The 144,179-nt window shown below is 39.0% G+C and overlaps 2 protein-coding genes across 4 annotated transcripts; one reads left to right on the plus strand and one right to left on the minus strand.

The window, feature by feature from the left end:
* The first annotated feature begins 10,999 nt into the window (after positions 1-10,999).
* Positions 11,000-36,309, plus strand: NSG1 (neuronal vesicle trafficking associated 1). Of its 3 annotated transcripts, none has more exons than XM_068943391.1 (5): positions 11,039-11,289; positions 11,821-11,971; positions 15,531-15,647; positions 27,100-27,210; positions 32,563-36,309. In XM_068943391.1, the coding sequence occupies exons 2-5, from the start codon at positions 11,843-11,845 to the stop codon at positions 32,761-32,763; spliced, it is 558 nt and encodes a 185-aa protein (XP_068799492.1). In that variant the 5' UTR covers positions 11,039-11,289; positions 11,821-11,842; the 3' UTR covers positions 32,764-36,309. The 3 variants fall into 3 exon arrangements, with proteins under 3 accessions (XP_068799491.1, XP_068799492.1, XP_068799489.1); XM_068943388.1 differs by lacking the exon at positions 11,039-11,289 and adding an exon at positions 11,468-11,625; XM_068943390.1 differs by lacking the exon at positions 27,100-27,210 and having other exon boundaries at positions 11,000-11,289.
* STX18 (syntaxin 18) lies at positions 33,691-106,990 on the minus strand. The gene is made up of 11 exons (XM_068943387.1): positions 106,777-106,990; positions 70,793-70,860; positions 56,401-56,516; positions 54,740-54,817; positions 54,554-54,620; positions 50,600-50,715; positions 45,997-46,085; positions 38,712-38,770; positions 37,787-37,856; positions 37,086-37,166; positions 33,691-35,777 (listed from the first exon to the last, which is right to left on the minus strand). Exons 1-11 carry the CDS (start codon positions 106,939-106,941, stop codon positions 35,682-35,684), a joined length of 1,005 nt encoding a protein of 334 aa, XP_068799488.1. The 5' UTR covers positions 106,942-106,990; the 3' UTR covers positions 33,691-35,681.
* Positions 106,991-144,179: the final 37,189 nt, after the last annotated feature.

Genomic DNA, 144,179 nt, shown 5'->3' on the forward strand with positions numbered 1-144,179 from the left:
GTCGTCTGCCACTAATTCTCCCTGCAGAACAAATCTCCTGGTTCCTAATTTTTGAAGGATTTGAAAGTGCCGCATAGCTGCACCTACCCAAAATGTATTCAAACTTAAAGGGCAGGAATCACAGGAACAGCTCAAAATATAAACAGTGAGAAACTTCTCATGTATTCAAAATGATTAGAGTATGAGCATTTGGAATTTGCAAAACTGAAGTTACCTAGCTGTACTGTCCCCAAAATGGGAGGAAAATAGGTCAAAAAGCAAGAAATTAGAACGGAAAGTGGTTCCTTTAAGAGTTAGCAAGCATTCTCTTGAACAAATGCACAAAAACTAGAATTTGAAGACTAAAATCTAATATTCAAGTGCAAAGTAAGAATTGTGGTCCTTACATGTAATTTTCATTGCTGTCTTGAAACAGAGTTACAGCATCTGGTTTATAATTTTGGCTGGTCAGGTTAGTAAGGGGTGCAAATCATAGCACTGTGATTGGTTTTAAAGCTATTTCCAGCACCAGTAGCAATAAAGGTATCTATAAAGTGTTTTGAGTCAAATAGTACAACTTTGTTAGTACTTTAGCTTTGCAAGGCATTGATTTACCATTAGCGCTGAGTGCTGTTGGCACTATAATTGGTATTACCTTGTGGTTACTACCTGTGTCACTGCCAAAAAAACAGCAGTTTTCCTAAGCTGAAATAGGATGTACACCTGCCTCTTGCTTCAGCAGGAATTTTACTGCTATAGCATTTTCAGCTCTAAAAATTCAGTAGCACTTTTCCAAGTGAATCTTAAATAAATGTAAATGTGTTTGTTTACATGTGTTAGTTCCTCTTTGAAAGCATACTGCTTTTTCTATGCCCCCAGTGCACAGTGGCTGATAACCACAAGTACTATACTTGTTTATCATCAGTATGTTAAGTACTCAGCTCTACCACAACTGGCTACCACAACTGCTTTACTAAAAGACATTTGCATGATAGAGGTCTGTTAACAATACTCTTCTCCAAAACATTCTAAAACCCACTTGAATCAAATATTTTGTAGAAAACAATTCCTTCCCATATATTTCAAATATTTTTGTACTGGTAGTGCCTTGCTAACTGGGTTTTCTTTAAATAACCTAAATGAGTTATATATATTGGTCAAGACTATTAAAGATATTCAGGCTCCTTGTTAAATTTCTAAAAGCAGTTAGGTGCCTCAAAAAACACACCCTCCTTTAGGTACCTATATACATTTTTAGGTATGTAAAAAGTTGGACCTCAGTTTTCAGCAAAGCTGGACATTTAAGCTTTGAGAGTTTATGTGTAAACAATATATGTTGGGTTGGTTAGACTCTTGCAGGAACAGACAAATCATAGTGGCTATGCATTTGTAGTCCTCACTGTCAATATCATATCCATATAGCGATGCCTGACATAAGTGTAATCATTCTCAAATAAAGGGGGACTAAGAGATAAGAATAAGAGGGAGAACTGCCATTGCAGTGTGGGGCTCTGTGGACGTGATGATATTGGTTTAAAAAAACGCATGTCCTGAACTGATGTAATTATAGCCTGAATAAAAATCATGTTTAGAACAGGCCTAAATTCTCTCTGAAATTCCAGCAGTTAATATGCTGATCCTTTAGAAAAATGTCTTCAGTAAGAAAATAATTAAAAGCCTCTACAAATTAACTTCACAATTTTTCCCTTAAAGCAAAATAGGAGAGACTTACTGAAGCTCAGTATGATCTAATTTGAGAAAAAAAAAGTCTATATAGATTAAGAGTTATCCCTGAGCAGTGGGAGAAGGCAACCAGTCCCTTCTGCTGCTACTTCTGTAATGTTTTCGTAGACTCAATAGCTGCACAGTAAGACTAGACGGGCAGAATGGGCAGGATAGGTCTTTAATGACTGCAGTCCTCCTTTAGTAGAAGTGATAGATACTTGCTTGTCTTTGTCAAATATTTTCTGAAGAACTCCTATTTGACTCTCTGGTAGTGAACATCTATGTACAATAATTGACATCTGTACAGCAGATAAATGACAACAAAAGCAGACTACTGGAAGCTACAGAAATATCCATCTGCTCCTTTCTTTGCCCAGTGAGCTGTTCCTTTCTGTTCTCTTGACCATTTACGAATTTTTTTTTGCTAAGAGCCAGTTGGCTCAAGTTTGGCTGAGCAAAATGCATCTAGGCAGTTGGGAAGGTGTTGAAATGCACCACTTAGGACTTCTCTGTGGGGGTTATAACCTGAGATGGTCACTAAGCTATTGCTGTTGATTAGCCTGGCCATCCCAACACTCTGCAGAAGTTATTCTTTTCTCTCTCTCAAGCATCATGACTGATTTGCTTTTCTTTTGGAATTCAGCTTTGCCTATGCTGGGAAACGGAGCAGGGAATTATTCGTTCATCTTTGTCCAGTGCTTTGAAGACGTAACGTATTTTTGGAAGCTGCTTGATACAATTGCTCATATTCCCCTCAGGCAAAGGAATGTAACATTTGCCCTCCACAGTCTGCCCTTAGCCTAGGATTCGAGATGCTCTTGCTCCCCTTATGTTCCCGCAAGGCAATTGGATGTCCTTCCTGCCAGTTCTGATGGAGGACACTGATTCGAGGACCGCATGCATGGCAAGTCCTGAATGTGTTTGGCAGAGCTCCTCTGTTGCTGTACTTGAATTCTCAGTGTGAACCCTATCCTTCTGGAACTGTTCCTTGCTTGTCACTTTCATTTCCTGTTTTTCACTGTCTTTTCATTTTGACTAGTTCTTTTTCAAAACTGCACCACTTTTTAGAGATTTTCGGTTTAAAATTTATAAATACTGGTCCATGTTTTAGATTTCTTAGCATCTAGGGTGCTTGATGCCTTCAACTGCAGTTTTCTGAAGTAATATAAAATAAGTAATTCAAATACAGTGATAGCAATGCTGGATATTTTACAGAATACAAGTACATTTTTTTCAAGTTCTTAGATCACTTGCTGTGAAGTATCAGTAATCCAGTGCTAATAGGCATCTGTGCTGTCTGGATGTAGGTGGTCATGATTTTCCTTTTCTTCAGCTAATAGAGCAGGAATTATTCCTGTGGCAACCAGATCCTGCAGGGTTAATACTATTTCTCTGAAGTCACTGCCGATATCGCTTGCTACGTCTTTTTGTCATGTTTTTTCAAAGTATCTTCTCTTGCATGGATTGTCAGTTTAAAGGAACCCAAAATGGGTTACCAGGATAGGAAAAACTCTGCTGTTTTAAACTAATGATAAAACTCTAACCTTACAAATATGAAAATGAGATGCAGTGCACATAAGCTCCGATGAGGTTTTGCTTTTACAGTTCTTATAGCGAACAAGACTTATAAAGCCCTTTCTATCCAGGATACAAAAACTAATGACACTATATGTTAATAGCAGTTCATTTTAAGACAAGAGTAGCCTTCTGATATTAGATAATTAGAAAAGTTACACAGTTGCACTTCATTCCTTGAATTGTCTCATTCACCTCAATTCCTTTGTTCCACCGTAACAATGACTTTCCAACACAGTACCTTGCTGTTTAGTAACATCTCTGTTTGCAGTTCTCTGTTTTTCAATGTACTATATTTAAAGCTTTATTTTTAAAGTTTACTTACAATGGATAGCTGCTGCAGTCTATGCACCTAATTCTAATAATCCATTACTCCATAAAAGGAGCAATTCATCCTTTTTAGTAAAGGAAGCTGGCTCACTCATGACTTGTTTTGCAGGCTTCCTCTTATTTCTCTTCATAATTTCACTTGTTATTTAGTTGTCCCTAGTAAGTAGATGCTTTTGTACATCTCACTCTCTCTTATCTTTAGACATTTAAATATCTTTGTAAATAATAAACATATTTAGGAGCCCCAAAATAGACAGGGAGGCTTTCAAAGGTGCACAGGACCTCACTTTTCCACAGCAAATTTCCACAGTATCATTTAGATACTTTTGAAAATGTTACCCATTATCCTGTGTCACTTTCCATTCATTTCAGCATTTCTTCTCATGAGATGTTTAAATATTAAAGTCAGTGATTTTGTAACTGCTGACCTAAATTATCGGAAGTGGTCAGTAATTTCCCATGCCTCATGTTGTAGGTGCTCAAATTCAGAGTGACTCTTGACTAGCTGGGTCCCTACCCTTTGCCTTCTGAAAGTCTTTCAGTTTCCCTTCTAAGGATCGAGAGACACTAAAGTCATTTGCTTCTTTCGGAAATTTCAGTCAGGGAATATTGAAGGGGAAGTGAAATGCTCTTCAAACTCTATCACATGTACAAATTGAAGTAAAAAGAATAGAAACAAAGATATGGAGATTTGAATTTTCATGTACAAATCAGAAAATACCTGATTGCTTTATTTGCTTGAACAAGTTCTGTTTGCCCACTGAAATACAGTGAGATCAAAATCATGTGCCAAAACTTAAATGGCAGCTTTTGAAAAATTGCCCCATTAAACTGATGAGTTTCTAATTACAGTAAGATGTAAAAGCTTTTTTTTTTTTCCACTGCTATGTAAGATTTTGTCCTAACAGTTTTTTAAAGATACCCTGCTGTTAAAATGATTTCGCTGCAGTGTTGGAGTATAATTTGTCCTATATTTCTTTTGCTTTCTCTGAGGAGTTACATAACTTTTTCATTTCTAATGACTTTTCCTAAATATAAACTGTGGTGTTATATTATGCACCTCCTTTGGCTCTAGACCAAAACTAATTTCAAGTGGTTCAAGGCCAAAGAGAAGTCTAGGATCACATCCTAGAATCCCTGGTGAAAAGTTTGTTTATACACTTCTTGCTTTGTTTTAAGTAAATGGTTCCGCGGTTAAGTCAATCTTTTGTTGAAATTGATCTTACCCTTAAAACACATATAAACTCTAAATTAATAGAGGATCATCTGGGTATCTGCATGACCCTGTACAACTTAGATGCCCTTTAAAATCCATTTGTATAATAGCCAAAATGGATTTTAACCATTTTAAATCCATTTGTATAATAGCCAAAACATTACTGTGCCTTTCTAAATCAGATAACTTTAGCCATTTAACTGAAGGTTTAAATCATAGACAGGATTAACCTGGGAAGAGATCAGTGATCAGCCTCACCTTACCCCCAAAGCAGTCATGACCTGCCGTTAAGCAGACCCCATCACTGCTCTCTCCGCAAATCCCCCTGCCAGAGCTCTGCCTCCTCATCATCAGGACTGTCACCTTTCTGCCCTAGCTTAGCAAGGCTGCCGGTCTGGCGGTTGGGAATAGCAAGAGGCTTGCAGCGCAGGCCTCTCCCTCTCTCCCTCAGACCCGGAGCACTCGACTCTGCTGCTGCATTTCTGCACCTTATCTTCACTAAGAGACAAGTCTGCAGCTCCACAGATGGTGTGAGGGGGCCTGGTGCATAATCTGCCTCGCAGCACTTTTGCCACCTGCACTATCTGCCAGCGCACAGTACTGACTCTCTCAGCAATGCTTCTGGTTTTTGCTGTTTTACATTTTATGGCAGTGCATCACTGCTGTTTGCTTCATGATTTGAGAAATGCTGCTCCTGAGAATCTGAGTGCTTTCAACTTCCTCTGTTTCAGCAGCGCTCCAGTGGGTGGACCATTTGCCTTCTGAAAAGTCTTATTTGGGTGTCTAACTGAAAATCACAGTTTTTTGTGTATTACGATTTTCTGTTATCAGCAAGATATCCTCATCTGAAACTCTCTCTGACTCAGTTTCAAATCGTCTTTGTTCATGCGCAGGTTCACCGCTATGGCGTTTACACAAATGTCTGCTTATCCATTTCAGCATAGATGTAGCAATTCTACAATGGTTTGCATATAAGCCTATCACATACAGAAATGAGAGAATGAAATGCTGAAGAGGAAGGATGGATTTAATCGTGTAAGAAGTTAAGTTTTAGCTTGAGTGTTGTTCAGGCATGGATTTACTGGGTGGACACAGAAAGACACAGAAAGGGGCTATATACACCTTAGCGCCGTAGCCACAGAGCTAGCTGTATCTGTCCGACTCTGCCATGCATTTCTTGAATCTCCTTTGGTACATCATTTAATCTCTGTTTTTCCCTATTGCTGAGTAATGGAGTTTAGTATTAAGCTACAAGGATGCTGTGAAGCTTAACTCACCAATTTTTTCAACATATTTTCAGACTTGCAGATGGAGCAAGCTTATAAAATGTGCTTTTCTGAAGGTTATTGGTTTGTTAAGTGGAGTAGTGGTTTGTGAGCATTTATTTCTGAATGCTGTTCTTCCCTTGGTATTTGCAAGTAACCTCGATACTGAAAGGATGCCCCACTGGATATTTTAGGGTAAATGAACTGCTGGGACACTTGACAAATGACAGTAGGTAGTACTTCTTTACTTCAGCAGAGATTGTCCCTTTTCATGAATGCTTATGTTGCACAAGCATTTGCTGCATTGCACTGCATCAGCACTGTTCCTAATCCTGATTTGGAAACATCAACTGATAACTTGACAAAGCGTGACACATGGTATGTTTAAGTGTTTTCAGCTGCACTAACACAACAAATTGTAATGGCTCCAAAAGAGCCATTTCACTTGATTGTGTCAATAAACTACAAACGAGAAAGAAAAAGATACATGGCCAACCTGAAAAAAGCATCATCGAATCCTAGTGTGTTAATAGTCACAATTTTTTCCTCATCTTTAGAAGAAATATTTTCCAGAAAAGAAATGTGTATTTGCTAGAGCTTTTGCCACTGTTTAATCAGAAGTCCAGCCCCATGGCACTTCTCAATTTTATATTATTTTCTTCACGTCCATATGTAAAAAATGCATAACTCCAGTCCTCATACTTCTGCTGCAAAATGAGGGATTGGCATATGTTCTCAGTTTAGGTCAAAACGTAGGCCATCTTGGGCACTTGTTCTTTCTCCTGTTTTTGTGCAACATAAGCCTACTGTTATTTAAGGAAGACTTCAGTATGATTTCCTGGATGAATTGCCAGCAGGCACAAGCTTAGCATTACTGCCTATTTGTCTGCATTAGGCAGTTCATTAGGAAGGACTACACCTCCTTGATGATGGTCCAAATTTTCTCCTTTCTTAGTAGGGCTGATGGTACACACAGAGTAAATTCTAACCTCACTGAGACCATGGAGGTCTCAGAGTAAGTAAATCAGGGTACAATTTGACTTAATGAGACTAGCCACCAAGTCATCAATTCAGCAGCGTGGGCTGCTTTTTCTGTTGCCTGCACACCAGTCAAAACCCACAAGGAGCTATCACGTTTCCTCAGAGATCACTGACGTTAGATAAAGATTGCCGTCCGTGACTCTTAAGTGCCTCAGCAAGGATGTGCATTATTTGTTAAGTACCTGGAACTTGCTGAGTTACCCTGTAGAAGATCTGAGATACAATATGAGGACAGTCCTTTTCCCAGAATTTACAACTCACTGAACCACTGTAGGAAAATGACCTACAGTAGGAGCCCTGGAGAAAAGAGTGTGTTTTGAAGATTTAGTTTTTCCAGTATTCTTTATGTTAATATTTAGCTTTTTGCACCCTTAGGGCAGCTGCTTCCGACTAGGGAGCATGGCTGTTTTCTTGATAACTTATCTCGTGCTTTTTTCTACGATCATCAGTAGCAATCCATCCTTAGTTATTTGATACCAGAAATGAAATCCTCTGACTGGTTTTTTTCACATACTTAACAAGTGAAGACAATGGTTTTGTCACAGGTGTTTGTGTATGTGTATATACATACATATAGACACACGCACATCTTTTTCTGTCGTATCATAGTAGCTGGGGTGAACTGCACTTAAAATAAAATATAGCAAGCTATCTGGAACAGCACCAAGGGGCAACAGCAGAGTATCTGGCTGCCTAACAAAAACACTATGTGGGGATTTTTCTGCGTTACTATAGGACTGAATAAGACTGTGTCTAGTTAGCAGTTCATAAAAGGCTGACTACCATTAAACAAAATGTACAGTGCCAAAGAGGAGAATAACTTGTATCACAGGCAAGCTATCCAAAATTCTCCTTTTCTCTAAAAGGGACATTAAAACAGGTTTCCCTGTTTTAATGCTATGCTCAAATAACTGATAAAAATGCCTCACCAGTAAAACAGCGAATTATCTCCATACTTCTTAATCTAGTACTGAAACATGAGCTCCCTGTTAACATACTTAACACACAATTGCCTGCTGCTTTTGACTGTCTTCAGCCAACAGAAGAGCGCAAATATAAAATCACAGAAATTGGAGATGAAAGGTCCTAGTCAGTCAATTTGTTAAACCGCTTGCCGTGTTATCTTTGCTCCCTATAATATACTGTTAAATGTACCTATAATCATCACTTGCATTTTTGATGTCATTTGCATTCTGAACAACTTTGGCTTCACGCACAAATGAATGGATTACACTCATCCATCCGTAGGTTATTCATCTGCTCAAGAACATTTATTTGTAAGACAAGGGTATTGCCAAAATGAAACAATCAATCAAAGTGCTTCTTGCTTTTGAGAAACCCCTTGATTTCCACTTACAGGGGCAAATTTCTATATAAAATGAGTAACATTTTCTTTAACTTAACACATCCGAGTATGATTTATGAAACGTTACTCAAGTAAGACAAGCTTATTTTGCCCTTTATTTACTCAGAACAGAACACTGATGGGAGAAATAAATGAGACAGACAAGATGATCCATAGTCAGAGACAGGGGGTGCTTTATTGCACAGCCAGGAACAGAATCTGGGCCTCTTGCATCACAGACCATTGACCTCGAAAGAAAAGAGATGGAATGCGTTTTGGACTGAACAACTGGAACAAACCACACACAAAAAAAATCAATATGTATTGAGAGCTAATGATCGAATGCTGACCTCATCTGACAGACACATGGATCAAGATGCTCTGAATATGCAAGGCTGCAAAAATACAGCACTGGGGGGATATATGAATGCTGCTGCCCTTACTATGCTCAGAGGTAAATTCATTAGTTCAGAGTCCTCCTCTTCTCTGTTTGGTATGCTCTTCTACAAAAAGATCAGAACTGCTTTCTCAGTAATTGACAGAGGCACAACAATCAATTTCTACCTTGAAAATATTTTATGTTGGTTTGGGAGCATCTGTTCTGTATTTGAAGTATGCTACTCCATTGAGAATGTTTTAAAAATAAGTAATAGCCCACGGTTGAGTCTCATCTTCCAGTGTGCTTCTTTTGCTGCTGCAAAGGTAGTTATCCAGCCAGCAGGTTAACTAATTTAAGCTGTACTTCCCAGAACTGTGCTGACGACACTAACATTATCAATGATGTTTATGACAAAAAACAAAGCCAATGAAGGAAAATCCATTTGCTTTGTGTCCTCTGAAAAAGAGAGGAGTAAAAAAATCAATTATTTGCCAAGCACAAAAAAAGGAAAAGAGATGATAGGAACAGGAATACTTTCCTTTTTTAAAAGAACAGGGGGGAAGAAGTTAATACTATCATTTTAATCTAAGAGATTTATTTTGATAGCAGTAGGGTGTTATACAGCCTTGAGTACATTTTTTCACTAATTCTACAGCAGCTTCACTGAGCTCTCCCTGTCTTAAGTGAGTGAAACCATGGCTCCAATGAAGTCAACGGGGCTTTCTCCAGTGACTGCAATGGAACTCGGGTTTCACTTGTACTCTCAACACCCGTTGAAGAGCCTGCGTGAAAAGCAAAAGAGGATATAGGTGATTTTAAGTTCCTAAAGTGAAAGTGATAATCATAAAAATTGAGGGCTTTTTGAGAGGTGCAAAAAAACCTTCGTTTCAGTCTGCTCTGCACAAAAAAGCCTGAACCCCCCAGTAAAGGCATGAAATGGCATGCAGAAAGGCTCACCATTGAAATATCTCTTCCGCATCTGCTTTCTCACCTCTCTGCAGACACCTCATGAACAAAAACTTTCACTCGTATGGGGTTGAGAGACCTTGCGTTCCTCCTAGGCCCAGAGCGTCTCCTGCCTATCTGCAGGGAGAGCCCCAGGCAGCAGAAACCACGAACACATGCCTTCTTTGGGAGCGTGCCCCAAGTGAAAGGGTCATATGAAATGCAGAAGGTTCACCTTCACAGCACCCGACCAAGTGACACATGACAACTTTTTGATAGGAAGGTTATGTTAAAGCCAACCCTTCAGGAAAATCCTGCACCAAGGCACTTGGAAGTGGTGAGCTGTGCAGAATGGAGGAGAGGACGTTCTAGGCAGCAGAGGCCAATGTCTTCTATTAGCCTCGGCTCCAAACCACTGTCCCTTGGCTCTGGCGGCAACCACTTTTGAGGACTGGTAAATTTAAATAAGGGAAATCCCTGAAACTGGACATGGAGAGGGTAGCTGCGTTGCCATTTCTGAGTCAGCCCCAATTCACCCTCCTGATGACCGTTCTCCGGTGCTGGAGCGGGAAAGCCAAGCTCGTCACGCACCAGTTCCTAAGCTCAGCTCCACGGCAGGGTTTGACGTGGCAGGAAGCGCTGGATTTGCGGCGAAGGCCAGCGCCGGCTCCAGGCCGCGCAGCCCGCAGGGCGGGCATCAGCGACGCCGCGCTGGGTCCGGCCGCCCGGGGGGCCACAGGGTGCGCGGGCTGCCTCCGAGGGGCCGGGCGGACAGACGCTGAACGCCAGTCGCTTAAGAAAAGCCACGCGCAGGAGATGGCAAGATGTCCTCTTCATCCTGGGCCGAAGGGCTCTGCCATCCGCCTCCACCTCGAGGTGACGCGAACATCCCGCACTAGTCAATTTTTTTTTCCCCCCTTCCTTTTCCCCTCTGCTTTCCTCCGTTTCACCCACGGAGCACGTCCGTCCTCTCCCTGCGAGTAAAACCGGGCAGAAGAGAAAAAGGAGACGCGCCGAAGGGCAAAGTTACCCGGGCGGAGACCCAGCGCGGGGCTGACGCAGCCGGGGCCCCCGCCGGGGGCCGCGGCGAGGGGCAGCGCGGACCCGGGCTCGCCCACCCGCCCGCCCGCGGCCTCGCCCGGCGCCGGGGGCCGCAGGAGCCGCCGACCGCTCGGGGCGGGGCGGGGCGGGGCGGGGCGGGGGGGCGGCGCGTCCCGTCCCGTCCCGTCCCCCGCCGCCGCCTCCACCTGCTGCCGCTGCGCCAGTCGCCGGCTGAGGGGAGCCGCCCGCCCGTCTCTTCCCGCGGGGCCCCTTTGTGCTGCTCCAGAGCTGCCGGGAGCCAGGCGGCGGCTGCGTCACGGCCGAGGCGCTGCGGCCGCCGACAGTCGCCGAGCCGTCGCCGAGCCGCCCGCCTCCGCCATTTCTGCGCCGGCCGCGGCGGACCGACGCCTCGCCGCCGCCGCCGAGGACGGGCCGGCAGCCGCGGGGGGTGAGTGGCGGAGCCGCCGCCCGGTGCCTCGCCTCGCCCCCCCCCCCCTTCCACTCCGGGACGGGCTGGGCGCCGCGGGGCTGAGTGGCGGAGGCGCCGCGGGGGGCCGTTGCGCTGCTCCTGTGAGGGGAGGCCGCTGGGGCGGGCGGCGGCGGCGGGGGGAGCCGGGGCCGGGCCGAGCAGCGGCGCCCCACGAGGCCGCGCCGAGCGCCATGGCCGGGCGGGCGGGACCGCTCGGTCACGGTACGGGGCCGTGGGTCTGTGTCTTTTAATTTCCCTGTTAACTCGAGCGATACAAGCTCCGGCGGTCGCTCCTGTTCTCCAAAGCCTCGAAAGGTATTCAGGTCACCGGGGTCAACGCGGGATTGTTATTTATTTACTTATTTATTTATTTGTGCCGTAAGGTGTCCGGCCGGGGCCGCTGCGTCCCGAGTCTCTGACACGTCGCTCCGCTTTGCGTGTCTGTGTGTGCGTGTCTGTGTCTCTGTGTGCGCGTGTGTGGGGTGTGCGTGCCTGTGTGTGTGCTCGCAGGAAATCGTGCTCTCCTGGAAGAATGGTGAAACTGGGGAATAATTTCAGCGAGAAGAGCACAAAGCAGCCGCTGCTGGAGGATGGATTTGACACCATCCCCCTGATCACGCCCCTGGATGTCAATCAGCTCCAGTTCCCACCTCCCGATAAGGTAACGGTCGCCTTCAGTTTCCACCCTGGAGAATCACACCCAAATCTCAGGCAAACAACAAAAGAATAGGTTATGTGTAGCAAGCGGCTTAGGGATGTCAAGTAATGCAGGGTATTTTAAAGAGCGGCTAATCCATCTGGGGGAAAATATTGGCAGTTAAGCTAATGAAAATCCAGTAGTAGTGACTTGCATTAAAATGACTTTAGCTTTCATGAAAAAGTAGTGGAAAATGGTAGCAATAAGCATATTTGGATTTCCGTGCTGCTGTATGGAGTATATAAACATACAAATGCAAGCTTCTCAATGCTGTGTTGTCATATCCCTTCTTATTCTGCATCTTTCCTTTCAGTATCTGGAAGGTACTGTATATGCCCTGTGAATTACGTGAATTTTCTCTGTCCTGAAAAACCTCCCCTAATGGGAAAGCGCTGCTTTATCTCTCTGCAAGATGTATGTGCATAGGCAGACTGGCTACTTCCGTATTCCTCCTGTGCTTCAGAGGGACTCCCCCCGCTAGCCCCAGACAAGCTGAAATAGTGAGACGAGAACAGCCTGCTGAGCTTCTTTCTCCTTAACAGTTTATTTGGCCCGAAACCTCCAAATAGGTGATTCAGATGACTTTGGCTGGAAAGGGGACAGCCTGAGGTGCTGCCTGCAGCATGTGTTCTGCATTCCTCCTTACATGGCTTGATTACTGAGGATTTAATGTAGGAAAATGATGTGGTAGCCTGTAAATCTGCTTCTTCCCCTCACAATAAAGGATTTAGTAAATGTAACCATGAGTAACATCCTACTGCATACAGTAGTAGGATATTTCTTTGGATATTCACTTTTCAGGTATGCATCTGGCAGAAAAGCTGTACAATCTTTGGAAAATACAAAAGTGAACTGGGGAGTAGTCAGTAACATCCTTTAAGTGATTTTCATGACTCTTTTCGGCTTGGTGACCTCCAAGAGCTCAATTCTACTTCTAGATAAACTGATAGGTAAAGTTCCTCATAGCTTAAAAAATTCACATATTCTTATGTTGGGGTAAAGAATTCCAGATTGTTAAACTTGCTGTGTACCGTGTTGCTTGTAGGCAGTACAAGTACATTTGTGACCTCCGTTTTAACGCCTTTCAACATTGTTCTGTTTTGCATGTGATGACCAGTTGGCAGGCATAAATACAGTAAGCCATAACAGCTGCTCCAGAGCCTTAGGGCCTGTTTTCTGCCCTCAGTTACGTGAGTGTAAGTCCCATAAGCAGAGGACAAAATTGCACCCTAAGGCTTTAGAACAACTTAAGTCTTACTGCGTCTGATACGGCTGCCAGCTGGTGACTGGACATAGCCGATTACTGAGGACCGACATCCAGAGGCATTTGTTATGTTACTCCACTGTCATGCAGAAGTGTGATCTGTGTGGTCAAAGGTTTAACTTAAGTGGTGCTTCTGTTGCAAAGCCATGAGAATCTGTGCTGCTGTGATTACTCTTAGAGTTCTTTGGTTGACAAAGACTAGAATTGCACAGAACTCCTCCCACCTTCACAAGGTTTGCCTTGAACAAAAGCAAACGTACACCTAGACTGAAAACCTAAAAAGGAGTATTTGATTGGCTTTTCTACTTTTCCCACTGTCCATCTGTTTGTTAGTTTTCCTTTCCTCTACAAACATTGAGGGAAAAATAAAAATATTTACAGGCTTTGTTCTGTGACTGTCTGGTTAGTCACATAAGTGTGTCTTTCTTGGCTGCTGTGGACTAAAACGCAGTAGGGCAATTGATGTGAAAAACAGCAAAAGTAGTAAGTCAGGACTGACACACAAATCAAATTCTGAAGTACAAAGGCACTCCTGTATAATAAATAGGAGTATGTACTTCATATATCCATGCTTATTGTTCACTTACAAGGCTCCAGTATGGCAGTGAAGCATAACTTCAAGAATAGTAGTGACTGTAGCACTAAGAATTTGATAATTTTGACAGCTTCTAAATTAAGTGGATGAATTGATTTAAATTCATTTTTAGGTATGTTGAACAAAAGAAGACATTATATAACCAAGCAGATAGAACTGTATGTTCAGTTCAGTAGCAACTGAATGTGATGCGAGTTGCCTGAGATTATGCAACATAAGGGGGAGGAAGGGAAGGAAAATGTTAAAAACATTCCAAAGATCTTCAGTTTACTCCCATGATGCTGTTGGGCAATCATAAAGTTATATAATTATTACCTTATAATTATAACTGAAAATAGGTTTAGAAACTACTTTTCCTATGACCTGTACATATCTCTGTAATATTTAAAAAGTATCTGATAAGCTTTGTGGCCTAGGCACAATTACAGGTTCAAGCTGTCATTGAAGGGAAATGAGGAGAGGGGAGCCAAGAGCTTTAATTTCAGTACCTGGCTACCTGTAAGTGTCACAGCCCTCATTTCACAGTAACATAATTGCCATTGGTAACAGTGGCACAATAATACCTGATAACGTAAGGTAACTATCGTACCCGATTCTAACAGTTCAAAAGGAATTACGTATTTATTCTTTGGAACATCAGGAAAAAATTGAGTAAACCTAAACAGCACTGTTGATACAATAAAACAACTCCCTATTTTGAGACTGATACTTTGAAAAGGTCCCCAAAACTGGAGAAGACAGAAGTGAGGCAAATAGGCTAGGTACGTGAAAATTTTATACAGCTAGAATGCCTAGGAGAGCACTAGAGATAAAACGGAGGTAATGAATGTTTTAAGGATACAGGAAAGATGCTGAATTTTGTGGCTTGGGGCAATAGCTCATAGCAGGAAATAAACTGAACATAACTCACAGGGGTTTGTGTGTGTTTTGCTGCTTGCACCAAATAATCCAAAAGTTATCTGAGACTTTAAGAACACAGTGTGAAGAGCACTATATTCTAGCACATGTGGAATAGCAGCTAGATGGCTCATTTCACTTCTTTCAAACTCAAAATGGTGCCCTCAAAGAATATTGCTACTGATGATACGTTTCTAAAGGCGCTCTTAAGCAACCATCTGATCCTATTGGTCTCTGGTTTGAAATGGCCTTAAGAGAATTTCTTGAAGCAAGCGGAGGTGGCTGTTCTCGAACTATACAAAGAAGCTGATGTTTCATGATATGTTTAGATTGGAACTAAATAAATGCCTATTTGCTATAGCAGCATCATAACAGAACAGTTGAAAAAACCTGAACATCTGAGAAACGGTGTTGTGTAACAGGTCTTCCTTTAGGTCCATCAAGAATACCCGGAGAGAAAACTTACTGACGATTGCTATTAAAAAGTGGATAGGAAAAATAACTAACAACTTACAGCTTCCATAGAGGAATTACACACAGTGGAAAAATGACCGGTATTGTGTTAGATGCCCTTGTAGGCGGGTAAAAGAAGTAAAAGCATTGGTATGCTTTTAATTGCATAGGGAAATGTTTTCTGAGTAAGTTAGTTAATTCTTGAGTAAATAAGAAGATGGCCCGGTTTCAGGCTAGTCCAGGCTTGGCAAGTGCACTGGAGGATGTGCTAGCAAGGTACTGACAGCTTTCCGTTTGTTTGTTTGTTTTTTAAGGTTGTGGTCAAAACAAAAACAGAATATGAGCCTGACCGCAAGAAAGGAAAATTCCGTGCTCCTAAAATAGCTGAATTTACAATCAGCATCACTGAAGGGGTTTCAGAAAGGTTTAAGGTAAGCAGTGCTCTCTGTAGATGGTAGTGACTCAGTCGTGCTTGTAGAGGGGCTTACAATCAATTGCTCATTGCAGTTAAAAAATGGCTGCAACTAACACAATGGCTGTTGTAGGTATGGCTGAAAATAAGTGAAAAAAATCAATGCTAAAATAGTTCAGTATTTAGCAATGAAAAGCAAACACAAATCCTGCGGTGTTACTGGTTTTAATCCTTCACTGGCTGGTCAATTCAGAAGGCACCTCTATCAGTTTGTGGATTTTGGGACTTTACTGGCAGGTGTGTATGTGGGCTGCGCGCTGTTAGCTCTCGTTATGTGGATAAAACTCCTGTTGGTGTTGAAGGGCAAGAACCACAAGAGTATTTGTTTTCTTTTTGGCTTCTTATTTTTTACTGTAGCCAAACCATTCTCATAAAAGCACTGTCATATTCCATTATGTATTTTTTTACAGTTAAATGTATGACTTGGCAGGCCAGGGATATACACCAGAGCTCTTTGCTATCAATTTTCCTGGTCCCATTGTACCTTATAGCGTGGTGATGACTGTTGCTGGAGGATGGCATTTCAGTAAGAATTAGTGACTCAGATTTACTGCTTAGTGTGTGCACCTTTATTCCCTTGGGAGCCTAACTGATGCAAGGATCGAACTGTCTTTCCTCCTTCTCACTGGAGAATAGGTTTTATTCTTCTACATAAGCAAAGCAAAGCAGGAAAACTTGCACTTCCGATCATGTTTACATACCTATTGGCTTAATAAACGAAGACTATCATTTTCCAGGGCTGTTAATCGGGCACCCTACCCAAGGATGCCAAAGCGTTTTTAAACAGTAGGCAACCACGCTATTCAGTGCACAAGTACAAACAGAGCTGGAAAGCCTACCGTTTAGTCTGAGGAAAAAATACAGGGTTGCAATAAAAATGTGTATTCTCATTACACAGCATGTATGTAACCTTTGTTTGTGTGATGGGAATTTAAGGATGCACCCAAAGATCCTGATTCTGTAGCATGAAGAATAAAACACAGGAGTTGTGCCTGGCCTGTGCTTCTGAAAGCTCTCTAGACCCAAGCTTACCTTCGGAAAGGTATACGCAGCTCTACCTGGGATCAGAGCAGGCAAAATCAACAAAAGAACAAGGTGAAGGCTCAAGGAAGGGCTATATACTCTAGGCCGCGTTTGCAGAGGGACTTTGTGGAGTGTTGCCATGCCAAATGTTTTAAGTGTGGATCACCTGGTAGAGTCTTCAGCCATATAATTAAATCTTTAGGTTCTCTGTAAGCTGTTGGAGGAACCACCTCAAACTGGCTAATAGAAGAGAGTTACCGAGTGTGGCAGGGATTTACTGAGGAAATGAGACCTAGTTCCAATTTGTCCTTCACCCAGTTTGGAGCACGGACGTCCCATCCCTCAGAGAAAATCCTTCAGGGAATTCTGACTCTTGTTTTCTCTTCCTCCTCCTGAAGCCACAGTTCTGGTCCTTGAGAGTAACCCCCTTCCTTTCAGGTGAGGCTTACACCGAACTATGTTGTTGGGTAAGATGCAGACGGACAGCTCGGGACAATCAGGACTTTTGTTTCTCTCTCTTTTGTGCAAGTCCTGGGCAGAGTAAGGAGATCTGAAAATGTTTAGTACATTGCAGGAGAAAAAGGTGAGAAAGTGTTTAATCTGAATATCCTGCTAGGATTTTGGTTCCGAGCAACCGAGCAGAGTCTATACTTGGGTGTTTTGCACTTCTCCGCTAGCAGAAATACAGGGACTAAGGGTCCTCATCGCTATGAGATTAAATTGGAGATGGGGAAAGATCTTTGAGTATCTCAGCTGCATCTGAACATTTTACTTAAGAATATACATCTCTTTGTACATCTGGGTTCTTTCTATCTTTACTGGAAGAGCTGAGCAAAGAACAATAAATAAATATCTTGTCATGCTGTTGTGTAGTCATTTCTAATTTGTATGGCTGAACAGTTAGATGCTAGAGCATTTTTATGTTGCGTTTTCATATACCTTTGGATAGCATACTTAAAACAATGTCTTTTAGATATTGCTTTATGACGATCACTGGGATTAATCTCATACTACAGGGGTTGCTAGGTTTTGCTGCTAGGTAACTACTGCATCAGAGAGAGGTTTCAGTAAGATTTGGTTTCTCTTGGGAATTGCATGATTCACGCTGGTTGTAAGTCTAGGCTTCGAATGGAGGGTGGGGGGGTTGATCAGTTAGTAAAACTGGTTCTGTTAATTGAAAACAATACATTGTTTTCTACAGAACAGTCAGGTCCTAAAAGTGTCCCTTAATTTCTATACAACAGTTTTTGAATTAAACTATGCTGCTTGTAACATTTTAAAAAGCAGGCATGATTGTCATATTCACCGCTCCCAGTAGTAAATATTTCATGAATAATTGATGAAATTTCATAAATATGTAGATGAAATGTACTGATTGTGTGAGGTTTTCTCCTGAGTCCTTATTAATTGTGAACTATCATGTTAACTGCTGCTGTTGATTCTGTGAGAGCAAAAGGATATTTGTTTGAAAATTAAATATTTGCTATAATTATAAAATGCATTATTTAACTGGTGGGATATTGACTTTGGCTTATGTGCATGAAAAAAGCTGTTTTAATGACTTGAATATTCTACATCACTGATGCATAAGCTTGCCACACGACGCAAAATCAAATGTTGCACTAAAAATAGAAAGTCAAATTTACTAACAATTCACATGTGTATTCTAAGATGTAGTTCTTAAATAAGGATAAAGCAGATAGCATTTTTGAGATTCAGCAGTGCAGATCATCTAAAGCTGTGCTTCTTGAGAAATTATTGTATCAAATGAAGCAACTCCAGCATGTGCATATGTCATGTAGATCATTTGGTGTTTTAGCAGCTGGATGAGTAAGAAATTATAACATGTATTCTCTGCATTCAGTCCACATTATGACAGTTATAACAACAGAGCTGAGAATGTTTACAAAGAAAAATGCAAGTATGATTTTTGTGTGTGGAGCCACATTCTGAATTCAGATTAGAATCTGTTTCAAGTATCCCAACAGGTCAGAATGTGAAGACTTCCTGATTCCGAGAACCCTTGATTTAGTTTTATGGCAAGAGTTACACCAAGGAAGGTGTGGTTTTTCACTGAAGATCATGAGATCATGAGAGTTTCACTGAGAACTAGAAGTCTCTTCCCTGTTCTTTGAACAGCGTAGGCTAATGTGGAGAGCTGGTCCTTCACATCTGGGAGGCAACTTTGACTGAGGCACGTTTTTTTCTGCTGTAAACTGTCCGCTATGCAGAACAGTGCAACCTGGCTGGAAATGCCATTTCAAGAGAGACTTACAAATCGGGAGATAGGAGGAAGTTATTGCAGGAGAAAATTGGTGGTATCACTTAGCCAAGGCCAAACCTCTGGCTCCATCGACGGAGCAGCGTTTTTACAAACTCCGGTTGCATTCTGGTGGGATGTCTGTTCAGGCTCCCATTGAATCGGGCTACAACCGTCAGTTGCACACAAGCACACCAATTTCAGAAACAGTTTGTTGTACCAAAGCAGGAAATTGGTGTTTTTGTTTTTTATTTTTATTTTTGAAAACCTGAATAAAGAACGTTCAGTAGTATTTTGAAAGCAAATATATCTGTGTCCCAGTAAATTTCAAGCAGGCAAAAAAGTTTAAATAAACTGAAATTGTGGTATACCTTAAGTCGTGTGGCCCTATACAAGGGCACATCAGTTCTTCAGGTTTTATCCTTGACATCTATGCACACATGTAACTGCGGAGCCAAAGCTTGAAGCTTTCCTGTGCTAAGACCGTATGGTGCAAACCATGTACTAACAAGTAGCAAGCAGTCACTTAAATGTGTGCGTGAAGTCATAGAGAGGACTAGAGACATTCTTTTAAAATCAGTTTTACTCCTTTATTTTAAAAGGTGGAAAAATGTATTTAAATATTCCATTATTGCCCAGTCTTAAAGGGACATCCTTTAAAACATGTTTATCTGCTTTTCTCAGTAATACTGATGATTCCTATTGTTGCAAAAATAATCAGAGAAGAAGGAAAATGTTTCTCTCTTGGTTTGTGTGTGATTACTTTGGATAGCACTTTGCTTCCAATTTAAGTCTGTTAAATGCATGAGATAAGTCAGCGAGCTCCTGTACGGGACAGCACTTCCTTAAGTAATTCCATGTCTGTCACTTAGTGCTGCTGGAAGAACGGCAGGTACTTACTGCCATGAGTAGTTCTGTTTTCTTCAGCAGAACTACGCACAGGATTAAAGTTACTCACAAGTGTAAGTGTTTGGCAAGCTTTAGGTTTTGGATTTTTCCTGTGTTACTTAAGCAGAAAAAATAAAGGGAAACTAAACAGAGATTTTCTTGTTATTTCCTATTTTTAAAGCAATAGATGTAAGTAAGGGCACTGCAGGGTAACTGTCTTTATTGCTCTTTTTAAATCCTTTTTTCTTTAATTCTTTTTTAAATTTTTATATTCCTTTTTTTATTGTTTTTAAAAATCTAATTCCTAGATATGACTGACAGTTTCCTGTTAAATTCCTGACTAAAAGGAGTTTGTTTACAGTTGGAGCTGAGAGATTTAAGTAAAATGGGTGCCTAACAGCAACTCCCCTGGTCTCAGTCAAGTGTCCTGTGCCTTTGGATTAACTAGAAATCCTTTTCTTGGAGCAGGGCCACAGATTCCAGTGGCACAGAAGATGGTTTGGGTCTCTCCAGATGTAAACAGCCTTACATAGCTTTTCCTCAGATGTAGTAACCTTATAGAGCCTCTCTCCTGGCCTTACTAATCCTTTCTAGAGTTTGTATGAGAAAGTAACAAGGTTCACACTTCAGGGCTGTAAGTTTCTCGGGGTGCTTCCTCTGACCTCTGTAGCTCTAACCTCTGTATTACATGGTGCAGCATGATAGAAGGAGATGATGCGGGCGCTCTGTGCCATGAATAGTTGTGTCAAGCCATGAAGCTCGTCTCTCAAGGCCACTGCCTTGTTACCTGTCTTCTGGCAATAGCTCCCTCAGGTTTCTCTAATCAGCTCTCTTGCAGGCAGGCAGGCTCTGTTGCCTTGCACTGTCGCTTTTAGGATGTATTTGATCTGCACTTTGGGATGCTTCTTCTCATTTTCAGTTACTGACCTTCATGGATCTACCTTTTTTGTTACTACCCTCAGTCATCTCCAGGCAAGCTCCTAAGCCAGTGCTATCTTCCTCTTTGTCATCTCTGTTTGAGAAGGACAGTCTTTCGATTTTTCTTGCTTTTTTTGTTATAGTCTACGCCAAGACTCTTATCCTCTTTGAGCAGCAAGGTTTGGTGGGAACGTCCTGACAAAGAAGTTGAGTTTCATAGTTAGATGCCAGTCGTATAGCTAAACATGGTATGTGATGTTAGAAATGCCCTTCTGAAAGGAGGCACCTAGCTGTCTTTGGGGCCACCGGTAATATTGTGTATATTCCCTTAGAAGTTTAACCAGGTTGTTCTATATAATTGGGGCTGCTGTGTAAATGAATATGGGTCAAATCTTGCATATGGACACGTGAACACTGCTTTTTTTTTCTTTCGTGTTGTCATTTTCTTAAAGCTGAATCTTCTTTATTATCCCTTACCTGTATTGTTTCAGGCTTGTCTTGCATATAAACTTTCAGGGGCAGGCCTAGGTAAGAGCAAACAAGAAAATTATTTTGGAGAAGAATAAACGTTAGGGAAAGCGGACAGCTGATTTCACTATTCTGTAACATGCTAGCAGAGGGCATTGTGCAGTCGGGAGATGCAGGATTTCAGCGGAGAGGTCGAATTGAGGTCATGGCCGTTTGCAAGGAAGTCAATGTGATGTTTTACAAATTTTAGTCTGTGGGATGTAGCCAGACTCAATCTATTGTAATTACAGTCTGCCTGCCTAAAATTCTGTAGTTTAAATTGGATAGCAATAATCTTAATTTCCTGTCCTAAATGGTTGTGCAGAGTTGCTGTATTTCATCTGAGAGGGCTTTGCAATTTCACTGGTGAGCAAAGCATAAATTGGTTGTAAATCATTTCAGATGAAAGGTGCTCTATAAATATGTCTTCGCTCTTTTTATTTAGCACCAAGTGTGTGCTAGTGCTTTACAGACAAATCAGAAACAAAAGGTGCGTTCCCAAGAGGCTACGATTGAAATAGATAATGCACAGATGTAAAATAGAGATGAGATATGACCAAGTGCCAGTGATTGAGCAGTGAAGATTAGTGCATGTCTGTCTTGTTAGTTCCTCTTTAGTTCCAATTCTCATAGCAATATGAATGCTCCTGGGTGGATTTGTACGCTTTCTGAAAAGTCCATAATGGGAAGAAAAGCTTGAAAGACAGCAGTGCGAAAAGTACAGAGTGGGTTAATGAAAGAATTTCAGGCAAGAAGAGGAGGCATGAAGAGAAGCATGGAGGTGATGGCACAGGGAAAAACGGGTGGCAGCAAGGCTTTAGTGGAACAATGAAAAAAAGGCAAAGTGAAAAGAGATGGGGCTAAGAGGAGCAAACGAAACAGAATTATGCATGGCCTTAAAACGAGGCCTATAATTTGCTCAGAAAGAGGCAGGAGCCAGGAAAGGATTTGAAGAGAAGCAGGCATAGTTGGTGCCTTTGATGAATTTTGCTGTAGCATTCTTGCTCGATTAAAATGGGGCAAGATAAATGTTAGCCAAGTGAGGAAGGAGAGTGCAGTAGCCAAGCAGAGAAGAGAATAGAGCTTGCAGTGTTTTGCAGCTGCAGCAAAGTAGGATGGACTGATCAGGAAGATCTCATAGCAAATCTCGATGGTAAGGCCTTATCACCAGCCATTCACTTGTTAGTGTAGTTGTCAGATCTGGTGAGTTTAATTTGTTTGGCTAAATGCTTACAGAGTCTGAAGATAGGTTTGCCGTGGGTACACTTAGTTCATTCATTAGTCATCTCCCATTTCGATTACTGTAATGGCTTCTGGCTAGACACTGTCCTTCTTCTGCTCTTCACTTACCATCTATTCAGAAATCTGCCACATGCATAATATCTTGTCGTCTCTTCTGTTCACTTAGTTCTGCTGCCAGATCTCCTTAAAACTAACTTTAAAGGATGCCCTGAAGATAAAACCAAAACCAGACTGTAGCTCTCTAGTTAAAAGGTTTGATAGTGCTATCTTGCAGTTATTTCATAAAATGTATTTTAAAAGATAGTCACTCATGTGGTGTGACATCCCACTTTGGTGTTCTGTGGGATGTATACGGCAGTGCATTATCATAGGAACTTTATTTGAAGTTCTCTTCCCACTGTGTGGGGGTCCTGCGCTTGGCCAGCTGGCTGCCACAAGGAGGAGAGATTCAAGGTTTCCTTGTGGGGAGAGAGGTGTGGTGCTTGCACATGAATTGCATCCTCTCCTACCTTGAACGAGGACAAGTTGGTGCCATGGCCCCTGTAAGAAGAAGAAGAAAACTTTCCCTTGGCTTTTACAGAGCATACAAAATTGCTATGGAAGAAAGCAATAAAATGTCAGCTTTGGTAGGGCTTGCAGAGCAGCTTGTCACCTTCCCTCTTCCTTTGCTTTGATTTGTGAAGGGCAGCTCGCAGGAGGGAGCTCAAAGGCGAGGCAGAGAGGTGGGGTTGTGCTGCGTTACTGGCAGGTGCTGACTGGCTTGGGTTCAGAAGTGGACCTGGGATCTGCCAGTTGTGGACCGTCAGTGGTAGGTTATTGTGAAAGTGAGGGGAAATGATTGTTAGAAGGAAGAGAAGGATTTTCAGCTTATAGGGGAGAGGAGAATTGGATTAATAATGGGATCATCTTGGAATCTACTTTCCATCTGTGTCATCTGTAGGTGCAGCCCTCCTTTCCTTGCATACAGGTTTGTATCCTGAAGGATGGTAAGAGAATGGAGCTCCTGTCCTGTTAGGAAGGAGACAAGAGCTTACTTGATTAGGGATTTGCAAATGGAGTGTGATTACAAATTACTGGAGATAGTAAGAGTAAAAATTTACATGTTAATACCAAAACTAATAAGATTAGGTAATTCAATAAGTAAGTGTGAGAGAGAATGATTATCTGAGAGCCAGGAGCCCTGAGAGCTCTTCCCAGTGGCTTACTGTGTGACAATGGAAGGACCATGTTAGATGTGACTTGTAAGAGCATTGAGAACTCACAGCTCCGACTAGGTCACTGAAACAGGTAAATGTTCTGTGTCTCAGCAAGTCAGCTCTGAGGCTGTGACTCTGCAGCATGCCAAACTCCAGTGCACGACACTGGGCTTTTGAGCTCTTTCAGAAAGTATAATTACTTTCCAAAACAGTTTCAGAGTCTTGGAGAGAGTGACTGCGCGATGATTGTGCAGTTATAAATACCTGCGTGTTGTCTAATCCTGAGTTTCAGCCGCAAAACAGCTCGTCAGCTTTACAGTGTGTTCCTGAGGCCTCAGCTGCACATCAGAAGGGTCATGACTGGGAAATAATTTTGTAATTTTACTAGTCCCTGTCAGTAGGATGGGTAGGGAATATATTTAAAATGCTTTGAGATTTGTGAATATTTTTCAAAATATTTTAAGAGGAGACAAATGTGAGCTGAACACATTTGCTCATTGCTCTGCTTGGTCGCAGTGTCCAACATCATAGACCAGTGTTCTGAGAGAAAGCTGACTTTCTTCAAGACTGTGCAGAATATATCTTGGAGAGCACAGGAAACCTTGGCGATAATCCTGTCGGGTCATCTTCTTTCCTCTTCCCATTTTCTTGTCTGTCTTTTTCTTCTTTGCCCTTTTTCTAATGGGAAGAAAGATGACTGCCAGAGTGGACAGAAGAGGGTGACATATACTTAGAGCCAGTGGGTTGCAGGAGTTGGGAAGTTAATGACCCAAAGGTTGCAACTTGGACTGGGCCACGTGTGCGTTGTGCAGCTGCTTGGCTGGGTGAGGATTACTCCCTCTTTCTCCTCCCCCCCCCCCCCCCGGTCCCTTATCACCCCACGTTGCCCAGCTCAACAAGGGTAGAAGGCCTTGGGCCCGTGGCCTCACAGGCACTGCAGCACCACCAAAGGCAGGCGCGTTTCGGGTCCCTTGGCTTAGTTGGAGATTCTGGCGTTGTGTGGGACTTACAGATACCAGCAAGGCATTAAGAGAGATGGAACGAGGAGTCCAGGGTGGGAACTTCAGTGTTAGGGGAGAAAGGTCAGTTTTGTTAGAGCCTGCAGTACAAGGAGGATTCTTGGGGGAGAACAGAGAATGAAGTTTGTTACCCTTATGGGGAGGGGAAGACACATGAAGATGGGCAAAGTTTGGGCCAAGCCAGGGAGTGAGGGCCCCTGAATGTGTGGGTGGGTGGGATGGCTGAGGACAGATGGGAAGGGAGTGCAAACAACAGCAGAAGAAAAAAAGGATAGACCTGCTCAAAAGTCATGAGAAGGGCTTCGCTCGGGGGTGGCTGGGGCAGGAGTGGGGAATGACCAGGAAGGAAAACCCGTCTGCTCTCCTGGATTCATGCATGACATACTAAGACATCAGGTGAGCTGAAGATACAAAGTTGGCAATGCAGAGTGAGCTATCCACGTTAACCTTTGCCTATGGAAATGAGTAATAAATTTGGGGAAAGACTAATTGGATTTGAAAATTGATGTCAGTATGAGGTTTTCAGAGTGTGATTAAAAATGTGATTTTTTTTTTTTTTAAATCTGATGACTATTCTGGGAAACTGAAGATATTGCTTTTAACTAGAAAGGTCCTTTGCTCCATGTCTCATTTAGATTGGCACAGTTACATTACCGTTTACATTTCTTCTGCTAAGTTACTTTCTATCTGTGGTCCTCCTTGCCCTCTCTTCTGCCCCTCCCTTTTTTGCTTATTTTCTGTTGATCAAAAATCCTTGTAAAATCCTTGGCTTCTGCAGCAGACTGTGCTCCCCAACCTAGTTTTCACTGGGAAGCTTAGCATGTACTGCTATCTGCCCATGGTGAAGTTGGTTGGCTTCCCAGCATGAGAAGTCTGTGAAAGTTCATCTCAGTCTTTCAGTATCAGTACTAGTCGCACAGCCTCATGCAGAGTTTGCAGTGTTACAAATCCTGTTAGTTCTGAGGTTTATCATAACAGTAGTGTGAGGTTTTTCTCCCCTAAGAGGCAAAGCTCCAGTTTTTTTTTCTTGCTTCCTAACTAGATTATTTTTGTTGGCGTCATTGACCCTGAAATGTCTCAAGTTCTCTTTCAGGAGGTGTATGTACCTGGCTCACCCATATTCCTTTTAAAATATAGATCATATTGTACTTTGTTTTAATTTATTAATCATACAATTATGTTTGTTTCTGTTTATTACTGTTTTTTTATGCTGGATCAGATGCTAGCTTCTTTCTAACTTCCTCCAAAAAGCTCAGCCACTCTTACTCTGTGGTGGTCTTGCAGTCTTTGGGAGCTACTCATTCGTGTTTCAGGAGAAGTTTTTGAAAAATGAAAGTGCACATCTGGGATATTCTCCCAGTTAATGAATGCTATTTGCTCAGCTCACACCTTCCTCAAAAAAAGAGGTCTGATTAGGGAGCTTTGCAGTGTGACTGCTAGGCCAAAAGTTTGTGCTTTTTCCGGGCAATGGGAGAGGTAATACTAGAGGTAATTTTGCCTCCTGTATTGCTTAAAAGGCTGCCCAGTCTCCAGTTGCTCAGAGTTTAATCCTGGGAAGGTTGGCCTGATACTGAAGCTAATTTCAGTTTGAACTTAATGAGACTCTGCTTGAACGTGAATTCAGGACCAGAGAGGTACTCACTGAAGGACGTGGGGAAAGTCAGTGCCGGGCAGTGCAGTCTGTAAGCTTCTCTGTGAGCGCTGTAGGGAGAAGTTGTACCTGGACTTTCAACAGCTTCTGTTGAGTGCTTTGATGCGTTCCCTTATGGATCTGGCAGCAAACTATTCCTGTGCAGTCTCTGCGTGGTGGTGAAGTCCTGGTTCAGCCTATAAATTCAGGAGCACTGGGCATCCAAGCATACAGACCACTGGTGTTACTATCCATATGTAACGGGTGTAACAAGCACTTCTCCTAACAAGCGGGGGCAGACATTACTTTCTCCTTGCCCTGCTAGTCACCTTTATTATTTGGAAGACACCTGTGTTAATTTATCATCATCTGACTCCATTCTTGGCCAGGCACAGGGTAAACAAACGTGCTTATCCAGTGGCAGCTGACATAAACTAGACTCGCGTTTACATCATCCAAGTACTGAAAAAGCAGCAGACCCAAACCACCTCGATGTGTCCTTGTGGCCTCATGTGTGCACTGAACAGAACTGCAACCAAAAAAGCCTTGCGGTGCAGAAGCACTAATGTGCCACTTTTCTCATCTCCTTGAATAATTAAGTAGCCATTTTTATTCTTTGCTTGATTTTACTGGTAGGCGCATTCATAAGTGACCTCTGCCACCTGCAGTAACAAACAGCAGTTCATTAAGTAGTGCGTTCCTAACATGAGTGTGTTTTGTCTTTACAGATAACTGTGCTGGTCCTTTTTGCCCTTGCATTCTTAACGTGTGTTGTATTTCTGGTAGTCTACAAGGTTTACAAGTATGATCATACCTGTCCAGAAGGATTTGTTTTCAAGGTAAATTGCATGCACATTCTAGAAAAACAAGAGTATGTAATATTGTGTGTGCTCTTTTCTGCATAACCTTGATTAAGTCACGCTGCATTGCATACAAATATGTGGTTGTTTCATAGGTTAATGTGCTTCCTGCTGTGTTTTTCTGCTTAATTTGTAAAGGAGCTTGTGACTCTCACGCTATTTTCATAATGTTTACCTTTATTTTTGTTAATGCAGTAAACAACAAAAGTATAGCAACAGTCCTAACGCCAGTGTCCTTCAAACCAACTTCACCTGCAGCTGTTTGAGCAAAGCCCGTATTTATCAGGCCATACATTTGGACGTTGCATGTTCCTCCAAATTCATACGTTGTAAGAAAGAACAGAATGCTAAATCTGAAACCTAGAGCAAAGCAAATGGCTCTGAAATATGTATCACAGAAACAGGAAAGTACTCATTCCACTAAGAATAGCAGAGTTAAATAAGGGCTGTAGAAAGAACTTCATGCTCTAGAAGAGTGATCTCCAGGCCCTACTGCCACAGGACAAAAATGATGCCAAAAAAGAGAAAACATATATTTATTTGGAAAAAAACACTTCTGCTGACTGAAAGAGATACTGGGGCTCACATCGTTCTTACAAGATGGTAGTGCTGGCTCTTCAGCTATGACCTGGCTGAAAGTTCTCTCAGCTGTAAATTCAGCAAGGTTGAATATGGCTGTAATTAGATAAGAAAAGTAGTGTTGATGAAGGCATTCTTCCCTCTAGTTATTTTAAGAATATATAGTCACGTAATGAATCAATGCATACCTAGTATGATTTTTCAGAATGATTTCTGTAGGAACGGGTGCCTCAGTACTCCTGAAAAACCTGTGCGGAACCTTTTGTGCCTGTCACTCTCGGCACATGAATACTTCAAAAGAATCCTGTCAAAGTTATAATCGGTGATGCTGTACTAGATTAATTTAGCTCCAAGCATTTTTAGGATACTGCGATTCAAGAGACAAAAAAATGGTTAAAACATTTGGTTGGAACTCAGGAGATTCAGCTTTTGGTTCTGCTGTTATTTTTTTGTCATCTCAGACAAGCTGTGAAACCTCTCTGTGCTCATGTCTCATGGGATCATAGCCTTTCTTCCTAAGCTTTCTCTTGGCTGCAATCACTTTGGAACATGGGCTGTATGTTCCTACAGTGCATATGTTGATGTGATCCTGACTTGATGAGAATGGCCAGTTAAGTGTTCCTGTCGTAATTCTAGTAACAGTCTGCTGCTTCTGTGTCTTCTCCTATCATGTCCCCTTCCGTTGAATTGCAGCCTCCTGTTTTCTCTTGCTTTTTCCTTTTGGCATCACAAATGTTTAAGGGCATGGCAGTTTCTTAGTTGTATTTCAGGTGTACTGCTGACAGAATTTAACTGGGTTTCTCTTAGGATCCTGTGCTTCAAACAGAAGTCAGGCAAGATGTCCCATAGCTTATGCCTTGTTTTTAAGGAGCAGCACATACACAGTAGTGTGTTACTGAGCGTTACTCTTCCAGTGATGGGTTTTGTGGAGGCAGTTTCCTTGGTGACCGATGGCATAATGCTATGAGTCAGTGTCTTTAGTCATTTAAATCTGAGTTGTACAGGATAAGCATGTTAGCAAGCCACAAGGCCTGAAACTAGCAATGCTGACATGAATTTGTGTTCGGTGCGCATACCCGTTTTTGGCAGTTCTTAATATGTCATGGCACAGATGCCCCAAGAGAGCTTAAGAAGTTCATGCCGATTGTGATGACCTTGTGACCGACGCCTCTGTGGACAGGCTGCGTGCTTCAGGTGACCTCAGCAACGTACTCTGGCCTGCATGTCCCCAGGCTTTGGACGCTGATGTGATCTGCCTGTTAAGGGCAAAGGTGTCCTGCCTCAGGAAGTATGGTGCCATGAAAATCTCTGCATAAAGCCTGAGCTACCGTGTCTGTGAGTCAAACTCACTCCCCCCTGCTTTGATGCTCTCAGTACGCAGAGCGGTTCCAGAGGTTTCACTGTTTTCAACCTTTTTGCTGTCCTGTGCTTCCAGGGCTTTAAAAGGTGCTCATTTTCCTTTGTATAGAAATCTTAAAACTGCTGGAGCTTTAAATTGCAGTCCACACTAATTTGTGCTTGCTGAAGCTTTTTGACACAGACAGACATGCTGCTGTTGTGATAAATGAATTCTAGCTCTTGATTTGCTGTTGCGTATCCCTCCTCTGAAGCATTCTTTACTGGCTGTTCCAGAGACTCGCTGGAGTTTATCCCCAAAGACCTGAGTCTGCTCATATACCTGAGAAATTTCTCCAGGGCTTTCAGTATGCTCCATACTATATCTGTGAGGCCCTACCTTGCATGGCCAAGGCATCTGCCTCTTGCAAACTCATAACCAGCAAACCAATCTATTAAGTTTGGAATTATTGACCCAGCAAAGTTAATAGAACAGAAGATACTATTTTAAAGTGAAACGTTGATACCACTGGGGTCTTCATGCCAAGGGAACTGAAGGAGCCATGTTAACGCAGCCAAGCATGGACCAGCAACTGGGATTTTATCAGGCATTAAAGGCCTTAACTCGTAACTAATTTCTGAAATAGAACGGCTTTGGAAGAAACACGACTGCCAACTCTAGCATCCGTTTTCTCCTCCTGCCTTTCCTTATTACTTCTCTATTGGTTCTGGGAACCACGAAAATAAATAAAAAGGATAGAGAGAAATGTTCTGCATAAGCTGACAGTCCTGGGCAAGCTGCAGGGTGAGGCTCAGCATCAGTTCCCATAGCTCTGTAACTGCAGAGTGCCGCTTTGCTTGCCTTAACCTGCAGCTCAACGAAGGGGGCTGTCCTTGGGCAGTATACAAAGAACTACTAATGAAAGGGCAGTTTTGCCCATCTTTTCTAGAAACAGAAAATCCTGGGAGCAGAAATACATCAGAGATGCCATCTTGACTGTACGTTCCTTAGGCCCTTCTGTGGCTGTAACAAAATAACATTGCTGGGTCATCTTGCCTGTGACAAAGCAAAGCGCTTCTATGATCAATTAAGGATTCTGTGGGTTTTTTTTGGACTGGTGGTAATCTTGGCTTGTCTTCAGTACTAATAATTATATTCCATGTGCTTAAATTTCCCTGGTGGATTTAATTAGATCAGTGGCTTGTGTTCCTTCCTCCATTTTAAACATTCAGAGTTGTGACTGCATCCCCTAACTGGGTGAAATAATCACTGCAAAGATGTCTGTGTTTAAATACTTCTTCGTTACTGTATCATGTCTGAGATAGTGTCAGTTAACCCAGCATGGTGACATGGTTGATGCATGTGAACAGACATAACCAAATAGCTCTAATCCAGAATTGTCCATCTGGGGTTTTTTTAATCTAGGTCTTGCGTATGTGTGGCTGACAAGTCAGTGAAGGGACCTCCGTAACATAGTGCGCTGAATAGGCATAAGCCTGCTTAGGTGGGGCGATACCCTGTCTTTTAGTTTTAGTTCATACAAAACTTTGAGGCAAGATTTGCCCTGGCTACTAAATTATAGTAGCAAGGGCCAGTGATAACACAAATAATTTGAACCTTGTTGGATGTGGTAACTTTGAACTTCGAACACTGTCATGAGTCCAGTACACCTGTAAGCTTCTATCACACAAGCAGGTTAGAAGTGATGAGCTGTTAAGTCAGTGGGAGGACTGTTAGTCCTATGACAGAGATTCTTCCTTTAACAGACAAATCTGCCATAAAATTGTATTCATGGGGCAGGTTCATAAAACTACATATAGGCCTATTGTTTTGGCATTTCTTGCCTTTTTCTTTCATACCACTTGATGCTTTCTTCACCCTAAAACTTTTAGGATGCAGAATTTACTTTTGGACAAGATCATCTGCTGGATCTTCCCCCCCACCCCCCAACCATTTTGTTCTGCATTTTATGATTTAAACTGTTTGAAACAGTTGTTACTGATGCTAATTTATGCATTTTTTTTTTTTTTGACTAAGGCAAGGTTCAACCCTAAACTAAATGTGGACATGTTTGAAATAGTATCTGATCAGTAAAACCATTTAAAATTTTTGAATGTACTTTTGTGCTCAGAAATTTCCAATGCAAAGTTTTGTTTGCCAAACTCTGAGACCAGGAACCGTTAACAGTTGCTTTGTGCTGTAATATGACAAACTGCAGAGGGTAGTCTTCTAGTGCTGGGAGTAGGAAGATCTAACAGCCTATTATTTCTTTTAAAAACAGTTGTGTTTGGGTTAGACGTGATTAAACTTACTTACTCTTTCCTTGAGCTGATCTACGTGCTGCAGTTACTTGCAGCTTAGATCTTAGAGGGTCAATTCCATTGCCTAAATGACAGCCCCAGCGCGCTGAGGTAGGTGGCAGGACTGCCTGGACTGGCAGATATGATGGAGAACCTGACTCCTAGCAGAGCAAAACCTAGAGGATTGGCAGGATACATCTAAATAATTTTTTCCTTCAGTGCAGCCAGCTGCTTCATAGGCTTTTACTGCATCATCACTAGATTGCTTTCTGAAAGCTCCCTACAGACTAATGCAGCATGTGTACACGTTCACTTTGATTTTTAAAAGGGCAGTAATGTTGTGATCCTACTTACTACTTGACCATCTAAATCAGGTATTTGATTTTCAAAGGCTTGGAGCATCCAGCAATTCCAATGCAGTGCTCTTAAACCTCTGGGAAATTAAATGACATAGTCACATTTAAAGATGGATTTTTAAAAGCCTGTTGTTAGCTATGCCTTTCTGAAAATGAAGAGCCAAGTATTTTTTATGTACACGCTTGCACGTAAGGTGGGCCACCATGATGTTTTCACTTTGTGCCTTGTTTACTATGCTATAAAGCTGTTCATACCTTGGCACCAATATATTTGTATTAATTTCTGCCACAGAGACTGAAAACAACTGATTAAAGTGCCTGAAGCTAATCTAATGATAGAAATCAGGCATGTGTAACTGTAGATCAGACAGCTGGAACGAACTATCTATGGTGAGTAGAGAGGGAAAAGGAGGAGAAAGCAGCAAAACATGGCTGCAAGCAGAGCTTGAATACTTTATTTTTAAAAGTAATTTTGGGCATGCGTGTTTCTTGTATGTATGTTAATTATTCTAGAATACAGGCCCAGATTGGTTTTCCTGGCAAAGGCATGAATAGTCTAAGGCCTGCAGAGAAGAACATTTTGAACACAGTAGACCTACACTGTAGTAATTGCTGTACGTTGCATCTTGACTCATACAAAGGGAATGCTAGCTTAGACTAACAGGAAAAAAATCGACCCCCCTCCCCATCCATTGTGTTTGGAACCCTATCTGTATTCTGAGTGAGTGATGGATTTTTTTTTTTTTTTTAAACTCCCCAGAATAATCAGTGCATTCCAGCTGGATTGGAAAACTACTACTCTGAACAAGACTCCAGTGCTCGAGGGAAATTTTACACAGTCATAAACCACTACAATCTGGCCAAACAAACCATCACGCGATCAGTGTCTCCATGGATGACAGTACTGTCAGAAGAGAAACTGTCTGAGCAGGAGACTGAAGCTGCTGAGAAATCAGCGTAATTACGATAAGCTAATTATTAACAATATGTCATTTGAAGGTAACTAAGGGACTTTAAGGAACTTTTAATTATAATTATGATAATTTAGAGGTTGCTCATGTTTATGGTGCAATTGCTTCTGTTTGCTGATACTGCTTTGCAAAAAAACAAACAAAAACTTGCTGCAGACCATTCATGGGCATAAAACAAGGTGCATATCAGCATTGCTTTAGAGCTTTGACACCATTTTCAATGTTAAAGAAATCCAATGTTAGATATGGTCTTGCAATTTATTGGATGCTGACAGATTTCGTCATGGAATTTTCAGGACTTGAAACTTAGATAAATCATGTGTTCTGTTGTCTGAACTGACACTTTATTTATTAAATTTTTTTTGTATTGTTGGTCATTTTGCAAACTGAAACACCACAGCCATAACTAGAGTGATCTCTTGTTTAGCTAAGAGCTATATTTATATTATTTGATTTTTTTGCTCAAGCAAGAATGATGATCAACAGTGATATCAAGGGCATAATGATTGGTATGGAGAAAGAAAAAAAAAAAGGTCAGGTAGCATTTTTCTTACGTTTCGTTACTGTTGTTGATTTGTAAGTGATAATGAAGTTCTCTGCAACAACGCATGCTCAATGTTTTATTATTGCTGTCAACAGAATTTAACTGCATTTCCACTGTGGCTTTAGCATCTTGCTAAGGATGTGCACTGAAACACGAACTAGATACGACACTATGGAAAAACACAAGCATTTTTAGTGATGGATGTTGAGGATAGTGTAAGAAAAAAAAATTAAGGATGTTCTAATGAGAAATGACATGTTTTAATCATATTAAGAGGCAGAAAGCCTATTCACAATAGATGTAGTCCACTACGTAATTTGTTGGATATGACAGATGGAGTAACGTCTAAATTTGCTCTTTTACGACATTAATGTTTTCCCTTTTATATACTATGAATAGCTTTGAGTTATATGTATGGTTTGCAGTTTGCTACTTTTTTTAAAAACACAGAGCATCATCACATGTGAAACAGGAGCATACCAGATAACACAGCTTGCTGGTTTAAAGCTACATGTGAAAAACTGAGTGAAGAAGTGTAACTGTCTATGTATATGGTTTGGGAGGGGAAAAGATGTAGAAGAGCATAGTAGTGTGGAGTCACGTTTAAAGTTCCATTGTAATTGCAAACTCTTCATCTATTCTTATTCATCATGTTTTCATTTTTATTATAAATCTTAAATATATATATTACAAAAGAAATCAGCTTATTAATTTTTCAGTTAAAACAAGTGTGAAACATTTTAGGTAACCAGGTCACCTTTTTTGTTCATGTTACTTGAATGTGATATTTCTGGTGGACATGTCAAAAGTTGCATAGTTTTTTATAGAGACTATACAAAAAATGAAGGAAAAAACCCATCAGTCTCAAGATAGGTAGTAGAACAAACATGGTCACAGTTCCACTTTTTTTTTCCTCCAGTAGAGTTGTGTTATTAACAACCTTTCTTACCAATACAGAAAAAATAACCATTATTCCTTAATTCTTGAGGTTTGATAGGAAGTGTGCATTACGCAGTAATATCTGTAAAAGGCTTTTTATTATGTCATTACATTAAATGAAATACATAAAAAGCAATAAATTATGTGCCAAATTGTTCTTTGCATTTAAATTTCAAGCTTATGTTAAAATGTTCAAAACAGACCATGTTTGCATTTTCTAGTAGGCAAATACTTTATTGAATGTAATTAAGTCACATGTAACTTTTGACATTTTCACTCTGTACAGAACAAAGAATAAGGATGATACTGGCTGTGGCATATAACATATAGATGCATACATGTCAGAAGAGAGAGAGAGACAGTGAAACAAATGGTTCATATCAACATATTTACAGAGGCCATTCAGATCTTACAAGAGCGAAAGATTACCTTAAATAGAAGCAATTCGTGATATATTTATCTCCACCCCTTAAGTTTAAGGCAATAAAAACAACTTGCATTACTTTATTACATAAAGTTAATACAGGTGAGAAACAATCAGACAGCTTATTATAACATTATAAAGTTCAGCATTTTTAATGCTTACTGTTATCTAGCTGACATCTCACTGCTTTCCATTCTTGAACTCAGCAGCAGTTTTTCCTCTGCTTTCCACAGGCCACAGTTTGATTTTTTTATATAGAGTTGATTTAGAGGTTTTTTCATTTAACAAATTGCTCCCACTGTTAGTACTTCAAAGAGTTTGGCTTTAATATTGTCTATTCTTTGGCTTTGTTCCAACACCTCAGAACATCTGTTTTATTTACACAATCTTTTTTGTATTATCCCTTTGTACCTAGAAGTAAAGTGTGTTAGTGGGTGGTTTTGTTTTGCTTTAAAATCAGCAAACTTCTTGATCTCTGACTAAAGTAGTTTTCAAAGATTAGAAGTAGAGGTCATACATGTGCAAAATGATGATGTAGTGCCGTGATATGACTGCAAGTTCTGGGCCAGTGGTCTGTTACTGTTTTGCACAGTAAGAATTTTCTCTTGGTCTGGTCTGCACACCAGGAGGTGGACTTCAAATATCACAGACCTGTGAGCAACTTTTTGACAACGTGACACTTTTTTTTTTTTTTTCCTCCTGTCAGCTATGCTACAGCTTATAAGCTTTCTTACCAGATGACTGAAAGGGTTCTATGTTCTTTGCAGGATTAAGTTAAGTTTGGCTTTCAATTTGATAAAGGACTAACTTACGCAAAATAAATGCTGTCAGCTCTCCCTGCATTAATGGCTATATACAAATACTTATTTGTTGGAAAATACTCCATCACAGCAGTATGAAAAAAAGGCATAAAGTATGCAGGTAGGCCTATCCCACTCCACAGAGAAAATGTCAGAAGTTTTAAAAACAAAGCATGTAGGTAGATATTATTATGTTTTTAATTAGTTATCGTACCAGTCCAGGAAAAGCAAGGAAAAGGAACACATCACAAGAAAGAAGAGGATCCATACTCTAAATCCAGCATTGTTTTTGATTGCCTGTGAGAAAAAGGGGATCTCCATTACCATTTCCAATAAAGGTACGATAAATATTTCAACAATGGCAACCCTAGAAAACTGTTAGCAGCTTCAGCCTTTCCTATCACAAGGGAAAAGACAAAACTTGCCATTAATTATAGCAAATATTTTTCTAGGATTCTTCTCCTCCCCAAAATTGACATTTGCGAATAGTAGGGAACTTATTTTACACTTTCTACAGATTGATACACGTAATAGAATTTTTCATGTGATGCAAACATTAATATGAGTGAAAGGTTTTGTATTTAGTGCCGTTCTCTGTTGGTTCTCAGTGTGTTTTAGAAAACGGAGTTCTACCTACAAATGTAGGAAGTGAAACAAAAATAAGTAAATTCATGACACGTGAATATATATGAACAGTGAACAACCACAGTGTTCCACTATGAACAGTGGAACAACCAGCTGACAGCTTTATGCCCTCAAAGCATCACATGTAAAGTGCTTAAGAACCATGCTTTAAAAGCATGGTAACTCTACGCTAAATATCTGAGTTGTTAAAAAAATAAAATCCCAACCATGTGTCATGATACCATACCTTGGACAGATACTGAAAAAAATACTGCAGGTCTTTCTTTTCTACTCTACTGTAACAAGCGTGGAAAAAGTTTACAAATAGAAATTACCTTTTAAATACGTAAGTTATGCTTGCTAATGTATGTTAATGCACTTAAAAGGACCTGACTTTCAGAAGGGCAAGCAGTGGACAACTCACCCTTGAATTATATATTCTGTGTGCTTTTAGGGAAGAGAGAGAGGGGGAAAAAAAAAAAAAAGAAAGAGCATCAAGCCCTTTATTCAGAATCCTAATTTAGGACCTTTTTTGTTACTGAAACTTCAGTTGCTGAAAGAAAACAGAATCTCATTCTAATAAATAAGACAATTTGGACAGGTTTGTTTACTAGGAACGTATGAGATGCATGCAGCATTGTGAAGAAGCTCTTTGATAATGCTTAACATTTAACTTCAGTTCCAACAGTTTCAGCATTATCTTTTAATCTTCGTTTGCAGGTTCCATGTGTTTTAAAACAATACTTTACAGGTGCTTAAGTGCAGGGCAGGTGACTTTCACGTTCAAAAAAATAAGTGAAGCTAAGGCGACTTCTGCAGATAGATATAGCTATTCAGATCATGACTAGCGAAACAAGCAGTGCACCGCAATGCGCCCTGCACCTGTACCTTGTGGGTTACCTTGCACATGCTACTTAAAGCAACACTCAGGCGAAACTGAGTTAATTAGGAGAAAGACGTGACACAACCCAGAAACATTACCTCTCTTATGTCTTCGTTGCCTTCTTTGATATTCTCTGTTGCGCCCACAACTAATTGATGGATATTGTCAATGTCAGTTTCCTGTTAAGCAAAACAAACAAAACAAACAAGAAACAGTTGACAAAGTTTCGGGGGGGGGGGGGGCGGGGGAATCACCTCTACGAGTTTAGGGGGCAAGCAGATCTCAAGTACAGAATAAAATCTGGGTTTCATTTATGCAGTCTTCAATGACACAAAGGTATAGAGGTAATTAAGTTGTAATTTACTTATCCATGCTTTTACGAGCCTTAACTGAGGCCACCAAGTCTCCCACTTACCTAGAATCAAACCTGTCTAATTTTTGCCAGCCCTTTTGGGGCAGCTGCCGCAGATTACAGAAGAGATGCTACCTGAATTTAAACAATAAAGTTAAAACAGGACACTAACTTTGAGACAGAGTGATCATTATGACTCACAGGTAGCATTTTTCATTCCTACTAGAAACATATACTAATAAGAATATAAGTAGAAGTAGTAAATACCATTGTGATTATGCTTTTGGAAAACAACAAAATAATCCCAATCCCCTTTTTCCCTTCATGCTTGCATCAGAGATTCACTCATCTTAGGTTTATATCTTGCCTGCAATCAATCAGGACCAAAATAGTCCAAAGAAAAATCTTCAAGCCATATTTGCTGCTGTAATATTAAAGTATACTAACCTGTTGCAGGACTTTTTCAGTGAATATCTCTTGTAATCTGGAGATTTCTACCACTTTTCCTTCAATTTGTCTTGATAAAGAACAGAAACATTCCTTCAAAAACTGGTACAAACATTTTCTACTACTGCAGATTCACATTCTGAAACCCAATAAATCAGGCTATTCAAAAGGCATAGCTATTTTGTTAGCAATTTATTATGTAGCAATAACGTGTGATTACTGCTCTTGAAAATTCACTGTTGAAAGACGACCAGCCCCGAGTGGTGCTCCGGGAAGGGGACCCCACACAAACTTTACGACGGCCTTTTCTGTGGCAGCTTCGTTTATGTCAATAAAATCATTTATTTTTTGCATAATATGAAAAGGAAAACCACAGTGGACCATAAGTAGTTACTTTTGAAATATCTTTTTTTATATGTTACTCTGAAATGTGGAATTCATTTTGCCCAATACTAATAATCTGAAAAGGTTCTAGTTTGAGCTAGATATTTGTTTTCTCTGCATAGCAAGCAGAGAGCAAAGGGCACCACCATCCTGTCATGGAGACCAGTATCTACATGGAGGACGTTAATTGTACCTCTCCTACTATTTTCTACATATGGAATAGACAACTTGCTATGACTGGAAAAACTTAAGCTTTTAAAACTTAAGTCAGCATATAAGCCTTTATTTCAAATTTAACCAATACTATTGTGGATCGTGCACGTGCTCTAGGAAGCTGCTTTTACACTCTGGGAGAGCATAGCATATAAATGCATATCGTTCACCTCCAGAGTTCACTCAGAACGTGGCATTCCCATATCCCTCTCCCTCCACCATAGCATTAAAATTTATGCACTAAGGTGTCCTGCATCAAATAGTGTATGCGTAGAACGAGGAGTGCTGCTTAGGAAACAGCAATCTTTCAAATGAAAGAAAGTTGTACCTGACTTCATCAAACAGATTATTCATTTCACCAACAAGTCTCTGGTTCTCCTGTTCAAACTGGAAGAGAGGAAAAAAAAGAAATCCCATGCATGAGGTCACAGTTCACACACTTGGGCTCAGCAAACTTTCTTCAACACCCCCCTTCCCTGTTCCATCTAATCAACCAACTCTCTCACCTTTCCTTACGATCTACAACACATCACAACTAAAAAGATCTTCAAGAATTACTAATATTAGCCTAAAAGAATGATATGAATCTGCGTATTTGTAACGAATCACTGCAACAGCAGTCATTCTCCTCCTGTTAATGAGCCAAACCCTAAAATAACAACTTCTATTCAAGTTCCTTTGCACTAAGGAAAAACATATTGGTTGAAATTTCTGCCCCCCCCCCTCCCTTTTTTATGCTCAGTAATTTCAGTGGGGAAAGTTGTCACAGTATGCAAACTCTCTTCATATGACCTTTACACTGTCATTTGCCTTACTTGTGTACTGCAGGTGGCGTGACGTTAAGAGCTTTAAGATTTTGCTACAACATGAACTATTTTAACATCTAGTACTTCATACCCTACAAATGCACTGGCTTTATTTTAATTTTTCTAGCTGGCCTCTTTCATTTAAAAATTGTGGGTAATCAATGAAACATTTAAACATACTGTTAGCACTATGTTCTTCAAATAAATAAGACGACAAACAAGCATAAAAATGTAAGAGAAAATAAGCTTTGATCTTCTAGAGGCACATCACTGTCAGATCACCTGGAACTCATTATGGAACAAGTTATCGTGTGACAAGTACGATGACACAATTTGCTGAAACAGAAACTACACAGCCAAAATACAGCTGAGAGAGGTATCACAAGTCATAATGGAGTTAGTTGGAAACATGAGCGTACAGACCGTTTCCAAAAAATCAGTTATGAAATATTAAGCTGGGATTTTCAAAGTGCCTGAATGAGTTAGATGCTACGACCATAAGTGAGGCCTGGCGCACGCTACTCCCTTGCCCACGGGCGCGCAGGTTTGGGCTCTGCGGGAGATCGCTGTGGCCTGCCCCAGCCAGAGGTTCCTGCCATCAGGGGCACCAGGAACTGTCCTACTGAAAGGGTTAGAGATCCCATTTTGTGGGGAGAGAGGAGAGGCTCATTCAAGGCATTCTGCCAGCTACTTCTACAGGACCAAAGCCTCAGTACCAGCTGGATGGTTGAGCTATGGGAACAACTGACAATTTTTGAAGATTACTCACAAAGTTAGGGAAAGTCCTGGCCTGCTTGGTTATAGCAGGATACATTTCTACTCAAAGTACTGCTTAGCATACGTCTCTGATGAACTTCATTTCTAAATCCTGAGCCATAGATGCAGCAGTTTGAGTACCAGAAAACGGGATACAGAACGCACAGAACTTGACACTGGAGCTGTGCAAGAGGGCAAGCCCTGTCCTACTTCTCTTAATCTATTTATTTTGAACTAGCCTGCATAACACTTTGGGAGTTTGGCTTAATTCACTCCAGTTACAACTTCATTAGCAGTAAAAACGCAGCGTTCCTCTAAGTCACCTTGCAAGGTCTCATTATCCTTTTTAGGGCAGAGCAGTGTGTTGTGAAAGATGAAAACGTCAACAGAGCAGCACTGCTTACAGATCAGGCTTGACTTTCAATCTGCCTGACAGGAACGGACCACAATGTGAGCAAGCATCCAAACACTTAAAATTGCAAGAAAATGAGGTGTTGCCCAGAGAAGACAGCAGTTATGTATTTGAAAACAACTGTCATCTTGTGCAAAAAACAAAAAGGGGGGGGGGAGAGAAATGTCTGAATCATAGAGAATTAATTATGTTACAAAGAGGGTAGTGTTGCATCGCTGAGAAGCAGAAGGACAATTTTTTTTTAAAGCAGCATTACTGAAAATTGAAGAACTCAGTATTCCAAAGGAGTTTAAACAATGCATTTCATCATTAAGATACAACATGAAAATTAGTGGCTGTAATATGAAATACAGCTCATCAAACTCGCAGCTTATTCCACAGGGCCAACCTATAGGAGTAAATAAATTTAACATGATTGTGACCAAACATAGCAGTATAATATTTTGGCTCACCACAGTGACCCCCCCCCCCAACCCCTTCCAGCACCATCTTCATTCCTATTCTTTTCTTTCAATTTCTTTTTTTTTTTTTTACAGCTTGTGCAACTGCTTGTGCACATCACTTCAGATGCTGGTTCCTGCCATTCCTTGAAATGATGTTCCAAAATGCTCCAATTTAAACTTCTGCTGTATCCAGTACTTTCATAATACTAACACAGGGAAGAAGAAAAATATTTAGGTACAGGGAAAAGATATAGTAGAGCCAGAGGAATTTGTCCTGCTCCTTTCTCTCCCCATAAACAGTCCTAAGCAAGGGCTGCTGCTCATCTGATTTCACAGTATGGCAATTCAGCTCACCAGGCAGATGCCTTCTTTTTTTTTCCTCCTGAATTTTCTGCGAGAGTGAAATTCTGCTAGCTGCACCTGCCCCCGGGATGAGCGTGTAGCACGGCGAGCTCAGCGGATGGCAGAAGCTGGGCGCCCTTCCGCGCTGCCACGCACGCCGCAGCGCAGAAAAGCGACAGCAGGAGAGGAGGCCAGGCACCCGCGCCGGCCGGCGCCTGCGCTCCTGCGCCCACCATCACCACCGCACCCCACCTTTTGTGGCTGTAATATTTTTTCATCTCGCTTCAGGCCCATCAGGACCTTACAGAAGCAGCACCTGGCTTTTTGCCAACAGCAAATTAAACGTCAAGCTGCCTGACCTAGGGGGAATGCTTACCATGTTAAAAATCAGAAATTTGTGGGTTTAACCTGGCAGAAGTGAGTGGGAAGTGACAGTTTTTTTTTTTTCTCATGGAGAATAATGAAAAATGATTTTTATTTCTTTTAAAATATATACATTTTTTTTTGTACTAGAGGTTCACTAGCTACCTGGCTGGCAAGAAAAGCTTTCTTTTCTTGGTTAGAAAGTCCCAGACCGCAGCAGAGGAGTAACGTTCGCTCTGGGGTGAAGCCCCCAGGGAAGGAAACACTCTGCACGGCTCCTCTATGCTCCACTTGTTTCCGCCTAAGGAGTTAATGCCTCTGCTTAATAAAAAAGTACCAGCGCTGTGATACATTCAAATGGCATTATCACTACTGTCTGTGTCCTTTCTTTCTACAGAGCAGAGCATTTGTTGGAATTTAATCTTCGAATACAGTGATGTTTACTTCAAAACAGCAGATGGTTAAAGGTGTTTTATCACTGCACTCCTTTAGCTTCACCACTGTAAGTCTCCGATTTTACTGGAGTCGCATCAGAGCCAGGCTAAGGCAGAGAGCAATGAAACACATCCATGAGGTTCAGCACCCAGGCGACTGGATGGCCTTTAACTAAGTGGGGCAGTCGAGCTGTAATCATTTTTCTGACTACTATAAGAATAACTATTTCTGCACAAATATTCAGCACTAACAATTCTACACTTTAAGGAGTCTTAGTAAAACTGATATGATAACCAATTTAGAAGGCAAATTTTCAATAAAAAAAACCAGTGAATGCTTTTAATCCCTTACAAATAGCACAAATCCACTTGAAAAGTATTATTTAAAAAAATGCCTTTGAAATTTAAAACCCTCCACTAGCATGGATTTCTTTTTCAACATTGCTAGATAAGCTCTGCAATTTGAAATCAAGGCTGATGAATTACTGGTCTCAGAAGCAGTAAGATATGATAAAACAGTCAACTGAACAAAAGGGTAGAACGCAGAACACATCATGCATCAATATGTCCCAAAAGAATTTACATGATAGGAACATAAAACAGACTATAGCAATCAATATAGCTCAACAATTTATGGCTTATTAAAGTAACTGCATTTTATGAAAGTAAAATATTCTGTTACCAAAGTATGGCACAAAGTGACAAATTGCATAGACTTTTCTCAGAATCTAATGACTAGAAGAAATAACCAGAGTATTTTTGGTTATCCCATGAGATAAATCATTAAATGTACTGTACCTGATTTTGGTTAAGACAAAAAGTAAGATGAAAAGAGTTCAGGAAAAAAAAAAAAAAAATCAGACATTTTCACAACTCAAACAGCAGAAACAATTTTTTCTCCACTCAATCTGACCACAGCACATCTGCTTACAATAACTATAAAAACATTAATATACCTGTACCAAGGGTTATAAACTGAAATTTATTGTGCAAATCATAGAATAGCCTGCAACCATTTTGAACCATGTAACAATCTCTCCTGTGGGTGAAATAATGAATTAAATTGCCGTTGTAGCCATATGATAGAGTTTTAATTCATTATTTTACCCACAGGAAGGATCATGAAACTATCACTGAGGATTGTAAGCACAATTTGCCACAACACATTCCAATTTAAAACTAATATAGCAGTGTTTGTGCTGTAACCTATCCTCTTCTTCCTGAGTGTTGCTGGATTTTTTGAGCAACTTAAATGCAGTTAGTCCAGTCTTCACAAATCAAACATTTAGAAGGTAGAAACTAAGTTGTCTGTAATGGCAAACATAATGCAGAGGAGAAATAATTAACTGTCCTTTTAGTGAATCAGTTATCTAAAACTGTGAGGGTTCCTAAGGGTTTGTAAAGAACCCTTTGATTTCTGCACTAAAAGGACAATAAAGTCATTAAGCGTTGCACAGTTAGTGTGAAGGATCTCATTTGACAGTATCCCAAGGCAACAAAAAAAGCAACGCACATACTTGAGTTTTTTCCATTTACACCAACGTTTACACCTTGGACCCAAATTTGCATTACAGTGACTTGTCATTTCTTTTTAGTGTCTGTTAGGACTGGAAGTTATCCAGCTTTTACCGATAAAGGCCAATGTCCTGAAAGAGAGCAGTTTCACTGGGAAAGAGTCACCACACACATCCTTAAGACTTTGTAAATTACCTAATTATGGTATTCATAAACTGAAAAAAGAGTCACTTCAGATCCACAGCACATAATGGTTTGCTAAGCTGTAAACATCAATACATTAGGCATCAAAGATTTCAAATCTAAAACCGTGACATTAGAGCAAACAGCCTGCTGCTCGCAAGCATACACATTACAGAAATATACCTCTCTGTTCACAGTTTGGCAACTCCAATATATGCAATCCAATCCAATCCTAAAAAAATTACCAAACAAAAAATTGCCTCCATCAGGGAACATTAACTGGAAACAATCAGCTCACTTTCTGCTTGACAACTACATAGAGAAGAAAGAAAAAAAAGAAAATCTGTCATGAATGCTGACTCACTTCTTTAAGTCATAATAAAGGTAGTCTCCTTGCAAAGTATATAGTGGAAGGAACTGATGCTTATTAATATTTAGTAGAGGTAGAAAGAAAGCCTGTATTTCTTCACAACAGAGCCGGAAGCACAGACTCATACTCAGTGTGAGAAGAAGCTGAGATGCAGACAACTCTGATTATTGGTGGTCATCCTACAGTGGGGTAAAACAGGAGAGAACAGGTCTGGATAAGATGAGAACCACAGAAGGATTCAACAGGAGATTCAGCCCCCCACATCAAAGGGAAATCAGCCATCCAGTTCAGGACCAGCTTTCTGCGGGGAGACAGTTCTAGTAGCAGGTGTCTTTTTTTTTTTTTTTTTTTTTTTTAAGCTCTAGTTTCCCAACCTCACTAGAGAAACTAGTGAGACTAGAGCTAGTGGGGTTTTTTTCCACTGACATTTTCATCTGCTGCTTTTCTTTTATATCTGTTTTCCTATTGAACAGACAGGTAAATTTAAAGCTGAGGTTTAAAGTTTCAAGCCTAAGTCATTCTTCCAGGCTTAAGCACAGCAGTGACATCAAGGCAGTGTCATATACCATATATTTTCTTGCAACCTACAGGCAGAACCACATAAGCTAGGAATAAACACACACAATAGTCTTATACTTGTTTTAAATTTGAGCATCAGTGTTATTTTTATATCACTTTTCACAGGAAGTGTAACTCCTGAAAGCACAACAGAAGTGAGTCAGTGTAAAACAAGCAGTACAAAAACCAACCAACCAACAATCAAACAAAAAAACAACTCCCCCCCCCCCCACCCACAGGATAGCCTTTGAAAGGGCAAAGAATAATGGATTTTCTAAAAGTGTCCAATGGTTCTCCCTCAGAAACAGCTGGCAGCATGCCAAACACTAACTAGTTTAGGACTGGAGGTTTAAGAATCTAGAACTCTTAAAAAAAGTATTAAACTATGAATCTATTTTTTTCTATTTCTTAGGGCAGAATTATTCCACCTCACAAGACAATAGACAGAACTTAATCCAGGAAAAAAATTCAAATCTTATGTGGGTAAAATCACCATCTGCAGATGGTTAGAGCAAAACTCACAGACAAAGACAACTCAGTTAAATTGTGCGGTACCTGGAGACTTACTCTAAAAAGGATTAAAGGATTCCATGAAAAAGAAATGTATGCCGTCACAAAGTACCACGGCAAGGGATATAACATGTTTAAAACTTAATACAGCATGAGGGAGACCTACAAAAAGCAACCTATCTAGTTTTGTAGTCAGTTATCAGTAAACCATTTCAGAGCTATCACCTCTGATGCTTGTCTCCTCCTGATGCTCTGGAATCCTACAATAAAGGGCTTAATAATACTGCGCCTAAATTTTCAGTGATTAATCTAATTTAACAGTTCATTTATAAGCAGAATTGGATTGAACAATGCACAAGACAGTGGTGATAGCTGGAGAGATACAGAAAAGGTAGCATTCATGAGATAACTGTTGTGAAGGAAAGTCTGCAGCTATTCCTTCTAATAAATCCATCTGATAAAAAAAATAAAGAGGAATAAAATGAAATATAACTATTTAAGCTGCATTCTAGGAACAGTTAAAGTCAAAGATGACAAGTCACAAAAATCTTTCTTCTTCAGAAGTGTGATGCTTTTCTGATGTTGCCTTGACTTCTAATATGCGCTGACTAAAAAAAGTAATTCATAATTGCAATTTAAAAAACAGTATTAATTTTAAAGGACAGTTCTAACAGCTGAAAAATAGTTGGCACTAATATCATGGCTGCATAGAAATCTGCTTTTAAGTACTCTGTAGCAATCTGAAATACTAGCTACTATCAGAAGAACGAGGAAGCCAGGCGCAAAAGGCGCCCCTTGTTCTGCATAGAGTGAAAGTTGAGGGGAAAAAAAAAAAAAAAAGGGTGAATTTACCTTTCCTTAACACACATGGATAGAGCAGAAGGTATAACCAACTGGACAACAGACAAAAAGTATACTTACCATTTGTATTTCCTCAGGTGACAGCTCATCTTCACCTTTGCCATCCCCCCACGATCCAAGGTTAGCATGGGCATCAGGCAAATTCCTGTCTGTAAAAGAACCACCAAAAACTTCAGATAACGCAGCACACTGAACAGTCAAGCGAAAAGCATGTTTTATTCATTTCATAACCCTGATGAAATTATTAGATTTCTCTTCTCATTAACTGAGATTCATCCTGCATTTAGAGCATACAATTACACCAATAACCTTAAACTTCTAGACTAGGACAGAGGTCTACGCATGTATTTAAATTTTGTGAACTATGATAAGTCGCACTGCAATACTGATAGCAAAGCACGTACAACTCATGATGCACTAAGTGGTGTTAGGGCACAAAGCATTGTAATACTTGAATTTTAACAGCAGACAATACCCAATTTTCGAAATGGTAGTCTATATACAAAACTACTACCTTCCAATGAGATTTGACAGTACCATCAGCTCCTCCTTCCTCAACATGAAAAATGGAATCTCAGAGAAACATTGAGCAAAGTTTCCAGGACAAATTCTACTTCCTCACACTGTTCAAACTCCCCCTTTCAACAGTGCAAATCCTACAGCTCATTGTGCAAGCGGGTCATCCTGGGCATAACAAGAGCGAGATCTGATCCCATAACCTAACATGTGCACATCTTAGCTGCTTTATTGATTGCGATAGCACTTCTCCTTTGATTAAAGCTAATCATCTGCATAATTCTTAGCAGGAGTGGGGCATAAGACATCTCGAAAGGCTATTTCTAGGATATTCTCTTTTGGAAGCTTTATTTTTAGGATTAATTATATACTTCTAATTATAGAGAGAAAAAAAGTTAAAATGGGAAAGAAAAGAAACCATCCTACAGGAACTTACTCTTTCTGAAGCTATTTTAGCATCAGTGTTTAAAATCCCAAAGCTATGACCGTAATTTTGTGAGGGCTTCTCTCTTCCCCACTGGCTGTGGCACTTTTACAAAACTCAGAATACGGATCTGTACTGTCCCGCAATGGATTCAAAGCTGTACCTACTTTGAATTACTGGACGCAAATTAGAAATTAAAATAGAAAAAATTCAGTTTTTACTTTTTCATAGATTTCAAACCTGCTATTTATCACAGTCATTTTTTTCAGGCCTACATTTCATATATTTCTATTTGCTTTGTTGCAACCTTTTAAACCTAAATTCTTTCAATTATATAAGCAGCACTGATGCATCGTCATTCAGTTACTGACTTCTTGGGAAGCCCCTGAAACTACTCCTGTTTATATGAAAAGTGTTACAGGGAGAAATTTCCCCCTTAATCATTAAAATATCAGGGGAAGCTCCTGAAAAATAAATATTATAAAAGAGTATTGTTATGTATTTCTCTTTTACAAAAGTACCTTTTACATCCCAACAACCAAACCAGGATAATGTTATAAATGAAGTATAAGGAACGAAGAATAAGGAATATAAGTTTGTTTGTTTGATTGGTTTTTTTAATCTTTTATTTCTTGTTTTTATTCCTTATTATTTGTAAGATTATTTTTAAATATTGTTAAGAAAGGTTATAACTCTTTGTTTTCCATGCGGCATCATCAGTATTTCAAATCTATTTCACAGAGATACAAAACTGATTTCTTCAGGTAATCAATGTATTTATGCTACACCAAAATTATAATGAATTATTTACTTGATTCAAAGAAAAGACGATAATTAGTTTATGGAGCAAAGTAGTAATATATATTCCTTCCTTATCCCAAAGGAACCAATTACTTTCGCGCACTGTCTGCACTGTTAAGCAACAGCACCTGTATCCAATGTGATTGCTAATAAGCAACTGCACTTATGGTTAAGAGGCAAGTGAGAAACACACGCATCTCCCCAGAGTTACTCTTGTCACCGGGGTCACTCCAGCTACCGCGCAAGGGTATCTGCAGCTTTCCTGGAGCTGGTATTAAAGCTTTTCTACAACTCATCCACTAAAAGCCAGACGAAGGAAAAACAGTTAACTCCATTTCCTTTGCAGGAATAAAAGTAGTTAATGCATGATGGAGACGTAAAATAACAATCAAATAATCTAAACCCTTTTCTGTGCTGAAATGAGACAGCCGCTAAGCTAGCGGCCAGTTCAAAAGCTACTCATTATTTGCATTTATTTCCATAAACTAAGTGGCCAATTTGTAATATGCAAATAAAGAGTGACAGCATATAAAAACAAACTCCAGAGAGAATATTTTCCTGCAATGAGGCACGTTCAGTACAACTCTAATGTAAACAAGCGTTTTGTCTCAAAGTAAAAGCAATCACATTTTGCTTTGGTTTCTGCTCCCCAAAAGCAAAACAAACAAAAAAACCCCCAAGTTGTGTGCTTCATCACTCTGAGTAAAACATTCAGCTATTCGCCGTAATGGTCAAACTAAAACTAGCTTTACAAGACCCCCAAGCTACTCTCAGAAGAGTTATCTTTGCAGCTGAGATAGTTACGCAAGGGACCCAGGCGCTCTGGAGACAGAGAGCTCATAAATGTAAATGATCACCATTCTCCAAACCACTGAGCACCAGAGGATGAAATAGCTTATTTCTAAACATGATAATTTTTCCAACTTCTTAAAAATTTGAAAGTCACTTGGGGATGGGGGCGGGGGGAACAAACAAAGACTGTAACATTTAAACTAAGCTTTCTGCTTTCCGGTCATCATGTTCACGTTACTACCATCTCTTCAGCAGATCTCTACCAGTGAGGCCACGAGGCTGGTTTCTATGAACAGCAGCAACCAACGCTTACACATAAGAGAGGAATCACATACTGTACGCGCTTACAAGTTATTTCAGGTAGATTTATTTTGATATTTAAGTTCCACAGTTTCTCAAAGATTAGTCAGCGTCCCCTCCCAAGTACTGCATCAGCATCACCTACGGAACAGGACACGCGATGAACCATGTTTCATTTCTGTTTACTGCAGTGGTTTCCTGTGCCCAAGGCGCCCAAGGAACACTGTTTCCCATGGTGTGGCCCAGACTTCTGAGCTGACACCTGTAATGACACTTTTGTGCGGTGGCAGTGCACGCCCTCAGAGATTGTAGAGACGTTCAGTCACAAGGAAACAGGACTACGAGGATGCTCCTGGACTGCTGGTTCTTTGCTGGCGCAGCTCACAGCTGCGAAACACTGATAACGTGGTTAAGGTGAAACTCATCTATGCGTCTGTGTTCTGCATCGCTTCGACACACTATAAAAATGTAGCGTGCTCTAGAAATGACACACAATCAAAACCTTTCCCTCTTACAGTAAAGTCTGTCTTGGGGGAGGGGGGGGACGCATATTGATAGGGCTGCCAAAGTATGAACTGGTTAGGTAGATAAGCAAAGCCATATCAGAAAATGAAATGGTTTGCACATTGGGAAGTAATTCAGTATTAGAGTCATCATCCAGAAACGGAGGACCCACTTCATATAAATCCACCCTCTGTGTGACCCTAAAGTCATTACCTAGAAAAAGCTTTCAAAAAAAAAAAAAAAAAGAACAAACAAACAAAAACAATAACCGATGATCAGAATAATAAGCCCATTCAGTGCATTTCTTCCGACTTGACAAAGCAGTATCCTCACGTAACGTCATGTTCCACACATTTTCTGTTTCTATCCGAAAAAATTTTCACACTGTAATCGCATCGTATTTCAGGCTCCCCTAGACAAGCAGACAGCAGAATTCAAGCCAGGGAAAGCAGCGCTGGAATCCCAGAAACAAGAGTTCTCCTCGGGCATGAAACCTGAACCTGCGCATTGCTGTTTCTCAGAAAGGCACCTGGCAAGGAAGTTCTGTCACTTTACACATCCCAAAACAGACCAAAGGGCCACTCTGAGAAATAGGTGAGAGAAGGGACTTGTATCCCACAGCGTCACAAGCAGGCCTTTAGGGAATCACAACCGACATTCACAAGTACTATCAAGAACAGCACTAGCTAAAAATGAACTGTGATCAGAGATACTGCTTTGGACTTGGAATATTTCCTGCCTACTGCAACACTAGATGCAATCTTTCCAGCAAGGAGATTTAACGCTCCAGAGAAAAACGTTCCCTAAGTTACTGGATCTGGCCTCCAAGTAACCTCCCTTCTACAAGCACGTTCTACCTTTGTGTTCCAAATCCTGCTCTAGAGGTGCCCAACTCAAAATCTCCAAGCTTAAATACCAGAAAGCGTTCCTAGAGGGCAGCTGAGCTACTTTCCAATTTCATTCCATCAGTGAAAAGAATCTAGACAGTTCTCAGAACACATATAATAGAGGGACACTAAAAAAAAAATTAAATAAAGAGGAAAGTTCACATAGAGATTATTGTGAGGAAGAGGCAATCCAGCAAGACACCAGAAGTCTTTTTCAGCTGGTTGGAGAGTGCACCTGAAACGTGCCAAAGTTCAAGATTCTTCCTCCTCAGTCTCCCAACGCACTTCACAAAAGCCTGATCAAGCCAGGGGAAAAGAAAATAAAAAACTGCAAGTCACAGGAAGAAGCCTTATAGTAGCCCTTGCAATATGAAGAAAGTACTACTGAATGGAGGACAGTGCTTGCCACAAATAAAATCTAACTAGATTTTCTTCTTACCGTTGCTTTCCTCAGCAGAAAGCTTTTCTTCAGAATCATCTAAAGAATTCTGTGAAAGTTTTTCAGGGGAAAGAGGCGATTTGGACACGTTGCTCTGCTCAGGTTCAAGTCTGGACCTAGAAGCACAGGAACCTGTATTTTAAACGACTTTATACAACTGGATTGCTCTAAAATGGGAACCACCACCAATTACTTAAAAATTCAACAAACTTTAACCTGGCCTTGCAAAGTTCTCATTAAAAATTTCCCAACCAAGATACAAAAGGTACTTTACAACTTTCACCAGATATTATTACGAAAGCAAAGAAAGCACGAAGAACACTTCTGAATAAAACACATTACACGCTTAGAGTTGAGGAGAATTTTGAAGGTGATAGCATAAAGATACAGATATTTTATTAAAACTTCCTTTCCAAAACCTAGTGTGTTAAAATATCAAATCTTATGTGTTTTTTCTTCCTAAAACAGTCCAGTCATACCGGAAAGTTTTTAGTAGCAATAGACAACTCTACTACTTTTTCTTCCAAGTAACATTTACAATCTTGCTTTATATTGCCAATTAACATCGAAAAGTTATAAAATACAACAAAATGAACTACTTTGGAAACAAATATTTTTAGTCAACTAGCTAACAAGAATGGTTTAACCAGAATGAAACTGATCCTTACCCTTTTTGCCAAAAGATGCAACAGATCATTTAGAAGAACTGTATGCAATGGACAGATACATACTACATCTAAAACCCTGCCACATAATTTTAATAATAAGTCAATACAAAATGTGGTAAGCATATTCAGTGATTATAAAGTAAATTGTTTCACCAAAGCACCGAAAGATTTAAGATTAATAGCAATATGTTTTATTCAGTAGACTACTGTGGTTTACTTTTGCCTACAATGAACTCTCTAACAGCTATACAGTAGATACTTAAATGCCTACCAGTTGCGCTATTAGAGAAGCTAAGGAACACACTAAGACTTTGGAAGGTTGGTGAAAATTTGCAGCTCAAGAACACAAAGGATTGAAAAACAGTGACAGGCTGAATCACCTGCTGTGCCACCTTCATCACTTCCTCCCCTCCCAAATATAATCAGCAGTTAATCTCATTATGATCTGCAGTCTTCCCCTGCTGCTTAACAGAAGGTGTTGCATTTTGTGTTCCTTTCCTTCTTTTTATTGTGTCTAAATTCTAACTGTTAATTAGAAAACGTTGAGGGGAAAACAGAATATAATGCATTAGTCATCACTGAGTGACTACTGAATTTCAACAAGATGAAGGGTAACAAGGAATCCTTCTTAGTTATAATGGTAAGGTTTGGGCAAATTCACAAAAAATCCTCTTATCTACCCCTGCCTCAAGTCTTAAATTTTTACTAACACTGAGGACAAAAAAAAAAAAAAAGAAAAAAAAAAAGACTTTTCTGGAGGCCCATGCACTTCAAATAATAGTTCTGATACTAATAAAATGCCAATTCCCTAGATAATAAAAATCAGCTTTATTGGAATAAAAGCTATGTTCTCTTTTTAAGAATTGCACACATCATTCATCAGAAATTCTAGCAGGAAAAGCAGCTTACAATTTGAAATGAAATGTTAACTTTGAATATCCATAAGCATAAAAACGTTGCAACAAGATACCTTTACAGAAAAAACTGGGTGCATTTCTGCTCTCAAGACTTCGTTATTGGGAACCAGTCCAATGTAACTGGCAGACATTTTTACCAAAAAAAGGTGAGTTAACACATAAAGGTAAGTTATATTACTTAAGAAAATTGTAACACTCAGGCAATTAGTTGAAGAATTTAGAATGTTATCTATATAAAAAGAAATACAATGAAGTAAATTTTTACGGCAAATCTTTCCGTATTGTCTAACAAGCATATATTTTATGTTGACTAAATTGCAGGAAAGAAGATCTGCGCTTGATCTATTTTTTAATTTATTTTAAAATATATGTACTCCTTTATTGTTTGTTGTCCTGACTTTCCACAATATACTAACGTAAAGTTTGCAGGCATGTTATTAATTTTTAATTGAAATGAACTACTTAAAGAAACCCTCCTTCATTTAAGTGACAGAATATATACTTATTATCACATAAAGTATCTACTGAAATTCTTGGGGAAATTACAAAATCAATTAGCTGAAGACATATGAAAGATGACAATATTTCTTCAAGTCATCAGAAAAATTGATTCACACCTCATGATTTATTAAAATTGTATTTTCATTTAAATGGCAATTTAGCCATTACATCACATCTGCAATGCATACGGGCTCCACCTGGCTAACATCTGTTTTCTAGTTCTCGTATCTGTACATAAGAGGCATACAAGTATCCTTCAATATTACATACAGGAACTGCATCTTTTGGGTTATTTTTTCATGCCTTATTGCTGCTTAATTAAGTGATATTTTAACTTCTGACATAGCTCTTTTTCATTGCTCTATGTTTAGCGTACATCAGATTGACTCCCCCCCCCCCCCCCCCCCCCCCCCGTGTAGCCCTCTGAGAAAACTTGAAACTGGGATTTCATATGCAAGCAGTAGCGGAAGCACAGCAAACAGAATAGCTGATACTTGTTAGCCAACTACATAACTGCAGAGACCATGCTATCTTCCCTTGAAGTTCTTTAGCATGAAGAATACTGATGAGGTTACGCATTCTTGCGCACAAAAAATATCACACAGTTTGTTTCTATATTTTTTTTTCCTGAAAAGTTACAGGAGTTAAAGACTAGCAAGGGCTTATCTTTCTTTTCTTTCATAATTACTTTACTTCTTACCAAATTTCAAAGCTGGTTTAGTACATTTTGTTCATTGTTTTTGGCTTTTCCTATTATTCATGTGCCAGGAGGAGAAATTTGAGTGAATTCAATTATGTTCAATCATGCTGAATCACTCCGAGTAAAGCGTACTTCCTTTCTGGATTTCTGAATACATCTCTCTAGTTTTAATGTAAATAGCTGATCTTGTCAAACACCAAACTGAGCAGCATCAGTTCCTGGAAATATACTCAAGAATTTATCCGTTGATGTATGTGTTATAAAATTCCTTATTTTTATAGGAGAATGCCTGTAAGGGAACTTCAGGCTAGAGTTCAAATACCGCAGACTGAGAAGAAAAAAGAGGTCTTCTAAGGTATTAAAGAAGTTACAAGCTTGCAAGCTTGTGCATACTCACTGTCACTCTCACACCTGACAGTGTGCAGCAGAAGAAACTTGCTAAATGCTCTGTTTTGGATACTTGGCTAGAAAAAAAATAGACAAAAAAGCTAGCACATATCTTCAATTTCTCCTAGACTTTTTTACCGCCAGGTTAGCGGTCTGAATGTATGCCATGATGATAGGAAGCAGAAACTGCTTCCTTTCAATTAAAAAGTTTTGATTTTTATCAGGTTTCTACACAGCATGAACCCCCACCATTTCGAGTAGCATGTATTCGCAATCTAATCACTTGCTTTAGGAGAAAGGTGGTGGCTTTAAAGAGAGAGAATGAGAGAAAAGTGAACATTTCTTGTACCTAAACAGATGGTATCTTGGTATCCTGAACAACATCTTTGAGGCATGCTATAAATGTGCAGGATTCCACACTCGATTTTACACAGATTATTATTAACGGAACATATGGAAGCATTTTGATCTCTCTGTAGAACTCCAACAGGTTTATTAACCCGTATTTTATTGATTTGGTGGTTTAACCATTTACATATATGAAAAACACAACAGTATATATTAGCATTCTGACATTTACAGACAACTTCCCACATACTGGAAACACAAGAGAGCTTTGGAACGCACCTGCTGAGAGTGGAAGTGGAATGTCCAACTACGGATTTCCATCTAAAGGAATCTCATTAGATTCTAAACATGAATAATTGTTCCCTTGAACCTTCTATAAACTAAGGGTACAGTTAAACTTTTTTTTTTTTGACAATGAGGACACACTACTCACAGTCTCTTCTTGTCTATTACTCGCTTAACTCGGATGGCTCTTTGTTCAGAGTACAGCTTACACACTCCTGTTCAAAACACCATAAAACAAAATTTAAGGTCAGAACAGCGTGATTTCTTTCTTGGAAACACCAGTCAAGCATTCATTTTTAACCATTCAACATTGCAGAAAAAACACGTTAAGTACTTTTTAAATAATCTTCAATGAAGTCCAAGACAGCTGTTCTGTGCTCCTTCACCTGAGCAGACTGGACATCCTTGTGTGCTGAAATGCAAAAGACAGACATAAACTGTTAACTTCATATTGTGCTAAACAAAAGTCTGCTTTTTTAGTTTATGGGCAAGCTGAATTCAATAGCCTATTTAACATTTAATATATTTTTAACATAGCTATACTTTAACTATAGATCTGTAAAACAGCAAATTATTACCATACAGCAAAACCCTAAACCACTTAGTGTCATACAATCTCTATTTTATTGATTCTTGAAGGCTTATTCTTCACATGCGCCACTAAGTCATATTATGTCTACAATTTCCAAACAAGAAGAGATGCCATCAAGTTAAGCATGGCAAAACAGATCTAGAGACTTGGCTTGCTTAGGATGTTGAAATTCTAGCATTTCAAGTTCTCCAGTATTTAGATTATATACATTTGATTTGTATTGTGTCAAGCAGCCTTTTAATTCATAAAGTGCCTTATTTTGATACCACAAAGTTCTTAAGCATGAATTTCTTTCAATGATTCTGAATCACGCTGCAAATATGTTTGAACGGCATTTCAAAGCTGACGAAAATCTTGGGTGTACTTAGCCCACGCTGCTACGCTGACAGAAGGCTTACTTTCTAGGAAACGTACCGCGTGTTTCCACGTGACACAGCAGTAAATTGAAATTTACAAAAAGGATGGATACACTCTACGTTCTAGTCTCATCCCCAATAAGTGCCTTCATTTTGAAGGCAACGAATTACCAGTGGAAGTATTTTTTCCTTCTCCTGTAATTCAAAATTCATCTTCAGATACTGAAAAAACACACACATGAAGCAATTCAGTTTGAAAATGGCAAAATAGAAGTTAGCTCTCGAACTCCCATAAGATGGTTTTGTAAACGTTTCACCTCATCCTCAAGTTGTCAAAAATGCCTACGTTCAACAGCCACATCAGGAAAAGCAAAAGCATTAGTACTTTTTCATAATGAAACTGATGTCTCTTGCTATCCTGGGTAAATTTTCTGTTTAAAAAAAAGGGGAGGAGGGAAGAGGGAAACATACAATATTTACTGCCAGAACGACCACTGAGCTCTGTCTTTTGCTACTGCTCAAATTTCTAGGAGCTAAACTTATCAATTCAAGAAAATGTTTGTATTTGATTAAAATCTTTAAAGAACTATGACATAGAATTTATTCCATTGCATTCAGTGATTTGATTATCCCAAACATGGAAGACAGTGTATATTTTTAATGCATTACAGATGAACCAAAACTCAAAAAAAAAATCTATAGTTGTCTCTTTCTAGCTTGTCAAAGTCTCTGTGCCACAGTGCTGAATTACTATTTAAATAGTAAATATTTAAGACTCGTATCATTTTCACACTAACTAGTGTATTTGAGTATTTGAACAAATAAAATTCTATGGGCTGGCTTCTCCTTTCAACTAACACTGAAATAAATCAAGTATAGCACTAACCAAGTCAACGGGATTACGCAGGTGCAAACAAAAAAGAAAAGAGACTTTACTGTTCTGCTTTTCCAAAAGCATTTCAGATTCTAAAATATCATCCAATGTTTAGCATTATATTAGGTCTTATCAGTAACCAAGAAAAAATATGTAGCAGTTCCTCAGTTTACCTTCTGTTCTCAGCTGATGAATGGCATCTGCACACGTTCTCATAAATATCTGAGCATCTTGATCAATCTGATCACGCTCTGTATCCGTCATCCTTACGTATTCAGACATAATATGGCTGAGAAACAAGACAAATTGTCATTAAGAAACCCCCAACATACAATATTCAAGTATGCATTTTGGACCTTTCTCTCACTAACCATCTCCAAAGAGGCTTTTTTGCAATGTGGATTTTCTCAGAAAAAGAAGATATAAATTACTCTTAGAGTAAAAGCACAACATCCATCACTCTCATAAAAATACCACTTTCATAAAGCTGTGAGTTTTTAAAAACATTTTTGGACTGGTAAAAGATTTGGGGAGAACAATCTATCTAACAATCATCTTCTATATAATCCAACAGTGAATAGGTAAGGAGAAAATACAACTAGAAACTCAGTACTTATTCCAGTTAGGCATATTTCATTTCTAAAACCAGGAAAACAAGTAGGACAGAGAAACAGCTCAAACACTGAAAGGAAGAACAAAATATTGGAACTAATTTCACTTAAATGTATGTTTTTATTATTCAAAATGCTGAACTTGATTTTTAAAGTAGGTGTACTATGCCATCTGTGAATTCAGTAGTAAAAGGAAAAAACAGTAGTAAAGAGGAATATTAGAAAATAACGTATTTTTAATATGAAGAAGATTCTAAGATTTATTAAAGCCTCTTCTGGCTGTTTACTTCTGATTTTAGATGATACATTAATCTTACTAGAAATTATTAAATATGTAGTGTATCTTTTTGTTAACAATTTAATAAAAATAGATGCCAACTACAAAAGGCCAAATAATAATAGTGAGTTTTAGGGAAAACTTTCCATTCCAATGTTATCCAAGTCCAATAAGTTAATGGGTCCATCACTTCAGAACACTTACGGATTTTCTTTTTCTTCCTTTTAATAAAATATTAATACATAGTAGATATCCACTAGGAAAACATACTATATGAAGGTATTTAATAGCGGTTCCACTGCTGTAGATGACAGGATAATGAAACTTTGCTACAGTGCCTTATCCAATGATCATCCTGGGCTTCCTGATCATATAGTCATTACAGCACACTATATTTTCCTTTAAAATCAGGAAGGATGACCTTAACCCATATCCCTGTTTTAATGTAGATTTTTGTTCGTATGTGAAAATTTTTCCACTTTTTCAAAGTACGTATAATATGATACATAGATAATATGATACACAAGTAAAAAGAGGGGATCTGCAACTTGCAAAGCCAGTAGAGCCTCATGTCCTAGAGATGCCTCTTAGATACTTCATGGCAACACTGTCAAATCCTCTCCACATCCTCCAAATCGCTGCCACAGGAATACCTACAACCATTCAGTCTCCACTGTCATCTCGCATCACATAAAATAAAGCCAATTCCTTCTTATATCCTCAATGTACACTAAGATTTCTTCCACATAGTTTTATGCTTACTCCAGTGTTCCTGAGCGTTATGCCAAAATATTCTGACCTCCCTCGTGTGCCTGGTGGCAAATGAAAAAAGCATCCAGTTTGAAAACTGGCAACTGCTGACTAGCTAGGTAGTTCACAAGTACAGATTAGCTAGCAAACAGAAAAGCAAAACTAATTAAAAATAATATTCTATATTTTATTCTTGTTCGTTTTCTACACATTCATCTGTCTGGCATGTAACTGTAAGGGCTTCTCCTACTCTAGATAATACATACATAAAATATATATATTTTTTGTAATTTGTAACTTACAGAAAAGTAGCCACATATGATGTTTTTATTTATATTTTACTAGTTGGATTTCTCTCTCCTTTGGTCAGGACAGACAGGTTTCACTAACCTGTGGTAAAATCTCTATTGCAACTCTCATCAGTGGTCTTCTAAGCTACAACTCTAATTTGTACTCTTTTAGAAAACAGCTTCTGAATTATGAAAGTTTGACAGTTGCCTAACTTTGGAGATACCTGGCAGAAAGCTTTTCCACAGCCTGATGGATACGGCATATTGATAGTTACATATGAAATATAAGACAATCCATGTTGTTAAATATATTAAGACAGACCTCTCAGACCTCTTGCCCTACCCCCCAATTTTGCACAACTCTACAGAGTTCTTTTAATTATTATTCTGAGGCATAAAGCAAGTTCTCAGCATCTGTAAAGCCAGCAAAATCCTTTCTTATATCCATCCCTATGCAGGCCCAGACAGAAGGGGACTATCAGGATCATCTGGTATGGGATAACACGCAGCGTTTTTCAGCAAGCCCCAACTAGAGAGTTACTTGAGCATGCTGGGCACTCAAATTCAGACAGAAAAGCAGAATGGAATAACAGCCTCATGATGGCTCCTGATGAAGCAAAAAATCTCCACTATTCTGTTTCAAGGCACAATAATTAGTTTTGGCTGCTCGGCTACTGACAGAGTATAAAGTTCTTGTATTAATGTGTCTAGCTTCTTGTAGTCGGCCCAACTTTGTGGTATTTGAACAGTTCTATGTTTTCCATGCATTTTTAATACGACAGGGTAAAATAAAGATTACAAAAATACAGACCATAATTTTCTTTTAAATCAGACTTTAATATATATATGAAAAAACTGCCCCAGGCATGCTTTATTTTTAATAATAGGGCAAGCATTAATAATCTACTTATACGTTGAGGATAACTATAACAGCCCTGCCACTGGAAAACAAGTTGTTCAGCTACTTTTCCTAGTTGCTAATATAAAAATATAGTAGACCAAATTCTTAAGTAGGAGCATTACAGCTTCAAAGGTAGCAAAATGCAGATTAATCCAGAAAAAAAGAAAAAAAAAATCTTTTCTTTGTAATTGCTTATAGCTTACATAGTACCAGCACTTGTGAACAAGATCTGGTGCAGCCACTCAGAGTCAAGGATACCTGAAACCCCCAATGTCCTTGGGGAGGCAAGAATGAAATCATACAGATACAATCACTTCCTGTTATGTCAAAGCACATATGCCATCCATTGGTACTAATGGGGTACCAAAGTCCCAATTACACTCCTCAGTAAAACTGCACAAGTAGATTATACTGAAAACCCATCTCATCCCCATTCTCTAATCTTACTGTGAAAAGAAATAGTTGTTTAGAAAGAACAGGCCAAGGGGCGAGGAGGAAGCTGTGCCCTATACATCAAAGATACAAACACTTGCCCAGAAGTAACAACAGTACAGCCAGAGTATAAAACACACCCTTGCTAGAGCAGGCAGATAAAGCAGGCAGGAAAAAAACAGCTACAAATGAAATTCTTCCAGATTTTTCTTCTAGTAAACAGGAAGAAACATTAGGAGAAAGCTGGGCTGGAAGGAAACTTGGGTTGTTTTGTCATTCTCAGTCTTTATTTTACTCTTCACTCTCCTTCCTACGTTCATCAAGGAGGCAAACTTCAATTGTCTAAGAAAATTAGTTGGTAAAATTGCACAGAAAAGGAAAACCTAAGGAGGAACGGAAAAGGAGTTGATAGGCGCCACACAGGCAACCGTGGGACTCAGGATGGTGCAGCCCGTAGAAGAGGGGTTTGCTCTGGGGTGCTCCCCAAGAGTTGAGGAACCCCGGGTGCACCACGGCCAGAGCCACCACACTGTGGGGTTGCCATAGCCTCATGAGTGCAGAGCAAACCTAGTCAGCAAAGGAGAAGTGACACCACAGACCCTCACTGTAAGCATCTAGGTACCCTGGAATTTCGTACTGATAGCTGTTGCATGTGTGTACTAATAGCCTCTGCATGCACGCACTGACAGCTGCTGAACGTGTGCACCGATAGCTGCTGACCGTACTGCTAAGCATTCTGTTGACCATCCTGTTGGCATCCATACTGTTATCACCTGAGGCGATCTGTTCCATTGTTCAACCATGGTCTGGCACTGATTGACTGAATAATGAACTAAGCCCAGGAAGGATAAAAGGAAGTAAGCCACATACCTCTGTGTGGATGTGGACTCGGACTCACCGTCAGCTGGCCTGCAGACCCGACAACCCACCCATCAGCGGGGACACCCCTGACGTCAAGTGCCAGGGAGAACCTGAATCCTCTTGGCGCAGCTCGAGCGCGGTGAGAATAACCCGGGGAAAACTATACTGGAGGGGTGGCCCATAAGGACAAGGAAAGGGCGAGAGCGGTTCATTATACCGTGCATCCGAGAGCAGTCACTGTACTGTGCTTCCGTGGCTTAACCATAGAGCTCTAATATGTGTAGTCTGCTCTGGTTTTAATTCTTTACTATACTTCTTAGCTTTGTTACACTTGTAGATTGTCTGTTGTTAATTGTTTAGTGTTGTCCAGTGTCCGTCATATCTGTAGAACTGCTTAGATCTAATAAATTCTTACATCTGACAAAAGATGATCTCTCGAGTTCAGCGCAACTAACCCCGGAATCCGAAAGAATCCCGGATGCCCCTCTAGTGGCGCGTCACAGGAATACAGGTGAATTGGCACTTATCTTAAAGAAGTGATATTAGGATATTTTACAATTATGCCCTTGATGAGAGAGAAGGATTGGCAATGCAATAGGAGATCAATCTGGCTATTTCAGAAGCTCTTCATTAAGCTCAAATACAATGAAGCAGCATATAGAAAAAGCAGACAGCCTGATTGCTAATGATAAGTCTAACAGAGCATAGCATGCAAGGACACAACCAGAAAAGGTCAAGTCCAGGATAAAAATATAACTAGCAAGAGATGACAAAGATAACACAATATTAGCCTGCAAATATTAATAAGAGAAAGACCAAAGAATGTGTTGACTTGTTATTCAGTACAGAAATAAAGCTTTCAATGAGGTATGAAGAAAACCAAGATGCTTATCGCCTTTTTTTTTTTTTTTTGCATTAACTTTCACCAGTAAGATCAACTGAAAGCTACACTTACTACTTCCTTCCACTTACTGTTTCCAAATCATCCAGGTCTAATTTAGTAACTCTGCTGCTCAAAAATATATAAAAACAATTATTTGTTGAGGTTTGCATCAGAAGCAACAAGCATCAGATGGTATTTTAATAACACGATGCTATTATGTGAGTGAGCAAACGAGTGTGTGTGTATGTGTGTTTGTGAGAGAGAGAGAGAGAGAGAGAGGAATGTTGTGTGTGATTCAAGTCATGGCGTAAGTCTATCTGAAGGTGCAAGGCCTGCTGGGATAATGTTGAAGGTACACTCGATGAAGTGTATAACCATCCTAGCTGTGTGCCAAAGGTGTGCTCTTGAAGGGAGCAGACGGACTTCAAAAAAAGCTCAGGACGAATACATCCATAAGAATAAATTTATTAAATTTGCAGAGGCATACGCTAAGGGGATTAAAAGTACGTCAGGAGAACAAGATTTCAGTTCAAAACAGCACTGCCAACCTGGAGAAGTGACAAGAAGAATATGAATAAGGAACGGTCAGAAGTTCTTTGTTGCTGCAGGAGTAATTGCTTGAACACACTGAGAATGAGGAACAACTGATCTTCAGAAAGTCATCTAGGATCACCAACAGAACACAAGTAAACAACATCATGTTGCTGATAAAAGGTGATCATCATAACGGGATGCAGAAACACAGGACAATCCATTAAGCATAAAAGGTAATCCTTCCACTATCCTTGTTTTCTGGCAAGGTCTCAGGTGGAGCATTGTTTCTTTTGAGCATCTAACTGCAACACCAACTGAGAGAGCATCCAAAGGAGCAAAAGGGGTAAAAATCAAAGAAAAGGTGCGTGAAAAAATGAATATACCATAGTTGTTGAGTCCAGAAGAGGCTAAGGTCAGATCAAAATATAGTTACAATAGAAATAGTGTCCAAAAAAAAAACAAAAAACAAAAAACACCTAGTAGCATGTAAAAGGAAGTAGGAAAAAAAAACGTCAGAGGGAAGATACAGACCTCCACTGAAAGAAATATTTAAAAGCAAGCAAGATAGTGTTAGGAACAATAGGGCTATGAAGATGATTAAGGGATGACTGGAGCATCTCTCCTATGAAGAAAGGCTGAGAGCGCTGGGCCTGTTTAGCCTGGAGAAGAGAAGACTGAGAGGCGATCTCATCAACCTCTACAAGTATCTGAAGGGAGGGTGTCGAGAGGATGGGGCCAGACTCTTCTGTGTGGTCCCTAGCGACAGGACAAGAGGCAACGGGCACAAACTGAACCACAGGCAGTTCCATCTGAACCTGAGGAAAAACTTCTTTCCTGTGAGGGTGACAGAGCACTGGCACAGGTTGCCCCGAGAGGTAGTGGAGTCTCCTTCCCTGGAGATACTCAAAACCCGCCTGGACAGAATCCTGAGCAATGTGCTCTAGGTGACCCTGCTTGAGCAGGGGGGTTGGACTAGAGGGTCTCCAGAGGTCCCTTTCAACCTTGGCCATTCTGTGATATAGATCATTCCTCTTCTGTATGTGAGTATGAACTGCATCCTTTTTTCAGCTCATCTTTTATATGGTCCTATTTTGCTGGCAAAGGACAAGGAACCAGAGCCTACTGAGGTGCAACACCAGCTTCAGTAGAACTAGTGCTGGTCCTTACAATATTTTCAGCTTAGTGATTCAATAAACTGCACTAACTGAAAAAATTAAGCTTTTCTGCTTCTAACAATGTATTAGAGAGAGCGAGAGAGAAGTTGAGATTAACTAGTTCTAAAATACTGATATCTACTGTTTATAGCAGAAATATGCTCAATTTATCACCTGCAGATATTCCTTTACAAATATTTACATAGACACATACACACATATATATAATGGCATGTGTGTGTATGTATGTATGTATAAACCATAGCTGTAAATGCAACAGGTAGTTTAAAAAAATTTCCTCCCTTTAGATATCTGCTATGTTTTACATTATTTTATGTAACTACTACATTTAAAAATTATTTATGTTTTGTGCATTTTAATTGACTTCTCACTTCCATCCAAACACTGTCTGACATAAATCCAAAGTAAAAACTTGCCTGCTCAAGCAGCAAAACATCTCACAACAACATATTTTAAAACTTCTTCTCAAAGTCTGTGGGAAAGCTTACTGAACCACCTCAGCTACTTGTACAGGCAGTACAGGCATACTTGAATTCGCATTTTCAGTTCTGCAAAATATTGCTGACACATTCCGGAATGCTGCGACTAAGAACCGCAATTTCTAAAGTGAGATATTTGAACTTAGTAAAAGCCAAAAAGAAAACAATTCATTTGAAAATAAATCTCTGGAGATCAAGCAAATACCATGTACACCTCCATGAAGGGAAGGCTAGAACTTTCTTTTGAAGTCCTTACGGGTAACCTACGTATTTTAACTATGTTAGTATAGCACAGCCATGCTTCTTGTAAAAAAAACAATTAAGTCAGCACAATAAAGCAGTCTGGCACTGCACAGCCAGTAAGAGACTATTTTTACAGTCCTTTAATGGCTACTTATTTTCCATTATTGGTTACATAAAGGGAACACTCTCCACAAAATATAGGGTAAGTGTTGAAGTATGTTGTACAAGCTGGCAAACGTAATTGATTTATTGCTTTTTTTCCAACATTCTTTAGGCACACAGATGCCAGGGCAAAAGGTATATATAAAATATATAAACATACACATACGTATATATACACAGATGGAAAGATAATTCATTATGTTTTTTTCAATTTATATTATCAGCTATAAACAACACATGAAACGTTCAAACACTTCACAATACATATGATCAACAAGAGCATGTAATGAAGAAATGTCAGAAACTACCCACCCTGCCTTTTCCATGGAAAGAAATATCATTTCTACTCAGAACCAACCTGCACAACACTGACTAACTACATAAATATCTCTGCAATTGCAAAAGACAATAAATCGGATGTCTAACAATCCCAAACAGAAATTTCTTCTCTCAAGTTGAGGGTCCCCCCCTTCTGGTATGAGGTGTTCTACGGTCAAAATCCAGAAGTCTCTCAAGTTATTCCAAATGTCTGATTAAAGCATTAAGAATAACAAGTGGTCTTTAAAGCAACTGAACCTTGACAGATCCTTTCAAAAGACCATGGAGGAATCCCAGAGGGCCATTTCAGATTTACAGATCATGATTAACGCACCAGAATTCAGTTCCTAGAACGGTACTGAGGAGGAACATAGAACTGCCTTGGTAGTTCAGTGGTCAAAACCATGGAAGAGTCAATGATCAAAAGCAGAGGCCCAAGTTCCTCACAGATGAAATGTTGGACAATTCTACCGAAGACTGAATAAAGGATCTCACACGGCAAAGTAAAGAAAGCAATGCAGGAAAGAGATGGTATATGGACTTCAGTAAATGGACCGAAAGAGGAAGAATACATAGAACATATAGCAGTAACACACTGAAAATGGGAAGGTAAGTAACAATCTGCATCTGAAAGGAATGACCACAAATTGCTTAATAAGCGCAAACAGAAACACCACCACTGCCTGAACATTTGTAGAAACATAGACAAATAGAGTTAATATCTTCAGGAATCAAGAATCCCTGCTCCCTCCTTTCCGAGGGGGATAATCAACCTGCTCTGCTGGAAGCAGCCTATGACTAAATGGAGAAGGAAGAAATAGCCATCTACCCTTAAATCTAATTCTCTACAGAACTGAAAAATGAAGAGTCCTATTCTTTTTTCAGCTATGCCAACAACATAAATGAGAAATTATTCCACTAAATCCAACAGTTTCATCAGCATATGATGTACGAATCTGCTTCTCAGACTTTACAGAGTTCGGAAAGTGTGTTTTATTCTTTTGGTTTTTTATTATTGTTAGTGGCAAACAGTATCTAAAGACGTACATTACCTGAATTCTACGTTGCTAGGGAAGTCCTTAAAGATTACTATTCAGCAGAGATAATTTTCCAATATTTAAACTTATGTTAACCATGTTTAGTAATCAACTGCAAATTTTCTTTTAAATTATCAAGTAAACTTAAACAATCTAAATTAATCAGTTCTGTTTTAAGGAAAAATTCACGATTATTCTTCTTTAAAATATATATTATGTGCCTCAAGTATCTACACCTTATATGTGCTTTCCAAACACCGATATGAAGCTTAATAAACTCAAAAAAGCTGGCGAGAAAGTCCTTGAGATAAACTGGATATTAAGAAACAGCCAAATACTGTTTACCATTGTTGTTTCTAAGTATTTTCACAGCATCTCCAAATAGAAACTGATTAATTTTCAAATAATCTCTGAGGTGCCTCAAAGCATTACTAATTGATGAATTATACTTCCTTCCAAAGATACTTGGAGAGTTACTGCAGTTAAGGAAACATCAAAAGAAAAGCTCAGTGATTACTACTATTAGTAGGAACAGGGATGCGGCGTCACATGATTTAGCTACATGTTTCTTATAAAAATACCTTGCTTAATGAAGGTGTTTGTTAATCATGAGTATGACATCCAAAAGACAATTTGAGAAATTCTAAATTGGCTTTGAAATGTGTAAATATTAAGATGAGTAATTAAGCCAAAAAGAAAATATTTGAAAATATCTCCTACAAAGTATGCTCTTTTTAAAAAACTTAGGTTTATTTTAAGACAAGTCTCTAATGCTAAATACAAGTTGTATTTAACATTATGGGTCCTTCCCTTAGTAGAAACAACTGATAACAACATGGATCCCTGATACCCTTTGCTACTCATTCACTGCTTTCATCACATACCATTTTTCTTCAAAACGTTCATTGCAGAGAAAGCCCAAGTTCCTACTTTTATTGCCATAGGTTTAGAGAATAAAACAAGCCACAATTTTTAAGCCAAATTATAAGAAATAACTATACATTTGAACCTAAAGTTTGAAGGAGGAGCTGCTGCATGTACTCCTCTAAATCAGAGGGTCTTCTAGCAGGCCAATTTCCAGAGTGTCTCTTCCATCCTAACTTGCTCTGTCAGTGAAAAAAGATTCATCGTTTGTACAACTAAAGCTCTTAGAAGTTCCACCCAGAGATCAGAACCACAGTAGACAGGACACAAGAAGAAAGACGACAAAACAGCAAAATCCCTTAACACAGAAAGCTGAAAAGCTAAGCGTTAAGAGACAGCAAATGAATTCTGATAAACAGAAGAGGGTTAAGGAGCAATGGCATAGTTTTACTTAGCAAGCTTAGATCACTGCAGCACTAGTTTAAGATGCTTTTCCATTTACATATTTTATTGTTACAAGTCAAATCAAGAGCAACCTCAACAAAGGAAGCAAATGAGCAATTACTAATTCTTAAGCTTTTTGCACTCAATTCAGGCATTTCAGTTAAGTACTTAAATTTGATAAAAGGGGCCTTGACCTAAGTTTCAATTAACTCTTCTTACAGCTGTCTTTGCCATTGCTAAAAATCTTTCTCTGAAAAGGAATTCAAGAACTCCCCTTCGTAGCAGAGTATTTTATGTACGCCAAAACTAAAAGACATCATTAGTAAAGAATCTATAGTCCGCAAAAGTAAGATCAAAGAAGCAAACACACACCTGGATCTAACACATTATGAGGAAGTTTTATAAAGTTGAACAATTCAATTAAGTAACTTGAAAGCCAATACATTGTACTATAGTTGAAAAACAAATAGCAGAATTGACCAAACAAAGAGAAGTCAAATATGTTATTAACGAAACTAAACCACCTACAAAGTTTCCAGGTTAGCCCACTAGCATTAAACTGTTTTAAAAATTTTCCCCATAGTTTACATACTGAAAAGTTATTAAAATTGCTGTTTTGAATGACTAAAGTATTTGTTAAAACTGGGAGACAGACAGCCTGGAGGCTATAGTTTTCTTTTATCCACAAAGTAGAATTGCATAAGCAATACAATAGAGTTTGACAGTACTACCTATTTTAAGTTTGACCTTTAAGGACAGGATCAACTGGAATCAGAGATGAGGAGGGCTTTTTATGGTTTAAGAATGAACAGCGCTCCTTTTTTTTCCTCCCTTCTTTAGCTAATGCCTGAGGAAAAAAAGAAAATCACTGAGAATTACCATGATAACTAGTTAAAAGAATTTATTAATAAAATTAAAAAAAAAAAAAAACCACCACCACCAACTTTTAGAAGCCAAAATAGCTTAGACTAACTTTTACTCCTTATACCACTTCACTTTCAGACCTGTTATTGCCAATAAAACACATATAGAACCCAAAAGTTAACTGCTACTGATGGGTTGTCCTTACTGCAATTATTTGCAGTTTCTCAGTTTAGGCATTCACATTAAAGCTTTCACATGATAAAAACAGTTACTTCAGTATTAAATTGGTAGTTCCACCTAGTGCTGTTCATTAACTATCTCAAACAAGATTTCAAAAACAGAGAGCTGGTCATGTCACATAGCTGTATACTATTTTTGCTTGCTCCTTGGAAAAGCATTTCCTCCTACACCTTCCACAGAGAACTGAGCCATATGTACACATATGGCAGAGTGCAACTACCCCCCACCCCAATCTCAAGCCCAAAGCGTGGCAGAGTGCAACTCCCTCATCTTGGGCTCCAACTGACTACAAATAACTGACAGTGCTCAAGGGTGACCAGGAGGAACTAGGTGATGATACTGGTTGCAAACGGTGAGGCCAGAAACCAGCATGAGATCAGCAAAAAGGGGCATATTTTCTCCTACATGGCATGAGGTCAGCAAAAAAGGTGCATCTCCACACCATATATCGTATGCCCATGAGTCAAACTCTGTGCCCATAAATAGTGCAGCAGCCTAGAGCCCATTGAACTCTCCTGCATGGCAGCTGGCTGCACGGTGATGAATCTCCCCTTGAGTTGGGATGCTTCTCAAGGTTACTCCTCGAGGTCGAGAGATTCCTTACCTGTGACAGATCCTCTCTAAGTGACTAATAGCATGCTGAAGCTTTGCAAATTTTGCTAAGTTGTAGGTCAGATGGATCGTGCACATAAACTGTTGACCAAGTCTGGGACTAAGATCGGATTCAGCCACACCTACACTCCTCTTCGAGGAGGAGTTCAGAAAGCAAGGGGGTCCATTCTGAACCTCGTGACTCAACGGGAGGGTCTCCTTTATGGTTTTGTCTGATTCTGTCCTCCACGCAGTAAATAACCAAGTGAACCTTTCCATTGACCCTTCTTAAATCACTGTCTTACCTACGATTGAATTTTGTTAAATCACTAACTTATCTCAATAAAACATACTGCTGCTTCTCTCTTACAAGTGAAGCACATCACTCGTCATTCATCCGCAACAACATATACACAGAAAGTGAGACAGCATGAGCGCGCTGAGCTTCTTTTTCATGGGTACTAATTATGAGTAGTTCTCACTGCCTTACAATTCTAAAACATGCCAAAATCTTCATTTTTTGGTTTCATTCCTGCAATAACAAAATGCTATTTTTAAAATCTAGAGGGTGGGTGTGGGGCAAGGTGCCAGGAATCTTCTGGCAACTTACTTAGGGGCATGTTTAGATACCACTGACCATACAGTATTGCTATTGCTGCGACAGACCCTTTAGGCTTACAAGTTTTTTTGGAGAAAGACCGTTTGTCCAATATAGACCGAGGCAAAGAAACAGCAGATGGCTCATCTGTTCCCTTTGTCTTCTTGCATGGGATTTAAATACTTCTGTCTGGATAACATTCGTATTTTGTACCTGTGAAGCCTTTCAGAGAAAGGCATTAAGCTGATTTGGGATTGAACATCTTCAACACTTACATGACTTTAAGCTGTATTTTCTCCACCCTGAGTGCAACAACAGCTTAGTTTACTCATGGTTGTGGCAAAAAGCAGAGCATAGACAGGGATGACTCAATTCATGCGATACTGCAATTATGGTGACGGACTGAAAAAACATCACAGCAAATTGTGGAGTTCACAGCAGCTCCTTCAAAGGGAAGGAGTTGACCTATGCTGTTTCATTTGGATATACAACAAAAAAAAATAATCTTGCACAGGTATTTTCTCAGATGACTGTGGAAAAAAGATGGGTAGTTGTTTTAAGTGATTTTTTTGAAAAGGGCATTGCCGCAATGATCCATGTCAGTCACCTCAAGAATACCTTGCTGACATCTCTTTAAAATAAAAGGCTGCATCTATACAACCTGGAAACTCCACTTGGTACAAAATTTAATGGCTTCTTTGTTAAAGGGTGCAACCCCATTCTTTAATGCATCCCAGTTAGGATGGAATTTTTAAAGTGTAGTTTTTGAATCATGAATCTCAAAACGAACGGGAGTCCAAGGACCATGGAGACCACCTCTTTCCCCACACGTAAGCAGAGTGGGCAGCTCATCCTGATTTAAATGACAGTATGATGAAGGCAGTTTTGATGAGGATTTTTCCCCACACACGTTTCCCCCACAGACAGCGTTTATTATAGTTTATGCTGCACTGCTAACGACAGATTACGAAGGAGGAAGGAGAGTTAGAGGGAAGATTAGTTGGATGTTGTGGGGTCTGCATTATGAAGACATGAAGAGGCTATCTACTTATTTCAAATAATTATTTATAACAGTCACAAAAAAGTGTGTTACAAGCCCATTTCTAGAATAGGAAATAAAATAAATCGGTTATTAGTTCAAAGAACTTTTAACAGAAGTTTCATTAAAAAGTTAAGTTTTCTGTCTCGAGTGATTTGATTGCTTGTACTCAGCTCTTCAAAATACAAGTTGCAATAAAATTAAACTTTTAGCTCTTAGGGTAACTTGATTTATGAATTCATTACGGATACTAAATCTGCAGACCGTAAGATACTCTTTCTTACTAGCACCGCTCAGAAGATTAAAGCAGAAGTTTATTTACAAAAAATCCTACTCCTGAAGCTATCAGCCAGTAAGCAGATTCAGCAATTTTTGAACGTTTCCTAATGGCTGAGGAGAATTAAAACTTTCTCCATGCAATTATAACTACCAGAACCGAAACCTGATTTTTTTGTCACAGAAAAGCAAATAAATTCTGTGCTGATGTCCCTGACAACACATTCTCAATGATGTCCTTTATTCGGAATTCGTGTTTCAGAATCGCAGGAACTCATTTCATGCAGCTCCAATATCTGTTGATGCTACTGACCATATACTTAGTGGTAACAGATAGCTCAAGTATCACAGACTGAAAAGGATAACCTGGACCACTAAATCTAGTCTTCTATCTCAAGATCCACCTCAGAAACTTACTTTTCTTGTCCTTAAAAGGTGCTGAGCTCAGACTGCAAGGTTGTTTTGTTTCAAAACTCACTCCTAATAGCCAGAAACAATATTCAAATTCTGAACCTCATTTTATTCAGGACCATTTTCTTCCTGTGACAGAACTATTCATCTTAAATAGCTTACAGTAAGCCAATTTATCAGCAAACTACAGCTTGTTTTTGGTCACTGTGCATACGGGTTTTTAAGCCATCCATTTTATAAAACTGAAAACAATAATAATAAAAAACTATTTAAACCTGCACTTACCTGTAAGCATTAATGTAATCTTTTCTGTGTTGCAGAAGAAAATCTTTCAGCTTCCCAATATTAGAAATCTAAATAAAGAGAGGTCAGAAATGTTAAGCTTTATAGTCACATAAATGATTATTTTTATATGTTCAAAGTTCAGTAATCCCGCACATCAAATATGATCTAGTTAAATCTTATTTATTTATTCTGTAATTCAACACAGTCATAGAATCTCATCTCTTTTATAGCAGAAGTTTCATATGTTGCAAGCAGTCAACACGTAATCTAAAGACGATCTGTTGTGGGAAAACAGAACTTGGAGAGAAATAGTAAAAATACATTTCTTGTGCTGAAAAGCGTGTCATCGGTCACTGAACATCTAAACTGCCAATCCAGAACCTAGTGTGTATTTCAGAAAATAATTTTTTTTTTAAAAGATCATACAAAATTTTCAAATATTCTATTGATGAGGTAAAAAAAAAAAAAGTTACACAAGTTTAGCTTAGAACTTGTAGAGCAACATGCTGTCCCCCTCCTTTCTATTTCTGCAGCAATACAGTGAACAGTCTGTGCCTAAACTCAAGTAGTTTCTGTCATATGATAACCATTCCCAGAGGAAATATCCACATAAAATAGAATCTGGATTTGCATTTCACTGCAGACACGTTTTCCTATAAATCCATTTGCTTTTCCTAACAATAAAAGTTCCAAAGAGCCTTTTAAATGGGAAGATGAAAAATCTCATAAATATCTCAAAGAACTTTTGCAAACTTTAGCAAAACTAAAGATTTTGTGTAGCAGAGGACGCTATTTTCTTAGAGAACTGATGAAACTACAGAAACCTCGTTGGAAATAGCCCCAGAATGAGATGACTACCAATATGGCTTCTTTAGCAAGTTTTGAAGGCGAGAGACAAGGGGCGGGGGAGGGAAGTGATATTCATTACTGGTGCATAATTTCAAGGGGGGGGGGAAACTTTTCTAAAGCATACTCTCAAATATTTATTAATAACTCTGTGTAAAAAAAAACATGCAAGGAATTTTACATAATAATAGCTGTTTTGGTTTACAAACATAATAAATGTGGTTTACCCCACGTATCTGGGAAAAAACATCAGAAGCTGTTTGAGTCTTAAAATCCTATTTTCATGCAAATGTTCCGTGTAATTAAACAAACAAAAAAACCACAGAGAAAGAATACAGAACAGTTTGGATAAACAGAAGATTAATTCCCTCAATTATTTTTTTCAAAAGATCAGCAGCTCTTTGAAAAAAAGTAAGAGGGAAAAATATACTAAGACCTCAGTGGTTTGTACAACCAAAAATAAGTGTTTTCTTTTGCAAATAAATATGCATGCATTTCACTATTATCTGTTGTTCTGTTTCCTTTTTACTACAACTCCTGGCATCAGAGGAGAATTTTCTCAAGTTTCAAGTTTAAAGTCTTCCATATGATCAGCAGAGGGTAAAACTCCATCCCATTCGTATCACACTGAGTTCTGTTAGTATCTTCTGTAGATCTGAAGTTTTCTCCACTGTTTTACCACTATCATAAGCAATAAGAGGAGAAACACTGAATCACTGCTCCAGATCAATGGGGCACAAAGAGTCATCTAAAACCATTCTACAAACGTTCCTTCTCATTGCCACTCGAGCTTATTTTTCACACACCTAATCTCTTCCTCAGCTCAGACTTGGCGTGTCATGACATTTGCTTAATATGTAAATTAAGCTTGACTGCAAAAGCAAAACATTTTAAAACAGTCATACAGTGTTTCGGTAGAACAATAACACTTGATAGGCAGAAAGAAAGCACTAAAGACGACAGAGCAGAAATGTAAAATAAGAGACATTTAAAACATTTACGTTAATATGCAAACAAACATGAAACTCGAAAATAAATTAGCAAAAATATATAAGTAATAAATCTTAATATTCCAATAGCTACAATTTAGGAGTGATTAACAAGCAGAAAGAATCAGAATGACAAGCAAGAACACTGTCTTACAGTAATTAATTCATCTAGTCACAAAGAGCATTCTATTTAGGCTAAAATTGTCATCGTGTGTTTGAATTGCACTGACCCCACTTTGCCTCTCCTGCATTTGTAAAGCTATTTTCATGAATTTAGAATGACACTATTATGCCCATACTTGCATCAAGCTCTTAGTTCCCAAGATTTGCATCAGAAGTGAAACTTCTTGTTCTACTTTCCCTCAAACCCTAACAGCAACTTCTGTGATCTTGCGCTGATGCTGCCTCTCTTTTGCCTTTTCTTACTATCCGCTACTGGCATAGTTTTGACTTAAATCTCTCTTTATCATAATATTATAACTAAGCAATTTTATGAGAAAGAAGGTCTCGCTGGTGCTAAATAAATGGAATGTTGCTTTCATCAAACAACTAGCCAGTGTTTTAGGTACGGTGCTTCATCTTCTCTAGACTCAAATATCCATGAAGACGCAAATAAAAAGATGTGAAGAAACCTCCTCGGTCATCAATCTTTATTTACTCTGCATAATCACAAGCACACCATATACTCTTTATAAAGTTATGTTTCATCCTAAAGATAATAAAGCATATTCCCGTTCCAACTGAACGGCTGTATTAGACTCTTATTGCTCTTATTATGAATAAGAACCTTTAAATTTCCAGGTTTACTAACTTCCATCCATCTGTTCTTGTGTCAAAACAGTCCTTTCACTTAAAAGCTCTTCTTCCTTGCATGTGTGCTTTTGAATGCACAGGCTCCAATCCTCCCTCCTGTCAACCTTTGCAATCCCAGGAAAAAAAAAAATAGTTCTGAAGTTCCCTCATCATTCTCATAATTTTTATTTGCATTTTCTCCAGTTCACATCAATCCTTTTTCAAGGCAAATGACAAGAGGGGCATACACTGGTGTTCATACTTTGTATGAGACGGAAATGTCTTTTCTTCCATCATTTTCGTTTATCAGCTTTTATCTTATTTTATCTTATCTTGTTTTTGGTCCCTAAATGCATATTCTACTCTTGAATTTCTCTCCTCTCCCCAAAACTCCACATCTCAGAGTCATTCAGCACTTTCTGCAACATATTGTGCTCCTCTCTCCTCCCTCGTAGCATTCCCTCATCAGGAAATTTTACCAGACCAATCTTACTTTTCACATTCCCAACATTAAGACCATACTAACACAGCTGAGTTTTGAAATCAGTTCCAGAACAATTCAGCTAGTAACTCCTCTCCAGCCCAATACTTCTCTGAATTCAACCCGGCACTGCTTCTGCTAAAGCCAGGTCTTACTCAGTATTTTCTCTGCTCATCTCCTCTACACTTCCTACTGGCATTTTATCAAACACTTTATCGAGTCCTAAAGAGGTCACCAGATTTTCTTAACAAAGGAAATTCAGATTTTCTTAAAGTTTCCAGAGAGTTGGACACGTTCTATCTTTAGGGAGATAGTAAATCATACTGCATTATAATCATAATATTTACCTATTTTTTCCCCTCAAAATCTTTTCTAAAGTCTTGACTACTACTGTGTCAGACTAAAAGGTCTGTTGATGCCATAATTAGTTCCCCTCTGCTGACTTAAATATAGCCATTAAATCTGCTGTCCTCTGATCAGACGGTACCACCTCCAACCTAAGGTATTTTCGTCAACAATAACTACCTTCAGATCTGTGATTTCTCAAAATCATTGTGTCTGAACTCTGCCTAGAGATTATCCAATAGCCATGATTTGACCGTACTAAAGTTCTGAGATTTAGCCTCCATCTTATTTGTACGAACTTCTACTTCCATACTCTAGTTTCCGGTACATATCTCACCTTTACCCTGCTGGGCCATGGCTTCTTCCTTATTGCAAACAGAACAAGTATTAATTTGGTTTGCAGACTACACCTAAACTATTCTTAATCTGTACTCCATCTGCATGACAAATCCACTTTTTTGCTAATTCTCCTTTTATGTACGTAGCTAAAGAATATTTTAAGGTGGTTTTTTTTTTTTCCCCCAATAGTACTAGTTAACTCATTGTAAAGTGTAACAAACCTCACTCTATCCGTACAAAGCCTTACCTTCTGCAATAGCTTACTTGGCTGATCAGCCTCTCTCCCTCTCTTTTTCCCCCTGTGGCCTTTTTGGGCTAATTCTTTATATCTTCTCTAATTAATCTTTCAAACAGATCTGGAGCAATCTTAAATCCCACTTGCATTTCAGCCCAGCCATTTTTCACTCCTTTCACCCATCCATCACAACTGCAACTTCTCATTTGCAGCAAATGCCATTTTCAAAATGATCATACCACCAGTCTACACAGCGTTCATGAGGACAGATGAAGGCAATTCGAAGACTAAGCATGAGAGCATCTGAGTATTGGCTTCCTGTCATGGTTCCAACCCTCTGCCTCTGGAAATTTGATTTCTTCCTCTTTGCAAGTTTGGAGCAGAGAGATGAGCCTCTCTTTCAATCTTCAAACAAAGAAACATTCTCCTTTCTCCCCTGAAGGGACAGGAGGGCTTAGAGAGATGCCCTTCATAGCTGCGGCACTCTTTCATTACATAAAAGTAAAGTTTTATGGGTAGGAGCTCCACTGAACTTCATATACAACCGACACCTTTGTTAGAAGCATGGGAATTAATTACATTTCCTCCCAATATTGCCAACATCTTTTATACCAACGACATATTTTCAAGCTTCTACTTACTACCAGGATACTGAAGGTGACGTTCCTTTTGACAACGAAAATTGCTTATAGCGTACCCAGACTTTCCCTCCTCTCTTCTCATTTCTGCCTGCACTCTGCAGTTTGGCACTGCCTTGAGACTCAGCTCCATATACCACAATACTGAAATAATTTAAAATAAATTAATCTTCAGGGGAGAGGAGTAATAACGATTATGTAAAGCTAAATAATACAAGTGATCTGTTTTTTCATTCAGCTCCCCAAACACCTGTATCAGCCCAATGGAGAGCACCACACGGATAGCATCTGTAGGGAACTTACTAACACAGGTCTGCCATCAAAAGGAGGTATATTTAATTATAACTGAAGAAATTCAAAATGATACCTTAAAGCTCAGATACAGAAGTTAGAGACTCCAGCAGCTCCAGCTGTAGAAAGTGTTTGAACTAGTTTCTTACATGAGGTTCTACGCTTTGAGAAAAGCTGAATTATTGTAGAAATCATACATGACAGCACTGCTCATAAAACTCAAACTTCAGTACGTAGCAGCATAAACTTGTCAACAGGAAATAGAGAAAGTTTTAAAGCCTGCCATCTTGGCCACAGCTGCCAATTTCACACTCTACAACCCATAAGCCGCTCCCTCCTGTCAAACAGCCAAAAGCCATAGTCATTCCACCAGTGATACCACCACCAAAAAGCAGCAAGATCCCCATTCTTTCCTATCCACAGCCTGAAAAGCTGTAAAGCCACATCTTCGTTTTCCCATTCCGCCACTTTGCAAAAGGGAATTCAGAATACATTATTCCATCGAGGATTAGCAATGAAGAGCATGACTCCCTAGCTTAAAGATGAGAATACCCATCTACAAAAATGAAGATCTGGAGTCCAAGCTGTGCTCCCACAAGATGAGGTGAACCAATGCAGGAGCTTCTTGCTCCCCAAAGAATAAGGGCCTCAATCTCTTCCACCATCCGGCTTGCTGCCCCTCACTCCTAGTCACGTGCTCCTGCCAACCACCCTGTATAAGCTCTGGTGCTTGTTAGAACTATCCATGAGCTGATTCAACCCATGACCTTCATGAAAAATTAACCCAGGAGAAAAAGGATAGTTTTTGTACATGTGAAGTGGTGTGCATCAAAGTAACTTGCTCATGTTGCTGCATGTTATAATTATCTCAGATAAGTTGGGCACCACAAGATCAAGACCAACAATTTCAACCAAAAGTCAATTAGAAGCCTGTGCTTACTAAGATAAGCCTTCGCAACCAAACAAACTTTGCACTGAATCTGTTTTACCTTTTGCTAATCTATTTTTGTATTCCTATAGCAAATTCTAGAGTATTAAGTTCTGAAGTATTATAGTAACTTTTAGATGTGATTCTTCAACAAATTTAATTCTAAATAATCACAAAATCAAATGCCTAAATCTTGCTGATATTTACAAACTCCCAAGCATAGTTCTGATACTGAAAAACTGATTGATTCTTTACGGTGAAGCAGCAGCAGTTATCCACTGGGTGGCAACAAAAGCGTCAGCACTATGCAAGTGAAAAATACTCGCTGTAAATTCACACTAAACTCTGTAAGGTTCTAAAGTTACTTCAGGTGTCAATGTGCACTTTTAAAAAAAATTTATCCTTGTAGACAAAATCTTTAATGCATACGTTTGGGTTTTGTTTCCATTGCGGTTTCTTAAACAACTCTTATTAAAATGTAAAAGCAAATATTGCATTTAATGCAGGTGCAACACAAAAGGAAGCTGTGAATGGCTGCCATCTGCTACCACAGGTGGCCTGCACAGCTCTATTTATACTTGGGGCCTTCACTAGAAATGGTGGATGTTCTTCTATCTGGAGATTTTTCTTATGACTTAGAGCAGGATATATTTTTAAATAAAAAGAGAAAAAGGAAAGAATTCCCTACAAAAGAGCAACGGCATATACTCTAGAACAAAGGCCCTGATGATGTTTCTTTCAGTATCTTAGCAATACATACATTTCTTTCCACTCCCAACAAAGAATTGATCACTCATGAAACAGTAGGTTCCAATTTGCATACGTTTAACCACCACAAGAAGCAGCAGCATTGTTTACGATTAAAATGATTGGGGTAGGTTCCCGTGACATATTGTAGAGAGAATTCTACAGCGCTGAATGGTCATTTTCATTGAACAAACATAGCATTTTGTCAAGTGTACTCTTCCATCAGAGCAACACAAAACCATTCACTGCCATATAAAATTAACCGCGTGCCACACTTTGTACTGTATTTTAAATCTGTTTTTTTAAAAATGTACTTTGTTAAAGAAAACTTTAAAAATACTTAAAAGCAAAACATAATTGGCTTTTGTAAAAGTCGTAAGGGACACTGCATTTACTGTTGAGTCAGCAGTATCGACATGGACTACTAATGGAAGTGTCTTATTTTTAAAAAAGCAAAAAATAAAAAATACATTTTATGTTTGAATTTTTAATATGCCTAAAAAGCCTAATCTTCAAAGATCTTGTCTAAATAGATCCCATTTATAGACTCATGAAAGTGTCTATATTTTCCAAACCCTTTTGTGAAAGAGTAAAAAATTTAAAATCGTTTTTCTTGTAGTATCTATATCTATGTACCTATTATCGGTTTGGTTTTAAAACCTAAATGTACAGTCCAGCTTAACATATCCATTCCTATTTCAGAAGAAGTTAAGAATTTCAGTAAGAAATTACAAGACGCACAGGGACCGCATGTTCCAAACCAAAAATCCCTTAGTCTCAGTAGTACTAGGAGATGCAGCAATCACTGTAATAAAGAATTTTTTTTTTTAAATTACAAAAATCCTAAGCATCTAACATAAAAATCCTCATTTCCTAGCTGAACTTTTCCATGGTTAGTGCATGCAACAAAGGCAAGTGTTTCCTGAAACCTGTAATGAAAACCAATGAACAGAATAGATATTTTAACAGAAAAACAATTTATACCGAATAAATTTTAAAATAAGCATGGGCTCTTACCTAGATTATTACAGGCAAGAAAGACTAATTTGAAAGGGCCTGATACAGAAATGACTCATATGGAGAAGTTTTCCACTAAGAACTACCTTTGATTTGATAGAGCTAGGAACTTTTTAAAAATTACACATGGAAGGCCAGATTCCACACAGCTTCCATGCAGATTTTATTTTAAGCACTGTAGGTCCAATGAATTCACATAGGTTTCTGCAGGACTGGTGCCTAAGCACAAGCAAAACTTGGTCTACATTACTACCTGGTCTATATTACCTTGGTCTATATTATTCTACATATACATTTCGGAAATCTGAACTTTCAAAAGACTAAATGATATAATTCCCTGCTACAATGACATGCAACAAAGATGAAACCCAAATTCCAGCTTCAGCTCTGAATTTCCTTAGTAGTGGGAAAACAGTGTTATTTAAGAAGTTTTTGATGGTTACTTATTTCTAGTCCATTAGGTGGTGCTGTCCTATTTGAATTTACTGCAGAGGAACATTGCATTTCCTCAAAATGACAACTGGCCAGTTTTCAGATGATTTGTCTCTTGAGGGTATACATTTGGTTTAAGTTTCCACTGCAAACGTTAAAGCCTCTAGAACAGGTCACGCAGATCAATTGCTCTTGTAACCTGAAACCCAAAAGAGCAACTAATATCTAAACAACGGCATGGGGGTGGCCCTACCCTCAAACGGGGAAGCAGAGAGCCAGGAGACAGTCAGCCTGGCTACCTCTAATCTCATGAAAATTGTTACTCCGTTCTGTTTCTGCTTTACATCAGCATATAGGTTACAGCAGCAGCAATGTGCAGGGAAAAGCCTGAATTGCATTTTATTAGTAATCTTGCATTCAGGGCAAAGCAATTAACATAACTAAGGTGTGTGTTTTACTAACAAACGCATGGTACGTAGGCGGAAAGACGTTCAGAATCAAATGCATTTTTCTAAAAGCCATGAAAATAAAGACCAAGACATTTTGACTCTTTCAAGGCAGACAGGGTACATAACTTAAAAAAAAGATTAAAAGGCACTTTTCAAGGTGTTTAATAATAAAGTATTTTTCTAATTAAAAAAGATAATACAATATTTTCTATTTGGGTCAAGCAGAAGAAAGATTCCAAGCAATCACTACTGAACTGGCACTAGCCACTGTGGGGTGGGAGGAGACAGAACCTATTTGCAGAACGGCACAAACAGCACCCAGCCATCACTAAGAAACAGAGCATTTCTGAGCTGCATTAAGAGGCAAAGCCCATCTCCTAATGTCTGATCAACAGCAGAAAATGCTTCGTTTTGCTTAATATCAAACTGGCAAAAATGACTGATTAAAGCAACAATCTTGCACAGCAAAGAAGAACAGCTTGCTTTTGCAGGAAACATTCGTCATACTTTAATTCCTGCTTTACTAAGCATGTATTTATAAGTACTGCCTATGGTTTTGAAATTCTAACTCATGTTGAGTTTTACTACTCTCAGTTCACATTTTAAATACTTAACCTTTAAAGAACACCTTAAATGTGGACTTGATCATTTTGATTTTTATTCACTGTTTATTATATAAACTGGAAAATCTGGTGATAACTAACTCACTATCAGCCCAAAGTTTCAAATTTCATCTGGCTATATATTTCTGAAAAATAGCTCACTGGTGCACAGATAAGATTTGGTCTGGTACATGAGGAAGAGACTACTTCTGGAGTTTTCTGGCACAGCTGCATACCATTTCTATGTCAAAGACTTAAACTTTTTAATAAGCGTAAAGCAAAATTAAGACCTAATAGCTGGAAAGCTCCAGTTCCCCACTGACCATAATAAACACCCGGTATTATCACTGGATTTAGTTTTTATGGGGGTGTTATTTGGGGGTGAGGTTGCTGCATTTTTTTTTTTAAAAATACGCATCGTATTTACAGCAACTCCAACTGTACAGAAAACTATTTTGAAGCTATTGAATTTTTTAAAGCTTGAAATTATCACAATGTATAATTTCATATCCATAAGACCATTTTAATGGTTTTAATACAGGTTTAAATATAGAAAAATAGATCTTATTTAATAGGATAAGTACTTAGAAACACTAAATTTCAATTTTGAATCACAAAACTGCAATATAGGTATAATTTCAGATAATTAGGTCTATATTAATTTTGTCACTGTTAAGTCTTGCGGGAATGCACTGGTTTGACACCTGCATCTAAAGAAGCTCATCTAAATAATCTGAAACTAATCTGTAAAAGGTCAAAAGGAATACAAGGTGACCTCTAGAAACAATTAACAGTAGATTTTCTAAAAGGGAAAATCATACTGCTTGTTTTTATTTAACTAGTCTTCACTTATTCTCCCTAAGGCAACAAACACTTTCAATAAAAAAAAAGCAACATCTGATCTTAATAAAACTTACCATTTCCCTTTTTCTTATTTATTGTCCAACTCTAATCATAACTTTCCTTAACATTTATATTTTCACACAATCATCCAAAACCTCACTGACTAAAATACAAACCCCACAACAACTGTAGGGAATGTTTTGGCTGAGAGATAAAAGTAAACCGGTCAAAATGCATTTTTGCAGTAATTGGCCTTTATTATTGCTGTTCAAAACACTCCACTTACATTTCAGTAACTGCATTCAACTTTGCTTGTCTCTTTCTGTAAGAGATATTTTTCTTGTCCCTTGTTCTCACAGTCTAAACTCATTTAGCGTTAGCTATTCTTGACTCAATGCATTTTACAAGATGAAAATGTTTCCAGTCTCATTTAGCACGCATATAGTAATAAAAGGTTACCTCTATCTGAATATCATTATGAAATTCAGAATCCAAGTTTTTACGGTGCAGTTCACAGAGACTTACATGTGCATGTGTTTAACTTAAAGAGACTGAACTGAATCAACTTCAGTAGATGTCATCTCAGAGCACAGAAGTAGTTAAGCCTGTGCCATCCATCAGCTGTGCAGACTTACTCCCTCTGCTTAAGCCATGGTAAAACCAGATCCTTACGAATGAAAATACTGGGGCAGACATTTGTTCCCACTGAATTTGGTATACTCTTAAGCATTAATTTCAATAAAAGCAGAACTGTAACTCAAAACCGTAAGACCGACTGGTTACAGGGTGCATGTAACACGCACACGACGTCAAACGAAAGTAGGGGGCCATGAGACAGTACCACCTGAAAGGAGAATATTCAACTTTGAAGAACGCAGTAGAGTAGTTAATAGAGTAGTTTTCAGCTCGTGACATTTTATATTGAAATCAATCCCTAATTATAGGGTATCTTTGCAATATAAGACTATTACAATGTAGTTCTTAGTGTAGGTTGAAAAAGAAAACAACATCCACCACCAACTCAAAACGGTCAGTCTTGATGCCACTGCAAAAAGACAAGTAGGCCTCTGAGATGCTGTTAATGGTTATACTAACTATACGTTATCATAGCCTCTAAAGTAGCTCGCCAGTTTAAGTGAAATTTCTCTCATTTATACCGCCCTGCAAGATTTTTATTTTATTTTTTAAAATCAACAATTAAACAATTTTCTGCAACAAACAAACAAACTCAACCAACCAAAAAACCCTTCTTCATCCCTGGGGAAAATAACTCCTTTCCATCAGCCTCTGTAACAGTAAAAGTTTTGGCTAAACTGAGGTGAGGAAAGCAGCAACAACAAAAACATAAATAAAAACACACAAACATACAAGACAGGGATATTGAGAGAGTCAATCTGAAGGAAATTGTCACGTCTGTTAATACTACTGCTCCCTCCACCCGTCCCCCTTTGAGGTAACAGGAGCGCCTTTTAAATGGCAAACTACGGCAGGTTCTCAGCTCCATAGCAAGGGCCGAAAGCTTACCAAAGCACGAGGTGGCTTGAAATCCTCACTGAGGCCTAATGCACCTTATTTTGTTCCCACTCAAGAATCTTCTATCTGACACAATCAAAATCCAGCCATAACGTCCAAGAAAAATCTCTTCCTTGAGAAAACGCTGCTCTGCCTTACTTCTGTGACATTAATGACCAAATGAGCATTACCTCCACACAGGAGAGCACAACGTAGCATGAACAAACGTCTCTGGACCCCTTCATTTGTTCACCGCAATTTTTTTTTTTTTGCCCTTTCTAATTTAAAGATGATTTCTGTCTAGGGATATTTGACAACTGTTTCAACTTATCAAAAAAAGGGGGAGGGAAGGGGAGAACGACAGCAACGTCTGCCTGAGGAAATTACAGTAGATAGTCATGCAGAAGTTGCTCCCAAGGAAGCGCTTTGAGAATTCAGGGGAAGTAAGATCTGTTCTAGCTGTAAGAAAAACGGGGGGAAATCAGTGTTATTCTTTCACATGTGAGTAATGCTGTCAATTCAAAAGCGTATTTTTAATCAGTGAAAGCAGAAACTCTGGACAAGAATTTAGTTGTTAATTAAGACACTATTTTCTCCCCCCTCTAAGCCAAGAGTCTCAGTAAGATTTTCTAAATGTCTATTTCCTGTAATTTTGGTTATTTTCAAGTATAATTATTTCACATTTTTATGATGCCTTTGGGGTATCATTACAAATATTTTTTAAGCGTTTAAACTTAGGAAAATAAGTAATAGCTTCTCTTAAGGAGAGGCTGTCAACCCTGTTCTGAATAAAAAAAATCCCTTTTAAAAGCAATCTAGAGATTTATATCCCCTGTAACCATAGAAATTAATCTTGAGTTTAAACAAAAGAGAGTAAAACATAATTTATTTAATGAAAATCAGAACACTGCTATTGCAAATGAAAGCTGGGTTTCTGTTTTTTAATTCAACAGATAGAACTGCATACGAAGCTAAGTTTTTTCTTGATGAGCTACTTCTTTCAATTTTATCATACCCACTTACCAATTTGAACACAGCATTCATGTTCCTGTGTATTTTAATTTTACTCAAGATGGGTGTCAATCAGTAAGAAAAAAAGTCATTAAAGAAGCTGAAGTTAAATGCAACAAACATTTTTAATGATAAAAAGCAATCATGAGAAACTACAACGACATTGTAAGGCCAACAACAGGAAAGCACAAGCATTTTTTAATGAGTTTTCCATATAACAAGAGTTTAGGAATGACAGAGAAGAAATAACCACAAAATGGAAAACATTTTTATGTCAGCATAGCTCCAAAATGACAGTATGGTCAAAAAAACCCCAAAAACAAACAAACAAAATAGTGTTCATTATGGAGTAAGAGTATTTACAAGACAGTATGAAACGTTCCAGTAATCTGCAGACTCACGAAGACAGTAATAATAAAGAACGTCAAGGTTAAAATAATCAAGTATTTATAGTTCAGTTAAATAAGAACTAAGGAAGCATTACCATCTACTGTACTTGCAATACGTAGGAAAGAAAACCGAGCAGGTTCACAAGAGGCAATACAGATATGCGTCACAATATTAAAAAAAAGTCAAGAAAAAAAACCTCAAAATCATAGCCCAAAGCCTAGAAAAATTTTCGTACCACAGTAGATTGAAATCATTTCCTATAGGAAGTAGTAACAGTCCCATATATCTAACAGAATTGTGAAAAATATACAATAGAAGGCAATCCTCATCAAAAGGTATAACAGGTCACTTCTGTGTCCACTTCCTACAACTACCAGGATGGACTACTATGTGGTGCTTCTAGCTAGCGTATTACTTGCATATACTAGCTTTTCCTGCGCCTCCCTTAAACGTCTCAACAGAAAACTATCAGAACACATGAGAAAAAATAATTTCAACCTTATTTGTGACTAGAAAACTTCCTATACTCTAAAACTAACTATTCTCTGCTACGCAATGAATGGATATAAAACTGAAGAAGAGAATGAAAGAAAATTGAGCTTTTCAAAAGCCAGAAATTTCTGAAAGTATAGTAACTATCTGTAAACTAAGCAGCAATTCTGAAGTCATCAGGAACCCCCTCTACGCCGGCTGACTCGCTTTCTAGTTTTCCAGTTTAAAAAAGAGCAAGCTGTTTTAGATACCTGCTGCCTGAAAATAAGTTTCCCATAATTTAAAAGTCTTTATTTCAACTTCAGAATTGTTTTCGTAGTCTATGACAAAGAAAAGATTTTCCACAGTGGCATTACTCCTTGCCTCAAGGTCCTTTAAAGGAGGAAGTACACAATTGAATATGAAAGGGCAACAGTTACAGAAGTGCTGATTTTAAAGAGTAGTATTTCATTACCTAAAATAATGCCATTCTCTATTCAAATGTATGAATGGTTCTTGGATGCATCTAGCAATCTAACCAGACTATAATCTGGTAACAGTAATGCTACAGCATTACTGTTTTCCTCCAAATACTTTTGTCCACAGATCCCCTGTAGCACCTCATTTAAGCAAAACTGGAACCTGGCTCTTAATTCGCAGCAGAAACCAAAGTATTACTCCCAGCAGTTTTAACTTTTACTGTCAAGAACACAAAAGGTAATGCAATGACACATTGCCAATATTTTAATAAGAGCTCCCTCTAAAAATCTCAAACAGTAACGCATGTGACTTTGCCAGGAAAAGTAACTTTCTCCTGTCTCGCAGAAAAAGTAAATAGCATATTCTTCTTATCCTCCCTTCCCTCCCTCTCTCACACACATACACGCTCCCAGGAAAAATGTCCACTTCTTCAAGCTGCACCTACAACCCAATTACTCTTAACTTACCACATGATCCTCTTATCAGCGCATCACAGAGGTTTTCATAAATCTGTCTTTATCTAGCCATGCTTCTTAGCGGCGATGCCAGAAACATGTCAAAACTGCACGCATTTAAGGCCTGCAGTACACTGGCCCAAGTTGATGCCTACTCTTGCAAAATCATTATTATTAGTCAGGAGAAGAAGAAACTCAGATCCGACTGGGAGGAGCTAAGCAACTGTGTAACGCAACGTATGAATATGCATTATCCTAACCAATGCTTTACGGGAGATAAGAGCTTCTGACCCCCCTCTTTTTCCCTGATCTGTAAGGGGAATGATCTAGGAGACTCAGCCAAACTCAAAGATCATCCTATGCCCTACACGGACATATGAAAGCTTGGATGTTCAACAAAAGGGAAAGAAGAGATTCAAAGAAGCCAACTTGTTAAGGCCATACAGCTAGCCAGTAACACACCTCAAAATACAAAAATTCAACAGCCCATTCCTGTCTCCAAGCTAACTCACCTGTTTAATAAGCTGCCTCTTCTTGCAACACGCTAATCAAGTAGGAAAGCGCTATGTCTATCTTTCGGAGCCTCCAAACTCACAGGAACTCCTAACTTAACTAGCAGGTGGCTTTTTAAGGTTATGAATCCACAGAAAAGAACACATACAAAGTACAAACAAGGAGAAAAAAACAGAAACAACCCCCCCCCAAAAAAAACCAAAGGCAAAAGACTTAGCACAGATGAACATGAGGAGGAAAGAAAGGGGTTGGCTGAAATAGAAGTAAGCAACTTCTGCGCTAAGACATACCACAACCTTATACTGCAGCGTGGAGTCCGAGGTTTCAGTCAATAATAATAAGAATTGCAAAGAAGCTTCCAAGAAGAAAGGGCTATAAGCTACCAAGTTATCTTCATGACTACTGAAGAAAAAGCAACAAAGTCTTCACTCTGAAATTACTAGTGACTATAAATAAAAAACAAAAAAACCCCAAAAAGTGTGCCGTCTGTCATGGAACAACCTTAGGAAACAAGATGGTTATACACACACTCACACATACATATTGACAAATGTGTTTATGAGCACCTTGCAGCGGGCGCACGCTCTAGGTATTCAGCGCCTAACCATGCGTGTTGAAGTAAGAGCATGTTAACCCACAGTTGGAGGAAAGGGGTCTTCCCTGTTCTGTAAACTCTGATAATTCAGACAAGCTTCAGAAGACAAAAATCTACTACAACAGTGTGTTTCAACGTGAATTTGTGTTTTGATTTTACCTGAAAAGGTCTGCTGGAAAAGACAAAAAAGCAGTTACGTTCCCCCATTTTTAAATGTTTTGTGGGCAACATCAGTTTTTAAACAACAGCTTGTGGCACAACCAATATTTCAAGAACGTGTTACAGTTTTCATAGAGGCCTTACTTTCCACAAGTTTATGCTGATCTACATAACGACCACTGTTGTATTGTGTAGGGTGAGGAGAAACCATCAAATAACCAGAACGATAACATGTCAACAAGTGACTATGTACAAGCCGTGTAAGAGTTTTCAGCAACCCTTATGGCCTCACCTGTAAATACTTTTGTAAGATTAAATGCCCGTCAAGCAGTTTCATCATGTCTTGCCAATTTGTATGCAGTAAAGAAATCAGTATTTTTCTATATCGTCCTGTCATAGTAACTAAATTGTCCAGGTTTTGCTACAGTTGACCTACGCTTTTGGGGGGAAAAAAAGTAACAAAAACAACTGGCTATAAAATACTTGTGTCTCAACAGATATGAGTATGTAGAAATGGAAATATCTGTTGTAAAGATGGATAGAGCTTCATATATAATTTTCACTCAAGAGGAGAGTAAAATGCTAATGTATTTTGTGATATCAGTGTTTTACAACTTTACACCAACTCTGCGGGCAGTCTTGTGTGTCAAGGACAGTGGTGAGGCTACATTTGCCAGCTTTTATTTGGGTTACAGACACCTGATTTACAGCTGTCACACCACTCCTCCATAGCTCTGTTCTATATGACTGAAATACATTTAATCAGCATTTCAGCATTCTGCCCATAGACGGGTATGATGTATTTAGGTGGAGGGAAAAGGAAATAATGTACGTCTCTGTTGTAGGTCTACCTCAACAGCAAATTTAGGATGAAAAATTTAAGCCTAAACAAAATTCTCTCTCTCAATATATGTATGTATACACATTAGCAGAGAAAGGATTCACATGACCTGAAGTCTTTAACAGTATGTTTTACTCCCCAGCAGATCAGCATTAGAATCAAAGCACCCCCAAATTATCCTTCCTCCTCCCAAGAAACACACACCGAAATACTAGAGGGGAAGGCATATGAAACTGGTTGGTTGTATTATATCAATGGAAAAGCATATCGTTGAACACACTACGTAGCTGCATCTTGCACAGCAATAGCATGGATATTGAAAAAGCCATGATATCAAAGCAGTTTGAAGATGTCATTCATTTTTTATTTATCCTGAATGATCTTCAGTCCATTTAATAACGATTCAAACTATTTCTCAAGTGTTTGTCCAGCAAGACTATACCAACAATAAGCATGGAACAAAGGCAAAAAAAAAATGATTAGAGAGTGAAAAGACGGGGCCAGGGGGAGCCTTGTCTTTGCTGAAAGTTACAACAATGTAATTTTATTTCTAATCATATGGTTGCACTGTATCAGCTGAGCCTAACTCTGACTGTGAAGTTTTGATAACTCCAACTGCAAATTCCTTAAATCAGTTTAAATGTAAGAAGCTGACCAAATAAAAAAAGCATAGCTTTAACAAAATGCATGCAGCTTTTTACTACTTAATTAGCAGCCATCATTAATATTAATACTGGGAACGAGGCCAAAGAAAGGAGAGAGGGGAAAAGCAAGATCTGGGAAACAGAAGCAAGATAAGAACAGATGACAAGAAAACTAATTTATATAGATTAGATCTTCACTTGGACAAGCTGTCCTTTATTTTCCTTATAGTTTCTCTACGGACAAATTAGATAGCGACAAAACAATAAGCGTGCCTTCTGCTGCACAAAGAAAGCAAAACTATTGACTATATAACTGTGGGCAACTTGTCCTTCCTGCAGCTAAAATTTTCCTACCATTCAAATAAACAAGCAACCCTTAGTTCTGTGATGCGTGCCAACAGGAAATCAGGAAACAAAGACAATAATAAAGAAATCAAATAGAATGAGAACAAAGAAAATACCACATTAAGAATGTTGTGACATAAAAACTGTTAAGGACAGATTGCGACAGAAAAAGAGGCTATGACAAAGTACAGCACACAGCCCAAAATCAAAGTACACGGTTGGAAAACAAAAGAGCCGGAAAGAACAAAAAAGGAAGCTACTCATTTTAAGTGAAGGAAATGGGAGAGAATGGGACGATCCCTAAAAAGATAGTATTTGTTTTAACCAGAGATTGCAATATTCCTTTTAGATTTCAAAAGGATATCACAAGGAAGATAAAATAGTTTTTAAAATATATTTACATGAATGAAGGCAATTAAATAAAAGATGTGTGCTTGCCACCTTATTGTAAGAGCATGCATCCTCAGCTCAGATGCAGAGGGTATGTATGCAGTCATAGGAACTGAGTTAAGTAATTTGGTTTGAAAAATTTCCACTGACACACAAAGGACAAATACGTTCACTTTAAAAATCCTCCTTTCCATTAAACTGTCAAAATCTTATTTTTGGAAAAATAATATTGACTGGTTTTCTCTTACACTCCTTATGCTTACATTACAAATACATAATATATGCAACACACATGGCAGAACATTTATTAGGTAGCATTAAATGAACGTGACAACCTAACTGAAATCCTGTAGTTTATTGCATCGCGCACAAAAGAATAAAAAAGAAAAAGTGTGCTAATGAGTGAAGAGGTGGAATCACACCAATCAACCCTGATGTGGGACAAATACAGGGTTAATAAGGTCATGAAAACATCTTGAGAGAGACTGTAGACATAGTGAAGAGGTAATTTTTCCATTTATACTGTAACATTTTTTTTTTTTAAATCAGCTTTTTGTAACAGGTATTACTCTTTCATTAACACGACCACTAATTGTTAGGAGCCTTTGCATTTACAGTGGGCAGAGCAGTATTGCCACATCTTAGAATTAAAATTACCTAGATCAGAGTGAACACAGTGCAAAGTCTAGATCTATCATTGCAGATAACCTACAAATTGAAAGATATTGCCTTAGTTTACTTTCCGAACATATAGCTATGAGTCTAAAAAGGTTTAGTTTCTGAAACAATGTCCAACATCGAAGTTCTATAAAATTAAAGGAAGTAAAAGATTCAGCATCATGGATGTAGTAGTCGTCGTCTAACTGCTATGAAACTATAACACAATTTTATTAAATAAAATGCGAAATCAGAAATTGACACTTAATATTGAATGGACTTACTTTCAATTATGAAACCTGGCGATATGCTGAAAGCTAGTATAAAGTTCACCAGAATTTTCAGCAATGGTTTACTCAATATAGCCCTTAGGGTAGACAGGAAACAAAAAAGTGCTGGGGGGCTTACCAGAAGAGCTTATTTTTCTTAGATAATGTGCATTCCTATCTTACATGATAAACCTACCAGCACAGATATGATTGTACAACAGATTATGACATTCGCTATTACTAACAGCATAAAGGTCACCTCGGCTCCTAATGTGGAGCTAAAGAAGGGAGGAAACAACAGGCTCTCAGTGCTTCTGTAAACAGGATTTTGATAAAGGAGTGGAACTGAAGCATGGATTTCCTGACTTCTGGGTGCAAGACAGTCTTTTTCCTCAGTAACAGGCTGATACACCAAAACTGCTACGTGTTTTCTCATCAAATATTATTATAAATTTTGCTTTAAAGTTATGGTTATGAAAATAATCAGATCTCTCTCATTATCTTATCAGAGTATTATCATCCATGCACAAAACTACTATACGCTACTTATAAATATAGAGACAATACATTCGAGATAACCACATGCAAACTCTCAGGCATCTCAGTTTTACCGTTATGTAACATTTCATTCTATCATTTTTTTCCAAAGTATTACAAGAAAAGCTAATTAAACATCAAAAGCTCGTCACATCAAGCTTATTATTCATTGGAACAGTATGTCTTATTTGCTAGATATGTCTTGACTTGGAAGTCATCTTCAACTGCATTCTTAACTAATTACAACAACTGCTACACAATGCTGATTACTATTATGAATCAGTAAGTTAAATTAGATGCATCAATTATCGTAGCCTTTATTTGCCAAGAGACATCATTCCAGCAAAAGCATACTGTACAAATGTATGTTAAAAATACAGTGTTTATTCTGCCCCTAATCATTGTTCCTCTCCTGCTACCACAGAAAGAGGAAATGTACTAATTCAGCAACAAAAGTCTTACTTTCTATGGTTGGTTTCTGTGCAGCCCAACAATTTCCTCTGCAAACAATACAGCTGTATTGCAAAGAATGCTATTCCAGTTAAGGTTGCATATACACTATCCTACAAGGAATCAGAAGCTCATGTTGGTAATATTATTATACAATACAGTGAAAACAGCACAGCACATTTCTCAAAGACAAGCATGTTATCGTGTCGTCTGTATGTTTTGTGGGGTTGTACACACAGGCACACCCCTTGTAGCTGTGTACGTATTCCTTGACAAACATATATGGCTGAATGGAGAGTCCTTTTGCTCCAATTGAAATAAATAAATAAGTGAGATGCAAATACATTTTCATCGGTTTCTAATCAGTGTCAGCTACTGGCAAAGATTACAGCCTGGTAGGTTTTGGGTTCATTTTTCTAAAAGAGCAAACGGTAACACTGAAGGGTTTTTCTTAAATCTAGGCATCAAATATATTGATGTGAGCACACACTATAAATTATATAATTTTGTTCAGACTCTTTCATAATTTGATTGCAGTGATATTAAAGCTAAAGAATCCAAAGAGCTGATTAACCAAGCTTTTGTTACTTTTAAAATGCTTTATCCAGTAAACGCTTAGGACTTGGTGTCATTTATTAACCTCACTGGGCTAAAACTGTAGCAGTAAACACTAGGTCAAGAAGCAAGAACGTTAATGATCTGGCAACTAGGTAGCAAAATAAATCTTTTAAGAACTATCAAACGAAACTAAAAATAAAATTAGATATAAATTCAAGTTTTAGACTGTGGTCAATTGAGGTCTAGACAAAACCCTATGTTTGTTCACTGCCTAGTCTCCAGTCTGCTCCAAGTTTGAAAAGGTAATTGAACTCAGTCTATAATTACTGGATTAGATACAGATGGGCTCTGTACATTTCAGGGGAGGAAAGAGTTGTTTTGATTCATTTTATGATTGCCTGTAAGGTCAAACTTTTCAAAATGTACTTTCATCTGTTAAATGGTTTCTCAAATTCCCAGGGGGATATCTTCGATAACTGATGTTTTAAGCAATTTAGGTCTATCAGATCTCGTCTTTGAATGTAATAAGCTGTCCATTTTCTAGAATTATAAATGTGCATGTAGGTCAATTGCTACAACTCTTACATATTTTCAAAAATGCACTTTTTTTGAAAAACTCCAAGTTTTACCCAAGTTTATTATACATATATATTCTTAGAAATTTTTTGTTCTACGTTGAAGAATATCTTTGAAAGTATGAATAAATAACTCAATTAAATCAGTAATGCCATTGGCTCATAATTCTGTCCCATTCGTCAGAAATTTATGAGAATTCTCTCTTAGGACTTAATTCAATAATGTAGGAATAGTCCCAATGACTTCAGTTCGCTTTTTTTTTTTCTTTTTTTTTTTAAAAACAAATCTAAAAGTGAAGCATGCACCTTACCAAAAAAAGGCCTAGAAAAAGAACTTTGGAAGACGACTGGTAGTATCCGTTTTGAGCCTTCATCCTCACTCGTGCTCACAAGGCAAAATGTGGAATAAACAACGAACATTACACTTCTACGCTGCTAAGAAATTTTTGTGAAATCTTGTCTTCAGTCGAATCAACCATAACTTTGCGACCTATTTCAGGGCAACCAGGGCTTGATCCCACATCCTCCCCTACCTCTTTGAACGCCTTGCTTTGTTACGAGTTTAAGTGCTTGGCAAAGATGATCTAGCCCTGGTCTCAGTTAGGGACTCTCCAGAGCTACTGTAATAGCAGTTTAAAGCAGAAAACATACCATTCCATCAGAAGGCTACATAATAGTTCAGCTCACAGCCTCAAAAGATGCAGGAAGCATTTTTTATTTCAAACAACTTGCTATCCAGAAGGTTGAATTCAAATAAAAGTATCTTTGTGAAAGGAGAAATCTGCGTTTCAATGACAATGCCTCACTGGAAATATCTTCAGTCAAACCGTCGTCTTTGCAGGATCAGACACCTATAGAGCTGTTCCATCAGAGATTTAGCATTGAGCACTGGTAATGAGGATAACAACCAACATGTTAATGTAGTCCCCCTCTGTCTCCAAGAGTGCTAATGAAAGAGGCTTAAGAGCATGGCAATTCTTCTCTCATAATTTCACACGATGAGCATTTTGTTTGACGTATTTCAAAGTCTTCCCGGTAAGGGCCAAGTCCTGAAGTCAGAGCCAATTACCACAAAAGCTCTAGCGGAAAGATGCTTCATAATGTAAAAACAGAGTTATTCATATACCTGCTCTGACAGAAGATTTTGCCTATCACCAGAAGGCTGTATGGAATTCGCACAAGCCTCACTGAATAAAGAACATTTATCACTACATTTTAAGAACTAATTGATACAAATCAACTTGTTCAAAATAGTTCAATCCCTAAAACGCCTGCAAATGAATGATAATCATTTTTTTTTGGTAATAATTGCTCTTCTTTAAAACACAAAAACATCAATCACTTACAGTCAAATCAAAGGTTGGTCCTTGAGGTAAACTAGTGACGCTCGTTAGCACTGAAAACAAGCATGCAAATTTATTAAAAAAGTTAAATTCCATGTAATATTGGTATTATATTCCTTCCTATATCTTTAATGGATGCTTTTACATCTATTTCTTTATGACAGGGAAATAGTCAGGATTACAATTAACATATAGTGCATACACTTAATTTAATATATAAGGATAGTTCCTTATTTTAAGGGCTATGTAAAAAGGCCTCTTTTCATTCATTCACTGTAAGAATAAAAAAAAGTTACCTTTAAAAGAAGTTACTTGTTTTATTTTCCCTATTTTCCCTATTTTTATTTTCCCTTTTTTATATATTCCCTATAAAATCATACTAAGTATTCCAAGTGTATTGTGTGAACCCACAAACCACTCCCAAAACTACTGTAATTTTCCAGGATAGGGACAATAAATTGCCAAACAATGCTAAAGTCATAGTCAGACTGCAGCACCATGCATTCTGTATGCCATAACACAGAAACAAGTAAGTATGATGTTTATGCTAGGCCACGTTTTAGTCAAACTGATTAACTCTTCAATACTTTTTTCTTTTTTGCTTCCCTTGACATATTCTCTCTTCGATGCACTTTCCTGTATTTTCTGCATGTTCCTTTATATATGATGGCTATATTCAAAACACAGAACACAGCATCTGAGTTGTCCTAAGCGTTTCCCATCTATAATGGGTTTCATAGTGAGCTAAAAGTCTTAGGAAGTGGAAACAATATCATTAAGAGAAATGAAGTGTATTCTTACAATAAGCCAGTCTCACTTACTTTATGGCATATCACGGCGTCTTCACGCAAATTAGAAAACAATACAAAACAAGGAAAGTAGATAGCCGGTACACAAACGATAGCAATGAAGGGGTATTACTTAATCACTTAATGTCTCACATAGGTTAATGCTTCCTTCATTCTCATAAAAATGAATTCCTTTAACCATCTTTGCACATCCATATATCCTCTGAAATTTGCATATAAGAAAAAAATTATATAAAAAAAGGCTGCTTACTTTGCAGTAACTTCTGTAGCAGATAAATTTAATATGGCGCTTAATCTAGTTAACATGGCTATTTTATTTTAGCAACACTTCAACACATTGTTTCCTCTAAGTTCATTTATTATTAAAAACAAAGGCAGAATATTCATACATTCACGTAGTCTAAGGCCAGACTGATCAGAGTCATAGGTCACCAGAGCAGTAGTCAGGGATTTGGGAAACCAGTATCCAATTCTTTGCTTTGCTATGGAGCAGTGTCCCACGTGTAAAAAGGAATTCCTAAGCCATCCCTGCTCATTAACTCCTGCGTTACTTGGCGCATACGGTACGTGTTTTACAATATTTGCGCTTGACTTAGAGATTTCAGGCAATGGAGAATCTACCAAATCGAGGGTCAATTAAATCATATCACAAGAAATTCACACGTTTTTCAGCACCGTCTTTTGGTTTTGCTTTTCTAGAAAAATCTATGGACAATCGGATCATTTTTGTAGCTCTGTGCTGAAAAAGGTCATAATTCTGAAAAAGGCTGGCATGAGAGTTAGAGGCAATATTCTGTCGTTTTAATAGTGCTATACTCTTTTCCTTTACTTGGTAATTCCCTCCATGTTACGTTAAACTTACGTGTTGTAAAAGCATAAGCTTCACTATTTTGATGTTGACTCCTATGTGCAATATTTACTATAAGCCAATGAGGCCAAATTATACTCTGTCATATCTGTGACCAGAACCAATAAATTAATTGCCTTCTCACACATGCAAAAGTAGCATCAGGCACAAGAATCTTCACATACATATAATAAATCTTTTATATAGTTGAATTAGCTGTGCTTCAATTTAAGTTTACATAAAGAAACACTTTCCCTTGAAAAACCTAACAGAAAAAATATTATGTATCACACTATCCAGCTGAATCCACCTGAAGAAAAGAAAAACATAACAAAGACAACTGAAGAAAGGAGAGTTTTAAATTAATCAAGAATTTGTAGCTGTTATTTCAAAACGGGTATACAACTAAGTTCTGAAAGAAGACTATCCCGAGAACATGCACATCTGTTTAATATTACAAGCCAACTGTCAACATCCTAAGTGAAGTTTTAATTTAATATTTTTTCTTTCTTGATGTTTTACCTTTAATCAATGCCTCGTGAGAGTATCAACTTTCTATAAGAAACTGTTAAATATAAAGAAATGTTATTGTAGCATGTTTATAAAATCATAGTTCGAGAACTTTTTATTTTTCTAAAGCCTGACCACAACTTAATTATCTGCAGGACATTCCAAGCGCACAATCGCAAGCTCCAGTTCCCAAGCAATTTTAAACAATGTCTACTGTACAGGACATACAGCCTCGCAAATACCGCAACATGGTAATGTTTCCAGAAGTCAGCATTAGAGCCTTTAGACATGGTTTTTATTTTCAATAAATATTTGTTTCCCCACTAATCATTAAATGGTTTTCATCACCACTACGTTTGTCTTTCACACGTCAGCTTGCTATTACGATTTATTTTTAATATAAGTGAACTAGTTATATATTAAAGACAGATATAATGTAGAACTTCCCTCATGTTATACATAAAGTGTCATAAGTCTCAGCAGTATATTCTTTCGCAGCTCACATTGCTTTACTACTTCTTCAGGAAAGAGCAAGAGTAAAGACAAGGAAAAAAAAAATTGCTAAACAGGAGTTAAGGTGGGGAGGAGGGGGGATCACAACACTGCCTCAGCCAAAAATTTTGAAAAGGAAATTAGAATTTCCCTTAAGAAAGAGAAACATCAAAAAGCTTGGAAATCCAAAACTGTTTCTACTTTGAAAGACCATCCACACCATCTGAAAATATGCAGGAAAAATACAAAATCCGTGATACAGTTCCGTCCGTATTTTACATGTGCCAACCTGAAAGCGAGCAGACGATACCCAACTACTAGAACTACTCAGAACTACTCAGAAATACTTTTAAAGTATGTTTTTCCCGACCGACGTACAAGTGTTCTGTACAACACCTTGATTTTAACAAATTCCCAAGAAACTCCCATCTCCTCCTGTCCCTTCAGTCAGCCCTCCTCTCCTGCGGAGCGTGTCCGAGCACCCCGGCACGTGCTGCCGCGAAGCCAGACACGCGGGCGCCCGCCAGCGCACCTCCTGCTCGGCCACACCAACAGGCTTCTCGGCTCCAAGCCCCTCTATTACGTGCACGGAAGTCACAAGAAGTCCAGCAGCTAGATTATTTCTGATTTTCTCGAGTAAGATATCATTCCATTTCTCCTGAACTAAACATCTGAGGACTTAAATTTTTTGCAAAGACGTCTCCATAAAACGTTAAATGGCTATATTAGAATTCTAATTCGAATATTACTCTATATTAGAATTCTAATAACCATATTAAAAATTTCATTGTTTAGCAAGTCACAAAACAAGACCCTGTTTCTAATTTTCAAATCACAGACCAACACACCCTTCCAGTTTCTGCATTTCCTCGCAGAGCTGCTACTGACATTCCCTGGAGACCCACCAGCACGGAGGGAAGGGTTGCTCAGTTACATTTTGTACTACAGAAATAAAACATTCGGTTGAGAATCAGTAAGAGTACATCCACATTCAAAACAGTTTAAAAGTCACCCAAAAAAGGAAATACTCAGTGGGAAATGTCAAGCAGGTAATCTATTAATAATGGGAAAGGGAAGATGGGAAGGAAAATGGATTAGATTTAACTGCATCTGGTGGTTTTTTTTTTTTTTTTTTAAAGTGCAAGACAGTATCTGTGAAAATGCAGCAGGTTTAAATGTGAGCAGATTTAATATTTCCACATTTCTATATTGCTCTCTCTGTCACGGGGAAAGAGGCTGGGTTAGAATAAAAGAACAAAAAGGGACAACGTAAACACTTCAAAGTTGGCACCTGACAGCTACAAAGTGTCATTTTTGGCAGACAAAAAGCTTTGCCACACCACCCTGAAGCCAGGAAACTTACGTTTTCAAGAAAGCATCCATAATCTAAAATTCTGTGCAATTACACTGAACTGCAATATTTTAGACATTAAAGAACATTTTTCCAAAATTGTTGCCAACAATTCCTATCCCCAATTTCCACCCTTTAATTGCTTTAACTGCTGAAGCTATCATTCCAGGCTTTAGTACTCTCCAGCCTGAAAAACATTTTCAAGCATAATGGTCTGAAGTTTCCAAGGCAGAGCATACAATTACATGACCTTTTATTGAAAATTTATATCCTTTCATCTGTGGTGAAGCACCTAAAATATTAATCCACTCATTATCAAAAAATCACAGGGAAGTAGCTCGGCACTGCACAGTAACTGATCTTGATGATCAAAACCAGTCCAAATTAGCATCAGAAAATACAACAGCTTCAGCACTACTCGCTGAAAGCAATGATTTGTTACCAATTTTTATGTGCAGTTTCAAGTTGTTTAAACTTTGAAACACCTGTTACCTGAGATTAAGAGGGCTTAAACATCTTTTCTGGCTGATGACAGAAGTACAAACCGTAGCCAGCATCCTGAGTTACAGTATCTCCCCACTTAATATTAATATTGTAAAGCATTGCAGAGTTCAAAAAAGTTAACCTCTGTGATGGCTCAGAAATTCTGTTAGCTAACTGTCATAGCGGGCAAAAATTCTAGTCCAAGTCTGGATTTACAAGACACTAACAGAATGAGTTTTCTTCAAATATCTTAAATAAAAAGAACATCCCTCCTTAACATAACAAGCAGGATAAACGATGCACACAGAAAAGGACACCTGCAGTACCTCCGGAAGAGTCACGGTGAGTTCGTCCGTGTGCTTCTTCTGTGTGTTTCCGTGTACTATCCACCACATTTGTCCCATTTAAAAGAGAACGAGGAGGGGAAGGAGAACCTTAAAATTACTAACTTCCAGGAGAACGTGCCTTAGTTCTGTCCTCATTGCTAGTATATGGAAAAATAAATCCCAACAGTTACTTCTCTAAGGAACCATACTGATATTCTTTTGAATCTGCCTAAATTTAAATTTTATTCTGACCCAAACAGGAGATCATAGTTTAAAAAAAATAAATAAATAAATAAAGGGCCTAAAACTTCCAGCTATATTAGCGTATCTCAAAATGACAAGCTCTTCTTGTTCCACAAGCTTTGATAAAGAACTCAGGGAAGCAGTAAAAAGCCTAACTGCATCAATTAAATTCACTAACCTAAGGGTATTAGGTTTCATTCTTGCTCTTCCTTCTTTCATTTCCCTTCCTGCTTTCTCTCCTATTTTAGATGTATTCTATCACCTCTGTATCATTTCCTGTTTTTCACCCTTCTTTTTGCATCCATATTTCCACCCTCATGTGTTATATTGTCTCTTTGTCAACCTATTCTATTTTCCTCATATTCAGACCTCTCACTTTCTGCTGTCCTTGTCATCACTGTAGTGTATCACTTCAGCTTTTCAGATCCCCGAGAACCTGCCACCCTGCCTCTTACCTTCCTTTTTCCTTCTCCGGATGTCAAGCAAATGGAACCTACGTTTGAGGAATGAAGGAGGCCACACACGACAAACCTCAGATTTCTTCTACTTGCGTATGCGCTACAAAATTCTGTTAAGCTTATCCTTACTCGTGGCAAGATGCAAAATCAGCAGCTCACAGGAGGCATCAACTTAACTGACAACTACAGACTGAAAAGCTTTTACACCAGCTTCATGTCGCGACAATTCCTCCAATAATCGCGCGTCAGGAAAGAACTGCCGCAGCCATCCAGGCTCTCTGAGGGGGCGAGGAGAGGGCGAAGGCAACAGGGCTCTTGCCCTCCAAACGCAAACCACAGCTTCAGAATACTTTTGGACTCTTCAGCACTGCATGAGGTCCAGCCAGTCAAAACAACAAAAACAATGGGCAACTAAGGAAAATTGTCTCCCAAGATAACTTTCAATCCTGTCATTCAATCTATATGCCAAAAATAATTCCCACGGAGCTAAGAATTTACTTAAAACAAACAAGTTAGGGGGAAGTTAGGGAGCTGAATTTGTACAGACGTTTCAGAAGCTCCCGAAACTTGGGAGAGTTCCTTAGTTCTTCTCCAAGCCCAACCTACATTCTCACCGCTATTACTGATGTAAGTTTTGCTAAAATCAGAAGCGCCACATGAGGAACGTTAGTGACTTGGCATTTAATCCTACAGCATTAAACAAGGTCAGCTTTCCATTCCTCTCCAAAAAATCTTAAAACTGTCCTTTGCTAGTTCCTTACCCCGTCATTTATGTTTCTCCTCCCCCAATTAAAATCATCAACTTATTTGCCTCCCGTATCTCTGGCTAAATTTCTTCTCTAAGAAGAATGAAAGAAATGAGAGGTAAAAAACAATAAATATTTATAACACAAAACTAACATTAACCACAATTTGCAGAGGGAAAGAGATAAATCTGAGATATCAGAAAGCACTACACCATATCTAACCATTTGAGAAATAATACAATTTAGAATAATACACTCTACTCACAAAATGGGGGAGGGAAACTTGCGTGCTTGTAAATGAAGTACAAAATGCAATACCATCAGTGACCTTTGAGAAAAAAATGACTGTTCATAATTGCATGAAGGGGAAATCAGAATTAGTTCTAAAGACCTCAGTTATGGGCTAAGTTTATTAGAACGTACCTCTCATTAAAAGTTAAGTAGTGAACTGAAAAATCACTGGCTGTCCAAAATTTGGCATAGTCATTGATTTCTAATAAAGACCATAACTGGCTGTGCCAAGAACACTATATATTTACTTTAGAATTATTTAATCTGCTTGAGAACCAAAAAAAAAAAAAAAAAAAAAAATTAAAGCACACCTTTTTAACCATTTGTTGTCATTTCCCTCATAGCACTGGTCAGTATTATCCATTCAATCACAGCAGAAGTAATTCACTGCATGACCATATAGTCTTCAACTTAGGCTGTGTTTTGCCGTGTGCTTTAATGTTACTACTTTCAAACATGGACGTTTTCAGGATTACGTCCCATTCATACCTAGTCTAGACCTGGCAAATACATGCCTCATGCTATAACCAGCTCACTTAAATAACATTTTGATTTTCAACTAATATTCCCTACTGAAAAAAACACTGGAAGTTGATAGTGTTTTATGATAAATATGTAGACACATTTAATAACACGTTAGTAACCAAAAAATTCCAAGCAATTACGTGCAGGCAACTAACACTGAAATTTTGGTTCCCCTGGCAAGAGAACACAGTAGTTCTGACTTTCGCTTGGCAATCTCCCTTCTCAAACATAAATTGAAATTAAATATTGATGTAGCTGGGGTTTGTCTACAATTATTCATCTGTGTGATTTGCTCTGTTTCAGGCTAGCAGACATCAGTTTTTCTCCTCTGTTTTTAGTATTTCGGCTATTTCTTGGCCTCTTAAAAAACTTAAGATGTAATTCGATATGTTCTGCAACCACCAACCTGAAACTGACTCAGAACAGATGGTGTAATAATTAATTTCATATTCCAATAAAGTGTTTAATACTTAGCATTAGCATTTTCATATACTTTTTACTTTTAGAACAGTATACAAGCACTAATCACGACCCTGCGATATGAAAAGGATGATGTTATTATCTGCATCAACAGACCGGGTAGCTGAGGTAGAACACTGAAGCTACCTGCTTACCACTGAAGCTACTATATATACCCAAAATTAGGCAGTGGAAAATCCTATGGACTTCCCAATCTGCAAGTCAACTCTTCTTTCTTATGATACTAAAATGGTATTAAACATGAGGAATTCTCTGTTTGAAATGTAGATCTAATTAGCTAATATCTTGCAAACTTTTGATTGGTAAACCTCTAGAAACGTTCCAGTGAAAGTGCAGACTTGTATCTTTCTATTTGTGCCTTATACTGGCCGCTGATTATACATATTCTAACCAAGTACATTAAATAATTATTGTTTTTAAATTATGTTCTTAGTTTCTCTTCAAATAATTCAAGATAGCCTGAAAGGGATCAGAAAAAACATATGCTTAAAGCCATTCACTGTTAATCGTGCTACATCAATAATCACGTCATGCTATTCAAGGGGGTCAAACATTGTCAATTTGGGAGATTGGTTACTAGTTTTGGGATTCCCCACGCTTTTCTAGGCTGTATTAATGCTGTGACAGTGGTAAATATTTAGCCACTGCAAATACCATATAGAGGACATCAGACCTACCTCCTCCTTTTCCCACAGTAATACTGTAAATACTAGACTGCAAAACGTGCATGGGAAAAACTCACGTTTGTAACCATGGACCGAACATCACTGCTCTCTCTCTTCTCATAGAAAGGTTTCTAATAGCAATGCTATTCTGAATTATCCTTTGGTCTGAATCCAAACAATGAGAAACCAGCTGGACTTTTGCAGATATACACAAAGACTCTTCTACTCCGTGCAAATTGGGGGGGGGGGGGGGGGGGGGGGGGAAACGGCCACCAATACAACAGGACAATCAGAACCTATCTATAGGCACAACAATATACTGTGAAAGTCAAGTGGCCTTGTAATTAAAATCTTTGTTCAAAGTTCATATTCAATGTCATTTGTTGTGGCTTTCAAAAGAACTAGGAGGCAAGTCATATGTGGGTTTTTTTCCTCCTCATTAAATATTTGTACATAGCAGCTGAACATATTCTTGACGTGAATATTGGCCTATCATACCAATTTTTTTTAATCAGTTAATCATCCTATAGAATCCCTACACAGACGTTATATGAATAGCAGATGTTGTAGCCTCATGAATCTGGCAACCTTATGTGCTCAACAGCTTCAAACATACACATTTGATCATTCTGAAATTTTGTATTTAAAGTCCTAGAAACGTTTAACCTTTCATATTTTCCATTCTCACGGATATATTTTCAGACATGCCTGGTATTACTTTTGAAGAATTTATGCTCTAGCACATCATTTTTTTAAGCTTTTCATAAAACCTTAAGCAAGAAGTACTCAGCCCTTACTCCATTTCTGTAACACATACAGAAGTCACCCATGTTAAATTAAAAATGATGAAAATACTGAAAGAATGATACCATTTACAAGGAGCATATTTGACAGATGATCTTCCTAATAGTTCATACTTGCCATAAAAAGAAACAGCAAAGGCTTAAATAATATGCTTTCCCAGGATTGTCCTAAGACACAAGTTCAAGTCCCAAACTTCCAAAATTGACAGCCTTTTAAAATAGCCAGAACAGCAGGTTTAGGACTATGGTAAATCAGTAAACAAGTGTCACATAAACTAGGCCTACGTTCCATCGGAACTGCCTGTATTTGTTACTGAACGCTTAATTTAAGCCCGATCAGCTTAAGGACTTCTGTTCTAATCCTTACAACTCTTCAATCACTTAGCAAAAAAAACTCAAGTTTTATCTCAAATCTGATACCATACCACGTAACCAGGTAAGCATGGAAAAGCGTGACGAGAAACAAACTTTCGTGTCCCCGCACTAACGTCCCCCATGCATTTTAAATAACTGCCACCGTAAAATTCTAGTGACAAAAGGACATTTGCTCCTTTTGCATTAGTTAACCAAAAAGCACTAATACATACATAATAAATTCTAACAGTCTTCTAGAGATTACAAATATTGGGAAGTCCATCACATTCATCATAGCTTTCTTGCAGGGAATCCCACAGCAGCCAATTCTTATCATGGTCTTATCTAAATGGCAAACAGGAGAGATGCCAAAAGCATGCATCACGCACACAGCTTTACTCATCTTTCATTACACACAAGACAGCCCAGTGTCGGATGGATACAGTTGATGGATGAAAAAACATGACAGGTTTTTGCTGGGGGCAAAGAAAAATCCTTTGAAAAGTTGGTGACCATAGCACAGTCTTTTTTGATTTAGAAGAGTACCCATATGCAAACTGATCAGTTTTGTCATAGCTTAATGACATCGCTAGCAACCGCAATCTGTGCAACGAACGTTTTACACTGTCTCTAAATACCTTCTTAACATCCTTGTGATACCAATGCGGTCTCAAATGTACAAACCTTTGTTAACACCCCCAAAGACTGCAACAAGGCAGTATATCTGGGCATAAAAATCACCAAGTTTTTCAAAATGCAGATTAATTTAGAATGTTGAAGTATTTCTGTGAGTCACACAGAACACCAAAACCATATGAAACGTATCCTCCCCATCCGTACACAGCTTTTCTACAGAATACTGATTCAAGTCAAAGCTCTTACGTCCCACATTCTTCACAGCCACCTCAATTAATCTAAATACACACACACGCACACACTTTAAGTCTGACAACACACAACAGGACTTTGTAACTGTATTTCCCAGGTGCAGTGAAATTTTATGGCAAAGACAGAAGCTCACTAGGAAGACACGGAGCTATCTTAGGAAAGATGCAAAACAGAAACAAAATTCCAGAGCAAATAAGCTGTTACAACTTTGCCAGCTTCTGCTTCAATCTGCCTTCTCAAACGTCAATTAGAGCCTGAGTCTAGGAAGAAAACAAACAAACAAAAAAACCCCCAAGAAACAAAGTAAACATTCCCCCAATCCTCAGGTCCTCCCAAAACCCATACTCTTTGGGGGAAAACAAGGAGAAAGAAAATATGCTATGTATGACAGAGACAGTTACATCACTTCTGACAGGCGCTCAAGTGTATTAATAATGAGATAAAAACCTTCATAAAATAGGCTAAATGAAAAACCCTCATCTCACAGCTGGGCAGCTCTTCTGGCAGGGCTGTGCGCTCTACGAGCCGTGCCACCTTAGCTAGGCTGTGTCCAGTTGGACCGGAGCTGGCTGCTGTTCTTGCAGCATAAGTGAAGCAAGCACAGGTCTCGCTGCCAAGAGCTATTACCCAGAACATAACATAAAAAGAGTATGTCTGGGCTTAGACTTTGCATAAAATATTTCAACATTTCCATACTTCATTGTCAAATGGAGATCTTCAACTATTACTCAACCAAATGCAGCATAACAAGAGCTCCGACTACGTATAAATTATTCAGGGTCTCCCATGTTATTCTGTGTGGGTTCTGAACGTCATTTTTTGGGACGAGTTTTAAAGATAACAGTAGTTAAAATAAGAGTTTGATATGTTCTCCAGATTTAAAAAAAAAAAATAAGTAACTGTATGTAGGCAGAGAAGGATTCGCTGGATTTTTGGGGGCTTTTAAAACTAGAAACCTGTTAAAGAATTAATGTGTATATCAGAGATTACACTTGCAAGTTAAATTGCTTAATCTTGGCAGAAGCAGCTAAACTGCTGCTAGGCTATAACAAGCAAGGCTATAACAAAGTATTTGAAAGAAGCTTTCGAAAAATACATATTCAAGTCAAATTGTATTTTGCTGAAGGAAGCACTCAAAATTATGATCAATTTTACTACAAAACCTCCCCTTTCACTGTAGTTTATATGCTGCGTTTCCCCATTAGAATTAGATCTTAGAGAAGGCCTAAAAAGCTGTCATAAATCCTTCTCCGGTCTGGTAGGTTGTTGGCTCCACTGTCACAAATACAGCTAAACTACAGGAGCAGAGACAGACCAGGCCCAATCTATTGCACTCTCTCGTACTCACTCAGCAGCAGTTAACAGGAATCACGTTCAAAGGTGCTCAGCAACACATTTTTGGCCTTACCTTTTTCTCCAAGTCATCGTTTATGCGACTACCACCAGTTAAACTCATTCTCCTCTTCCCCTCAAAAAGACTGCTCAGTTCATCCACTGTGGCATTAACTGTTTACTTCACCCTTAACAAGCTGCTGTAATTAAACAGATGCTTTTAGCCATATCTTTGCCCTTTCTATTGCCTGGACAGTGCTCCTAGGAAACTAAGAAAGGACAAGGAGCTCAGATAACAGAAGACAAGCAATAATAAATGTGAATAGGGGCAAAAAAGGAATAAGGTAGCAGAAAAAGTATACTCCTACAGCACGTCATCACAGCACAGGACTATGGCTGGGCAGCGAGGAGAGGATGAAGGTGAGGCTGGGCCTGAGTACGAACAGAACTTGAGAAAGACGACGAAACCTGGGAGGCAGCAAGTTCAAGGGAGCATTGGTGGCAGGAAGGGAAGACAGAGAAGAGAGGGGTGAGGAAGAAGAAGCGGGCACGGATCCAATCTGAGGCTATAAATTATTTGAAATACAGACTACTTCTATGATCAGAAACCTAGAAATATGGAGAGAGGCTGAAGCGAATGCAACTGCAGATAAGGAACCAAAGCGCAGACACAGACAGTACTGGAAGCAACGGAGCAGAGGGTTAAAGCTTTGGAGGAAGCGAATACAAGGCTGTGGCTATACGAATATCTAGGATGGAAGCCGACAATTCTCAAATTTCTCCCTTGCTCTGCCTCAGCAAATAACTGCAAAACACTTGGGCAGAACATCTGGACACTGTCTAGTGCTAAACCCTTAGAGGATAACAACCTGCTGCCAGCATTAGCCCAAGCGCTGGAGTTCTGAATAGCAGACTAAAAGTTGCAGTCATGTTGATGATGTAGATAAATGTCAATATGATGCCATGTGATAAAATTTCAATCCTTTTTAAAAATTCTAGGAATTCACATACACACAAATCGTGTAAAGGTTGCCCTGTTCTACTGCAAGTCTAAAGCAGTCTGTTCACTCTAAGGCTGCAGAATTTGAAATAATTTTAGCTAAATCAGCAGATGCCCCCCCAAAAAAAAGTACATCTCATGATCAAAGATCTTGAACGTAGTTTTACAGACTGGTCTTATCCCTACAGATAGATCCCTACCACAGATCTCATAGCCAATATTAAGCAAGTCACTTAAATCAACTTTTAATAGGGGATTAATAACTATATGTTCATTTAACATATACCCAAGTTGTCACCCTTCTTAAGCCTCAAAGCAATCACTGAACGACTTAAAATAAAACTTTAAGTGTTATAAAACACATTAGTTATAAAACACTATCTCTGAAATTGGAAAACAATAATTAAGTAAGACCTAAATTTAACACTAATCTCTGTCCTTGAAAACTAAACCATTCAGAACTCAGTAAACGTCAGAAACAAGACTGCCTGTGTACTCGTGGTGTAGTCCTACACTTGCACGTGCATCATGACGTGGTTTTTACACCATTATATGTCATTTTCTGTAAGAGTTTTCTCAGACAGTGCCCTGAACAGCCTTTTCCTGTTAGTTTGAATTGCAAAGTTTGGTCCAGTGCCTTAACCCAGGTGCATTACTCAAATCCCACTGAGACATCAAAACTTTTTCCCTACCATTTGCTCTGTACGGAGGAAAACAATCTACAAGAAATTTGCTTTTACAGCACTACTGCTGATTACGGATGTTATCGTTCCTGGTCAGTTTAGCTCCGTAAGCCCTCAATTCCTCAGTGCTTAGCTTTTCAACTCTTAAAATGTTCTGATTAGGTTTTTTTTCCCTCTCTCTTTTTTTTACACATGGCTCATCTAGAAATGGCACTGCACAGCCACACTGCGCAACAAGAAGAAAAACCTGAAGAGAGCACGCATATATGTACATACACATATACACACATACACTGCAGCCCCTCCCGAGGCGGCGGCGGCGGCGGCCCACGGCGCAGGAGAGGCGGGCGCGCCCCGCGGGAAGCCGCCGCCGCCGCCCTCGACAAGCTCCTCCGCCTCTCCGCGGCCAGGGCAGGCGCCCCCCAGCCGCGGCCCGCGCGGGGCCGCCGATGCCCCCCGCCCCGGACGCCTGGGCCCCCTCCTCCCCGGGGGGGGGGGGAGGGGAGGCGCAGGGCGCCGCCGCACTCACCACCTCACGGGCCCGGCTGGAGAAGTCGCTCTTGGAGCGGGCCGCGCCGCGCTTGAGCAGCTCATCCCTGGCGCTGTCGCCGGCCGCCGCCACCCCCAGCGCCTTGTTGCGGGTCTTCACCGTCTTCACGCTGGCCTTGAAGAGCAGCGTGATGTCGACGGCCATGGCGCCGCGCCGCGCCCCGCCCCCCCCCGCCGCGCCAGCCGGCGGCCGGTGCCCCCGCGCCGCCTTCCCCGCGCAACGCGGCACCGGCGCGCGCGTTCCGCCCCGCCGCAGAGCGCCGGCGCTTCCGGCTGCGGCGCGTGGGCAGGCGGCGGGCCGGGCCGGGCCGGGCCGGGGCTTAGCGGCGAGGCGGCAGCCTGGCTGCTGCCTCCTCCTAGCGAATGGCAGCGTTTGCAGAGCGAAACACGAGCTGCGTTTCGCCACCGGAGCGGGGGGAAGGGGGCAGTTCAACCTGATTTCATTTGTCTTGGCACTTGCAGCGGATGGGCAGCTGCGCTGCCTGGCAGGGCCCTGCCTTTGAATCCCTGCTCTCCGGCTCCTTCGGCCGCAACCACATATAACTTTAAGAACATAATTCGGTCTCCCAGGGTTTTTTTTTTTTTTTAACCCAGCAGCTACCTGGGGTTTCCAGGGTTTTGAATGAAAGGAAAACACCTGGCTGTTACAAAATTACCTCCCTTTAAAGACCTGTCTACGCCTGAAAGCTTTGGCAGTACAGGGACACTGCCCGAACCCCCCAAGTACACGCACACACCCCCACCAGCACACGCTTCGTTCTCTGCGCGTACAGTACTCCAGTTTAGCAAGTGAAATACTTCTTATCAACTGCATTTTCAAGGAGATTTGGCTAAAGTAGCTATGGCACGTTTGAAAAAAAAAAAAGTCATTCCAACAAAGCGTTGCAGCCTAGACCACCTAGCTGGGGTGTCACGGTAGGTGTCACCAGGTGGAGCTGTTAGACATACATAGTTTTCCAAGTTTATAGCTTGTGCATGGAAAGACAGGTTAATTAGTTGATTAATACACAACAGCAGATTTGCACTGGGATCTGGGACTGGTACTGGTGTGAGATTTCTGGAGGAAGTAGTCATATCTGTATGTATTTTGACTATTCATTCACAAACTGTATAAATAAAGTATCCTTGTTACACACCTAGGATGTGCAACAAAGATTTCTTCTCTGGGCGGAAGCTGATCTTCAGGGTCCATGAGGTCTGACACCACTTGACACTGGGACAATGTCATGTTGGTACCCAAAAGATATCTCACACTGTGAATTACAATTCACATTAACTGATTCTGAAGAAAGCTTTGTGAAATAACCTTTGCTACTATTATTACTGAGACAGATTCATTACCGTGTTCTGTCCACAGGTAGACAAGCTACTTGAAAGGAAATCGCGTGGCTCAGAGGGGGAAACTTTTGACCACACAGCCGCTGGTGGTGTTACATGTATGCCACAGCGCCCCGGGATTCAGCAGATGCTATGTACTTTTTAACTTAGCTCAAACTGACCAGAAGCACATTTCCTCACACAGACTCCACAGAACAGACCTTCAAAATTTTGCCTTTCCACAGCAAACTGGAACTTAATGAACTACGCTTATTTTTCCTACTTGCTCCATAGTAACAGGCTTTCTTCCAATATTATTTAGTACCCTGCTTTCAGTTCAGTTCTCTTCAGTTCAGTCTGAGCTGTAGATTAGTGAATCCTTCACAGTTACATTGTGATTAGTATTTATTCATACTTTGTTAATATTGTTCTAATCTAAATTGTGTTTTTATGGCAGTATGGATATGTATTTCTAATTAAAAGAATATACACTTCAAGTCACTGTCCTCGGTGCTGGATTTATAGTGAAAACATATTAAAGATAGATATTAACAAAATGGACAACTAAGGAGACTAGACTTTTCATTCCAAGAATGCCAATAGTATTTGAGTAAAACTAGAGCCAAACACCTTTGCTCTTTTAAGATTAAGAAATACAGTATGGAGATGCTTTAGCAAAGTACGTATTTAATAAAGCATGGAATTTACATTTAAATTAGATACTTTCAGGTATATGTCCTGAAATTACTTATTTCTACTTTGCATTACCAAAAGCAAAGCAAGCACACTTAAAATTCCAGGAGTGTCTCACACTGATCACAGACATGCCTAATCTGAAACTCACTGAAGACAATTCTGACATGTAAGTTTACCATTGCTATGTGTTAGGATAATTTTCAGATGCTTTGATTCTGCCATTCTTAGAGTACTAATGCCTCACTTCACAAACACCTTACTTCACGGACATTTGCACAGGTAACTTCTTGCCAACAGTAATAAGAGCTTCACAGCTTGGCCCAAAGTAATATGGTCCTGAAAATGTAAGTGGCAGAATTAAATTGTGTTTTTGTGCATACTCGGCTGTATACCGTGTTCCAGTGTTCAATGAAGTTAACATTTACACTGACTTGAAATATTGCCATTTGTTTAAGTGCCCATTGGATAAGAATGTTTGTTTTTTTGATTTTAGAATGTTGCTTTTGTACATTTAAACTGTAAGAATATCAAAGTCATTTTGAAACTTGAATCTTCATCTTACCTTCCTGGTTTTAGAAACAACAGCTTACTGGTGCCTGTCATCTTATAGTTTGTTCATTTTCTAATGAAATTTAGGTACTTATAAATAATTAAAATATTGTATATGATTTTGGATTAAAAAAAGAAACTGCAGTTCATTAAGGCAAAGTATATTCTAAAAAAACACAGTATAATTTCCCTCCCAACTTTGCAAAGACTTATACACATACTTAATCTCTGTGATACTATGAATACCACTGAGTTCAATAGAGCCACACATATCACATACGGTTAAGTGCATAACCCTTTTATCAGATCAAGATGTTGGCTGTAAACTCTTCAGGACCAAGACTGTGTCTTTATTTCTACTTTTACTTATTTATTTGGGCTTTATGTCCACAAACAACAGTGTGCATGTGACCAGCAGTTCCTGAAAAACACCCCAAAACAGTAACAGTAATATTATACAGGCTATTCTCGTACTTATACAGTCTTAAAACTTTCACTCAGGCACAAGGAAATAAATAGTAATGCATTTTTGAAAAGAAACACAGTATTAACATTCCTTACAGCTGATCTCATCTGTCAGAAATGGACTGAACAACTAATCTGGTAAAGGAAAAAGTTAAAATACCTTTTTAACCTGAAAGAAGGTTGCTCAAATGGTCTAACTCATTAGGTATATAATACCCAGGGCCTCTGCTGTAGAGATAAATAGATAGCTTTGAAGATTACAAACTACTTTAAAATCAGTTGCTAAGAACTGGTGCCCAGAGCTTTTATTTGAACTTGATCCTAGCTTCCTGTATACAGTAACTGCATCTACTCAGTAGTTACTTGCACTTCCACAGCCACCTTGTTTTGAAAGTATAAAGCTAACTTTGGAGCAGATAGGTTTCAATAGTACATGCTGGTGCTTCCTGTAATTGCTAAAAAGGCTAACCTGGAAATCTAAGATTTTTAAGGTTGGAGTAAATTTCCAAAACACACACAAAGGTCTACAGTCCCACCATAAGTGCTGCAGGTAAATGTGTAAAAATGCACGCACTGGGCACTCAGTCATGCCTCAGCAGAAGCATGCTGGGAAGAGGAAGAGATAGGAGTTTGCAAAGTATAATGGCCTTGTACGCAGCATGAGGACTGCATGATGATCACCAGGTCTTGGTGTACCTGCTTAACAGGCATGTCCAGTAAAATGCTTCGGGCAAACCTGCCAGTCAAAAGGAGATCAAAGCTTTGCTGCAGTTATCAATCAATACGTCCATTCAAGAGGGGCTGATGGGTTCATCTCTGCTCAGAGACAGGTAACTTCATGATTAGTTAAGTTCCTTTTACATGAGAGGTAAATGGAAGGGATAAAGCTCCTGCACTTCTTTCCTTCCAATGCAGTCCAGCTACTAAGGTCCTAACTTGGCCCTGACCGCAGAAAACTATACCCAGTGCATTTTATATGTTCTCTATTTTTTCTGGCATAAAAACAGTAACTTTCTTTATGTGATGATAAGGTTACAAACTGAACCAAATATCAAAAGGAAGGCAATTTCGCTTACAGTGCACATTTTTAATCACGACAAATCAAAAGAGGAGAAGCTGTATTTGATGATTGTTTAAACTTCTGAGCCAACAGCATGCGTGCTGATTGGCTTAAATTCAAAGTAAATACAGCAAATCTGTGGATGTGTAAAGAAATCTTCTCCAGTGTTTAAAAATAGGTTTGCAAAAGAGTGCAAACTGTACAAGAAAAGTACGTTCACTGTATGCAGTGATAGGAAGTGCTGTGGAAAGAATGGATCTGAACAGCATGCTTATAAGCAAGTTGTATCGTCCATGGCAACAAATACACACTACTAGAAACTGGTCCAATTGGCAGTAACATCAAGGTTCTGTTATTCCTTCTGAAACTAGACCATTAGTATTCACACCAAAAGCGAAAAAAAATAGAAACTCCTCATTTAGAACGCCTTTTTGCCTTAAAGTATTTTAGTATATATGAAGTTTACAATATAAATACAAGAAAAAATGGTAACTTGATTTTCATATTTTTCAGAGGCATATTTAATTCTTATGTACATTATATATGAAATCATTCTGTCACTCCTAATGTGGTATATCCTATCCAAACTACATCATCAAAGGAGATGTGCGTGCATGTGTGTGTTCACTGCAATTAAACTTAGACTATGGAAACTTTGAAGAGCTGGCTTCTGTATGCAGGAAGAATGTTCAGGAGACCAATTATTCATCATGTAAATTGAAACACTGTCCCTGCCCTTAAACTGTGGTATGTAAAAAGCAGTTGAAATTCCAAATGAGAAAGAAAACTGTATATCTCCATAAAAAAAAAAAAAACCTTATAGACAAGGTTTTATAAAAAGAAGGACTTTAGATATATATATAGAACCTAAGCACCTAAAAAACTATTATTTGCCAAAGGAATGAGCAGCAGACTTCAGAGGGTAAGTTCTCTTCAGATCTCCGCTCGCAGCTCAGATTATAAACCTGCAGATCCATGCCCATCCTGCAAAGCTTTTGATCTTACAGTACAGTGTATGTTAGGCTTTTTTGGCTTTATTATCACTCTTGTTTCTTGACTGATACAACAGCAGCTGCAGCTACAGCAAATATAGGTGTGTAACTAACAACTTTGGTGGCTGCTAGGGTTTTAAGCGGATCATCATCTACCTTGGATAGCACCTGGCTAGTGGATCCAAAACAACAGTAGCGAAGAGGAAACTCAAGACCACAGCCTTAGGCCAGATTCCCCAAAGGTAAATAGGAGCTTAACCCCTACCGAGACCTAACTCCCATTCAAAGTATTGATATCTCATTTGATTTCAGTGAATTTTAGGTGTCAGGGTCCTGAGTGCGCTTACAGGCTTTACTGTCCCTGCCCACCCCTCGCCTAGCCCTGCCGTGCCCAGGCGCAGGCCCCCATTTCAGCCCAGATCAGGGCCCTCAGTCCCTGCCAACCGATGCTGCGGTGGTGCCTCTCTCCAGCCCCGCCACAGCCCTGCGCCTGCCTGGCCATGTGCCCGCCGACCCTGACCCACAAGCTGATGTCTCAGCTTGACCTCAGCCCTGCCTTGCCACCACAAACTCACCAGATGATCTGAGCTCTTAGCTAAACCTGGCTGCCAGCCCTGGGCTTGCTCTGTTCTTTTTGCGTGAGGATGGTGGGAGGGGGCCCTGGCTGGCAAGGCCCCTGCCCTGGCTGGCTATGTTATTGTGCCCAGCTCCCCATCCCTTAGGGAGCAGCCAGCCCTTGGTGTGTCCTGACATTGGGCACCTAGCTATCTCGTTTTGCTGTCGTAATTGGAACAGAGAAGGTCAGTAATCCCCTGTGGCAGTTAATTCCTGAAATGAGCACATACGCCTCAAAGAAGCCAACAGAGACGATATGTTCTTTGTTTTTAATCCTCAGCAGCAGAATTAAAAGAAATTGCAAAGAAGTATGCAAAGAAGTTCAGTCTCCTGAATTCTGTATTGACACTACTGCAGAGACTCACAAAGTCAAACTCCATTCTTGCTTAGTTCCTCAACATCAGTCAGCATATGTCTAAGAATGTGAAAAAGAAGCTCAGCTTCTGCATGTATAAGCATGACAATGTCTCATCTACCAGCCAAAAAGGAAGAGTAACAAAAATGGAGATTTTTTTTTAACAGTTAAAAATATACACACAATAACAACAGGCATTGTATCCCAAATGCTTGAGTAATCTTAAGAAAGACTTGTTAAAGCAACTGGACTACCTTCCAGTGTTCCTTGATGAATTGGTCTTTGAGAACAGCCACTAAGACATTAGCTATAGCACAAGAAGGCTTGCACTGTCACTACCCCAAGCTGTTTTTATTTTGTGTATGCCTTGAAAACATATTTTAGTTTGCACGGATAGCATTGCACACTACATGTATTTTTAAGGAAAACATTTCACACGTTACAAATGTGGTCAGATCTTCCAAAACTACTGATTTTGGAAATCCAGAAAATAAATGGCTGAGCATATACCCAGGCCAATTCTATGTTGCATGCATTAAGAACCTCATATGTCTTTTTGCTTTTAGACCTGCAGCACTGGTAGACCTGCATATTGTACAGTTAAATATACTGCTATCTGGAGAGCTTTTTCCTTGGAGAAATGACAGCAGTTAGAACAAAAGGAATTTAAGAATGAGAAAAGAAATGTAATGAGCTTAGAGGAAAGATGAAAAGGGGAAGAAAAGATGTACCTACGGTCTATACAAGCAATTAAAATCTTACAATGAAAACAACCAGGGAGCAAAATATAATGAAAAAGGTTTAAGAGACTGGAATGCAAACAAGGGGCTGGAAGGTCCTGAAGCAAGTGCAGACAACTGCACGTGGTTAGAGATAGGATTTTAGAGTTGTGGCAATAACTTGACAAGAACCCACTGGAGACTGAGTGAGCCTTCTGAACACTCTCTAAATGGCACTGGTGAATGTATGTGGAGGCTTTAGTTAAGCACAGGAATGTGCAAATGTCTCAGGAGAAGCTTGGGTTAATACTTAACATGTTCACAACCGAGCTTGCTGCTCATAAGCTTCTCTACGTAGATAAAGCCTTACAAACCGAGAAATAGCCAGCATAAAGGAATCTCAGCACAAAATAAGTAGCGAAGAGAAGGAATATCTTTTGCAACTACATATATCCAGATAAGTGGCTTCAGAAATGAGATATTATTAATGCAAACCCGATAAAGGCCCAGATTTTGCTCACCATGGCCTACCACATTGGACCCAAGAGGATTTGGCTTGAAAATACAGGTGCAATAAATGTTCTACATGTGGGGTGCTCACATTGTCCTATAGGCTCTGAGTTACTGGTTGTGAGCAGATAAAAAAGTATATACGCAAGATAACCTTTAGAAATTCCCGAAGAAAAATAATGTTGGTATGTCTGCTGTCAAAACAGTAGGAAAGAGGCTGAAAAGAGACACTTTTCAGGAACCATCCTTCCATGAAGACTAAAAAGCAGCACAGACACAGCAGTTCCCCTTAATATAGTCCAGATTCAATTTATTTCTCAAGGTTCATGGGTTTAGGAGTGAAACCAACCTGGCTACTCTCTAAAATTCCAACCCCTTAATAAAAACGGAGTAGAAAAAAGTCTATTGTAAAACATAAAGATGAACTTCAGTCGTGGAACTTTAGTCAGAAATGTTGGTGGCACCGGCCCTTAGAAGAAGGGGGGTAGAGGAATGAAAAATGTAAAAAGAACCTGTTTAAAGGTAACTAGTAAAGGGGAAGAGGAGAGAAAAAGGAAGGAGCTGTAGACATCTAAAGTTCTTTGCAGACAGCAGTATGAGGAAGGAATTGCAGAAGACAGATCATTTTTGTTAAGTTTCTTTGTAAGAAACTCAAATCCTGTTGTGTCTAATACAAACCATGGTGACTGGACAGACTTTGAATGTATGTTACTATGAGTCTTTTAAAAGTAAAAGAGGAAAAATCAAAGTGGGATTTTCACTCAGACTGTTGAATTCTGTTTTCTGTTTGATATTCACTGCAATGACCAGCTGATAAGCCACAGAAAGAATATCTTTCTTAATGCTTGAGTACTCCCCACATTTATAGGGTCAAAAACAATAATGAGCCCAATCAAAGATATTTCCATTGTTGGGACTTGAATCAGTCCAAGCATACCTCACTAGAGACCCCATAAAATCTTTGCCAAAACCACAAGGGACTGGAATAACTTCATAGCTCCACTCTGACACTTCTGAGGTTGGGCAATGCCTCGCTATCTGCTAAACATCAGTTAGATTAGCGATATGGTGGCTTGTCACAGTGGTTTTCACAATAAATAAAGCACCATTAAAGATACCAAATTAATTGACATTGCAATACTAAGTTCTCTTTAACTCCATTACTTATGACTTTAAGCTAATATACGTTCTCACAATATCTGCCTGGTTTTATTACAGCTGAACTACCTGAACTTTTTCGTGGCCCAGCTATACCAAGCACTAGTGTGGGTATAAGAGAAAGCACAGGACCAAACAGCTTAGAGAAGAAAGAGGAGAAAGCGATTGCAACAGTCTCAGCTTATATCGGTTTATTCTGTTAGTGAACAGTCCCAAAAAATAAACCAGCATAAATAAAACAGACAGATTAGTTTTAGAGAGAATAATTTTATTCTCATGTATGTCAGCTCGACTGAGCAACTCCACCAAGCCAGTGAAAGAAGCCTAGAAAATGTATTGTCTGACTCCATTCTTGTTTATCTCGGTATGTAGCAGGGGTTAAATCTGATGTAGAACAGGTGGCAGAGCACTTATGGCACGTTCATACCCTTCACAGCAGCACTCTTTAGAGATCCCTGAGCTGGCTCCAAGCAGCCTAGTAGGTTTACCAGCGCACTGGATTCAGTGCCCCGAATGTTTTCTGCCAGGGTGTAATCATATCCCCTTAGCCTTCCAACTTAGCCTTGTACAAAGGCATTATTATTTCCATACAGAATATATCTTACCTGATAGTCTTAGAGCCACGCTTTTCTTTTCATGTTGATGATTGATAGTCAGCATCTGGGACTTCTGGTCGTCTGTCTTTTCCAACTGATTAACCTCCAGCTTACAGCAGAAACTTGTTGTTAGCCCCTAAAGGGAAGAGAAGGAAAGGATTCATACTCCTTAACTGTAATTATCTAGAAGTTATTACAGAGTCTCAACTCATTCTCGAGACACCTCTGTAGTCAGTGATCCTTTTCGCAACCTGTGCTATTCATTCCAAGGGACATCTGTGATGGGTGAGATGGATAGCCTTCTTGCGGTGCCTATCCTCACAGTCTAGTTTAGACTAGCTTTTCAGCTTAGACTAGGCGTCTAATTTTGAGGCGGCCAATTTTAGGTTAGATGAATGCAATCTTTCTTATTATGGCACTTCATGTGGTAAAAATGGAATACACCAAAATAAAATCATTCAATACTTACTTGAGAACACTGGAGGGAGCTCACAGAAAGAGACATGAGAAAGAGAGAAAAGGTGGCAAGAGAAGTTGTTCCAGTTATGTGAATACCCCATGAATATTTAGGCATATAGATTGCCTTTTATTTCAATCCATGGACACATGTAGGAAGGAGGTATTTTTCTTTATATTAAATGTGAGCAATTTTTTTGTATTTGTATTCTGGCGTCACTGTAACTGTCTCTTTCAAACGCATATTTAGAAAACACATCTAACAGACCTTTTCTTTTTCATTTAAATTGATGTTTATTTGAGTTCTCTTGTTTCTGTTCACTTGGCTTCAGTCTCTGCACTCTGATATTTAATCTAAAATAGGAAAGAGGAATTGTACAGGAACTTTGGCAAACTGTAGTTATACATCCCCTAGGAAAATACCATCCTCTTCAGTGAACACAATATAATGAGGAGGTGTCCTATTACATAATTGAGGAGACATTGTCTTTTATATGCATTCTGGTTCGCTTTTCACACTAAATTAATCTTAATAAGCATCTGCTTTGAGTAAAGAGAGTTTTGTGATAATTCAACCATGACCTCTCTGGAAGTCCAAATGATTTCACTTTATGTTCTCAGACTAGAGTGTTCTTTTGAAACATTTCCCTCTACTATATGATAATCAGTGTGTTAACATGAGCTGATTAATCCCATCAGTCTAACTAACACTGGTATCATGGCTCTCGTGCCCTTTCCCCAGCAACCTCATGGCTGCAAAATCACTGGCTTCTTAAATGAATTTAGGGCAGTCCTACAGATTATGTTATACAGGAGGTCAAACTTGATGATCACAGTGGTCCCCTCTGGCTTTATAATCTATGAATCTGTAACTCAAACTGGAAGAAATACAAATAACTGCACAATAGGAGTAACGGAGGAAATAAAACTGACTGCTTTTAAGATAGCTCTTGGCATTTTTATGAAAGGGATTATATAAACTGGTTGCCTGCAATAGCTGGGGCATGGACTTAATGGCCAGGCAGTCTCTTCCATACTTGTTTTACTCTATTTCAGTTGCTCATCAGCTTGATCTTATTTGTAATATTTATTTAAAAACAGTTTTTGGTACAGTTACTAGGATAACAAATTATAGATGGATATTAGCTTTTTAAAGAAAGCCTCTCTTTCATTTCAGATGACAGACTGGATTGAGGCCTATGAATAATGCTTGTGTTGACCTGCCAAAATATGTCTTAGCAGCAATGAATTCCCAAATACCCAGGCTGAGCTTATTCATTTTGAAGTCAATGGGAGAGAAGGGAATACAGCCCAGGGCCGAACCAGGCTGCATTCTAACATTTCAGTGATAGTATATTGTGCTTTCTTTAAAAAAATGAGAAGATTTTGCAAAAGTCACCTTTGATTTCGTGAGTGTGAATTTTGCTACATAATTTATACCACCATACCACATGTGTCAAAGGAAAACATTAAAATTTGTGGCAGAGTTCCACAGTTTCAATTTTTTCCTGCTCTAGTAGTTTCTACGGCTTGACAAGGTCACAGCTCAGAGAAGAGCTGGACTGGATCATTAGCAGAAATGGAGACATTTCCAGGAGAGGAAGCAGGTCTGGTGATTTACTTAGTAACACACTAAGGGTCTGACACAATTAAAATCATTAATACTGGCTCAGAGGGAACAAACACAGGGCTGACCATTTCAAACTAAGGATCTTCCTTATTTCGGAGATATCTCTCACAAGAGACAAAAGGAGATTCCAGTTGCTGTTTGTCATTAAAACTTCATGACACTTTTTACATGAAAAGCATTGCAGACCATCAAGTCTTGGCCAGATTTCATTTCTGCTAACTACATTTAGTGGTTAATTAAGGTGGTTACCTTAATTTCTTCCTGTAGTTTCCATTATGTATGGTGTTGCTAGGTTTTAATACCCATGCTGTATTTTCTTCCAGAAACACATTTCAGCAGCAGGTAAGTTGTTCTTAAGCATACTTTAGCTGTCTTATGGAAATGATGGGACTCTGTTTGCATTTGTGAAACACTTTGAGCTACTTGTTTGAAAAATAGCTTGGAGATGCTGGTTTAAACTTATTAACACTGTAAATCTCAATTACAATCCTATATGTAATCAAAAGCTTAAAACTATGGCATACTACATTCGTTTATATTCTTTCCAGTCTTTTTCTCTTCTCCCTTCCTGTCGCTCTAACAGAATATTAAAGTATTTCTTTTATTAAAGGTTAGCATTTATCGTAGTGTTTGTATTTATTTGATTATTGGTAAAGCACCACCAGATTGCTTACACTGTAAAGGAAGCAAATGCACACCGACTCAGGGTGCAGTTACATCATCTCTTAAAATGATGTAACTTCAGGCTGGTGCAGAAAGACCTGTCCCGCCTGTCCCGAGCCCTGGCAGCCCATGCCCATGAGCTGCCGCTACCACTCGTCCGGCTGCCCAGTCAACCAGATGAGCTTGCGTTTTCTGGAGGGTTATATTGCCAGTATATTGGCTTGCTCATGATCAAGACTGTCAGCACAAATAATGCAGAGAGACTGCATAACCAGAGGCAACTGTGAGGTTAGGATTCCTCTTTTCAGCAACAGCCCAGTGTTACAGGGGCATAAACTGACTGTGAAACCACACCTGGGACTTTCAAAGATCACTGGTGATTATGGCTGCTTCTATTTTATTGTCCAATTTAAAGTAGTTTTAGAAAGTGCTCAAGTCTAAATCCTTTGATAACCAGATCCCTGTAAGGTCCCCCTCAAAAAATTAATTCATTTTTGAAAATCTTAGTTATAATTCCCATTCTTAGGGACTTATATCTGGGGAAAAGTTTCAGAAATTGATTATTTGGTTGGTACTGTCAAGAGCTGAGCATCAGAAAACCCTTCCCTATGACTACGAAGTACAATAATACAAACAGGAGATACCATAATAATAATAAAATCATAGCCTAAGGATGGTATAAACTGAGTGAATTTAAAAGATACATTAAAGAGATGTTTAAAAGATACATTGCTTCGTTTAAAAAACAAGTTGGTCAGTTCCTTCACAGTGTATCACGTCACATGGATGTTACGGTAATCTTTCAGCGGGTATCAATTGTTACAGGTTTATCAGGCTCTTACAATTTATAACCCCTAACAATCTATTCCATGTTTTCATATTTTAATATACAGGTAGCAGAGTAGCACTACAGATAAATTTGAATTCATATGCTTACAGGAAGGAGCATCCAAACCTACATATTTTCATAATGCAGCGATTTCAGCTAGTTTCCAAGGGGCCAGGAATCCCCACCTACAATAAGAAGTTAGAACCAAGATTGCCCAGATGGAATTTACCATCAATATAATAATCTAAAATCCAATAAACCATTAGTTATGCCAACATTCCTTTTTCACACGGACATCAACCGTCATGCGTCACCAAGCCCATTTATTCAATCCATTGCCCCCTTTCATTTCCTACCCAAAGCTGCCCACAGCATACACGCTTAAACTTGCAACCCTAATTCACACACACTTGTCAGCACTTTTCCATTAACTAATCATGAATTACCAACTTCAGTTCTATGGGTCTGAGCGCAGGTAAGTTTTCCCTTTGTTTAACACACTTTAGAGCTCAGATGGAGTTTTTGAATGTGATTATAATGGATAAGACTGTGTAATCATAGCAATAGCTTTGTGCTTGAAAGGATATTTTCGGACTTGCCTGTTTGAAAGTACATTTGTGTGTATGGCGACCGTGAAACTAAAAGCGCAGCACTGAAGGACGGTCATGTATGTTTTCGGCTTCATGAATTCAGAAACTTTAGACCTCTGTGGATGCTGGAAAGCTGTGGTCACTGGGGAACATGCGTCCTTGGAGCCCTCTTCTTATGAAGTCACTCTCTCAGTATTTTCTTTCTCACGTTCTGTATTGAAAGAACCAAACTAACTCCTTACTGTGAATTCAGTTTCAGTGTCAGGTTGGGCTAATTACTGATACTAATCACAGCACACAGCTTGAAGACACTGGTCTTCATAAACATATAGAAAGTATTACTAGACATCACTTATTGGAGAATGCTACCTCCAAATGAAAGCACCAACACAGTCAGACAGCTCTAAAACCTTTCCACTGGCACTTACGTTACACTCAAATATGAACAGGGCAGAATAAAAGGCTAGTCCTTTCACATCCTAAAAATTACACTTTTCTCACTGACCTGAAGATAGGAAGCAAGGGAGAAGTAAACCTGCTAAAAATAAGTAAATGTGACCCCTGCTTTTATCTGACAGTGGCCTAATTTGGTTTTTATTAAGGACAGCAATAATTTGCTTTTTATTTCAATGGGTTGATTTGCTTTTATCACAATTTCTGTTGCTCATTTGGTTTATTTTAATAACTCCTTATTTGCTTGAAAAGTTTTACAAGCAAAATATTTGATTGCAAAATATTAGTCTTTTGACAGCTTCTTATTAAAATAGTGTCAAATCCTGAAGTCCTTGTTTGGCTTTTTCACCACCTTTCTCTGACCAACTCAGTGACTCCGTGAAAACTAACATGAAGAAAGCGAATACAGGTTTTAGAATCTGGCCCCAAAATATTATTTATTAAGTTGTTAAATTTAAATTGCTGGTTAACATACCAGTCCTTTTACACACATTTAGATTTTTCTTTTATATTTTAAAATAAAGTTGGTGCAATCCTAGAGATTATCAGACTTTCTGTGAGATGATTTTGAGGTAACAGTCACAGTAGTTCTTGTTGAAATTTAGCTAAATTGGTAAAAGGATTCTATTAAATCAGGACAACTCTTTCATATTGAAGCAGTTGTGTTAACACAAACACGATCATAGCTTATTTGTTCACACTTGAATGAATTTATGACAACTTACCTATTCTGAAAAGGAAATGTCTTTACGGTAATATAACTGCATCCAGACTAGGGATTATAACAATTTAATCTGTTTGTTTGTTTGTTTGTTTGTTGCTTTTTTCCAAATTATTGATTTGGTCAAATTGTTGGGTGCAAAAATTGAACGTAGATCAGGCCTCCGATCATGCTCTTATTAGCAAACCAAACACTGGTTTTGTTTTTGTTGCTGACGTTGTTTGTTTTCATTGCAGTCTGAATGACCCTTTTATGGTCTCTGCCTTTGCCTGGCTGACTGCACCCCATTGTATTTAATTACATTTACGCAGTGGTTTTAGCCAGGATCCCTGGCCATTCCCTATCAAGTCCAATCACTATTATTCAGATCCAACGACTCAGAATCGGAGAATTTATCTTTCGCACAGTTATTGCCTAAACATCCAGCGTAAACACGCAGAGATCTGGTGGACTTGTTCTGCCTGTGCTGATTAAAGGCAAAGAGCAAGATGGATGGAGGCAGTTGTGATCAGCAGGCTGCTGCGTCCTGCTGCGCTCCAGTCTCTGCCATTGTGCTGGCCTCTGGGTACCAGACTCGCCATGGTCCTCTCGGCTCTAAAAGGAAAGCTGGCTTTGTTTGCCTGTAAGCATCTGCAAACTGTTCTGACACATGATCTACCCTCTCAGCAAGGCCACTCATTAGGCTGATTATCACTTCAAAGTTTGTATTATCATCCATCTCTAAAGGCAATTAGGAATGGGTGGCTTTGAGTATCAGACACTGGGTGACACTAAGTGACTCATCTTTATTGATTCTTTTGTGAGCAGAGACAGTGATTGAGATGATAGGATTGCAGCCTACCTGCCCCTTTGACTGGTAAATACTGAAGAAAAACGGTGTGTAATTAACTGACAGTTAATATAGGTTCTGTTTAGTGTTCAGAAAGCACAATGGTGGAAGCTGCCCAAAAGGAACAAAGTAATGAAACTCCTTTGACAAGTTAAACTCTAAAGCCAACTGTGTAATTATCTGACAGCTAACGGGGGAAGGGAGGACTTGGGTTAGTATTTATGAGACCAAAGGAATTCCTGGGCCTCCACAATGGGGACAGTTACAGACAATAATCATAACAGCTACACAAAATATTTGTTTGTGCAAGTCTGGCTTTCAAGTGAACAGTGACTGGTTTCAGCGCTGGAGGAAGCCTTGTGATTTAGAAATGCAGCGCTAGCGCTGTTAACTTCCTTCTGCCCGTGTGTGAGAACTGAGCGGAGCAATCCCGTAGGCCCCTACTCTGCACGGCCAGGGCTACGGGCCTATAACTTAGACCAAGTTGTTGGTTAGAAAGTCAGACCTGCAAAAACAGCTACAGCTTGGTTTGCAATAAGAAGTTTACTGGCAAAACTTGACCCACCCTGGCTAGTATTCACCTGTAATTCTGTCCTACTAACAAACCCTTGCCTTTTTTCAGCACAGTTGTACATATTCCTTTTTATGTAGTGCCACAAGCCTTCTGCCAGAACAAGTCGATCGACACCGAGGCAGTGCGGAGGCACACTAACCGGTCCTCCGCTGCAGCACGACAAGCATACACAATCATCTCTCACAATGCAGCATTCCCTTCAGAAATAGCCAGTCTGGCAGCACTTGGAAATCCTCTGCACAGGGGTCACAGTAAATACGGAGGAAGTCAAATTTATGTTCAGCTGTGAAGGGTCCCACTTGCAAAAAGGATTTATTCTATCGCCTTCTACTAGAAGGCACTAAGGAGAAAGCTGCTGTCTTCTGAAAGTTCTCAAGGAAGGACTATTATTGCTGCAATGAGCCTTCTGGCAGCTGCTGAACTCTGGAACAGACGATCAGGGCAAGCTGACAGAAATGTCAATCTAAGTATAATCTAGCTAAACATGACAGAGTTTCATAAGAGGGCCTTTTGGAGTCTTTACGGGACATTCTGTGGTCTTAGAGCTATTTGATATTAGTTTTGATTTCTCTCTTCTGGGAGTGTGAGGGCTTCCTTTTAAATTTTGTATGTACTGTCAATCAGTAAGTAAAACTTTAATATTTTTTGTAAGTTGAGGATCTTGAAGCACTTGACAGACCTGAGAATGTCTCCATGAGATGGACAGAGGATGGGAAGCATAGCAGCAATGTGGATCTTAAAAATCTGCTGCTACAGCTTTTCCTGTTCTCTTCTCTTCTACTGACTTCCCATTGAACTTTTCCATGCAAAAGGGAAACACTCTTCAGACAGGTATAAATGAAGGTTAGGCCTTCATCTTATGAGCTGTATCTCTCTACCTTCTGACATAAATCATCTCCCCACTGCTAGAATTGATCGGTTTTTTGGACACGTGTGCAAGTGGGATGGAAAGAGATCTGTGGAGTTTGTGGGGTGCAGTGAAGGCCTGAGCAATGGAAGGAATTAGGATGACTAAGGGAAATGCGAGGTTAGACATGGGAGGGAAGGTAACTCCTTTGATGGAGGAGGAGATTCAGCTAAATGGGGGTGGGGTTGAATCATCAAAAATATTAGTATCTTGTGGCAGTGGGAGACTAGCAAGACTATGCAGAGAGAGGTCTGTGGCACGTACAGGTTATCTGCTTGTACTTGTTTTAATGTGATATGGCTGGAAGATCCATTGATGTGTCAGCAAAGGACTAGCCAAATACAAGAAAAATATTTTTACCACTGTTTATGGTCTTTCTGAAACCACTGCAGAAGCAGATTATAATACTTGGTTCTGATATTCTTTCTCCTAAAAGAAAATACTGACAAGGTAGAAGAAGTACAGAAAAGAAGTACAGCTACAAAGAATGACTTGAGATCTAGAAGTATATCTTAATACGAGATGCTAATGATCCTACTCTATTTAATTTACCTAAAAGAAGCTGAGGATTATTCAAAACCGTTCATTTAGTTGGACGACTTTAATCTATCAGACAAAAACATAACAAGGCCTAGTGTGTAGAAACTGAAACCTGACAAATTCAAAATAACAATAAATCATACATTTTTAATAATAAGAGCAATTAGACATTGGAAGAGGTTACACAGGGGTGCTGTAGCTTTACTTTTGCCTTTTGGTTTCAAAACAATGAGTCTTTTAAAAAAAAAAAGTCCAGAAGGCATGGAGGAAGGACACCATAACAAAATCCTGTAGCCTGTAGGGGCACTGACAAGGTAACTATAGTTTTTCCTCTGGCTTTATTTATATGAGATGGTGAAGCAATAAGGGGCCATGGAGAGAGTGAGAAGTGGGAAGGCTGCCTATACTGGCAGCTTGCAGATGCTGCCGAAGCAGAAGCACAATGCAGCTCTGGAACCCCGGCCCTGCCGCTGCCGGCCTGCTGTGCTTTGGCAAGTCTCGATCTCCTGCAAAGTTTTTTATTCCCCATGAAACCTTTGATTACCTTATCTACCTGAAATAAAGCCACAAGATAGTGCTGCTTCCGAACAAAACAGAGTACTAATTTCAGATACGGGTACTATTGCAATACAAATACAGGAAAACAACAAAGGACTTGAACATTGCTAGCTTCTCCCTTCCAAATCATATCCGAGTCAGGCCTCTGAGTCTTCTGGAGCTGCAAAAAATGTAGGATCACTTTCAAAGACTTGCACTGATACAACCTTAAAATGAATCGGTATGAGAAATGCATAGCTGAACAGAAAGTAATAACAGCCGCTGGAAGAACTGTCAGCAGACAACAGTGTGACAAAGGGAGCTAACTATGTTAACTATAATTATGTTAGATTCTTTTATTCTACCCATGTCTTTTTCTTACGTTACCATAACAAGAGACATTTCAAATTCACATGATCTACAGAATTTCCTTTGGACACGCTATTATAACCTACCTTCTACCAGAAAGTGCACCGAGAAGTATGTCAAAAAGAAGAAAACTTCAAACAAAATGTGTGCTAATTCATTTTGACCTCCACTACTCATTTGTAAGGTCCATGCTACTTTCTCTGTCTCTCACTTTTACCTTGTTTCCACTTTAATCTGATCCAAACAAATTATACATGAACAATCATTTTCATTTGGGTCTTGTTCACTGAGGTACTTAGCAAACAATCAACTGACGAACAAGATAAGAACAGCAAAAAAGATAAGCATTTGTTTAGATAGTGCAATCACAGATAAAGACCTAAGTAGGCCTGCACAAACTCAAGAACCAGTGCTATTATCTTTCAAGTTATGGCACTCTGTTTGCCTCCCTTGTATTTCTTTCCTATTAATACTCACAAAGCCTAATTTACATGAGGAGTGATTTATCAGTTCATTTGAAATGTACACAATGTGAACAAGGTTTTCTGCTCTCCTTCTGGTTGAAATTGAGGGAGGAGCTCTGAAAGGTAGTTTATTTGCTTTTGAACCTTTATGTTTTTAACCTAGAAGATACCAAAAAAACCCCCCAAAAACGCTGAATTGACAAGAAAAGAAGAAATAGAAAGGACAAATAAACATGAACATTACAAGATGAGAACCACTCTCTTCATTAGGCCTTAGTGTCAATGTAGTACCATTTCCATGTGGGTAAAAACACCACCACAACAGGCATGCTTCACTTTCCAGTCAAAGACTGCAAAGCAGTTTATAAACATTAGCAACATAAGCCTCACAGCTTTCCTATCAAGTAAGAAAGACTGCGTCCTCCTCATGGACGGCCAAACTGAGTTACAAAGTGATCAAGTGACTTGCCTGAGGTTAAGCAGCAGGTCTAGCAGGGTGGGTAATAGAAACCTGACCTCTTGACACAAAGCTCTGTTCCCTTACCACAGGACCTATCCTTCTTCCGTAACAGTCCATGTAAAGTAACAGCCTCTGGATGAAGCCCACAGAAAATTGCAGTGTCTGAAGATATTTATTTGGCACCTTTCACCAGCACTGTAGCCACATCATTATTCCTGAAAAGCACACTTCCTTTCAAAATACATTGAAAAATGCATCCAATTCATTTATTCTGCATGTCAGAAAATACTCGTGTACCATTAGAACGCAATGAAATATTTAATTTGACAAAGGTGAACTTTATGAACAGGCTCTGCAGAGAAGACATATTTAAATATTGTTTTAGTGAACATATATATATAATACATAATGTGCACAAAATGCTGTTGGAATATGTGTATTATTACAAATATGGCCTCAAATAATATTTAAATATGTACCTAAAGCTTTTTTTAAAGATCAGGAACTCTAGAACCTGAGCCTTCAGTCTCTCCATTTCAGAGAAAGAGGCTTTTTGTGACTTTTTGCCGGGATGTCTGTGTGCCCTTGAGGAGATGGCTTCCTTTAATTTATGTCATACAGAAGCTTTAACCTGTCATTTACACAGCCATCACTGCACTAAGAGATAACTGAAATTTCCGATGGACAATCTACAGACTGGATATATACAAGACTGAATACATATATATATAAGACTGGGTGAGGAACTATACTGACTGAAGCCTTATGTTGACTGTAAACACTTCACAGTTACTGGGACTCCCCTCAGCCAATGCATGTACACCGACACAAAGGCTGACACACTTTTTTAAGAACTCTGAAAAGAGCTGCTGTTGTGTTTGTCTGCTCTTCTACCTGCTCAGGAGATCAAAGCAGAAGCAGACATAAAATACAGGGGACAACATTCCATTTCCCAGAGTCTCATGCAATAAAACTGAAAGATGGTTGTGTAAAATTAGGCAGTGCTGGGGAGCAGATCAGCGCAACTGATCAGCGTAACTGGAGGAATGGCAAAGCGGGAGAAGTTCAGCATAACATCAGAACAGATAAGCAAGGAAAAGAGGAGTTTCAAGGGGTCCTAAGGGTAAAAAAGCGTGAATTTGAAGCAACGGAATGAGAGCAGCTAATGTAAGGATTCAAGGTGCCTGTACAGATACGATGGTCAGTATGGCAGGCAACGACCATAGCAGCGGTGTTCTGAATAGGCTGAGCGTAGGCAGAACAGATTGCTGCTTTTGGGGACAGGAAGGGAGGAGGAGAAGCAAGTGAGCAGATACTGGAAAAACCAAACATCAGGCAAGGAGGTGAGGGGAAATGTGAGCCACCACAAAAAAATCATGCTATGGAAACATTAGGGAAATAGCAGTAGTACAATTTAGCTGTAGCTTGGATGTTTGGGATGGAGAGGGATAAGCTGAGGAAGAGGAAATTTCAAGAGAAAGAAAATCATTTTAAAATCAAGATGTAGATCTGGCTCCAGGTTTCAAACATACTCTACTCTGAAGTTTTGGCTCACAAAGGGAGGAGCCATTCAAAACTGACTTCAGATTTCAGTTACATTAAGGATGCAAGGTTTTGGTTTGAGACCTTCGTAAAAGAAAACCCCATATAAAACAGTTTGGAGTTAGGTTTATATAGAAGCCAAAATATAGAGTATTATGGTGATTGATATTTGTTTGGGAGTCAAATTTGTTCTGCATGAAAAAGCCGGGGAAAGGGTTCCTCTTCTCTGATTCACTGAACAGAAGGTAATTGAAAGATCTCTTTATGGCAGGATTTACAACCCCTGAGCCTCAGTCGTTTTGAGCTAAATAATAATGCATTTGCATCGTAAGTGTATCTAATTTGAATTTCACTTCCTGCCTAAACACTTTGAAAAGATGCATGCCTTGAGGTGTCTGCCTGAATAAAATTCCTGTGGTATTGAGGCTAACAAATAAAGTATGTCGTGGTGCGTTAGAATCTGCTCTGCCCTGGAGAATAGCTCCCCCGATAAACTGTCTGATTTATAATGACAACTGCTCCCACTGTTGTATACAAGTATACCTTACAGTAATGGGGAATTAAAGAGGCTTTCATGTGAACCAAATATTTAGCTTTGAAGTCAGTGGGAGCTGAGAGAGCTCAGCACCTTACCGGATTAGTCCCTTGGGAATTAACCTTTTCACCTTACTATAGAGGAAAGATGAAATTTTAAGATGGAATTTTAATGGTGTGAGAGTGCAAGAGTACTAGGAAGGGTAAGAACTCGTAACGGCGAGTTATCTTCTTCTTTAAAGACCACTGGGGTCATTCTCTACCAGTATATGACTCTCCGCACTTTGACTCCAATAAGACTTCCATAGAATTCGTTTTCATAGAGAATCTAGCATGTGATCCTTTGACATAAGCTTGGTCACAGAATATCAGAGCCTCAGGAAGGGATTTTGTGTGTTAAGTTGCTGTGTTAACTAACACATCAGCACTGCATTAGTCGTGCAAAAGCAACATCAGTTTTTATATTTTCCTGTGAGAGACTTTCCATCTGCTTTTTGTTTGAATTAACAAAAGTGAGCATGGGAATCCAATGCATTCTCCAGTTTCTTGGTCAAAAGTGAGGGCGTTTTTTCCAGGTATTCTTTTGTTAATGATGATATTAAAAGCGACTTTTAAATTGGCTGTTGTGAAACAAACAGAGTCTGCCATTGTGAGAAAAGATAAACTGCTTATAATTAGTTCTGGCAGCTGGAGGATGGCACTCCTGCTGTTTCTGCTGCTGGCACTGTAAAGTACATCATGTCACAATGCATGAATTATATGGGGTCAGCTCTTCCAACACACCCAAATTGCTACCAATTATTAATTAATTAGTATCATTATGGGACTGCCTTAAGGGCCCAATCCGTCCCTTTGAAACAAATACAGTGACTTAGAAAAAAAAGGAGGCAGAAGTGATTAGTGATGAGTAAAAAAGTTAATTCTAACGACAGTCTCATGTGGGTCTAATCCTGCAAGGTACCTGATGCCTCCCAACTGATCTCAAGTGCTCCCCCCATAATCTCCAACTGCATTTGAGTTCCATGTGAATATAAGGGAATATAATATAATATTGCAGGAACAATGCCAGAAGCTTTATAGGTTGTTTCCTCTCTGGGGGATCTAACAATACAAAAAAATTTCCGAGATGAGTGTTTGACACTATATAATTCTTTTAAGCAGTTTGACTTGCACTTTGAAAGAATCTTTAACAAGCTATTTCAATGACTTTGTTGAGAACTATGTGATTACACTAATAAATTGGCAGAAATGCATATTGCTAACATCAAAAGAAATCCAGATATTAGAAAGGCAGCCACTGTAAAAAAGGACAGAAATTTCAACAGTGTAATTTGCTGCTCTTTCAGGAGGCTGTTAATGTTATGGTGTATTTTACACACATTAGAGTGATTTCTCCCCAAAACTATCTATAGTAGTGGACACTAATGCTTGTAATTCAAACATTGGAGAGAATTCTATGTCAAAATTCTGACTGCAAATGCTTCACAAATATTTTAGGTGCACAAGTATTGAAGGAGGGCAGGTGTAAATTAAAGCTGAATAAGACCTATAAACACTTGGTTGATATCTGTTGACTGCACATGTACATAAAGCATAAAACATGTCCATGTTTCCACGACAAAGTCAAGATGCTGGCTCTGTAATCTATGCAATACAAGTAATATGTGCTTGCAAGACTGGACATAACCTGATTTTGGTCATTCTCTTACCTCTACTATATATGAGGTGAATTAAAACAGTTAAAGTTAAATTAGAGTTACATTATTTAGAACGGTGTTTAAAACAACAAATGCAATGAGTGGGGAAGAAAGGTAGAGTTTGGTTAGTTGGAAGCACTAAGGTGATTGCAGGTTAAGTATGAATGAGACAGATAGTCTTTAATTCCACCCAAGTCCCTGTTTAGGAGCTCAATTCCTAAATATGGAATCAATTTCCATATTTATGGAAAAATATGGCTGTAACCATATACTGCAAACACTGCAACTGTGCACAAATAAATATGTATCTAATGTACATGCCTACTGCAGACTGAAGTATGTTTGGGCAGAATAAAGGACGTGGAAGGTCTGTCAGACTGCCACAGCTCAGGGTCACCAAGTGTTCCAAAAGTCGCTAGTAAAGTAAAGCACTAGTTATAAAATGTCTAAAATATATGAGATGAGAATATAGTGAGTGAGTCAGGCAACACAGGGCCAGAGAAAAAAGAGAGACTCTGTGGCTGGTATAATATGCAGGTTGTCTGCTTCCTCACTACTGAAGACTACTAGCGAGAGAAGTATCTGTCAGTTGATGCAAAATAAAGAGAGGACAATGGGCTTGATAGACACTTACAGAGAGTTACCAGATAGTTCTTTAGCTCAGGTAAAAGACTAATGTATTTTTAGGGGATAAACCACCTGTATTTTATCCTGAAGGTATTTTGCAGTCTAAGCCATAAGAAACAGACATTTATATCCCTGGAGTTTTTCTAGAACATTCATCACTGGAATATCACTGGACCAGAGTTTCAAAAAAGCTCAACTCCCACCCAGACTTGTTAGTGAGATTTACATTTTCAAAAGTGCTTGGCACACAAGCAGTTCCCGGACTGGTATGGAGAGTGATTTTCTTCTGTTAAGAGGTGCTGAAGTCTTGAAGATCAGCTCCTTATTTTGACACAAAAAGAGTTTAAGTCTTCTGAAAATACTTCCTGAGGACCTCAGCTCTACATGTGAGAATAAAGAAGTTGCAGGAATTTAGTAATATACCATAATCTCTGTGTTCAACTCTGCTTCTTGCATGTTTTGCCACAAAACTTCAATGACAAGTCTATGCTGTTCAGCCTTAAGTATTTCCTAGACGTGTTCCCCAGAAACAGGGGACCACAGATGAGACAAAGAGGCTAATCTCAGTTTTAAAGGATTTAATCCATGAATGCTCATTATTGTTTCAAAACAATTGTCTCAGGGAGGCTTTTTAAAATATATTGCCACGATTTTATATACTTACTACCATTTTATATTGGGTCCATAACCCAATGCAGGGCTCTACCAACATGGAAGAACTCAACTTCTTCTCTTTCTTGAAAACCATTGCAATCATGATGACGGTCACAGTCATAACCAGAGAAGGCCAAAAGAAGAAAGCAGGAGGATGATCAGTAGAGAACAAGAAAAGGAAAGGAATTTTCCAGATGAGAAAACAGTGTTCACTGTGTGTATTGCACTTCCTTGAAAATTGCGTGGCTTTGCGAGGTAAATGTGGCTACTGTCAAGCATCCAGTACTGAAAATTCCAATCCCATCAAAATGTATCCAGAAAATCATCCTCCTATGTTGACTCTTAATTCATTACTTTTTACTCCAAAGACATTTTTGCTTAAAAAAGAGAGTGGGAATTGAATAAGGACTTCAGGATATGCCTCCTGAAGAGAGCAAATGAAAAGGCCTAGTATACAATTTTGCCACTAAATGTAATTAGTAAAATCACATTCAATTCCTATTCAGTCCTAGCTGTGCTCTAGGATGCCTTCCTAGGGAGCAGTGCAGACTTTCAAATGTGTATCATTTGCCTGTTAAGAATGATATCGCCTGAGACAGTCCATTACAATGAAATGTGCCAGTGGTTTGTAGCTACAGTCTTTAGAAACAGCATCATTTTTTTAAATCCCAGATTAACTAATGCAGGGAACCCATATTTTCCGTGTTGGACTTCCGTGTTGCAGCAACATCAGTTCATAGATTAGACATAAAAAGTATAGATTAGACAAAAAAGAATAGATTCTTGACAAATGGTTATATCAGGCTTGAAACTGCACTGTCAGCACTGACTTCCCAAATGACCTTCACAAACAGGCAAGATTTCCCACCCATGAGTCAGATATGATCTCCAGGATGCAGATGCGAATCCAAAGCTAATCTTTTCAATACTTGCTAAGTGAAAGGAGAATCCATTCTCCCATGAGGTTAAACAGAACACAAAGTAGTTTTCTACAAGTGTCTGTTGCCCAAAACCATCTGAAAGTCAGCTTCAGTATGTTGTAAGAACCATCATTATGGAGCGGGGAACTTCTGGTGATTTTTGTGGCATTTGGATGTTCATAATAAACTGTTCTGAATCTGATTATCACCTGTGCCTTATGTTCTAATGACTTATACATAGAGTGCAAACAATTCCACTAGACACCCCTGTGAATTATGCTTTCTTTACATACCTGAGGTCCCAGTTCTGCAACTCTCTGAAGAAACAGTCTTATTTTTATGCTCACTTTAGGGAGAAATTCCCGGAAAAGCCTTTGATGCCAGTGTAATGCAGTATCTGCCAAACTGCACCTCATACTGATCGTGTTTGGATAGGCACAATCAAGGCACTGGGATTTCTAGCCAATTCCTTGAGATAAATATAGCCTAAGAAAAAAATCTTACGACATTCCTGTCGTTTTGATGTGGCTTGTCAAGCATGCTTTGTCTTCTCGAGCACTGCATACATCGTACCACAAGTAACAGATCCAGACATGAGATCCAGACCTGCTGCTGATAAAGCCAATATTAGATTACTTTCAATGGAGTCAAAGGAAGAGCCATTGAAGAAAACATTCTTCAAGTCCGATTTCTTTGCTGCATCGGAGGCAGTTAACACGTTAGTTCTTACCAGAACTGACATAAAGTCTGCACTTTTCCTCAGGAAATCAGCGTTCATCCCAACCACTTCCAACTCAGTGGAAATTAAAAATATGTAGGACCTTTCAGAAACAGTAATGAAATTTCAGCATACTTAAAAGAATATTGCATTTCAGCTGGGGTTTTTACCATTACAAGGACTCTGCCGTTTGGTTTAAGGCCTGAAATTAGGTTTCATGAGGTTGTGTTTTGAAAGACAATTTGAGTGGAAATATTGCCATGATCTGTGCTCATTATAAAGGGAAATATTTTGCAGTTGAACATTCCCTTCCACTGTTGTGAGTCCAGCTAACTCTCTCTGAGTGCCTGAGAACGAGAATATGAACCTTGCCAGAAAACAGCTATAAAAACAAGTAACATGGACTACTCTGTTTTCTATTTGCATTTAACTCAAGGGAAAGTAATAAAAGAAAATTGGATTAAAAAATGTTTTGGATCCAATTCTGTATGGCATTTGTGCCCCCTTGTATAGGGATACACTCAATTTTACCTCCTCCAAAATCTTCAGAGAGCGCATGATCACTCCACAGAAGCTCATGAAGCAATACTCGTGCTGCAAACTAGGGGGCAGAAATACACATTTTAGGGAGTCTATGTTCTAGTTTGTCATAGCTCTATGTACATTAGGGTGACTTGCGCCGTGGAAGAAAAAGTCAACACAGAAGAGGCTTGTGGATGGCCACACTAGATAGAACATGTGCATGACAGCTGCTCTTGTCATCTGTGCCTGATGAGTGCAATGCTGTATTAGAGAGACTCTAAAAAGGCACCACCACATTGAGAAACCCTGACTTCACCTTCTCAAAGCTTTTTCTACTCTTTTCTGGCTGTCTTGGGACCAGCCTTATTAATCAATAAGGAGGGCCTGCAACTGTGCCCTGCCTACTGCACAGAAGCAGAAACATCTGTGTTCTCTTCTCCCCTTCACATTAGCAAAGTTAATATGGAAGGAAAACCATGGAGCCCAGGCATCTCTCCCATGCAGTTACGAAGACCCAAGGAGCTACTAACAGAATTGGCTCATTTTTTTATCACAAAGTTTCCTTCTGTCAGAAAGTGTAATATTGTTGATCAGAAGTCTGTTTTCATGAGGAAATGGTTTGATTGAAAAATTTTTCAAGAAAATACAAGTAAGAGGAAAATATATTTAACTTGAAAATATATTTTTAAATTTCATTTGGAAATTTCCTACATTTTTTATGAAAAAACACTAATATTGTTCGCTACAAAAATAACATTTTTAAATTCTAGTCCCTAGAGAGATGTAGACTTTTTTCCCCCTATAAATATATGAATGTTATGTTGACAACCTCCCTATAAACATATTGTCCTTTTCTCATTTACACTGTCACACAAAAGTATTGGGACTGACAGCTCTTAAATCTGAAAAGGGCTCAACAATGCAGTCTCAAACACATTTCTGAAATGCCAAGAAGACAAAATGTAACCACATCCTGTTGATTATCTCTGGGTAGTAATGACACAGTACAAAACTTTGAGAGGATGTGTCCCAATTAATTAACCTCTTTGACCAGCTTCCTTTTGTTTGGTGCCAGTTGCCATATGGAACCCCTAAACTCTTCCCTAACCATGAGTGGAAAATTTACTGTGTATGCCGCCACTATTTAACTCAAAGGTAAATCTGATTGTTTTTTTAAAAAAACCTCTTTGAGGTTCCACTCATTAATAAAATGCATGTTTTAGACAGCAAGTTCAAAATACTTACCAAATCACAGTGAAATGTAATGCTTTTTACTGGTGTGGATGAACCAGAACAGTCAAAATTAGAATGAATCTGAATTTTTTCCCCAAAGCCCAAACTGAATCAAGTCTTTTCTTCAGAAAATAAATGCATAATAACAGTGTTCCACTAGGGGTTTTCTTAGAGTTTTTTTTTTTTTTTTAAAGTCCTTGGCATTTACACTTGTCCCATTTCTCCCTGACTGGAAATTTTTCTTTAGACTAATGTTCTGTCAGCCTTGTCCTCATCTCAGCTAAATGCAAAAAGAGCTGTAAGTCTCACAAGGCAGCAAACCTGCTTGAGCCTTAGGGCCTGATCTCCTCCCTGCTGAAGTCAGTGAGATTCTGTTAATTGATTTCAAAGGGAGCTGGATGAGGTCCCAGTATCAGATATAACTGTTTGGAGAGACTGTTTGGAATAGGGTCTGGCCCAGCTAAATATCTGATTCATTACCTGAACCCAGTTGAATTGCCAGTGCAGAAGGTTCATCCATCATTAGTTTCTGCCTTCCAAGTTCAGAGCTCAGGGATTTATCTGTTTCTCTTTCATCAGTGAATCACATCACTAACGTGATTATTTAAAGCAATGCAGAACAGAGTCCTCTCCAGCACTTTTAGTGAAGGCCCTTGTAATATGGTAGCTACAGGATACTGTTGAATGAATACTGAGCACATCTGACATAAAAGGATTCACTGATTCTCTTCCTCTGGTTTAGCTGAACAGTCTGTGCTGTCTAATATCACCTCAGCAGTTTTGGCTGAGTAGTTTAGGAAGGGACTGCAGATGATCCCTAGCCAGAATCCCTTGGAGTCTGGAAAAGTTCATACCAGTAACTCATGAGCTTTTACTCCAGGTTCCCCGCTACAGCATTCAGACGCGAGAGCTTTGTTACCAGAGGATATTCTGAATTCTATTGTTCTGGTTTTAGTAGAAAGACAGAGGAAGGACTATGCTGAAAAGACACAACTTAGACTGCGTTTTCAGTGAAGCATTTGCAATTTCTGACTGTACGTGTATGTTCAGCTAGCGATCCGAGATTTCAAGGTGTTCTATGTGTTTAAAGCATTTTGAGTCACTTTTACCACAACTGTCTATAACACAGGGGGATGCTCTTTGAACTTCAGAGCTCGAGGGTCTTCAGGGACTTGGGACCTTGGAGTCTTCTGAGCTGGACAAACTAAGTGAGGCTACAGTTACCAGCCCCTGCCACCCTACCTTCAAAGCATCTGTGGGTGCTCATACTGCAATTTCCTCCTCCATAATCTGACAATGACAATGTAGCCATGTACGGATTTTTTTGCTCTCTTTTCTTCCCCTATTCTTGATGCCTTTTTCAGCTTTAAGGCTGTTGCACAGTTGTCAGAAGTCTGGCTTCAATGGTCTGAAGGGAGACAGATACTGATAAATTTCCTTTTGATCTCTGCTCTGCAAAACCACTCAGTCAGAAAAAAAAAGAGGGGTCTGTGTGCGTAGGGGTTGGAGGATGTGAAAGGCAAAAAGCACCCTCTCATGCCAGAGTGAGTGTAACTCCCACTGCACATTAGATCTGAAAGAGGAATATAAAGAGTGTTGTATACATTTTGCAAATCAATGCACTGTAAGGAAATGAACCCACTGAGTAGAATGGGGTAATGATACTGATCTCCTTTGTAAAGGACTTTGAGATCAGTTGATGAAAAGGACTGTATAAGAGCTAGGTATTATTATAGCTAAATCATTGCAATTGCATTTCTCAAAAACCTTATCTTTTTGTGGCATACTCATCAGGATCAGTGTTGAAAGGTTACAGTTTATAACAACTATTCTGTTATACTATAAATGACACTGAAAAAGGACTTTTGTTTTCATCGGGCTATAGAAACTTGCACCTATCATTTGAGGATTCATCTATACAACTGTAGCAGTTGTCTTCCAGTCAACTTTCTGTACCTGCTTTGGTCAAAGGTTGAATGAAGGCAGTGTGCCAGTGATCTGAGTACTCAGTCAGGTGGAGAATCCATTTAAAACAAAAAATGTTACCTTCATGAAGCACAGCACAGTCATGAGTAATCCAGGAGCCATACAACTGCATTAGGCAGTACTGTTCCAAAACAGCATACCCTGCCGCTCAGCAAATTTGACCAACTCAGACACCATGTTGCACTAACACATCTAACAGATTTTCTAACTAGAGCAGGCTCATAAGCAGCCATCTCAAAGTAGGGCAGAGGGTCTGCTGTATCTGTGGAGGCATATTCACATGTTCCTTTATTCAAAGAATCTTAGTGTTGGTAGAACTGACTTTAATTTGTTAGCGCTAGCAAAGGTGGAAACCTTACATGGGGGAATAAAGAAGCCCAAATGAAAATGCTTCAACAGGATTACTAAAGGAGCAAAGGGCATCTCAACATGAATTAAAATCCAAGGAAAAGGACCTGAAGTGAATATATAAAATCTCAAATTAGCTTTTTTCCCTTCTATGGCAAGACTACCTCTTTTAAGTGCTGGGAGACAGGTTATTGCATAGTATATGCAGCAGAATACATACACAAATTTAGAATTGGAAGTGCAATGAAAAAAATAAGGCAAATGAAAAGTATTTTCTCCTGACAAAAACGCATTATCCATTCTTTAAGTATCAGCATACATTACACTTATTAAATAGCTGGTAGTTATAATGTGCTAATGAAAGCTGACAGCAAAATACCAGATATAGACTGTGTGGGTAAAACTAACACAGCTCCTACATATGGTTTAACAAGGCCTGTGCTACATTATTTACAGTTTATAATAAAGTCTGTGATGTGCCTTTTGTTCATTTCACCACAAAATCAACATGAAGTAACCATATGGCCACAACTGAGTCTTCTAAATATACACAAATAGTAAAGCCTAGGTACATGCAGAGCCTCCGGCTGGGTTTCTGACAGATTTTGAAACAGAGCACAGTGAATGTCAGTAAAGGACTTCCTATAGTAGTTCTCCATCTTATTGTATGAAAAAAATATTTCTCATACAACTTGAAATGAGAGATACAGTCTTCTCAATTTAAATGCTGCATTTCCAGTGTTCCATGAAAAATTCTTTATGTTTTTGACTGAATCAGTTTTTCCAGAGGTTTAAAAAGCTGAAATACAAAAGTAGTTTTATTCTCTGTCAGGATTTTACAGATCATGTTGCAAAATGCACAATAAATACATCTGCATATAGTTCTTAAAAGAAACCTCAGTTTAATATAGACATATTGGGACTAGGATGAACTTGCTGTTTATTTACAATAGTTGCGAGAGGTCATTCAACCCCTCCATGCAGGCAAGCAGCTTAAATAACAGCAGCCTCCAAACTCAAAACACAGACTCAAGTAGGAATAGCGAAGCAGCTTTACTTAACTTGCACATGAATGGATATATGCATGTGTAGAAGAGACTTCAAATTGAGAAGTGGAGCAAAGCTCAGAAACAGACTGAAGGGACAAAAAGAACCAAAGCTAGTGTATGTCCTCGAAGAAGTCTACAGAGTGTGTTACTGGTTGGGTACTGATTGGAAAACGTATTATTTTTGTAGCTTGAATCCCATTGGTTTCAAGAAAGCAGGAATTTGCTTCTTGGAAATAAACCTTCTTAGAAATAAACAGAAATAAACATCAAAGAAAATTTACTCCATCAATTTCTCCATCCAATTGGAATAACCTATGAGATCTCAAAACATGGCTAGTTGCTTAGATCAAACAGGGTAAACATATGTTTCTCACTATCTTTAATTGCAAAGAAGAGTAAATTACTGAAAAAGGCTTTAAATTAAAACAATTCCTATAAAAATAAGAGTCTGGTTTATTAACAATTATGTGCATTTAGATACAGCTGAAATTCAGTTAAGCCTTTAAGGAATGGCTGTTAATATTACTACTGAAATGAAGCGGTGCCTTAGTCATGGACTGAGACCTCATCATGGGAACAGCTGTACGAACAATGGACAGAAAACATAGTCCTGCCTCAAAGAGCATCTAAAGATAGGACAAGGGAACAGACAGATTCTGACAAATGAGTACAAGGAAACGAGATAATATTGGACTAGTTTAATAAAAGTCAGTCATAAGTAAGGGTCTCTGCAGGCCAATAATCTAGCCGTTGTCCAGATTTCCACAGAGGTCAAGGAAAGGGAAGATTCTGAAGAAGGTAGTGTCCTGTAGATGTTTGTGGGTAGCTCCCCCCCGAAGCGTAATGGACAAAGTATGCGAAGGAATGAAGTTACTTTCTTGAAAATTTAATTTGTGAGTAGAAGTTGCTGAGAGAGCCAGTATGTTCCAGTTAACCACTTTATCTCCATAATGAATACGAATACGAAGCATGATAAGGATACACGGTCTAGATCAAGGTTGGAAAAGGCTTTGGCAATCATGGCTTCAGAAGAGTACAAAAAGTGTTGGCTGGAAGAGGTTCTAGGACGGAACCAGAGGAGAGGAAGTAAATTTTTCATTCAGTAAACTTATAAATTAAAGCAAGAAGTAAATAGGGCAAATATTGGAGAGACAAGAGTGGGGAGGTGACTCTGAAGCAGGACTGTACTGAAAGAGGAAAGTGACAAAAGCTATGGGGAGAGCAATGGATAAAATGGAAGAGGGTGAGCAAGTGGTGGGATGGGGTTGCCGGAGCAAGCTCTGGTCTGAGAGGAAGCAAGCCAATACAGCATCTCTGCCTCAGCTGAAAAGGAGAGCAGATTGGGGAGGAGAAGAAAACGCAAGACCAAGCAGAAGCCTGTGTTAAGATCCCCTCTGGGGACTTCAGTGAGATGCCATTTGAGGAGAGAGAGGTGGATGCAGGAGGATGAAAAGCTTCAGGAGTGAGTCAGAGACATGGAAAAAGTTCCTAGGATTAAGTAGATTTATTCTGAAGAACATTACTTAGGGAAATGGCAGAACTGAAGGAGAAAACACATCTGCGGTGCAGGAAAGCAGCTAGGCCACCAGGTTTCCTTGAAACATACTGTGCTGCTCAAGATTAGGAACAGAGGAAAGGAGTCATGAGAGAGAGTTAGAATTTTGCAGTCAGAGAGAGGAGGAAAACAAAATGAAGAGCAGAGGACAGGGATTCACAGAGGGAGCAATTATCACATCTGCTAGGGAACAGAACCGAGTGCGAGGCAGAGAGCAGGTTTCCTCGGAGCCTGCTGTCAGGCTTACAGACTGTTCTGCCCTCAGCCTGAGAAGTGGTGAGGGTTAATTTCCATGAAGCTATCCAGATAGCCCTAACATGCAACCGGTCAGACCTTTAATCATTTTTCCCTTGAAAAAAAGCTCTCAGAAATTGCTTTTGTAGCACCTTTAAGAGGCTAAACTTAAAGAACAAGAGTTTGGTAAATGGCCATTTGCCATTGTTTGCCTGGTCCAAAAACGTCTCAAGTAATACAATTAAGCTTAAATTTGGAAGCAAAATTCTTTCTTACATCAAAACTTTATAGAAACACAGCAGAGAAAACACACTTTAATAATAAACAGATAATTAAAACCACTTGAAACCCATGTATGTGTTTTATTAGTGACTAAAATCAATGGTATGTTGCAATTTAGTTATGCGGGCTGATTTAGTATCATGTTATGTACCAGTTACATAGACATGTGCTACAGGCTTAGTCATAAAAGTGTGGAATGCACCACTAACAAATTCAATTTTTTTGCCCTTAACTACTCACAAAACCTCTCTTCTTCTAAAGGGAAACCACACATCATCCCTTATAAAGGGCTCAATCAAAAGGGAAGCCAAAATAAAGACAGTCCTTAACGGCCCAGTGGGCTCTCACCAAAACTATATCTTTGGCCGGGGGAGGGGGGGAGGAGAAAAACAGTTAGGAAAGTTCACCCCCATTCCTAGAAGGAATTGCTATTCTTAACAGAGTTCAAACATTATCAAGAGATGTTCATGTCACCAGGAAGAAATGAACGTGTAAAGGTTTAAGAAAAATGCTGACAGCTAATTTTTCTGTCATTCTAGCGGCACAAATGGAGCACGTTTGGCTCATTAGTCCATTGACAATTTCCCCTTTTAGCTTTGCACTGGAACTTCATACTGGAATTTGTACTTTCAAGTAACTCATTAGGGCAGACTTCTGGAGAAATAGGCCTTCCTTTGGAGCACAAGGTCACTGATGTGAAAATGTAAGGAAAAACTACTAATTTTGGAAGCCTCTGGCTAAATTTTCCAAACTGCTGAAAGGTGGAACATCTGGAGAAGTCAGCAGGAAAGGAGACTTTTGGGGCCCTTGCCCAGGTGTGAGAAGGTGGGCATTCAGATATGAAGGGAATATAGAATTAGAGCCTGTTTTCCAAAATAGTTCAGCAAAAACATGCTGCAGCCTTATCTGAGCATGATACAGCTTGAGCTTTTATACCACAGTCTGTCATGCATATATTGTACACTTTAATCTCTTCAAAAATTCCTGTGTAAAAATCACTTTGGCAATTGCATTTAAAAAGCCTTTTGATTCAGTAAATGGTTGCCTCTGTACTCTTAATTTTTCTAGATACTGATTTTCAGGGAAAAGTGTGCTAAAACAGCTGTTGTATTTCCTTCATGTGTTAAAATTGACTGCAAATAAGAGAATTCTGTCCCTCGGGAAATTCCACTATTCTGAAATTTGTCTTCTTCTCAGAGTACCGTAAAAGTTAAGATTGATTAAGTTTAAACAGAGTAAGTGCTGAAACGTCTCGTTTTGGCCTGCTGCAACGTGTACTTCTCAGTGCCACGCTGCCTCATGGAAACCGTTTTCGAGCACCTCAAGCCTCATTCTCCTTTACCGGCTGAACTTCAAAACTAAATGTCTTGGGACGCGCTATGCAAGATAACTCCTATGATACTTTGTCCAGTGAGTCAGAAGGGAGATGTGACCTTGTCACATCAGAAAACCCAGACTGTAGACCTCTGAATTTTAACTCCAGTGAAGCATTATGGCAAACGTACGCTAATGGTAAACTGTTCCCAAAATGAAATGTATGGCTGGAAGAGAACTTCTGCGTGAATGAATATGGATGCAGCAGCATTTCATATAAAGGCACTACTAAGTTTATCATATTTCATTTTGTATCAAGTATTTAGATTAAAGCAGACTGCCAATTCTACAGTAATTTCACACTGGTCACAGCCCTATCTTTCTCCATAGACCACTCAGGCCTTTCTCCATGAGAAAAAACAAGTTTTAAGTTTATGAGCAGTGTGTGAAGGAAGAACCACTTTGAGGGCATTTTGCTTTAAAATGTAAGTTAAAAATCTAATGGGTATGAACAGTAAATGCTATAAGAAGGGATCACCATAGAAACTAATCATCTAACTGCTTTGCACTTCTTGTTGAAACAAAGTAAACCATAGCTACTGATGCATTTGAAAATCTTATCGTGTTTTTAGTTATTCTGTTTACCCTTAGATTGGCCTACATGCTTCAGCTAACTGAGGACCTCACTGTGCTAAAAGCTGCAGTGATCCAAAAAATGTTAGACCTGCTCTCCTAACGTATTTATGAAAACTAAGCCTGGTTAAGTGAAGGCTAAAATCACATGTGTTCAGAATTTGCACCAATACAACTACAAAAATTTGTAAACAGATTTAGTAATTTTCTCATAGAGGTAAGGTCTTACACTAATTCAGATTCACTTACATTTGTATCTCCTCAGACACATACAGGTGATGTGTGTGAAGATGACTGTAAGTCATGGTTACCCTGATGTGGGTAATATGGACACCTTTCCTGTTGAATGTAACTTTTATTGAGGTACAATAGCAACTACTAGAACAGAAGGGAGAGTCAAACTAAGTAAATTTAGATGCAGTCTAGTGTGTTGAGAGGTACTAACAGAACAGGGTGTAAATACAGCATATTTAGCTTTTCTCTAGGAAAACATCTGAACCTAATTTCACAGGAAAGTTCTGAGGAAGCTCACAACCAGCAGCGTTCACAGGGAAAAGAAACCGCACAGGCTTTTACAGTTGCATCGTAAGATTGGCATCACTGCTTTATCGCTTGCTTAGGTGAAGGAAGGAATCCCTCAAAACGCTATGAAGATTTGACAATCCTTTGTGAATAAGCTGGAGTATAACTTACGTGGCATTTGCTTCTTTCAAAATGCCAATATCATTACTCTCTTTCTGATGGGTTAGGTTTTGTTGTGATTTTTGTTTTCATGAAATAATTGTATTTCAGGCCATGTGATCAATAATACAAAAAAAATCCTGACCAGTCTACAACTCTTACTCATAAGCCTGGTTTAAGAACATACAGGGATGGACTTCACAAAATACAGTTTTTACACATAAAAACATTTAAAGAAATTAAGGGGGTACCTTAAACCAACAAAATCCAGGAAATTCAGGAGTGAGGTTTTCTTCTCTACTGTATATTCTTCACTGCTTTTTTTAAAGGCTAAAATAAATGTGTTGCAATGAAAGTTAGCTTCATGCATCTCAGAAGTTTATTAAGCTTAGTGGGGTGGTCAAGTCAGCCGTGTTCTTTAATTTGATGTTTGGATGCTGAAATGATGGAATCCACTTATAAGAAAACAGAGAGGTAATTTTTGCTTAGTCAGCTTTTAAACAAAACTTCCACTAACAAGCATTTTGCATGGAAGCAGCAAAGTTCAGCTCTTTAATGCTTTCACTGTCAGTTTCAGTGATATAATGATTACCAGCAAGGGTGATAAGAAAAGAGATCTCCTATCTCACAGCAGCAGAAGATGTCCAGGGTCCTCCATCCAGCTCAAGCAACACCAACTGCAGGCCATCTCCCTTCTCTCTGCCAACAAGAGGGTAGAAGAAATATCACAAGAGGACTTTCTAGACTGCATCACACAATATCCAAACACCTACACTAATAATTTAATTTAACTTAAGTGGCTTCTTCTGTAGTAGGTTAGCTCGCACACAATTATTTCCTTCAGGAGAGCTCTGGGGGAGCAGCCCCCAGCAAAAGAGCAGTACTAGCATTTTCAGCTCATCCTCGTATAGCTATGCTTTGCCTCATGCTCCAGAATCCCCAGTGAATGACTCAGCCATCAGGTTCTTGTGAGGTGCTTCTACTCAGTCTTTCCATGGGAGCTGTTCAAATCTGTTTAAATCACAAAATACCTACTGGAGCTAAACCTTCTTCTTTCTCTCATGTTGCAGATACCCATCTGGCTCTCGCCTGGGAATTACTTACTATTCTAATGTGGGTTACTCTCCTTCTCTTATTTTGGACAGGAATTCCACCTTTGTCAGAACTGGCATACATATCCCACTGAGAAGTGTAGCTTTTGACAAACAGACATTCATTGAAAACCACATGATAGAAAATCCCTGACGAGCTCTAGGTGTCACATTTGCTTCACAGGCACTGAGGATTCAGAACTAATTAAAAGTAGACAAAAGCTCACTGCCCGCCTTCAGGAACTGCCAGACAATCATTTTTCAAAATACTTTTCTAACAATGAAAGGAACTGAACCCCACACTCATTCTCAGTGTACTTTCACTAAAGGCACCCAATGGTAAAGTTGCAATCAAATAATAAGATATAAAACTCCCAAATTATCTTAAACCAAATTTTACCCCACAAATGAGGTATACTATGGATCCTATAAACTCCATATAATAATTGGTAATTACCTTTATGTAAACAACCTTTTGAACCTAAGGTGATGGACAGAAGTATGAGCTAGAGAGAGATTTTGAGAATAGGAACACTGAAGCTGGAACAGTTTTACACTAGCATAAGTAAGAGAAGAATCAGGCCCTGCAAAGCTTTTTAAAGCTAAAATGATCTTTTCTGGACCTTGGGTTATATAGCTATTGGATTACATATAGCAAAGATATATTAAAAGCAAATATCAAAGTCATTGTGCAGAATGGAATAACATG

Source organism: Struthio camelus, chromosome 4, assembly GCF_040807025.1.
Source record: "Struthio camelus isolate bStrCam1 chromosome 4, bStrCam1.hap1, whole genome shotgun sequence".
NCBI lineage: Eukaryota > Metazoa > Chordata > Aves > Struthioniformes > Struthionidae > Struthio > Struthio camelus.

Coding starts and splice junctions, on each gene's coding strand:
- NSG1 (XM_068943391.1), top strand. CDS start 11,843: ATGGTGAAACTGGGGAATAATTTCAGCGAGAAGAGCACAAAGCAGCCG. Junction 11,972..15,530: donor AGTTCCCACCTCCCGATAAG/GTAACGGTCGCC, acceptor TTGTTTTTTAAG/GTTGTGGTCAAAACAAAAAC. Junction 27,211..32,562: donor CAGAAGGATTTGTTTTCAAG/GTAAATTGCATG, acceptor TAAACTCCCCAG/AATAATCAGTGCATTCCAGC.
- STX18 (XM_068943387.1), bottom strand. CDS start 106,941: ATGGCCGTCGACATCACGCTGCTCTTCAAGGCCAGCGTGAAGACGGTG. Junction 54,818..56,400: donor TCATCAGCTGAGAACAGAAG/GTAAACTGAGGA, acceptor TTTGCATTTCAG/CACACAAGGATGTCCAGTCT. Junction 37,857..38,711: donor AATCTGTTTGATGAAGTCAG/GTACAACTTTCT, acceptor TTCTTTATCAAG/ACAAATTGAAGGAAAAGTGG.